The sequence below is a fragment of the Parasteatoda tepidariorum genome, chromosome 5 (genome assembly GCF_982258835.1).
Source record: "Parasteatoda tepidariorum strain Cologne lab strain chromosome 5, Ptep-v5.0, whole genome shotgun sequence".
Classification (NCBI taxonomy): Eukaryota; Metazoa; Arthropoda; class Arachnida; order Araneae; family Theridiidae; genus Parasteatoda; species Parasteatoda tepidariorum.
Window position 1 is genome coordinate 32,044,983 of NC_141759.1, and position 144,179 is coordinate 32,189,161.

Sequence of the window (144,179 nt, forward strand, 5' to 3'; positions counted from 1 at the left end):
TACGTTAAGCAAAATCAATTTACCGAAAAGAAATTAAAGCCCAAAATGACTTGTGCAAAATAATTCAGAATAATTAAGTTAAAAATCTGAATTGAAAAATTTACGATAAGTAAAATCAATTTACCCAAATGAAAGTAAAACCCAAAATTACTTGAGTAAAATAATTCAGAATAATTAAGTTCAAAATCTGAATTGAAAAATTTACGTTACGTAAAATAAATTAACCCAAAATGACTTGTGCAAAATAATTCAGAATAATTAAGTTAAAAATCTCAATTGAAAAATTTACGACAAGTAAAATCAATTTATCCAAAAGATATTAAAGTCCAAAATGACTTGAGTAAAATAATTCAGAATAATTAAATTAAGATCTCAACTGAAAATAAAAAAAAAATCATGTTAAAAGTAAAATCAATTTTACCAAAAGAAATTAATGCCTCTATCTCTGTTAATGTGATGGGTTGAACATCACTCTTAAGTTATCAATTGATTGTTCTTCGGGAGCTACCCAAGGGTTAATTGGCATTGCTAATATACCGAGGTACGAATAAATTGCGATGGTAGAGAGCTGGGAAAAAGTAGTTCTCATATAAACTTTTGAATTATTCACATGTAGTAGTAGAGTGAAAAATGTCTTTAACACGTTCACGGTGGGAAAAGAGAAAATACTGGTCGAAGAACTATCGCAATATTAGAATAATATTCGGTAGGAGTTTAACTATTCTCAACAATAACAATTCACTGTAAGGATATTTATCACGGCGAGGAAGCAATTCAATATAAAAATTGCATCCGTTAAAAATAATTGGTAGTTATGGATTTTTATTATTCCCGGAAAAAAACTAAAAAAAGAAATTTATTGTTACCAGTTTTTACTCCGGTGCGCTGCCAAGATGAGACAATCTAGCTTGACCCACCGGTGGGTCACATCGGCATGAACGTGTTAAATCAAATTTACAATGCAAACAATAATATAAAATATAAATTTAACTAGTACTGGATGAAGTGTTTCCAAAAAGCGTGGGAGATTGACAGTCATGTTAAAAATTTTGACGATAACTGAAAACATTAAATAATACAAATAACTCAGTGCCACGAGGTAACATAAACTGATTCGTCTGAAATTTATAGACATATAATATACATCTGTGTAATAAGAAAAAGAGTAGGAGAGAGAAGTAAATGGAAAATCGTTGCATTTTATATAAAGGTTTAAGTTACTTAAATGTAGTGGTACGTAAAATAACTTTAAATTAAATTATTGACGAAATTAGCACGTTGAATGCCATGGGGGTCACCGGTGACCGGCGAAGCTTTGCAGAACATGCTTTGCAGAACACACAATAATAATTTTATTTATATACACAGAGATGTCAACTTGTTCCCGGACAGCGAATAAATATTCTCAAATGGCAGTTTATTAATTGTGATTCTTGGTTTAATAAGTTCAATTTAATATATTTTTATTCACCCTAAACAATTCGTTGGCTTATATAATTCACCACTGTTACCAGATAAGTCATACTATACCTTTTAAAAAACTAACAAAATCTGTCCTATATTTGCAAATTTAGTTTGTAGTTATTTACCGTTTGGCCAGCAGGGCAAGCCATGTAAAATTAGCGTGGCATTCAATGGGCTGAATCAAATTTACAATACAAACAATAATATATCAAAAAGCGTGGGGGATTGTAAGAAGTTTACAAGATAACTGGAAACCATACCTGCCAACTTTCACTCGTTCCGAGAATGGATTATTAGAGTGGTTGTAAAACAATAAACGAAAAACAATCTGACTCAAAAATATATTTATATTTTGATCCCGTTGATATTCACTCTCGCAAAGATTATTATGCCTTCATATATTTATTGTAATTATTTATATGTAGTGGTGGTCAAACTCATTTATAATTATCATTATAATTCAAAAAGTTAATTGGAATAACCTGATTATTGCTACCACTTTAAATATGAAACTAAAATCTTCCGGAAAATCCGGAAGAGTTGGCAGGTATGGGAAACATTGAAAAATGAGTGCCACGAAATAATATGAACTGATTCGTCGGAAATTTATGGACATATAATATCCATTTGTGTAATAAAAGGAACTCTGCAAGAAATCAACAGATAAACTGTTGGATTTTATATAAAGATTTAAGTTACTTAAATGTAGTGGTAGGTAAAATAGCTTTGATTAAATTATTGACTAAATTAAGAATCCCATATTAAAACAAAAATTTCACGACACACAAAATGCAATTCTTACAGAGCTAAGAGAAAAGTGTTTTCATTTTTCGAAAATGAAAAAAGTGGTCACACTAAATGTTTCATTAGTAGATATATTTTGCACGAACAATAAAATTTTTTTCTAACATAATCGATGAACAATTTAAATAATTAGATTTGGGTAAAAAGTCAAAGCACCAATCTGTTTTAAATCTATTGAGGTAGGTGAGCGAAAGTACTTATATGATAGATTTAGCAGAAGTACAAATATCAAAATTGAATCACCAATTAAAAGCAATATTAATTTGAAGTAAATAAATGAGCAACTTACCAGACTAAATGATTTTAAAAATCTTTAATTTTTAAATTCTTTTTCGTCTGAAATTAGAAACATTGCCAAATATCAAAATGAAAGCTTTTTTTTAAAAAAAAATAAAAACTGTACCTTATTATATGCCACATGATCATGGAAATTTAAAATGGATTTATTTAAGTTAGTTACATATTGTGGAGGTCAAAACTACTCAAATTTAAACGAATACTCAAACATGAAAGCAGGGTTCCTTGTGCTCCAAAAATGAGAAAAGCTGGCAGTAAAATCGTTTCACATCTAACTTATTTTCGAGAGAAATAAAAAGCCTTGGTCACCAAGATTAAACAAAAGTTATAACATATGACCTAAACTGTTTTTTTAATTGCGGAAAATATTTGTCAGTAAGTTTCAGTAATCATGGACATTTATTTCGTACGAAAGCGAAATGGAAATGAAATAATTTTACTGCCACTTTTTCTCTCTTTCCAGGGTACAAACAGCTCTGTATGAAAGCAGGGGTGAAAGCGAGACGGAAAAGAGGAAAGGCTGGTAGTAAAACCTTTTCAGTTATATCTAGTTTTGGGAGGAGTTAACTTATTCTCTTTTTAAAAGTAGTCAGCAATATCTACTTTGTCCTAGAAAAATAAGCAGTTTTATATATAGACTAAAATTATAAAAGAAATCCTGATAGTTACAGATATTTTATTTTTCTCGGAAAATATGCTAAAATGAAATGTCTTTCGTACCAGTTTTTGCACTTTTCCGTCTTGCTATATAAGAGCTTTAAGTCCTGTATGAAAGTATAAATTTTGCTACAATTTTAAATCTGATCAACAAATTAAATATTCAGTAAAATTTTGTCGCGTCTCAGCAGTATTCGGGTTATTCAAACTTTAAAACATTGCTTTAATCCACTAAATGCTTTATTTATTTATTTATTGATACTCACGCATCTACAAGCTTGCATGCTACAACAATGCTCTATCATGCAAAAGTCTTGCAAGAATTGGAAAAAAAAGCATTTATAAAAAAAATGGCAACGCAAATTTTAGGACAAAATTATTTAAACATCTCATAAAAATGACTATGTATTAACTCTATGTAATTAATTTTTTTTAACACGTTGAATGCCATGGGGTCACCAGTGACCGACACTGAGTTAGTTCGTAGAGCCATGGGGGTCACCGGTGACCGGCGAAGCCAAGATTATTAGAAACACAAAATTCGAGTAAATTTTGGATATTTTTATATTATTATCGCTACTAAAATGGTTTGAAGAAATGAATGCTATATAGAACATACAAAAATAGTTTTATTTATATACACAGAGATGCCAACTTTCTCTAAGGCAGCTAATAAATATTTTCTAGTAGTAGTTTATTAATTGTGATTCTATTCAATTTAGTAAATTTTTATCCACCACTATTTCTAAACAATTCGTAGGCTTATATAATTCACCACTTTTTTTCAGATAAGGCACGCTAAACCTTTTAAAAAACTAGCAAAATCTGCCTAATATTGCAAATTTAGTTTGTAGTAATTTACCGTGGCATTCAGCGTGTTAACGGAGTTTTTTTTTTAAATGTTTAAAGAGGTCGCAGATTTTACTATTAAACGTTTGATTGAAAATATTGACCACCAGGACGTTTAAATACTTCTATGTCTTATAAATAAGAATTATAAAATGCGGTAAAAGAATGTTGTGGTGTTCAGGGAAGTATAATTTTGGAAAATCTAAAGTATCAGTCGAATTTTTTTTTTAAAGTCAACTACTCAAGACGACCACTATTCGTTAAGCATGCGTAGGAACTTTACTCTTAAAAGTAACGGTTAAAAATACAAGAACTTTAAGCAAAAGTAAAAAATTTTGATTTTTAAGAAGTAACTAGTAAAAAGTAGAAGTAAAAGTACAAGTACAAAAAAAAAGCAACGATTTCAAAGTACATTTCTAGGAAATCAAAAATTAAAATTAACTTTAATTTTCATTTAAAAAAATGAAAGAAAAAGTTTTTTTTTTAAGAATCAGAATTTAAATTTATAAAACTTTAAAATGCAGGAAAATGTTTACAAAATTCATTGAAATGGTAAACTTTGAAAATATTCAAAAACGAAACCGGAAATCAAAACAACGTTTGCATATGAAAACGGTGTTCCATAATATTTTAATTTTAAAACTACAAATCGTTGGAAATCTTGTTCCGCAGGGGACAAAAACGAAGCTTTTATTCGATAGTCGAAGCTAATGTTAAGAAATTTTCAGCTTCTTTATTAACTCACTTGATACAAATTATTAATTTTTTCCAGGTGCGTATGAACCCTGTTTGTTTAATGGAATTTTAGAGGTGAAAGTGGTTCTTTTTTTTAATTGTTGAAAGAATTTCGAATACAAATCGGCAATTGTTAATTGAACCATAGTAACATTAGAAAAGGTAGAACTTTGCATGTTCAGAGATCTGCTTTTTTATTTAATTTTTTAACAGTTTTTTAGAAGGCTTTTCTTTTATACTTCTGATTTAATCTTAAATATTTCTTTCCTTAAGGTATTGGGAAGGCAAAAGGTGATGGGCAAAACTATTGTGTATCTTCAAAATGAACACTGTAATAAAACATGTGTACTACCACTACTTTTTTGGAAAAAGAAACCGATTTTTTTGAAAAATTGGTTGCTCTCCTTAAAATGTTTAAAATATTTCTTAAAGATAAATTCAACAAAACAAAATTTTTCATTACTCTTAGAAAGAAAATTTCGATTATTTTTATTTAAAATTTTTCGTTTGTTTTCTAATTGCAAACGATATTGCATATAAGTTTCCATGGATTCGGAAAAGATTCGATATCCATACGAAATATTCATTCATCTTTCTACCGTAAACAACAATAACGAGGTGATGGTTCTTGTTTTTATTTTCAACGAATTAGGTTAGTGCTTTTCCGAACCCCACAATCCGATACGTTTAGTTTCAAACGATATTACAACCTGCAGACGATCGGATGGGCGAGAATGAAGCGCGCGAACGAAACGGAGTGAAAAAGAACAAGAGAAACAAAAAAGTCAAAACTCGACCTCAAAATGGTTTGTTGTAAATGGGTCTGAAAAAATTCACCGCTTTTATTTTCTTGCTGGATAAGTGTTGACTTCGTACCTCATCTTGGGCAGTTCTCCAGAATAATTGACCTTGTGGATGATTTTTCGGAAGCGTGCGATACGGCAAGTCAACCCGTTCGTGCCTTCCGCTTTTTTTTCTTTCTTCCATTTTAATTTCAATGTGAGTAACGAGCAGACGATTCTCAGATTAATTTAAGTGCTAATAAATACGAAGTGAACGGAAAAGATGAGGGACTCCGTTCTTCATTAGAATGCAAGGAAGATGAAGTTCGTATATAGGATATTAAATTTTCCCGCTCTGTTCTTAGGTGAGTCGAATTTATAAGCCATTATTTATTATTTATTTCAAAGCAAAGTAATAAAAATAATATGCTATTTTTGGTTTAAAAAATATTTTTATGTGATTAAATATTAATATATTATTTAATATTTATAGTAATTAAATTTTTAAATATCAGTACAGTATTTAAAAAAAATTATATGTATTTATTTTACAAATTTATATTTTTTAACTTCTAATATATATTTTTCCTTTCTTCATCTATTTATTTTAATTAACTGATTTATTTATTTTTGTTGAGAAGAAGGAAATCTAAGTGGAGTCTTTTACGTCCGTAAATTTTAAAATTGTATTCTAGTAAAAATAGTGGATTAACTACACCATAACGTGTTTTGCTTTATATAGTTTGATCGACTCATTGTTACCACTAGTAAAAATTAATATAGCACGTACGAATTAAGGAAAAGGTCTAGCCGTCTAGCTCTAGCTGAAAAATAATGAATTCTTAACGAAAAAAAGATGAGAAAAATGAAGTTTCTTCCAATGCTTGCTACCACTCTAACTTTTATATATCCTTTTGTGGACTTGTATGATCCTTGCTAATATGGTCACGGAGAAAAGTTTTTCTAGCAATATTTTGTGTTAGCAACATTTATGTATATTTTTTTGTATAAATTTTGTTTTTAAAAATTTTTTTTTATTAAAAAAATAGTTGATTTACTAACCTTGAAAAATAAATTATTCAAACAGTTGCTGTGATGTAAACTTGCAGTTCTTCGCCAGGAAATTTTTTCTAGTGGTAGCAAATTTAGGGTTTTAATATTACAGATTTGGGCTAGTACATTTAAACAGAGTTCTCACAGTCTCAAAATTTTTTTAAGAGGTAGCAACAGTTGGTTAAGTCTGAACGCTTAAAACTAACAATAAATTTTTAATTTGAAAGAAATATATATGAATAAATTAACGAAAGGATGAATCATTGGATTTGTGAATTAGTGAATAAGTTTATAAGTAAATAGAAATATAATGCAGTCAGCTCCTACCGTTTTTACATTGCATTCTAGAATTTTTTTTTACATATAGTTATGTGGTTAGGATAGTTCAAATGATAGTTAAAATAATAGGATTATATGAAAAATAATAGTTTACATAATTTTAATATGATGCAACGACTACTGTTACATACCAACTGCCAACTTTTTCTAGTGGTCGAGAAATAATTATTGAACGAGTCAAAAAAAAAAGAAAAGAAAAAAAAGAAAAAGTGGCGACTTCAATTAAATAAGTAACTGGTCACTTTTGCTTTGAAAATCGGTAAATAATAAAAGTACATCAATTTAGAAAGATTCTGAAAAAGAGAATTTTCACTAAAATGTCCAATGCTTCCATTCAAAATTTTGACCTTTCGGAATCCGTCAATTTTTGTTGGAAAGATTCATATGGAAGGAGAGTTCACGCATATTCACATATTTCTAAGTTGTAATGTATACATTAAATGTAGTTCGCCTACCTAAATATTTTCAAGTATTTCAGTATGTTTAACTAAATTCATTATGTTTAAATTTTGTCGCATATTTATTTTATTTTTATTGGTGAATTAACTATTTTAAACCGGTAAATTATTTCTAATATGAAATTTTAAAAAAAATACTTAATCCGAGCAAAAAAAGAAAGAAAAAGAAAATTGCAAAATGTGACTATTAAATAAAAATGACGTATCCATAAAGGTTACCGAATCATTAGGTTTCAGGAAATAGTGGCTACTAGCCGAAAATGTACAATTTCAGGCGTGGGTTACAAGATCATTTAAAATGCAACAAGATAACTACTTGACCTTTTTATGAACGTTGAAACTATTTAAATATAATGGCAGTCAAAATTATATTAAGACAAATTTATTAAAACAAGACTCAAGCGTAAAAACAAAAGTTAAACTGTCACATTAAATATAAAAATAAAATCTTTCGAAAAATCCGGAACAGTTATGCTGTGATGATGTTATATACAGGTATGCTGTTATCATTGCGTTAACCCTTTCGAAGGCAGTGGGAAGTATACTTACCACCACGTTTTACCACTTTTAATTTAGGTTTCCATTTTTCAATAACTTCAGCTTTCTTGAAGGGAGTTTGAATGAAATTGGTAACCATTTGTCACTTTTAAAAAACGTATAAAAGTTATATAATATATAATTCCTTTTGAAGTTTGTTGCATTTAAGGAATTTATTTTATAAATAAAGAAAAATAAAAGTCAGTAAGTTCCTAATAGGTCATGTTAAATATATTTACCACCAAAAAAAATGGCATTTTTATAAACTAAATGAGTTTTTTTTTCTTATTTCAATTACTGTTCTTAAAACAATTTAAATTCCAAAAATACTTTAATTTCCCATTACTAGAAATAAAGGGCCCGTTAAAGGGTTAATATATGCAGGTATGCTGTTATCATTGCGTTAAGGTTCTACAAATAGCTTAAAAAAAAAAAAAAAAAAAAAAAAAAAAAAAAAAACGAACACAGTCATTAAAAGTTTACAAGGTAAAACCCAGAACCCATTAATACAGGGATGCCAGCTGCTTTGCAATCGGCAAAAATTTTGATAAATTGGTAGCGAATTAACTAGTATAACTTGTATAATAAGGATAATTACGCCCACTCTTTAAAAGTGTCTCCACGAGATACTTGTAATTGTGTTGCCTTTGATATGATGCTTTTAATTTTTGACATGTAATGTTGGAAAAATGACTTAAAATTAAAAATACTAAACTAAATATGACTTAATTTTCTTTACCACTAAAAAAATATTTTATTACTAAGTGGAGCAAGTTCGCATCTCTGTAAATAAATTGGTTACAAAACATAAGGTTGCGAAAGTTTTAGAATTCAGAGTGGTAGATATTTTACAGTAGCATGGATGCCAAAGGCGACTAAAAATATAAAAAGTGTTGATTATTAATTAGCAAAAATCTATTAAAGGAGATTAAAATTAGCAAACTCACCTTGGCCTGTTCTTTTAGTCTCCTATTGAAAGGGAATCCAAATAAAGTTTTCCTTTTAGATACAAATATGAATTTTAGATATGAATATGAAATAAGATACGAATTTAGATATGAATTAAAATGGTGACTGAGGATCACCTCTCGAACCCGAAAGGTTAAGGCAGGTGATACTAATTTATTTTCTTTGTTGAACGACGCAGAACGATGGTACATAAAAAAAAAACATATCAATGATAGAGCATTTTTTTCTTTTAAATTCTAATTCTTGTTATTAATGAATTTAAAGTCAGGTTTTAAATTTCCGAATTCGCAATCGTTCTAGTTTAGGCGATTGAACATACAAATTCTTAAAAAAAAAATCAAAGGATTTAAATTTTAATAAATATATAAACAATGAAATTGTAAAAATTCCAGCTAATTTGCATATTAAATCTGTAATGTACCATCTGCTTTGAGTCAAGCTTTTAATCTTTAAAAATAACTTTTAATCTTTAATCTTTGTCACAAGTTTTAAATTTCCGAATTCGCAATCGTTTTAGTTTAGGCGATTGAACATACAAATTCGTAAAAAAAAATCAAAGGGTTTAAATTTTAATAAATATATAAACAACGAAATTCTAAACATTCCAACAAATTTGCATATTAAATCTCTAATGTACCATCTGCTTTGAGTCAAGCTTTTAATCTTTAAAAATAACTTTTAATCTTTAATCTTTGTCACAAGTTTTAAATTTCCGAATTCGCAATCGTTGTAGTTTAGGCGATTGAACATACAAATTCTTAAAAAAAAAATCAAAGGGTTTAAATTTTAATAAATATATAAACAATGAAATTGTAAAAATTCCAGCTAATTTGCATATTAAATCTCTAATGTACCATCTGCTTAGAGTCAAGCTTTTAATCTTTAAAAATAACTTTTAATCTTTAATCTTTGTCACAAGTTTTAAATTTCCGAATTCGCAATCGTTCTAGTTTAGGCGAATGAACATACAAATTCGTAAAAAAAAATCATATTCTAAAAATATCTTTACAATCTCAAAATATCTTTATAAGCAACGAAATTCTAAACATTCCAACAAATTTGCATCTGTAATATACCATCTGCTTTGAGTCAAGCTTTTAATCTTTAATCTTTGTTACAAGCTTTTAATCTTTAAAAATTGCTTTTATTCTTTAATCTTTGTTTTACAATCCTTTAATCTTTAGAATTAAAATATATAAATTGCTCTAACAATACGCCGAATTTATAATGTTTCTGAAGGAATGAAAAAAAAAAAAGAATAGTTAAAACCTCAAATTTTTTTGTACATTATTTACTTCATCTTTTATAATAGAGTTCACAAATGGGCTTTATTGGCTTAGTTTTTGTATAGCTCCCTACTTTTCCAGTTTTCCTGGTAGATTTTATTTTCATATTTAAAGTGGTTGCAAAACTCATGTTATTCCATTAAACTCTTTGAATTTTGATAACAATTATAAAGGAGTTTGTCCACACTACATATAGGTATATAAAAAAGCATAATAGTCTTTACGTAAGCGAATTTATCAATATAAATATATTTTTGAATAAGATAGTTTTTTTGGTAATTGTTTTATTACCTCTAGGAAAATACATTCTTGGAAATAGTGAAAGTTGGCAGGTATGATTTTTGCTTTAGTTATCGTCGTCATTTCAATTTTTTTTGAAAAAAAAATCTGTATTATTTTTATCATGCCAATTATCTTTTAAAATAAGAATATATTTGTTAATTGAAAATATTTGAATTCCAGGGATGCCACAGGTGTAAAATGTGGTAGAAATGTAAAATGTGGTAGAAACTCATTTCATTTTTAATTAATTATTATCTCTATAATTATTCAATCGTAGGTACCACTATGACTTACATTTCAAATTATTTACATTCGAAACCAATACATCCCTTTCGAAAATACATTGAAAAAATAAGCTATAAAAAGTTGCTAATTTTAACCCATTTTATTATAATTTTGAATTTTATTAATCGCCACTTTTTGCATTTCAGTCACCCGTGGCAAGCCGGAATTCAAATCATGTCATTCCAATAATCTTTAATATGAGAATGTAATATTACAATAAAAATAATCTGTCAAACATATCAATGCAATTTAGCATTCCAATAAAGTTTTTACACAAGAATATTATAATAATCTGTAAAATATTTTAATGCAAGAATGTTATTGTACCAACCCGACAATTTTTTCTTGAATAATAATGTTATAATTGGCTGAATGTCTTAAAGTAAGAATATTGTAATAATTTATAGAATATTTAAAACAAGAATATTATTTATATTAAATGTAATGCTATTATACAAGAATGTAATTTATATCATTCCATCAATGTCTTAATATAAGAATATTATTAGTAATAATCTGTAGAAAGTCTTAGTGTAAAAATACTATTATATCATTCCAATAATGTATTAGAATAAGAATATTATTAAAATTTGTAGAATGTTCTAGTGCAAGGATCTTATTGATCAATTACGACAGTGTTTCCCAAAGTGTGGTACGCGTACCCCTAGGGGTACGGGAACAGTTTAGAGGGGGTACGCGTTCGTAAGCGAAATATCTTGCAACAAAGGAAAATTTCAAAAAATTTTATTTAAAAACAAAGATAGCCATATAGATTTACGTTTACGTATTTTTCTATTGGCTATTTTTTGCAGAGTTAGCAGTTTATAATAAGTGGTGTCAACAGCCAGTTGTGATTTTTACCTTTTGTGCAATTCTTTTATAGTAAAAAATACAATCATTTTTTAATTAGTGGTACACAGCGTTACGAGAAATTTAAAAGGGGTACACAAAAGTCATAAGTTTGGGAAACACTGAATTACGACAATGTTTTATTAAAAATATTGTTATAATCTGTTACATGTTTTAATACAAGAACATTATTTATATGATTCTGATAGAGATTTAACCCTTTTGAATGCCGTGGTAAGTATACTTACCACCAAGTGTTACCACTTTTAATTTAGGTTTCCATTTTTCAATAACTTCAGTTTTCTTGAAGTGAGTTTGAATAAAATTGGTAACCATTTGTCACTTTTAAAAAACGCATAAAAGTTATAAAATACATAATTCCTTTTGAAGTTTGCAGCATTTAAGGAATTTATTTTATAAATAAAGAAAAATAAAAGACAGTAAGTTCCTAATAGGTCATGTTAAATATATTTACCACCAAAAAAATGACATTTTTATAAACTAAATGAGTTTTTTTTATATCACTTACTGTTCTTAAAACAATTTCAATTCCAAAAATACTTTAATTTACCTTTACTAGAAATAAAGGGCCCATTAAGGGGATAATATGCGAATTATATTATCACAATATTATTATAAATCTTTTTTAATAAAATAATATTATTTATATCATTTCGATAATAACTTATTATAAGAGTATTATTATGATCTGTAGAAAATTTTAATACGAGAATGCTGTTTATATCATCTCGAATACAAAATAATTATAATCTGTAGCACGTTTTAATACAAGAATACTGCATCTTGATAATATTTTAATAAAAGAGAGTTATTATAATCTGCTACATGTTTCGATACAAATTATTGTTTTCTATTGTGAAAGTTTTAAAGTGAAACCGTAATTCATTTCCTGTGAAACTAGTCTATCCTTTCTCCGTACTTAGTTTTTATTTTTTTTTACATCGTCTTGACAGAGATATAAATGTATCTAGCTCGCTTTCAAAGAATAAAATTTATTACCGGCCTCGTTTACCCGACTCTAAATTGGGTCATATAAATTATAACCTCTGTATATTTTAAAGACAGCTTTTTCTTAAGCCACTAAAACAAATACACGCTTAAATCATTACCTAAAATAAATTCTCAAACTCAGGCAAGTCTACGAGTGAACCAACTTTATGACAAGATAATCCCAATTCCTCGCTTTCAAATACCCATTAATTATATCTAGATGGATAATGACCAGCTTTATGGACTTCGAAAGAAAGGGATTTTCCTAAATAACTTCGAAATGAGTGCTCTTTAATTGCGCAATATTCTATTTTCTTCGAACACACACACGCGGTGCGTGAGTTGTTTATCCTATTTGTCTGTATGCTCTGGTGCTCTTCTTGTCCAAATTATGGCATTTTTTGTGGACGAAGATCCATCTTTTATTCACAATTTGTGGTAAACAGAGTGTTACGCGTTACGTGAAAAAAGGTATTCCTCTTGGTAATAAGCGTGAATTTCTTTGAAAAGTCCTCTCTTCTGAGACCTTTGTTTGCAGCTGATCTTTGAATTTGTTTTACTATGCTTTACAAATTTATACAACGGTTTATTTTAAATTAAAGAGTTCCGGAGAAAAATGGAAGTTGTGTGGTGTCTTCCGGGTCTTAAATTTGAAAATAATCTACACATAAATTCAAAATTTCTTTTTGCAAAAGATTTTTTTTCCACTTGATTTGGAATAAACAGTTGCATTTTATATGCGATTGCAAGTTTTTTTTCGTTTTATACCTTTTTTCATCATTAGAAGTAAAAAACATGTTTGTATTTCAGACATGTATATTGTTAAGCTATTCTTACGCCTTTCTGGGTTTAGATCGGAGAATATTAACACGTTGAATGCCAAGTTAAATTTACATGGCTTGCCCGTCTGGCCACAACGGTAAAAAATTGCAAGCTAAAATTGTAAACGTTAGGCAGATTTCATTAGTTTTTTAAAAGGTTTAGCATGACAAATCTGAAAAAAGTGGTGAATTATATAAGCCTACGAATTGTTTAGAAATAATGGTGGATAAAAATCTACTAAATTTAATTTATTAAACCATGAATCACAATTAATAAACTACCACTTGAAAATATTTATTCGCTTTCCGGAGCAAGTTGGCATCTCTGACTATATAAATAAAACTATTTTTATGCGTTCTATATTGCATTAATTGTTTCAAACCATTTTAGAAACGGTAATAATATTAAAAAATCAACTCGAATTATGTGTTACTAATAATCTTGGCTTCGCCGGTCACCGGTGACCCCCATGGCATTCGACGTGTTAAAGTGAATGTTTATTTGTCGCGAATAGCAATTTATTTATTTTATTTTATAGTTGCACATACATATGCAGGCTTGTGTACTCATCAGAGATGCCAACTTGCTCCTGACAGCAAATATATATTTTAAAGTGGTAGTTTATCAATTGATATTCTTGGTTTAATAAATTCCATTTAGAAGATTTTCATCCACCACTATTTCTAAATAATTCGTACGATTATATAATTCACCACTTTTTAGAATTTTTGTCATACTATACCTTTTCATACCCTCCTACTGCTACGGAATTTCCGTAATTTCAGAAATGTTTTTTTCAGACGGTAGCAAAATTAAAGTCTTAATATTTAAAAAAAATTAATTTTAGCGTAACTTGTCCACTATTACTTATAAAAGTGCAGGCCATATGGCTAGATTCTTAAGTTCGGATAAAAGTTTTATGAGAGATCCATTTGCTTTAAAAATGTCTACTTTGGTTCGCTAGCACTAGAAAGAATTATTTTCAAAATCCTCATAAGTTGGAGGGTATGCCTTTTAAAAAGCAAGCAAAAATAGTCAAATATTTGCAAAATTTACTTTGTAGTTATTTACCGTTTTTTTTTTAATTATTTTGGTGTGTCTGAAGCAGTTTGCTTCCCTGACTCATTATCAAGTGCAACTTTTAGTTTCAAAGATACATGCAGCATTTCGGCGGGATTCGAACCCGCTACCTCGATGTGACAGTGCATTTTGCGGAAGTGCAAGATCGCTTTATCAGGGCGACTTCTTGGAATTGCAATAAATTTACAAAATTCTATGTTTTTTTCAAAACTTTTTTTTGTTGTAGTAAATTGTATGTTTTAATGTTCACTCACTTATTAAATAAATTGGTTTTAAAAGAGGTTGACAACCACGACTTGTCATGTCCTGTCACATATAACTAATAATTACTTGTCGATAATTATGTCTTCCTTCACCTATTTCTGCCAAGCGTTTTTTTTTAAACGTTCATGTTCCTTTTTTCAAAAAGAGAAAAAGGTTGGTGCACAAGTGTTTCACAACAATGGCAGAGATGCCAACTGCACCGGACAAGCCAAAATAATTTAAAAAACGGTAAATAACTACAAAGTAAATTTTGCAAATATTTGACTATTTTTGCTTGCTTTTTTAAACGTATAGCATGACATAAGAAATTTTATTTTATTTATAAGATTGTTGTTGATTTACGTCGCACTGGAGCTGCACAATGGGCTATTGGCGACGGTCTGGGAAACATCCCTGAGGATGATCCGAAGACATGCCATCACAATTTTGATTCTCTGCAGACGGGATGGCACCCCCGCTTCGGTAGCCCAACGACCTGCACGCGAAGTCGAGCACTTTACGGTAGCACAGTTTAACGAGGACCAATACCGCACACCCTCAGTCCCTACGCAGGCTGATCCAAGTGGGTCACCCACCCGCACACTGACCGCAGCCAGTGATGCTTGACTTCGGTGATCTGATGAGAACGGTGTCTTAACGATCAGTCCACTGCGGGACTTTTATTTATAAGCAATTGGGCACCTGGACAGCGCAGAAAACCCATAAAATAAAAAGTGAAAGACATATGTACTTACTTTTACTTTATTTATAAAAAATTGGGCACCTGGGTCAAATTGGGCACAAAAATTGGGCACAAGTCCTTCACGCAGCTGCCCAAAGATATATGTACGACAAAGTGGCGAATTATATAAGCCTACGAATTATTTAGAAATAATGGTGGATAAAAATCTACTAAATTGAATTTATTTAACCAAGAATCACAATTGATAAACTACCACTTTAAAATATTTATTTGCTGTCCGGAGCAAGTTGGCATCTCTGCAATGATTTAATTTTGCAGAAATAAGATAGTTCTGTCTACCGTAATATACTAATGATATAAATATGAGTGCTTGGTTTAATAGCCAAACCATTAAACTTTTTAAAATCTAAAGTGGTGCCTAACAGAAAGACATGTATGTGGGGTAGCTATATTCCAGAAAAATATAAAGTTAAAGAAATGAAAAGTTAAAGAAAGAATCAAGGAAACAAAATGTTTTAATTAATTAATATAAGCTAAAAATACTTGTAAAATAATAGCAAAGTAGTAATTGGCGAACGAAATTCCTGAAACTAACGTGAAATTAAGGTTTATAAAATTTACGATGACCTCATAAAATATTTGTCACCACTTTTTGCATTTTCCCAGAATGTGGGCACACTGATATACCAGCATTTTTGTTCATTTATATATCAGTTTTCCAGAAGATTTTTGTTTCCATTATTAATATGGTTAATTTATTATAATTCTAACTATTATTACATTTTATTTTAAGCAAACATAAAAGGAACGGATTGTCTTCTCAGCGGTCCCCAATTTTTTTCAGCTATGGAACCCTAAATGATCGAACATCTTTTTGGGGAACCCTGACTTTCAAAAAAACTTTCATTAGCAGGTGCAAAAATGCAAAATAACTAAATAAAAGAAGAAAAAAAAACTTCAAATTAATTTAGGAACATATCATATGAATGAAATTTTATCATCGTTTCATCAATAAGTCTAAAAATTTGGTTTTATGTTAGGCCGTTGAATTCGAAAATTTGCAGAAGCGACGTTTTTTGCTGTATAAGTTAAGTCTAGTAGTTTCTGTCGTTTTAGTTGAGACTGAATAAAATAAGCTTAACTATATATATTTGAAAAATAACTGTTTGCTGAAAATAAGCTGAACTATATATATTTGCATAATAATCTGTTATAAATTGTGAGAAAGGTTATAGGAGAAAAATAATTCTTTATTCTTAAATTTGGTAATTTTATTTTGAATTTCAAATTTCGAATAGAAATACTGATGCTATAATTTGCAAATGCATATCATTTAGAAATTTATTTAATGTATTGTTATTGGTAAAAATTATATTTTTTAAAATTTCCTATTTCTATTTTATTGCAATTATACATAAATAATTTCCTAAAAATAACCTTAATATTAAATAAATAATGGATTGTTGGTGGGATACAAATCTATTACAGGTTTCAAAAAATCATTACTGGTTCAAAAAAGTTTTAAGTCACGGTACCCCTGTGACCTTTCAGTGGAACTCTAGGGTTCCGTGGAACACCATTTGGCGACCACTTAGTTCTCTTATTGTGTTTTAAGTGATGATGGTGAAAAGTGAACTAAATATTAGTTTACAATATTAGTTCAACAGTTCTTTTACAACAATATCAATAGTTATTTAAAGTTAATAATTTATTTTTACAAAACACATGCTTTGAGTTTTCCTTGGATGTTAAGTAAAAGAGCCAATAGTGATTATTTAAAAATCAGTCCTTTATATAGCTTTCATTTTGTTTTTGGAAAAGTTCGATTTCCTCATAAAGATTCAATTCGCTGTATTAAACTTGGTAAAAAATGAAACTATAATTTAATTCATCCGACGAGCCAGCATAAAATACAATTCACGATAAAGATTATTTCAAGCGTTCTCATCCCAGCAGAAACATAGTTTATAGCTCATTCTTTCCCATAAGATCTCTCCAAATTCATTTGTGACTTCAAATTTGAGGGTAAAGTTAAGATAATGAAAAATTAGTCCATTCTTTGTTATCCTAAAATTTATCTTTAATTGTAAGAAGAAAGCTGTATTATCTCCACAATGGGGGAAGAACGATAACTATGGCGAAATTTTTGGCGAGGTTTTCCAAATGTATGATTCCGATAAAATACATTAGCATCAGATGTAGACAAGGATGTAAAATGGGTTTTTTGACCTTAGTTCAGGCAAGAGGGTGTCGGGGGTGAGGAGAAAGTGTGTTTCTGTCTGTCTGTCTGTCTGAGGAAGGTTTTGAAAGTTGGAATCTGTATCAACAGTTAACATTCATTCAGTTTGGGCGTTAGAACTTTCGTTTTATAACAATTGCATATCTTCTCCAACATTTGAGGTTTAGACAAAATACTTTTTCTAACCGTTGAAACAAATAGATGCGATATAAAACTTCTTATTAGGGATTTATAAACATGACCATCTGTTTAACTGAACTTTTATAAATCTGTTTCACTTATCAGGGGGTCAGTCCAGATATTTTGCGAAACGTCCTGTTTTTGTGAAATTGTGAAAAAAATTACTCACATTCTTTCTACCAGGGTCCTGCTTTTATGAACTTGAACAAATAGGGTCCGGTTATTGCAAAAAATGTTTTCAACCTCAGACCAATGGCAGCTCATTTTTGTAGTGACGTAGTTTTAACTAAAATACAAAATATTTAATTTCCTTTTATTCCAATTGCATTCCAATTACCAGAAAGAACCACCTTAAAGACCACAATACAAGACGAAGGGGAAAAAGGCCGCTAACGGCCCCAGGCGCCCAGATATATTTCGATGATGATGATGATGAAAAAACTTTTTCAAGGAGTTGTTTAAATTATAAATAGATACCAGATTATGCTCAGCATTGTAAAATTATAGTAAAAAAAATTAAATTTTCCAAAAAAAAAAAAAAAAAAAAACAGCAATTGCTGCTTCGAAATTAGAGATGCAACATACAAATATATTTGTTATTTAGCCTCTACTGCTGAACGCAGAATATTCATTTCGGACGAATAATGGAAAAATCGTCTGCCGAAGACAAAACGTAATTCGTTTACATCCATCTTTCTTGTTTTCTGCCTTGGGAAGGGTTTATTCAATTAACAAAACAATAATGTAGATAAACAAATTTGTAAAGGATCCGATTAAAAGGAAAATCATTTTGTGAGGTGTCCGTTTTTAAGTTAAAATATTTTGTGAAGGGTCCGTTAATGACTCGTATTTTTATAAAAATAAAATTTAATGCCAATCATCAACATTTATTTTCTAAAATCTATCATTTTTTTTACTCATGTTTCTGCATGCTTTTGCATGGCGATAAGCGTGAAAAATAATAAACTGCCGTGAAAAGTAGTTTAAGTTCCTTTTATTAATAATTAAAAATTTAATTTAAAAATCTCTGAAGTTGTGTTTTATGGGGAAAATGTAACTAAAGTAAAAGTTAACAGTTAAACAAAAATATTACATTTATTTTTAATTGTTATGGCTTTAAATGTTATGGCTCATTTACAAAAAAAAAAAACTTTCTTTTGCTACTATTAGTATGACAGGAGCCGTGATGACTCAGGGGATAGAGTGTTTGCCTTCCAATGAGGTGAACCGGGTTCGAAACCCAGCAATGGTTGGTTGATACGAACTCTGCACCCGCCTTGCACCGACCACAGTGATGACTTAATATCATCAGTGGTAGACGGATCATGGGTTAGAGTCCCCTTGCCGTCAGGTTAACCGTGGAGGTATTTGGTGGATTTCCTCTCCATGTAACGCAAATGCGGGTTAGTTCCATCAACAAGTCCTCCGCGATGGCAAATTTCTCCCAATACTTGATCCAGAAGTTTACTCGTCTTCTGGATTGGGTTCAAAATTACAAGGCTATGTAGTTGAACCCAAAGTCGTAAACCCAAATGTTGGGTCTGCTGTTTAACAACGGTTATAATTATAGTTAAAATATTAGTATGACTGAGACGCGGTGGGTCTGGGGATTTGAATCTCAGCGATGGCTGGTCGATACTAATGCCACACCTTGCTCGCACTGACCACAGTGCTCACGCAAAATATCCTCAGTGGTTGACGGATCCTGGGTTACCATGGTATTGAAGTAAAATATCCCCAATAGTGGTTTTCCTCTCCATGTAAAGCAAATGCGGGTTGGTTCCATCAAAAAATCCTCCACGAAGGCACATTTCTTCCAATACTTGATCGAACGGTTACCTTATCTTCTGGATTGGGTTGAAATTACAAGGCTTCGGAGTTGAATATAAGTAGTCGTAAACTCAAAATTGGGTCGGCTGTTCAACGACGGTTATATAAATTAGTATGACAGCCTAGCACAGGCCAAAGCTGTTCTAAAAGGTTTTTTCCATTTGTATTAGTTATGTTAAAATTGAAATGAAAGCAAAAACAATTCTCTAGCATTAAATATACCCGTATTAATTGGACGATTTAATGTTTTTTTTTTCTGATTAATAAATACCACTGAAAATGTCTTTTACCCAGGGCTGCAAACTACTGCGCTTTTTGCAAAATCTTTTTTAGAGAAATTGACAGCTAAAAGCAATAACTTAATAATTTTTGGTAATTTTTGTTAAGAGAGCTGGAATAAAGTTGCGTTCGAACTTTTAAATCATTTACAAGTCGTGGCTTGGAAAATAATTTTAGATCAAATTTGCTAAACATAAAAAATCATATACATTAAAACATTAACTTAGCCACCCCTGGAAGAGATTTTCCTAAAAAAAAAATAAAAAAAAAACGTAGTAAGCTGGCAGCCCTTCTTCTTTGCTTTGTCCACTAGGTTCCTCAGTTATTTTTGAATATTTCATTTATTCCTATACAATGTATGCAGGGTTGCCACGGGCCACTGAAAATGCAAAAAAAAAAAAAAAAAAAAGAAAAAAAGAAAAAAAAAAGCTGTTAATAAAATTCAAACTATTGTTAATAAGATATTAAAATTAGCAACCTTTTTTAGTATATTTTTTTTTTTAGTTTACCATCGAAAGTGATTGCAAAGAATGTTTTGTCTTTAAATATGAATAATTTGAAATGTAATACGATATACAGTATATATACAGTATACGATATACATAATGGTAATTACGATATACAGTATACTCTCGATATCTCGAAAACCTTGTTATATCAAAAATATATTTTTCCCCTTAGCATTAGTATATCCCCCTAATGTTAATTTGAATTACCATATCGAAGAGTTTCTTCTCAAAACCTAATTATATCGAATTTTGTACGAAATAGAAAACGAATTTGTTCGGAAAAATCACAATGTAGGTTTATTGTACACCAATTCTTTTCCAATTAAAGCATAATTATTTTTGTCTTTCTTTTAAAAATAAAATTATCATTGTTGTATTTATACTTATAATCATTTATCATTACTTATTATTTATTAGTTATTCTTATGTTTCTTGACTTTACTTTTTAGAGTAATATATGCAGAATATATTTTTATGCAGAATATATTTTTCTACTTTTTAGAACATATCTAGTTCTGAACTTCTATATCTCGAAAACTCGCTAACTCGAAATTTTTTTAGCGTCCCTTCAACTTTGAGATATCGAGAGTACTAATTAAAGATATTATAAATGAACAAAAATGAATTGAATTTACCACCACTTTTTATATTTTTAGTCACCCGTGGCATCTGGGTGTATACTAATATTTATAATAATACCTACATAGCAAGAGGAAGCGTTTGGAGGCAAATTCTTAATTAGCACGCTATGTTTGCATCACTATGAAATTTATTCTAAATTTTTGGTATTAACACCTTGAATGGGGGTCACCGGTGACCGGCACTGAGTTTGTACGTAGCGCCACGGGGGTCACCGGTGACCGGGGTGGCCAAGATTATTAAAAACACGTAACTAGAGTAAATTTTTAATTTTTTTAATGTTATTATAGTTATTAAAATGGTTTGAAGAAATTAATGCAATATCGAGCGCACAAAAACAGTTTTATTTATATACCCAGAGATGCCAATGTGCTCTGGGCAGCGAATAAATATTTTCAAGTGGTAGTTCATTAATTGTAATTCCTGGTTTAATAAATTCAATTTAGTAGATTTTTATCCACCACTATTTCTAAACAATTTGTAGGCGTATATAATTCACTACTTTTTTTAGATATGTCATGCTAAACCTTTTAAAAACCATCAAAATCCGTCTAATATTTGCAAATTTAGTTTGTAGTTGTTTACTGTTTGGCCAGACGGGCAAGCCATGTAAAATTAGAGTGGCATTAAATTGTGAAGAATAAAAAAACTATACAATACATCCTTATTCTCGTATTTTCTAAGAGTATAAATAATTATACTTTTCGCTGTTTTACATTTCTTCAATTATCTTACCGCAAATGCTGTAAGGCAGTGCTCTTGATTAACTGTGTGCAAGTAATTTAACAGGGCTTTGTCTCTGGTAAACTATTGACCTTCATTCTCCACGTTCTTAAAATTCAAGTGTTATATGATGAAATATACGTGCATACTTTAATTCTGTCTAGGTCATAAACTAAACGCACCGCCACCTGTGTGCAGGTAAATTCACTACACACGATGCTGAGGGATCGGTAACCTATACCTCTTCCCTTTTTCTATCATCATCTACTAGTAATAACCCATCCCGGAAGACGGAACTTCCGTAGCCTACTCCGCCTTTCAAGCACCTGCAGTCGGAACTGACCCGTAAAAAAAATGTAATATCATATTATCCTTATATCCTAATGAATATGATATGATATGGCCAAGACCTTTGTATAGACCGTTTCCAGTATATGACCCGAACATGAGATCTGATGACCATACTTGTGAAGAGGAAAAAAAATCATGATATTACCATATAATCTGCATTTATTCATTCTCGTAAACTGCTGAGGTGTGATGGATAGAGTGAGCGTCAAGCGTGCTAATTTAAATATAGAAGGATAATGAATACATCGGGAAACGTCTTAAACTAATTTGTAGCCTTGACTAATAGCTTGGAAAATGACTGCACGGTATTTAAAAAGATAAATAGTTAGTTATTTTAGTTTTAGGTTAGAGAAGGATTTATTGATGTCGGTGTTTATTTTGATGCCGAAAATATTATAATTTTTAATCTAATTTTCAGTACTTTGAAGAGTTATTTAAAGCTAGTAAAAATGAAGAATTGTTCTGAATAAAGGGAAAAAACATTTAATGTAGAAAATCTTTATGTATTTGTCATAAAAGTTTACTAAGCATTTTAATGAACATATTACTAGGTTTTTTTTAAAATTAAAATTCTAGCTTTTATTTCATTTTGAGTGATACATAATACAATTTGAATGTATAATTTTTTAATAACTTTATTTTTAAAAAAATATTGTTTTTCTCCACACTAGCCTCATGACACGGGTTTAAGGTACTTTAATCACGAAAATTACACTGGGATATTACACGGACATTGCATTGTTTACACTAGGAACAATTTTATTTCCGCTGCATGAGATTTTTTAACGGATTTTCGATATTTTCGCGTTGCTTATTTCATATCTACGATTGGTTCCTATCTGCAAGCTACAGTTTTTGTGCAATCGAATAAAATATTCATAAACAGGATTTTTAAAAATTTACTCCAAGACGAAAAATGTTAATTGAGGCCACAATATACAAATGTTACACACCTCTGTATCAAGTCATGTATAAGGTATGAAGCTAACTTGGATTAGAAGCTACTTTGATAGCAAAAAATTGAATATGCGCATTTATAATTCACTTTTTATCTTAATTTACTGCACACAAATGTTTCAAAATTTTTGGAATTTTAACGAATAAAGCACACGTAAAACGCTATGAATTTATGAATTCAATTCAGCAATAAGTTTTCTGTCAAATTTATTAATTTCTTTGAACCCTACTTATTAATTGCTTATAAAACAAAATAAGAAACAATATGGATTAAATTTTGAAGAAAAATTAAAAAGAAAAAAAAAACTTTATCAGAGTTAATTGAGGCCACTGTTGATTGTAGGGAGGCCTAGTGTTTTTACCTACAACGTCAAGTCATGCATAGGTTATGAAACTAACTTCGATTGAAAACTACTTAGATAATAAAAAAAATTGACTATTAATTTTAATTGTTTACTTTTTATTTTTATTTACTTAATACAAAAATCGTTAATTCTGTAATGAAACAAACGTGTAACACTATGGATTGAATTTTTTTTTAAAAAAAGGTTTTATTAACGTTATCGCAGGCTATAGTTCCCTAAACGTTGACGGCGTGTACTACTACTGACTTAAGTGATAATGGGTTATGTCCAACTTCTAATATGAACTACTTTAATTGTGAAACTATCGTACAATCTCATCACAAGAATTCCATGCATATCTGCTTAATTAATAGGAATGACATTCTTCATATCAAATGACACGGAGTTCAGCTTCCGTTCCTCCCTAATTAAAGATTTATTTAAATGCTCTCTTTAATATGACAGCAGTAAACCACATTCACAATCTAAAAATAACATTCAACAATAATCTTTGACGAGGAATGAAAGTAGGGCCGCTGTTGAAATAGAGGCAAATTTCCAATATCAACAAGTGGTTGACATTGAACTTCAGTTGCCTGCTCTTTAAAAAGTCAAAAAAATAAGGTCACCAGCATCGTTGGGCAGTGTTTTGGAAAAAGTGTTAGGTGTGAAACTTTCGGTCTAATTGGAAAAGCTTTTCCTTGCTTACGTTTTTGATGGAACTAATGAAATGTTTCGAACTTTTTCTTTCGATGGCTTTGTGGGAAAAAGATGATCCTCTGAAGTGTGATGGGAGAAACATCTGTAATGACCATGTCAACATAAAAAAAACAGGATTAAGTTTTTTTTGCTCAGATATTACAACAATAATTCTTTATTCTTATCATCATTTTTTTGCTATTTTTTGTACTTCCGATTAGCAAATCCGTTTTACCTCAAATACCCATTGAACTGTTTCAGTTACAACTAACTACGAACAAGAACAGTCGTTCCTAATTTTCTACAGCTACTGAACCCTTATTGATGGAGCATCTTTTGGCGGAATAAAGAAAATTTATCAGCAGCTATAAACATATTAACCAAAAAAAAGGCTACTTTTTATTTTGATATTATTTAATATGAAGAATGAAATTTGTTTTCAATAATCGTTTTATCAAATGAAACTCTTAAAATAAGAGATTTTATGCCAAACAGAGTGTCATTCTAAATCAAATTTTTTTGGTACATAAATTATCTCAAATTGAAGGAAATAAGCTGATAACTATAGTTTTCGGGGGAAAAATAATTCGTTATTCTTGAATTTGGTCATTTTAAATTGAGTTGAAAAGTTCGAAGAAAAAAATTGGTACAATTTTTTTTACAAATTTTGCTATTTCTTTTTCAATGGCATTGTACTTATAAAAATAACCAATTATCAAATAAATTATGGTTTATTGTTTAGACATAATTATAACTAGCCCCCTGCTCGCTGACATTCGCCAACCCCAGAAAATTGCTATGCAATATTATATGGTTTGCTTCGCTCGCTACTAACTTAGGTACATTACAAATGCACGAAATTCTAAGAATTCAAAACTGTAGTCTTCTCCCGTATTAGTCATTGATTTTGATTATTTAAGAACTTGTATTACTTTCTTGCACTGTCATATTCGGATCCGCACTTGTAAATATTCGACCCGCTACTTGTAAATATTTCTTTTTCGTTCTTGTAAATATTATATTATAATGTATTATAATATAACTAGTGGGCTGCGCCCCCTGCTCGCTAACGCTCGCCAACCCCCGAAAATTGCTACGCAATGTTATATGGTTTGCTCCGCAAACCAAGCTCGCTTCGCTCGCTACTAACTTAGGTACATTGCAAATGCACAAAATTCTAAGAATTCAAAACAATCATTCAAATCCATATAACAACTTTTTTTTCTAAAAAAAATTACATCTTTTTAGTAAGTACTGAGTCCTTAAAATAAATTTGAATTCAAATAAATGACATGTAATTCGTTAAATCTATTAGAAATGTGCTATAGTATAAAATCTTAAGATAAAATTTCTAAAACTGATATCTCTTTAAAAAGATTAAAATTTCGGCTATAATTAAGTCTATTAAAAATTTAAATAAGTGAATTGCAATGGAAAAACCTGCATAAACAAATAAATTCTAGTAAAACAAATAAATTCGTGATATAAATCAAAAATTGTCAAATTGTCAATTTGTCGCTTTCGACAAAAAACCAAAATAGAGATCTATCGACAAAGACTTCTGCCTAGCTTATGCTCTCCCTGGTTATTTCAGTTTCCGTTTTTAAAAGCGCTATATGTTGAGCCATCTTAGCTAGATTTGGCATGTGACATTTTTAGCGGTAATCATTGGTCTATTTTCTAGCGTTGCCATTCGGGGAGTTGTAATGAGGCTTTTTTTTTATCGCTGTGTAAGAGAAATATATATATAGATATTATATTGTATGTAAATATTTTATTATTTTTAGTTTAGTATTTTTCATTTTTAAGTAATTTTTCCACCACTACGTATCAAAATATCGAAGTATCATGTAAGATAAAACTTTATTAATCGTGTTACTCTTTTAAAGAGTGGGAGTAATTATCCATATTCAACAAGTTTTAATATTTAATTCACTGCCAATTTGTTAATACTTTTGCAGAAAGCGGAGGAATTGATATCCCTGTGATAGACAGAGCTACCTTGTTTTTGCGAAATAAATCCTAATAAAGCAGCACTTGTGCCTATTCTTATCTAATGGTGGTCCAAATCATTCTAAATTACGAATTACATAAAGAATTGCATAAAACATATGAATTTTGCTAACATTTAGAAAGAAAAAAAAAACCTTTATAAAAAAATCCGGAAGAATTGGTAGCTATGTGATCTGCTATCTTCATATGAGGACAGTTCTCTTCTTTCAAAAGATAAAAACTGGTAGCATAATTATTTCATTATTAGTTTTTTTCCCCGAAGAAATAAAACATGCATATATATCATAATTTATTGATATCATAAAACTTTCGATTCTTATCTGTAATCATGGAATCGTAACAGAAAACATGTTTTGCTATCACTTTGAACATAAAAATAAACTCCCACAGAAAAACCCGGAAGAATTAACAGCTATGTGATCTATTAACTCTTATGAGCACAGTTATCTTTTTTCAAGCGATAATAATTTTTAGCACATTTATTTCATCATTAGTTATTGTTTTGAAAAAACAAAACATGCATATTTACCAGAATATATTGGTATCATAAAACTTCCTAAATGAATTTTTTCTTTAAACTTTAAAGCAATAAAATAATGCAATTTGGGTTTTGAGTTAAAACTGCACATTTCTCAGTTTTTATATGTTTTTGAACAAGCTTAAACTTTTATCTAACGTAAATTGCATAAAAATAAAGATACTTATCAAAATTCTAAGAACTAATTGCTGTTAACCACTTAAATAATCTTTCAAAAATTAAAAAATGTTGTTTGCAGTATTGTATTGGTATAATTTTGCGAGAAAAAATTAATAGACAATCAAAATTATCCTATGCTTTACATCTGAAATTCTGATTAGGTGACGGCCTTAAGTTTTTAATGTATCTAAAGATAGAGACAAATCCCGTGGGAGGTTTTCGTGGTTTTCCTTTCCATGTTACGCAAATGTGGGTTAGTTCTATCAAAAAGTCCTCCATTAAAGCAAATTTCCCTCAATACTACTTGTTTCAGGAGTTCCCTTGTGTTCGGGTTCAAAATCAGAAGGCTATGGAGTTGAACATTGGTAGTGGTGAACTCAAAATTGGGTCGGCTGTTCAACGACGGTTATAAAATAAAATAAAATGGAGATATCCTGGATTTTTTTTACCGATATTTTCTTTTTGGTATAAAGTGATAACGAAATGTAGGCTTTAATTTCTTTGTTCCACCAAAATAATTTTTAAAATTGAAACAATTGAGTTATTGTTTTCTATCTCTTCGGAAAGAAAAAAAGAAACACACAAAAAGGAATTTTATCGGTTAATATTTCATAAATTACACTGATTCATGTTTACACTGATTATGTTAACCATATTAAATAGTAATAGAGAGATTAAAATAAATATTGATAAAATTTTATCATTTTTTACTTAAACTCTTTGCTGATCTGACAATTAACCCGCTTTTGCCAGGAATCTTTTCGTTTTTGTATGCATAGCGAAGTGTATATGCTTTAATTGCAAACGAGGCACGCAAAAATATGAGTTTGAAAACTCTCCTATCATACTAAAGATTAAAAAGTGGTAACAAACTATTTTGTTTCCACTCTGTTTTTCAAAGAAATCTTAATCTCGATAAATATAAATGAGTCTATAGAAAGGTATTAAGGGCTCGTTTTAAACTTTTTTCTCATTAATGTCTTAGCTGTATTGAACAATTTGCGCTATCTTTGATAAAATCTCACCTACCTGTTCCTAAAATTTTATAATAGCCTAAATATATATTTTGAAGAAGTTACCTACAGTAATCAGGGTTCATACGCACCAGGAAAAAATTGAAAAGTGGTAGTAATATTAATATAATTTTTTTAATATTATTATGTTTGTTGCTACCAAAATATTTCATTTTCTTTAAGTAAATATATATACATCCAAAAGTGGAGAATATATATTTTAATTCGATAATGGAAGCTAAGTTTAAGAAATTTTCAGCTTTTTTATGACAAAATTGATACAAGTTATTAATTTTTTCCAGGTGCGTATGAACCCTTAATAGAATTCCAAAGGTGAAAGTGGTTCATTTTTTTTAATTGTTGAAAGAATTTCGAATGCAAAAGGTTAATTGCAGTTTTCATTCCATTATTTCCAGGTGTGTACGAATTCTGTACTATGTATTGATTTTTTTTTGTAAAAAATATTGTAACTATTACTGAACGAAAACAATTTAAATAAATACATAGTGAACTCAATAATCATACTGGCATGATTTTAAATGTTAACGAAACTTCAAAATTCCTTGCTTGCAACTGACGGTTTTAGAGCTTTATAGAGATAACCCACACTTTTTCTAAAAGTGTCAATTTTTCCTTCAAATTGTTCTTTAATTAGTCAAATGTTCTAACCAAGCTATGACAATTTAAAACGTGCGCTATTTTCCAACCATATCCCTTTTCTTCAGACGCGCATTTTAAATTATGCCCATTTTTTTTAAAAAAAAACTTATTTTTTGCTCTGCCCGAAATGAAAAGCCACTGACGATTTGCCTTCAACAAAGAAGAAATAAACAGATAACGAACAGATAACAAGAGAAAATCTTGTTTGTAATTATTTACAAACCTTTTGACGGACTACTAACTTTAGCTTCTGAATTTACATTTTTAAGATGAAGGGATGAAAGATCAGTTCAATCGTCATAATATTTGCAAGAACAAGTCCACAAAGATAACGTTCTAAAAATGAAGCGTGTAGTGATAAGAATATATCAATTTAGCAAGAAATATCTTTTTAATCAATGTATATCATCATTATTTAAAGCAAATGAAAAAATTTCTGTTTATATATTTTAAATAAAGCACCCCAAGGCTTGAGTTATTGAGAAAATCGCTTTTAGAGAAAAAAAAATTCTTTTGAAGTTAGATAACAAAGTGCATGTTATTACTTTCACATTGCATAGATAGTTTGCAATTTCAATAAAAGTCTTTGAGTAATAATACATTAAAACTAATACAGTTTATTAATCGAATGATATTATTTGAATTTTTTATTGATAGTGAACAGCCGATGAATATCGGGTTTGTGGCTGTATCAAAATTTTAACTATTTGTGATTTTTTGAGAACCAATCCAGAAGACAATGGAACTCCTACATCAGGCATTGGTAGAAATATTTTGACTCAGTTGACCTTATATTCGTTGGCTCTATCTTCTGAGGTTGATCAAAATAATAGAAACACAACAATACTAACACACAGCTAAGCCAAATGCGATGATAGCTTTCACCACCTCGCCAAATCAAATACGATAAAATCGTAAATTTGGCAAATAAAATTATGTTTTGGCGAAAGTATTGGCGAATGATTTTTTTCACTGCAAGAAAAATGTATAGTATTTGACTTGATCCTTAAAATTACGTCAAAATGAATTTTTCTAAGCAAATCAGTATTTTTTATTCGATTACAGTAATTTTTGGAAAATTCGCCGAGTAACCAATTAGAATTGGGTCCTAATAATGTAAGCCTGAAACAAACTACCGTAAAGTAGTTTTCTATGGGAAAAAATTAATCATATGAAAGCTAAGATTTGTATTTAGAGAAGAATTTCGAAAATAGGCGACATCTTTTGATATTTGGCTAATTTACTGGCTAATAAATTGAAATTCTTAGAGCGGGCTCTTTTAACTCTATGTAAACAATCTTTCTATTAGCATCCAATATTTTGGAAGATTTTACAATGGCGAAACTATTGGCATAATTTGAAGGATCATGTAGGAAACTTTTGGAAATGGTGTTCTTTTAACCATGTTAATTTTGCATTCAGTCAGATAAAATTTTTTATGGATTTATTCCGATGATAGTAAGTGGAAAGTCAAAGGAAACCGGAGTCTTCTGAAAATGAAACATTTATTAATATTCATTATGCTAGTCAGGTACTAGGAAAAAAAAGAATGAAAAGTTAACAGTTTCGCTTATAAGAGTTTCATATAATAATTAAATATTTATTTAATAAGCATTAATCATGCAGTTAATTTGATAGCGTTCGTTTTCTTCAATTTCAGAGGGAATAATTTAGATGCTTTAACATACTTTTTTCCTTGCAGGAAGTTAGAATCATTAATGCATCATTGCAACCTCGGTAAAGAATAAAATTATAATAATTAATATTTGAATTATATTTTAATAGTATTGTTTTTTAAAATACGTTGTCTGAAATCCAATAAATGTCCTCTTCTTCAAATAAATGTGGACATTCATTTAGCCAATTTGGTGAACAACTAAATTCAGTTATTATTCACCGAATCCAATCAATATTCATTTTCTAATATCATTAGCTCGCTTATGCATCGCTAAAAAGGAGATTCAGCTATGAATATGGGCAAAAAGTATGCTGATGTATGCTGAATGTCGACATTCGCTGGTGTAAGATGGTCGCTGGTGTAAATAAGGATTGTCAATAAGATGTCTTATTCAACATTCACTATCAAGTGCTGGCTGAATAAATACACGTGTAAGAGAAAGAGATAAATAATGTTTTCAAAGAGGGCCTTCCTCTTCCGAACGAACTCAACGGGGTAGAGACGGGAAGGAAAATTTAAATATGCTTTTAATCCTTTAATAACAATTTCCACAAATAAATAATAATAAAATATCCGCAATAATATTAAATAATAATATCCGCAAATAAATATTAAATAATAATATCCACAAATAAATATTAAATAATAATATCCACAAATAAATATTAAATAATAATATCCACAAAAAAAGCATTAAATAATAATATTCACAAATAAATGTCAAATAATAGTATCCACAAATAAATGTTAAATAATAATATCCGCAAATAAATATTAAGTAATAATATTCACAAATTAATATAAAATAATAATATCCACAAATAAATTGATGTTGGATGCTTACTTTATTTGACAGTTATTTTCGATGCATGTAAAATACAAGGCTTCCACCCAATCACAATTTGCGATGTAAAGCACGTGGTATTTTAGATACTCTATTCATTTTTTGAGACAAAATTATGCCAATACTCTGCAATTAATAGTTTTTGATAGGTAGTTAAATAGTACACAGTTGCCTGTTTTTAGATTTTTGATGAGGATCTTACATTTATTAGTTTTATATTAGGAGTTTTTAGATTTCGTTTTATGCAATTAGCGTTAAAGGAAATTCTTAGCGTCTTCCAAATCGGTTTCTATCAGTTTAGACTGTAATAAAATTAGATGTTTTAAAATTTAAAAACCTTGAAAAGTGCGGTTTTAATTTACTCATAACCACAAAGCGCATTATTACAGTTTGCTTTAAAAATTTGAGGAAATTTTTTGTAGGAGTTCTGAAAATTATTAAACGTAAAGAAGTTCAAAATTATATTAGTTAAAAATTATCAATGCTGAGAAGTTCTAAAAATTATCAATTCTGATCCAATAAAGCAACCCCTTTGTTTTCTACTTTTTTAAAAAGGTATTGTGCTGTCTAACAGTACTATATAATCAAAAGTTTGTCAAGTACCAAAAAATATAAAGAAAACACAAATCCAAAATTTAGTCTAAAATCCCAGATGGTGAGGGTGGAGGCCTTAACTTCAGCTATTTTTGGCGACGTTTGTCAGGACTCATCATGAGACAGTAAGAACAAAATTAAAAATTTTGCTTAAAAACGATCTTAAATAAAAACGATCTTAAGTAAAATTATCAGTAAATACTGCGGCATCACAATGTATGGCTCTTTCAAAAAAATTGCAACCAAACTTTGCTGAAGCAAGGAAGAGAGCAGTCGCATCCCAATGAGGCAACCCTGGTTGGAATCCCATGGATGGCTGGTTTATTCGAATTCGGCTAGCACCGACACAGTGCTGACATAAAATATCCTCAGTGGTAGACGAATCATGCGTTAGAGTCCCATTGCCATCAGGCTAACTACGTGTGGTTTGCGTTGTTTCCCTCACCATGTAACGCAAATGCAGGCTAGATCCATCTTTCCCCTTCAGTTGATGTAGGGACTCCCTTGTCTTCTGGTTGGGTTCAAAATTACAAGGCAACGGAATTGAATATGGGTAGTCGTCAGGCCTGAGCGATATAAGAAATTTTATATCGTGATGTATCGTCAGTTTTGCATCGCGATATAGCGATGTATCGCGATATAGTATTTTTGAAATTCATTTACTTGTAAGGCGCAGAAAGTCGGATTTCTATCAAAACTTCATATTTAGATTGATTTAAATCAATTTATGAATTTAATGTATATGTTTTGCTTAAAAAAGATATTAATGTTATATTTTCTAAAAATGATCGCGCAAATAACGAAAGATTTCTTAGTTTAAAAATAAATAATAAATAAAATTGAAATTTATCAATATATTTACCTAACAATACAGAAAGAAAATTTAAAAAATAAGTTAGTTAAAAATTATTTGTGTGTTTAAAACAAAGTGCTAAATAAATTAAATAAAAAAAAACCTTTTAAAACAACACTATTTTTTATCATTATTATTTCACATAAATAATAAAGTTAAATTGAATAATTACCGAATTCTGAACGAAAAAACAAAGTAAGGTTTAATTTCTTAAAAATAAAAACATAAGAATTATGATATTCGATAATATATTCAACTGACAATATTGAAAGAAAATTAAAAAACACGATTATACTCTTTAATAAAACGAAGTACTAAATGATTTTAAAAAAAGAAGTCGCAATCGCAAACATTACTAATTTTTTTGAATAAACGAAGTTGATTGACTTATGTCCAAATCCAAAAGAGGAAAAATAAGTTTTGTTATAATTTTATTTATGAAAAAGAAAACAACTAAAGATTTATAAATTTAAACTCAGTAATAAAAACCCATTAAATTATTATTTTATCCAAAAAGTTTTTAATAAATTAAAACAAAGTGAAAAATAGCCTAACAAATTTAATCACTTTTTAATTTAATTCTTTATGGGCACCTTAAATTAGATTTCCGTTTGTAATAAATTCAATAATATAAAATAATGCTTAAACATATAATATCAAAATTAACTTTCCCATTTAAAAATAAAAAAAAGAAAGTTTTGTTTAAAAAAAATTTACCTAATTAATTAAGAAACACTTCTTTGTATATTCTTTTCAATAATAGATTACGTTCAGAACAAGGTAACGATCACAAAGTCAGTCCCACTGAAAATAACCTACAAGAAACGATATCAAGTCGCGACAAAGTAGAAAAAAAAACTAAGAGGTGCGGAAACGAACATGCGAGATCACGATATATGTTCTCAAAACTGATTCTGATTCCACCGCTCATCAATCAAGGCCGTTTCAATATAACGGTACGTACATCGTCTTCCCCAGCGCTAGTTGGCATCGGAACGCAAGAGATCCTTTCGTATATTGTATCGCTTTATCGTTCGTCTTCTTTACTCGACGGCTTAAATCAGATTTCTGATGCATCGCCTGGAACGAAAGTCGCTGTATCGGCCTGCCGATACAGGCCTTAAATCGATATGTCGCGATATATCGATTTATAGCCCAGTCATAGTAGTCGTAAACCAAATATTGGGTCGACTGTTCAACGACGGTGATAAAATAAAAAATGAATAAAAAATAAAGCTTTGATTAACCATTAACCGATAAATGCCCCTTTAGGGGCATAAGCGCGGGCTTAAATGTTAGTGTGTGTGATGCTCTAAAAATTCATTGTTGAGTTTGCGACGTATGATCTTTTTCCGGATTAACTATCTAGCTCGTGTTATTTTTCGGATTATTTTATTTTGACATCTCTTAAGTTTCTCTAGGAGTGATGGTTAGATGTTAAACTAGGCTTGAGATTCAAAATTAAAAAAAAAAGTTTAGATGGGATGAATTGAGATGTAGAGAAAGCATTTAAGTCAGAGTTTCAAGAATTTGAAGTTTGTAACAGGCTGCTTGTGCTTTGTTGGTGATTGATTTAACACGATCTTTTCAATTAAATTTGCTGTTTATAACGGTACCACGGTATTTTGCGCTTTTTACAATGGGGATAGTTTTGTAATAAAGAGAACAATTTGGCTTCTCTTTTATGTCGGGTAATTAGAAATGATGATTTTTGTCGTTAACTTTAAAATTCTAGTCTACACACCAGGTTTCTATTTCATTCAATTTTTCTTGAGCTATGTTGGGGATTTTGGACTTATGGATGACTTTTAGTGCAATTAGCATAAAATGCAGTAATGCTGTTAAAGTTCTGTCTGTCCACAGGTAAATTAAATAAATGAGTATGCGTCAAGAATACTTCCTTAGGACACATCTGTTACAAAGTGGCGTTTTATATGAACTTTCGAATAATTTATCTGTAGTGGTAAGAACAATAATATTAAATTAACATTACTGGACTAAATATTATATATCATACGTGCCACCGCTTACGCTCTTCAAAAAGGATTTTTCTCAGTGGTAGCGAAACTACTATTGAAGTGATGTACATACCTGCCAACTTTTAATCCCTTCCATTATGATTTTTCCCAGTGGTAGTAACATGGAATTAAAATTTCGATTGTAAGCAGAAAAATACGTAGTATTTGAAGAAACATCAGCTGACAACCATGATATCAACGCATATTATTATATATGCTTAGTTTTTTTAAGAATAGTGGTGATCAAAATCATTTAAAAATAAAGTTTATAAATGAAAATATAGTATATATTTACTACCACTTTAAATATAAAAATAAAATTTTACGCCAAATGCTTAAAAGTTGGCAGGTATGTAGCAGGCAAATGTATAATTCACTTTTCTCCATCACTTAAAGAACAATAAATCTGCCACACCCGTGTATATAGCGCACCCATTCATATAACTTTAACCATTCAATCATCCACAGATCGAAGTTTTTACCTGAACTTGAGAACAATCAATCCTTAACCCCTTGGGGACGGGTAATTCAGAAAAGCATTCGTACAAAATCAGAATCAGGATGTAATTAAATAAAAAACGGTAACTTAAATGTAGTCGTTGCTAATTTTACAGACTTACTTTGCTCTTACTTTAATTATTGTTAGTTTAATCATACATATAATCAATGTTAATTCAAAGTATAACTAAATAGTTTTATTTTGAACAAAGTAATGGTGAATTAAACAAATCTAACAATTATAACTCCGCCCACAAATAAATTGCTAAAGAATTACTTTGATTACCAGTTTTATCTTTTTACCCCGGTTGATACGGTTTTATGCTGGCACGTATTTGTGACAGTCGGCGCGAAAGTGTTAATCAAATCATCATCATCATTTATCTGGGCGCCTGGGGCCGTTAGCGGCCTTTTTCCCATTCGTCTTGAATTTTGATCTTTGGGGTGGTTCTTTCTCCTTAATCAAATAACACAGGAGATATAGTTTATATATGTTTAACTATTTAAAAGTAGTGATAAATAAAATAATTCAAAATTTTTTTTTAAGAATAAGAATGCAAACATTTTGGCATTCATGCCGGATTGGCAGACATGCCTTCATCAAAGTATTAAGTGTCGTACCACTAGAAAAAAAATGCCCTCGTAGCATTAAGCATGTTTAAGCTAGTTAGCATGTTTTAGCATCGTAAGTTAGCCTGTTTTAGCTAGAATAAAGTACAATATTTACTCCTAAAATATAAAAAAATTGTTGCATTTAAAAGCTACGAAATTATTTTATAAGTAGCAACGTTTTTATTAAGCATTTAAAGATCTCTCTGAAACATCCTTGATTTTTTAAAGCTAAAAGATAATTCCGATGCATTTTTTGAACACATTCTTTTTTTTAAACTCTTTAATTTCAAAATTTATTTCTTGAATACTTCTATGATTTTCAGGAAGCTTTTTTTATACTGATAATTTTAATAGCATGCATAATATGTTATATCTATTGATTGTTTTAACATAATGTGAGTAAATTCAAAAAATTTTTGCAACTCCTAAACGGTATTTTCATTGCAATCAAGAGCATCACAAAAATTTTGAAATTCTGATGAACATCTTTACGTATTAAATTTCCAAAATTGTAAGAAACAAATACAATTGATCGAATAACATTTTATTATGTGATCATTCTTTATGTTAAAGGAATTATATGAAGTAAATTTTAAATATTTAATTTTAATTGTATATGTTGTAAATTTTAAAATAAATCATAAATATATATGAAATGAATTTTATAACTATTCTGACAATAAATTTGGTTTTCCCCATAATTCCAAAAAGAAAAAAAAACCCAGATAAATTTGGAGAAGTTCTTAAAGTGGAAGATTAATGTCTTTTTTGTAGCAACAATAACACAAAATGCTTTCAATGTATCTTGCAGTTCACTAGTTTCGCTTTTTATCTTTACTATCTCCGGTAAAACAACTTTTTTTTTATTTATTGAATCTTCATCTGAACTTCACAAGAGGTCGCATAAATAATGTTTAAACTTGACAAAAGTGTTTTTTCCCCATCTTTAAGATCAACCTCTCGATCACAAACTTGCCCTATATCTTTCAAAACTTCAGAAACATGGTTTTTTACCCTAATTTCAAAAGATTAAAAAATTTTCGATCATTTCTTGTCTTTGATTCGAAGTCCATTTATTGGAAAACCCCATTTAGAGTTTTTTTCGAGGAAAAAACCCGAAAGGTCATTTCATATCTTCCGCTGTTACTCAAATTTCGATTCATAGCAGACAATTTAGGAAATTTGACTTAAAATTTCTATCTGCCCTCGTTAACACTCTAGAGAAATTAAAAATTTCTATGCCTATGATGAGAATGACTTTTGGAAATATTTTAAATATAACTTAAATATATCTAAATCTGGCCACAATCTGGAAAAATTTTAAAAATTGCAGGAAAAACTGAAAAAACAACTTGTTTTTACTGATTCATATCAATCAAAACATATTTGTTTATTAAAGAGAATACTTCTAGTTGTGGCCAAATTAATTCTTATAATTGAAAGGAACTTAAATTCTTTAACATTTTCGTAAGCCTTATAATTCTGTAAGTTATCACATTCTGAAATTTTCCCAGTAAATAAAATTTTCACTGTGATTGGAAATAAATTTTTTGACCTTCTTTAGCTCCAGATAGAAATTTCTTTTTTCCATTTTTATATTTCGGAAAATGACATTGACTCTATTTTAGGCTTTTATTATTTATTTATTTACTTTAGTTCAGTTGCAATAACTTTAAATATTAAATTTTTCATACACGTATTGCATTAAAAAAAGAGAGAGAAATACGAATATTCAATTTAAAAAAAAGAAGTCTGGTTTATAAACTAAAATATAAAATTTTCAAATTAAGCATTTGACTGTATATGACATAATCGCTATTTTTAGGTCGATGCATTTTTATAGATGATGGGACAACATAAGTGCAGCACCCCGCATTGTTTGAAGTGATAGCGAAATTACAATTAAAATAGTCTTAATTTTTAAATATTAGCTTAACTGCTTAATTTGCTAGTCTGACACATTTGTTAAAGCTGATTATCGTTGAAACTAAGTCACCTTTTGGTCAAATATTCTTTCCATTTTAAAAACTAGTTATAGGTCGGCCAGCATGGACTATAGGGTGTTAAGAGAATACGAACACCATATTTACGCGGCATCCACGCGATGCCCTGAGTATAGATCTGCTATATTTATATATTTAGCCTTTGTTGGCATCAAGGTGATACCGTTTGATTATCAGCCTCATCTGCTTTAAACTACCATTGGCTAATATTTCCTTGACCTACATTGGATTAATACCACTAAGAGTATAATATTTCAGCCACGGAGGCTCAGCGCCTTCCAATAAGGTGACCTGGGTTCGAACACTAGAGGTGGATGGTTGATACGAAATTTGCTCCATGCTCGCACCGATCACAGTTCTATTGCAAAATATCCTCAGTGGTAGACGGATCACTGGTTAGAATCCCTTTGCCATTGTGCTAACCATGGGAGGTTTTCGTGGATTTTTTTTTCATGTAAAGCAAATGCGGGTTAGTTGCATCATAAGGTCCTTTACGAAGGCTGATTTGTCCCAATGCTAGATTCAGGAGTTCCCATGTCTGATATGTTTTATAAGTCAATTGCAGTTTTGTACATATTGCTAAAGTTATTGCAAAAGCCTCTGGTACTTGCAATAAATTAAAATGCTTGATGTAGATAACTCAAAAATTTCACTTAAAAACCAACGTTACATTTACTTAACTTACATACGACAAATAATCAGATATGCATCGCCAGCCTGGTGCAACATAAATGAATCAAAAACAAAAAAACTCAACACATTCCAAAATAAAATGGTTAGAAGAATAATGGGATCCCCATATTATGTAGGAAAAAAAGTAATACACACTGATTTTAAATGCACACTTCTGACCTTAACTACTCAATTTTATAAAAAAAAAAAAGCTCCTAAATGTACTACTATTAATTACAACAAAACCTTTAATGCTGAAATGTTTAAAAAATATTCAAAATCTACACCCCTAGCTCTCTTTTTAACAAGTACCTAATGCAAATAAATTTCATAATAAATTTTCTCTAATCAATGAAATTTACAAAAAAGGCCTGTTCTAGGGCCAAATAAGTTCATAACTTTATCACTACATCCGCTTGGCGCTGTAATCGATTTCAATTGATAATTTCATGCGCGATGCAGTAACACGTAGTGGAGCTGCGGTAGAATTTAATCATCACGCTTTAATAATTACTGGAGCTACAGTCGCACTCAGTGACACTGGAGTTATAAATCTTTAACTTTGCAATAGCTGCACAATAATCAAGTATCACATAAAGGGTTGAAAGGCTCCCTTGGGCCTCGAATAACCGAATGACTGACTATGACTATGCATTTTTATTTATAATGCTTTTATAACCGTCGTTGACCTAGGGCTTACTACTACTAATGTTCAACTCCGTATCCTTGTAATTTTGAACTCATTCCAGAAGACAAGGGAACTCTTGGATCAAGTATTGGGAGAAATTTGCCATTGTGGAGGACTTTTTGATGCAACTAACCCGCATTTGCGTAACATGAAGAGGAAAACCACGAAAACCTCTACTGAGGATATTTAATGTCAGCACTGTTGTCGTTGCAAGCCGGGTGCGGAATTCGTATTGACCAATTATGGCTGGGATTCGAACCCGGTTCACCTCATTGGAAGGCGAAAGCTCTATCCCTTGAGTCAATATCTTTAAATATATTGTTTTGTAATACTAAAATAATGAATTCTAAACATGAGCTTACAAAAACTGCTAGGTCTACAAAAATGCATCTAAGTCCAAGACATCAATTGACATGGCGATTATGTAGACAAATAGAAAAGTACTCATCCTTTAAAATTATATAGTAATATAGAAAATAAACGTTTTTTTTCTGTTTGAAAAGAATAGGACTTGTGAGATTGTTTTCGTATTTATAATAAAATATTATGGAATTTATGTTTTGTCTTTTATTAATATGATAATATACTCAATTTTTATTATAACTGATATTTTCAGGATACTGAAAGTGCACTGATCAAGCAATTTTATCTAGCAATCAAAACCTTGTTTCCGATTATTTATTAATTTTATTTTTGTGGGCTTTAACTGTTTCGCAACAAAGTCTCCACACTTACATTTAAAAAAGGGAGAAAAAAATGGAGACATTTTGAATTACTACTTTTAAATGAAAAAGAGGGAGTGTGAGTACATGCAAGGCGTTGTAAAATAATTTTGCTTGTAAAACACATATCTAGCTTACGTCCGCGTACATTCTTTAAGTGGTTTTAAATTATTTTTAACTCTATTAATGGAATCAGTAGATTGTGAAATGAATTAATGGTGAAAAAAATTAATTTGTGTTGAAACGGCCATTTTTTATGTGACATTGAGAAATAAGTAAAAATATGTTTTTTTAAATTTCTACAAACCTACAAAAATTTAAAAATTTGTGAAAAAAAACTACCTTTCTTTCACTCATTTATTCCTCAAATACCACTTCCTCAAATAACTCATTAATTATTATTACAAATACAAATGATTCAGTAGATATGTATTCAGCACTGCACGTGCACGTCGAAATTTCCTAGCTTCGGGTTGTTTTTCGAAGGCTTCGTCTTCGTATGAAATGATGCTTTTTGCGAATAATACGTTATTTTCATGCCTGCTGTGAATCTGCAACAGTTACTCATGCATGACTGATGGAACAAATTTAGCCTATCTAAAGTTAGACGGTGTTTATGCTTATTCTGAAAATGACGCAAAACGTCAATATGGGGAAACGCCATTGTTTTGTGGGAATGAAAAGCGTTGAATTTAATTTTTTAATATTTAAAAACTTACTAAAATGCTGCATTAGAGCTAGGAGAAAGAGCTTTCGCCTTCAAACATTATGAGACGTGTTAAAATCTTAACGATGGCTGGTCGATACGAATTCCGCATTCAGTTCGCACCGTCCACAAAGTTAACGTAAAATATCCTCAGTAGTCGACGGATCATGGGTTAGACCCCTTGCCGTCTGGATAACCGTCGGAGGTTTTCTTTGCTTTCCTCTCCATGTAACGCAAATGCGGGTCAGTTCTATCAAAAAGTCCTTCACGAAGACAGATTTCTCCCAATTCTTTATCCAGGAATTCCCTCGGATTGGGTTCAAAATTACAAGGGTACGAATTTAAACATTGGTAGTCGTAAACTCAAAATTGAATCGGCTGTTCAACAACGGTTATAAAATGCTGCATTATCTGGCTCTCATAAAAATTCACAAAAACTGAGAATGAAGTTGTGATTTTGATAATTTTTTTAGGTGGAAAAATTTCGCCAAATTGGCGAATTTTAAAAAAAGTTTCATATTTTTTTTAAAAATATTTTAGTTATTTAAAGGTTCATACAATTCTTCACGGCAAAATTATATGTATATAGTTTAAAATGCTTCAACTGTGTACTTTTGCTTCAAGTTTAAGGCACTTAAACTGTGGCTTTTTTTTTATTTTCCTTGGCGACAGAGCTGCGAATAACCATGTTATTCGCAGCTCTGGCATCAACCGGATTATCATCCGGCTATTAACCGGAAAATCATATTTTGACATCACCTTAGACACCGATTCCGCAAGTTTGCACCAACTTTGATATACATTGTCTACCATTTTTATTTTTCTTGTGAGAATTACTGAATAGCCGAATCATATTTTTTGGCGAAGTTGCCAGCATATAATGTGTTAAGATTTGAAAGGGAAAAAAAACTACAATGTTTCGAGTTAAGGCAGAAAACGTTAGTGTGGACAGTTTTTATTAACTAGTAAAAAAACGCTTGCTAATCGTTATTTTGAATATATTCAGTAATCTCTCATTAAAATTTAATCGTTTGTCTTCATTTTGAATTATACATAATCAGATTTGGATGTACAATTTTTTAACAATTTAATATATATAAATTTTTTTTTGTTTACGTCTTGGAACTTATTATATCTATTGTTATTTTATAATAAGCAAGAAAAATTAAGGAATTAATTTTAGTATAAAAATACAGTCTGGAGTAAATAGTCCGAAAATTAGAGTAATAATTAACCCCCTAACTTGTGCACTCGAGTTAATTCGAGCGCGCTAAACAGGCCAAACTGTGCACACTCGTGATAACTCGAGCTGCGCTGTATTTTATGATGCCATAATTTTTCACACTCGAATATAATCGAGAATTGAAAATATCAATGTGAAAGCTAAGAAAAAAATCGTTTTATTGATATTTATCATTTACATAGGATTGTAAGCTATAACACTTATTTATTCAAGAATAAAATATACAGAGATGTCAACTTGCTCCGGGCAGCAAATATATATATTAAAGTGGTAGTTTATCAATTGTGATTCTCTGTTTAATAAATTCAACTTAGTAGATTTTTATTAACCACTATTTCTAAATAATTCGTAGGCTTAAATAATTCACTACTTTCTAGTACATACACGCTATACCTTTTAAAAAGCAAGCGAAAATAGTCAAATATTTGCAAAATTTACTTTGTAGTTATTTACCGTTTTTTTAAAAATTTTTAGCGTGTCCGGAGCAGTTGGCATCTCTGAATATAACCTATTTCCATTGAACAAAAGCGCAGTATATCAAAATTGTTCACCAAAAGAATGACTATGTTCTAAAGTGTGTTTTTTTACATTAAAAAAGTGGTTATTTTTGGCCAGCTTTTTTTCAAAAAAATCTGTGCGTTAAAGGGTTAATGTTAAAGCCTAATTTATATACAAACTTCCTACAGATGTTGGACAAAAATATGAAAACACTTCTATACTAACTGCATGTAAAGAAAATTGCTTTTAACAGTTATACTTTGGACGATTTTACATAGAAAAACTTAAAAGTTCATGTTTGAAATTTTTAGAAATGGTATCTTTTCACTTATGCATATTTCGAATAGGAAGTTAAGAGCTTATTTTTATTTTTAATACCAGTAATTTTGAAATCATGTTAAGGATTGTGATATTTATATAAGAATGCTTTTAAAATTACAATGGTATAAAATGAGAAAAAAAATCTTTTAACTTCCTACGCTTATTACAAATGATGGGTAAATAGGATACCATTTCTAAAAGTTGCAAGTATGATTTTTCAAATTGTGTGAATAGTTTTGCCATATAAAATCTTCCAAAACATTCGCTTCTAAGAAAAGATCAGTTACATAGAGTTACAGGGTGCGTAGCGTTTTCAAAAAGTGCTTAAGGTGCTTATTTTCGATTCTTAAAAGCCCTTAAAGGTGCTTTTTTCATTAGGTGTTTTTAAAAAGTGCTTAATTTTCCCTTTTTTAAAATGAGATTTTTCCTTTACTATGTTGATTTTCGCTTCGAATTATGCAAAAAGATACAGTTCACATTCAACGTTTTCACAATTAATTCAACCTCAATCTATTTCGGCGTATTGTCAGTCCGTAGCGTATGAAAACGCCATTCACTTTACATGATTCAAAATTTCATGATTTTTGACAATTGTCAAAAACAATGCCAAAAGGCTTTTTTTTTGACACGACGATTCAAAAAAGATAAAACCGTCAATTGTCAAAAACTTTCCTATCCTGTCTAATTATGATGTTTTTTTTTAAAGTGCTTAAAGATATTTTTTGAGTGCTCGAAAAGTGCTTAACCCTTTTGAAGGCCGTGGTACTTACCACCACGTTTTACCGTTTTTAGTTTAAGTTTCCATTTTTTCAATAACTTCAGCTTTCTTGAAGTGAGTTTCAATAAAATTGGTAACCAAAAACGTATAAAAGTTATAAAATATATAATTCCTTTTGAAGTTTGTAGCATTTAAGGAATTTATTTTATAAATGAAGAAAAATAAAGTCAGTAAGTTCCTAATAGGTCATGTTAAATATATTTACCACCAAAAATATGGCATTATTATAAACAAAATGAGTTTTTTTTACATCAATTACTGTTCTTAAAACAATTTCAATTCCAAAAATACTTTAATTTACCTTCACTAGAAATAAAGGGCCCGTTAAAGGGTTAAAAGGTGCTTATTTTTTGTTGCATAATTTGGCGACGCACCCTGAGTTAGTGTAGAAGTGTTTTCATATTTTTGTCCAACCGTCGTGTATGTTTACCCTACACCAGCCTTTTACCCTTTCCTAAGAAGTTGTAATTCGGAAATTTTTAAATAAAAAATTTACTTTCATAGCAAGTCAATAGAATTCGAACTTTAATTAAACTATAAAAACAAACTTTTACTTAAATACCTTTAAACAATTCATTAAAAAATTAATAATAAATAATACATATCCTCATCCTCCATCAATCCAAAAGTATAGAAAAAGATACACGATAATCTAATTTGTTTTTAAACTTTTTGCTTCAAACCTTGAGTAAGCAATTAGGATATTTAGCAATGATAATCTTAGTATTTATAAATCGATTATTCATGTCCCCCTCACCCCCTTCGTTAGATCGACAGCAGCCTCGTTCGGCCACTCAAAAAAGGTGTGTATTAACATCCGGGAATGGACTGGGTAAAAGTAGGCCGTAACTCCTCTATTTTCGTGTCACTAAGACAAGGCGGATATGTCCAGAATCATCTATAGTTGACGTAGGAGGATAAGTTACAAAAAATAGAGCCGAATTGTAATTATATAATATTAAAAACAATCCCGAATGATATTGAATTTTTTTTCTTTATGATATAAAATTGGTACTTATCTTTACAATTACAGAAAAGGGACATACCTTAACAATTGCTGTTTTTTTCCCTTTAATTTTATTATTATTATTTTTTTTTGATGATCTACTTATAAATGTATAAAAATTCTGAAATCAGAAATAAAAAAGAATTGGTGTATTTATTGGCATATTGGAGTAAAAATATTTTCTTCACAATTACTAAAAAATAAGATTTGTCCAGAATCATTTATTGTTGAAGTAGGAGGATAAGTTACAAAAAATAAAATCAGATTCTAATTATATAATATTAAAAACAATCCCGAATGATATTGAATTTTCTTTATGATATAAAATTGGTACTTATCTTTACAATTACAGAAAAAGGACATAGCTTCACAATTGCATTTTTTTCCCCTCCAATTTTATTAATATTATTTTTCTTCGATGATCTACTTATAAATATGCAAAAATTCTCAAATTAGAAATAAAAAATAATTGGTGTATTTATTGGTATATTGGTGTAAAAAATTGGTGTAAAAATATTTTCTTCACAATTACTAAAAAATAAGATTTATCCAGAATCATTTATTGTTGAAGTAGGAAGATAAGTTACATAAAATTAAACCCAATTCTAATTACATAATATTAAAAACAATCCCGAATAATATTGAATTTTTTTAAGATATAAAATTGATAACTTATCTTTACAATTACAATAAAAAGGATACATCTTTAAAATTGCCGTTTTTTAAATTATAATTCTTTTGATTATTTACTTATAAATATATAAAAATTCTCAAATTAGAAATAAAAAAGAATTGGTGTATTTATTGGTATTTTGGTGCAAAAATATTTTCTTCACAATTACTGAAAAATAAGATTTGTCTAGATTTTTTTTGTTGAAGTAGGAAGAAAAGTTGCAAAAAATAAAACCAAATTCTAATTACATAATATTAAAAACAATCCCGAATAATATTGAATTTTTTTTTATGATATAAAATTGGTACTTATCTTTACAATTATATAAAAAAGGACGCACCTTTAAAATTGCTTTTTTTTAATTATAATTTTTTTGATGATCTACTTACAAATATATAAAAATTTTCAAATTAGAAATAAAAAAGAATTGGTGTATTTATTGGTACATTGGTTTAAAAACTTGGTGTAAAAATATTTTATTCACAATTGCTAAAAATTAAGATTTGTCCAGAATCATTTATTATTGAAGTAGAAAGATAAGTTGAAAAAAATAAAACCAAATTCTAATTACATGATATTAATCTACTTGATGATCTACTTAGAAATGAATAAAAGTTTTCAAATCAGAAAAAAATCTACAGTTGGTGTGTAAAAATATTTTTTTCAAAATTGTTATAAAAAGGAATGTTCTCAATCCTGGATTTTATTTCATTGCATATTAGGCAGTGGTTCCCAAATGGTATTCCTCGGAACTATGGGGTTCCGTGAAAATTTCCCAGGTGTTCTGAGAGTACAGACATTTTTTAAAAACAGTAATGAATATTTAAGTACTTAATTGCATTTATATTCAACCAATCATTCTATATTTAATTAATCTTTCATCTTTTTTTAAATTGTTTAAGATAAATGTTAAATGCCATAATAAAAAGAAAAAAAAAACATAATCATGATTTCATTTAGCGAAAACAATAATTTTATTTACTTTAAGCTTATGAATACACTAAATATTTCAGTTGCCGCTCCAGATTTATGAATTTGGGGTTCCGCCTAAAGAAGCTCTATAATTTAGGGTTTCATAACCGAAAAAAAATTAGGAACCGCTGTATTAGTTTATAGAGATCGTTTATGTAATCTATGAATAAGCCTATGAAGGCCCCTATCATTCCTTATCATACGAATAGGGCCTCAAATACGAAAAATTCTTTTGAATCATTTCAGAAATAGGTGTATTAAATCTCTCCTCGATAAGATAGAACATTTCTGACAGCCCCCTCCTTCGCATCCACCCACGTCACTTTCCTTGGACATCCCTACAAGGTTCATAGGTTCTTAAATTTAAAATGTGGTATTAATATTGCAATAAAAAAGTTACAAACTTTTTTATTAGCTTTCACTTTAACCCATTTATGCCTAGTGTATTTTAAATGGGGATAAAGGAGATTTTTTGTGCGACACAGCAGATGAGGATGACGTAGAATCTATTGCAGATTAGGGTCTGCGTGACGACACTGTAAACGTTATAGTATACAATCATCACCTCCTACATCAGAAAGCCTCCACACGATTTTTTATAAGTAGTCTGCGCAGACTATTTCAAAAGTGAACCAGTTGTGCGCGTGAACCCAAATTCTATTTTTAAAGTCTTGTTTTGATATTAGAGCTGGGCACATGGGCCGGGCAGCATGTTTCCTCTTTATATTTGTACTAAATCTTTATGGTTAGCGGTCTATGTGGTGGCTGTTAAAGGGATTCAAGCACCTTGCTTCAGTAAATAATAATAATGGAAATTAAAAGAAGCTACTTGCTTTAAACTATGCGTGAGAGCTGCGATGGCTCAAAGGATAGAGCGTTCGCCTTCCAATGCGGCGAGCGGGGTTCGAATCCCAGTCGATACGAATTCCGCATCCGGCTTGCATCGACCACAGTGCTGGCGTGAAATATCCTCAGTGGTAGACGGATCATGGGTTAGAGTCCCCTTGTCGCCAGGCTAACCTTGGGAGGTTCTCGTGGTCTTCCTCTTCATGTAACGCAAATGCGGGTTAGCTTCATCAAAAAGTCCTCCACGAAGGCAAATTTCTCTCAATACTCGATCCAGGAGTTCCATTGTCTTCTGGATTGGGTTCAAAATTACAAGGCTACGGAGTTGAACATTAGTAGTTGTAAACCCATAAAATTGGGTCGGTTGTTCAACGACCGTTATAAGAAACTATGCGTGGCATTGAAGTAGTTTGATGATCAACGTGGGGAAATGCTTGATCAAGTTGTCAGTTTTGTTGTTGAATCTGATGTTATGGATGGATCTGTCATTAGCTATTTATTTTGTTGATTGTGGCATGAGGCGTCGGATGTAAAGTGAGCAGCTATTGGTCTTAATTTTACATCTTTTTCGTAATTTTGAAAATTGAATATCTGGTTGAAGTTCACTGTATTGCCTTTTATGGCCTAGTCAAAGAAATCTGCATTTAATTTGTAAATATATTGTGATAAGGTCGGGATCTCGAGGTCTTTGTGAATATTTGCATTTCTGATGAACCATCTGGCACGGGTGATTTGTCTGAGTATCTTGTTCTGGCATTGGTTGAGTTTTTTCATGAGATGTTCCGGTATGGTTGTCCAGACATGTGAGGCATATGTGAGAATTGGTCTGATCATTGATGAATATAGTAGTTTTCTCAGTTTTAATGAGACATTCTGGTATTTTTAAAGTAATTGAGAGAAAGTTATAATATTTATTTGAGAATTGAATCTTTGGTGGTTGACAAGTAAATAAGAAAAACTAATTATATTCACAAATTTAAAACAAAAATTTAGACGTATATTTGCTATCACTTTCTTATTTTTAGTAGATTTTCTATTAAATGGCTCTTTCGTAAACTGATTTACCGAAATAACAATGAGCTTAAGGCGGTAGTACTTGGTGCTGTCTCTCCTATTGTACTATCTGTCCTTTTCTACTTGACGAAGGTTTATAAGCCTATTTTGAGCACACAAGCCTGAAAATTTATGTAATTGCAATAACCAATAACTAACCAATCTTTATATATAGTGGTCTGTTCGGACTACCTATAAGAAACCTTATGGAGGTTTTTAATTATAGGAGGCGTTGGTAGAAGCATGAGGGGAGGTAAAATCAATTGCAGAGTAGGGACTGCATAACGATAATGTAAACGTTATTGTAATGTGAACAGAACATCATCTGTATCCAATACAGATGATGTTCTGTAATTTTTAAATTTTTATCTTTATGGTATGTTTTAAAAGTTGTCATTGTGTTATTTTTTTGAAATATTTTTGAAGAAATTGTCTTAAATTTTCCTATTACCAATTTTTTTTCTGAACGTAATTTAAAGTATTGTTTCTGAAAAAATTATTCTGTCAATATAATTTGATGAGAGGAAATGCAAAATTTATGGTAAATAACATATTAAAAATAGTTTTTGAAAAAGGTAAATTCATAAAGAGTTGTTCATATCTATCTCATTCTTTTTTATACACGATCAACGAATGTCCGACATTATTTCCGATGTATAAGTCGATCAGTTGATTTTGGGAAACGTTTTTGGGGTTTAAGAAGTCGACTTATAAACCGATATATATGGTATATAATTTTGTTTTTATGTGCACAATATTTGGATGGGTTTTTTTCGAAAATATATATAAAAAAAATGTAAATAAAAGAGATAAGAACTCAGTTGTAAAATCACAAAATAAACGTTTGAATATAATTAAATTTAATCGAATTAATGTGCTGCTACTGCAGGGCCATTACGTGCAGCTGCAAAGCCAATAAATTTTATTAGAGTGTAACGATTAAATTCGGTTGCAGACCCATTGTATGCTATTGCGGCGATAAGTTGTAGTTGATTTTAATAAAGTTATAATTGAAATCAACTGCAACGCCGTGCGCTTGTAGTGGTACGATAGTGAAATAAATTGGCTCTAGAAAGACCGATTTTTTGAAATGTTGATTAATTTGAGCAAAAATTATGTTAAAATTTATTTGAGAGAATTGTGTCTTTGTGAAAAAAGTTAGCAACGGGTTTAGTTAGTGCAGCTCCGCTTTCAGCAAAAGTTTTAATAAATTGGTATAAAATAATATGGTAAAACTTGTAGAATAAAGATAATTACGCCTACTCTATAAAAGTGGCACTTTGAGTTAACAGCAGTCGCAGTCGTATCGGTTGTCCGGGGGGGTGCCTAAGGCCGGAGTGGCCTTTTACCCCTTCATCATCAGGTGAGGATCGTTGAGGTGGAAACCTTCTGGTCCCTGTTGCCAAAAAATAAAAGTAGGAATTAATAAATGGGCACATTACCTTGGTAATTATCATCAAGAGTGATGAAATTTGAAAGAACATAAATGTAACAACTAATACTGAAACTAAACTCAGTGGCGCGACTGCCCATAGAGAGCCAAGGCCTACTGTGCCCAACTCAGTTTTCCTGATCTTGGGCTCTGGTGTGCAGGAGCAGATGTTCCGGTCAGGTGGTCAGCCGAAAGTGGAATCACCAGTGCTTAGTTCCCAAGAATGATTGTTACTCATTTATCGACCCACTGAAGGGATGAAAGGCTGAATCAACCTTGCCCGGCCCGAGGATCGAACCCAGTAAATAGTGGTGGATAAAATAGTTAAAATAGTGGTGGTTAGAAATAGTGGTGGATAAAAATCTACTGAATTGAATTTATTAAACCAAGAATCACAATTAATAAACTGACACTTGAAAATATTTGTTTGCTGTCCGGAGCAAGTTGGCATCTCTGTGTATATAAATAAAACTATTTTTGTGTATTCTGTATTGCATTAATTTCTTCAAACCATTTGAATAACTATAATAATATAAAAAAATTAAAAATTGACTCGAATTATGTTTTTAGTATAATCTTGGCTTCGCCGGTCACCGGTGACCCCTATCTCATTCAGCGTGTTAATTTCATAATAATTAATGGTAGGAAGGGGGAGGATTCATGGGCAAAAGCTAGGTCTTAATTGGGTGGAAAGATTAATTTCGTGTAATAACGAAGACTGGAATATATTAAAAATGACAAATAAAAATAAGTAGTAATCGAAACATGTGCAAGGAACTGACTGATGCAAAGGGTTTACATACTTTTTTTTATTTTTTGTTATTTTTTTAAATCTAAATTGATAAAAAGAGAAGGTTGCAGGGTAGCATTAATTTTTTTTTCTTTAAAAAAAGTGGCAAGAGATTTATGACTTTTTGTTTATTTTTGATTGAAACGAGATGTTTTAGGATGCTACAATATTAATATTCTTCAACTAAAATAAAATTTGAACATTTTTGTTAGCCTTAAATTAATTTAACAATGTTCGTTAGTTCGAAGTAAATTGGGTAGCATATTTTATTTTTTGAAGCGATGGAATCTTTCTCAACCATATTGAACAATATTTAGCCTTTTATAAGCTTTTCCAAAATCCCACTCAGCTATGGATGAAACTTCTTCCGCCTTACGATTTTTTTCCCCCACATATTAAAAGCTACGGTGAGTAAAATGGAATTAAATTAGCTTTTAATAAAATTGACATAGTTATTTAATAACAGTTTCAGTAGTTGGAAGTAATTGACTGCCTGACAAGCAATCGCAAAGCTATTTAGATGGAAAGCTGGTGAAAGAAAGTATAGGGAGCGTGCAAGGCTAGTAATTTTCTTTGCTTTTTCTCGCCTTAAGACAAAAAATGACCCTTAAACGCATGGCCTTTAACAAGAACAAGAAAAAAGACTACAGTATTAATAAAAAACCGCATCCTCGACCTTGCGCCAGCTTTCTCCGTTCGCTCTTCCTATTTTCCTAAGTCACGTGATTTGTCCTCAATCCATCCGTAAATGCTTAGTGTTTCATTCAAATTGTCCCTTAACATGCATACAAGAATCTTGTTGGATCCTTCACCTAGATAAGAGACTCAAATGAACCTCTTAAAATAGCCTGGAGATTTTCGTTTTCTTTGGAATGTGCTAATTGCTTTCCATTGTAAGGATTGCTAGGTCTTGACTAAGTAATTCCTATGTTGTGCTTTCTTTTTTTTCTTCCCTGGAAGGGGTTAATCGTCGTTTAAATGCTCTTCTATTACCCACTTTATACATTTTATGCAGAATTTGATAGTATATTACCAAAAATTTACCAAAGGACTTATTAATTTTTCTTTTTGAAATGTGCTATTGTTTTCCACTGTGAGATTTGATGTTTTTTTTTTCTTTCGCAGGAGCTAATTTTTTAAATGCGCTTTTGTTACATGCTTTATGCATTCTAAGCTGAATTTGATAGATCGTAGAGATGTAGAAATTATCGTAGAATTTTTTTTTTTTTTCAATTTTGAAAAAGTACTAATTGTTTTGTATTGTATGGTTTTTTTCACGGCAATAAATAGTCTTTATATTCCTTTTTAGTATTAGCTTTATTAAATTTATGCAGAAATAAATAGCATATTAAGAGAAACTTTTTTGCTGCATAAGATTTTCTATCTCTCTCTCTCTCTTTATATTTTAATACGAACGTAGTGTGAAAAAAAATGAAAAAAAAAGGAAAAAAAGAAAAAAGGACCACCCTGAATAAGTTTTGATCTAATGATCCTCACAAGTTTTTATCCTCACGTTCTAGAACTCAATCTTAATGACTCAAGATGCTGACCTCATATAGGCTAATTAACAAGTGTAGACGATATTTTAAGTTATGAAATCAGACGTACTTTCTCTGAATAAAATTACCTTTTTTTCGACGGATGCAGATTTCTAACCCCCAAGATTAAGAAATTAAATTTTAAAGAAGTCAGATATTTAAAATTCAATTATTCAACCGATTTATCTCAAATTTTGTATTTTAATTTAATTAATCAAGTTAAATTCTTTAAAGTCATGCAAAAAAAGTTTTTTTACTTTACTATTCGAAACTTTTTTTGACCATTTTTAAATAAAATAATGATAAATATTTACAAAAAATATTTTTTGCATAGAATTACCTTTGGACAAACGAATTTTACAACTGTGTTCACAAAGTTTTCAATTAGCTTAAAAAGTTTTCGAGACATAGCGAAATACGCAAAAAGTAATATTAACATTAAGGGGTTCAAACTTTGGAGCCAAATTATGTGGTTACGTCACTTAGTTTTTATGTGTAAACAAGGAAATTCGTAAATAAAAATTTTTCTGTCGTTAACCTGAAAATGAAAAGAACAAAGACAAAAACTGAACTATCTGAAACTCACGAGGACTAAAACAAAAATTAAAAAAAAAGAACGTAACGACAATTAGCACTAGCCTCACAATAAAGCAAAAGCACCAAGCAGAAGTAGCAGATCGCTGTGAATTTTTATACCTTACAAATTTAAACATTTTTTTATACTTAATAATTGAACCAAACTTAAGTTTAAAAGTAGTAAAAATGTTTAAGAAAATTTTATTATACCTCTGAATCGGAAACCTCCTATTTTCAGTAAATGAGCTCAAGCCTGTGTCGGTTCGATCCATGAAGGTCCAGCCCACCATAACTCTTAATTAGATTACTCAATATCATCACAATAAATATGTAACCATCTAGGTATTTTAATTTGTGTACAAATGAATTCTTCCTGCAATTTAACACACTTTTGATGCAATTTAGAAGGTAAATTATCATCCCAATTAAGTCTTTCTAGCCAAAGTTGTTAACACGTTGATGCCATGGGTCACCGGTGACCGGTACTGAGTTTCTTCGTAGCGAGACGGAGATCACCGGTGACTGGCAAAGCCAAGATTATTAGAAACACGAAATTCGAGTAAATTTTTAATTTTTTTTAGATTATTATCGTTATTAAAATGGTTTGAAGAAATTGATGCAATATAGAACGCACAAAAATAGTTTTATTTATATACACAGAGATGCCAACTTGCTCCGGACAGCGAATAAATATTTTCAGGTGGTAATTTATTAATTGTGATTCTTAGTTTAATAAATTAAATTTAGTAGATTTTTAGCCACCACTATTTCTAAACAATTCGTAGGATTATATAATTCCACACTTTTTTCAGACATGTAATCTCATCAATTATGTTCTTCATTTTCAAAAATCAATTATTGTACATATCAAATCATGTTATATCTTTATTTTAAATTAAAGTCTACAATCAATATTTCTAATGTTATGTAAAAACGTCAATTTGTCATATTGAATTTTTCATTGTTTTATTATTTCACAAGCGAACGGCTTGATTTTTTTTCCATGGCTACCACAATGTATTCGAATGAACTTCAATGTATGTCATAATTAAATATGTGCTAGTTAAGATATAGAAATTTAATTAGTGAAATATGTATCAATTTATGTTAATATTTATTTATGTCAACTTACGTATATATATATGTCAAATTATGTTTATATTTATATATGTCAACTTAGATTCGATGAATCAGATATTCAAATGTTATATTTACTCAAGCAAAGTGCTTGTTTTACTATTAGCTACCACATCGACTGCTAAATTCAAAATGTTATTACTATAAATTTTCTGTAAATTTCTAGATGTATTAACTATCAAAACAAATAATTTCATCAACTTTTCTGAAAATAACGTTTACTCATGCTGATACAATTCTGAACAACTCCAAAATCAAACAAACACAGTTTAGAGCAAGCTGCTCAATTTATTTTTGATTCTTTTTTAGTTATTCAAGCAAAGAGCTTGAAACATTCATAAAAGCAACTCCATTGCCTGCTCACCTCATTGCTCAACCAAAACTGTTATAAAATTCCAGATGAATGGGATAGGGGCCGCTTCGCGGCCCAGGTGCCCAATAAAATCAGAACACTAGGACTAGATGTATGGGATAGGGGCCGCTAAGAGGCCCAGGTGCCCAATTTTTGTAAGTGAAAGTGAAAGATATGTAATGATTAAAACATACATCGCGACCTCAACATAGATTTTTTTAGATCATCATATTGCAAAGTTAAATTCCAGATTTTACTAAAAGATCACAAATTGTGACACCGCAGGATTCAACGAAATTTTTACTTTTGAAAACTTAAGAGAAGACATAAACCTCAGACCGATGGCAGCTCATTTTTGTAGTGACGTAATTTTAACTAAAGTACAAAATATTTAATTTCCTTTTATTCCAATTGCATTCCAATTACCAGAAAGAACCACCTTAAAGACCACAAGACAAGACGAATGGGAAAAAGGCCGCTAACGGCCCCAGGCGCCCAGACATATTTCGATGATGATGATCAGATATGTAATGCTGAACCTCTTAAAAAAACTAGCAAAATCTGTGCAATATTTTCAAATTTAGTTTGCAATGATTTACCGTTTGGCCAAACGGGCAAGCCATGTAAAATAAGCGTGGCATTCAACGTGTTAACTATAGGTTTACGGGACGCGTCATTTTGACGCATTCCGAATTTTATAAGGAAAATTAAAAAACCCGTTTGCATTTTTATTTTATCTCTTGTAATGATTTTTATCCATTGATCGAGGTGAATATATATTGAAGTCAATTTTCTTCAAAAGCGTTGAAATGTTGAAATTCTCGTTTAGGTATACCTATTTCTACGGATATGCGTCAATTTGACGCGATCATAATTTAGACAAAATTTTGAGTAAACATGCACAAACATGCATCAATAATAAATAGGAATGTACGGATAATACTTCGATTCGATATCGTTATCTCAAATGAAACAAGCGATAAGCAACTGTTGCCGATAAGCAATAATAGAAAGAACAAAAGCAGAATGTCAATTGGTGTCAGATTTTGAAGGTTTCAGTTGCTTTGTTCGAGTATTGAAAAATAAAATACTAGAATATTTCATAAATATATATCTCATACTTGTATCTTCATTTTTTCTCTTATAGTACATATATACTTGCATTGCTTTCTAAGCTCAAAGATGCCAACTGCTCCGGACGCGCCATAATAATTAAAAAACGGTAAATAACGGTAAAGTGGTGAATTATATAAGCCTACGAACTATTTGAAAATAGTGGTGGATAAAAATCTACTAAATCGAATTTATTAAACCTAGAATCACAATTGATAAACTACCACTTTAAAATATATATTTGCTGTCCGGAGCAAGTTGGCATCTCTGTAAGTGCTGTTATATGTATTCGTTCATACGTTAAATTGACGCTTGTTTGTAGAGATAGGTATATAAGAAACGTCCGTAAAGCTAGTGTTAATAAATAATTTTAATTAGAATTGTACAAGGAGATAATAAGCCCAATTCCATTGAAGACCTAATACTTCTGAAGAATTATTTGCTCGAATGTTTGTAACAGATGAATAACTTTCGTTTGGAGAAATTTGGTCTTATCAAGAAAATTATTGATTTAAAAAGTTGATGAATCATTGTAGGCAATTACCATTATTTATTCGTCTTATTATTTTATTGTCCAGAGTGTGAAGGTAAACAGATGTAGTGAAGAATCAGATTTGATAAACAATAAAAAAATGTTTTATTTTAGAAATTTATAGTGCTCCAAAGTAAAGAGAAATTTTCTTTTCTTACATACATATGAATTAACAAAATAATGAATTTAGAAAATGAACCGGAGGGTTTGGATGCAGGGCTAAGCCCTACAGGACACCAATTGAAATTTCCAAGATACGTATCTGAAAATTGTAGTTAAATGGCTGAAGTTGTAAAATAGATTTTAATTTAGGAGTTTTATAATATGTATAAAAATGTAGTTTCAAAGAAAATAACGTAACCTTATTGAGTAAAATATAATTTTTATCGGGTTTAATTGAATAATAATTTAATTATTTTAAGTAAGGTTTTTTTAAGTACGAACAGCCCCAACTTCCTTTAGACTCTAAAATCTGAATCAATACTAATTATTGCGTAAAATATACTTTTCTCGGGTTTAATTGAAAAATAATTTAATTAAAATAACCAGGTTTAAAAATTCAAATGAATTAAGTAGCCGAAACCAAAGGTGAACTTACGTTATACTCTGTATTTCGCAGAAATAGTTTTTAGTACAAATTTCACTTAACGTAACACTTTTTCTTTGAAAGTAAGAAAAAGATTTCTAAATGTGTCATGGTTTCTTAAGTACGGTCAGCTCCATCTTCCTTTCGACTCTAAAATTTGAATCAATACTAAATATTCCGCAAAATAGACTTTTTCTCGGGTTTAATTGAATAATAATTTAATTAAAATAATCAGATTTAAAAATACAAATCAATTAAATAACCGAAAACAAAGAACATATGTTATACATTATATTTCGCAGAAAAAGTTTTTAGTACAAATTTCACTTAACGTAACACTTTTTCTTTGAAAGTAAGAAAAAGATTTCTAAATGTGTCATGGTTTCTTAAGTACGGTCAGCTCCATCTTCCTTTCGACTCTAAAATTTGAATCAATACTAAATATTCCGCAAAATAGACTTTTTCTCGGGTTTAATTGAATAATAATTTAATTAAAATAATCAGATTTAAAAATACAAATCAATTAAATAACCGAAAACAAAGAACATATGTTATACATTATATTTCGCAGAAAAAGTTTTTAGTACAAATTTCACTTAACGTAACACTTTTTCTTTGAAAGTAAGAAAAAGATTTCTAAATGTGTCATGGTTTCTTAAGTACGGTCAGCTCCATCTTCCTTTCGACTCTAAAATTTGAATCAATACTAAATATTCCGCAAAATAGACTTTTTCTCGGGTTTAATTGAATAATAATTTAATTAAAATAATCAGATTTAAAAATACAAATCAATTAAATAACCGAAAACAAAGAACATATGTTATACATTATATTTCGCAGAAAAAGTTTTTAGTACAAATTTCACTTAACGTAACACTTTTTCTCTGAAAGTACGAAAAAGATTTCTAAATGTGTCATGGTTTTTTAAGTACCGTCAGCCCCATCTTCCTTTTCGACTCTAAAATCTGAATCAATACTAATAGGATGCGAGATAAGGAAAAAGCGGATCGCAGAAATCCTGTTAGGGTTGAAAGATCAAAAGTATTAATCTAACCAAAAAAAAAAAAAAAAGTTACGATCTTGCTTGAATTTAAGAGAAAATGTTAACGAGAAACGAGCGTCACTTGTGAAATGTAGGTGAAACTAAGGAAAGTTGAACGACCGTTTTCTATTTGTTATCTTCTTTTTTGATCTCTTTTAATGATCTTTTTTATTAAGTTTTCTTTCTTTGAATGAATTTTCCAAGAAAAAATATCGTGTTTTTGTGGTTTTTCGAATTATTTGCTTTTTGTAATCTCATTAAGGATGTACTCGGAGGGTTAATTTCTCTCAAAGATGTCTTTTATCCTTTATCATTCTCTGAAAAACATGAAAGCAAGTGCTAATGAGCCAATGATTGTTGTTCTGATTGGCTACTATTTTGTTTATAGTTGGTAAACGCTGTAGAAATGTTTTTTTTAAGATTACCATTCTCGGATGTATAAAAATGTTTTTTGCGGAAATTAATCAATATAATAATTACTAAATGGAGTTTTTGAGGATATGATTAAACTGCATAGTCGTCAGTTGTCGCAATAGCATATTTTCTTTTCTAGTAGACTAAAAAAGGACATTTTTTTAAAAAAACAAATTTTTTCGAATTTTTAGCCAACTAGGCGGTTAGCCAACTATAGCTAGATATAAAAGAGAGAAATAACTTTATTTTTGTTAGACCACCTAAAACAATGGAACTCGGTGTGTTAAATTTGCGTTATGATTTCTTTTATGCTTAATTCTTCTCTGAGAAATATAAGAAAACAAGTACAAATGAGTCATATTATAATTCTTATCGGTTATAGGATATGATTAAATTTTATAATGGTCAGTTGCAGCAACTAATTTTTTTTCTTTTCCAATAGACTGAAAAAGTATAATTTTTAGAAACCAAACTTATTCTAGTTGGCTAAAAAGGAGAGAACTAACTTTATGTTGAAAGATCTCTTTTACGTTTAATTCTTAGCTAAGAAGCATGAAAGAACCTAAAACAATGGAGCTTGGAGGGTTAAATTTGCGTAAAGATTTTTTTTACGCTTAATGCTTCTCCGAGAAATATAAAAAAACAAGGACTAATGAGTCATATTATAATTCTTATCGGTTATAGGAAATGATTAAATTTTATAATGGTCAGTTGCAGCAACTAATTTTTTTTCTTTTCCAATAGACTGAAAAAGTATAATTTTTAGAAACCAAACTTATTCTAGTTGGCTAAAAAGGAGAGAACTAACTTTATGTTGAAAGATCTCTTTTACGTTTAATTCTTAGCTAAGAAGCATGAAAGATCCTAAAACAATGGAGCTTGGAGGGTTAAATTTGCGTAAAGATTTTTTTTACGTTTAATTCTTCACCGAGAAATATAAAAAAAACAAGGACTAATGAGTCATATTATAATTCTTATCGGTTATAGGATATGATTAAATTGAATAATGGTCAGTTGCCGCAACTAAATTTTTTTCTTTTCCAATAGACTAAAACAGTATAATTTTTAGAGACCAAACTTATTCCAGTTGGCTAAAAAGGAGAGAACTAACTTAATGTTGAAAATCCTCTTTTACGTTTTAAAAGAAGTGTAAATGAACCAGGGATTGTTATTCTTGTAAGCTGTCAAATTTTTAGTTGGTAAACGTTGAAGAAACGCTCTTTTAGTTGTAGCCAATAATATGAAGTGGCGAATATATTTTTCGGATTGATAAAACTTTTCTTGGGGAAATCAATTATTGTCATAACTATTTATAAATGGAGATTCGGAGGTAATGATTAAATTAATACAATTAATTCTAAGAGAATAAACGAATTAATTTAAAACGAATTGCATGTGAACAGGAATTTTTTTCCCGACTCCCATCTTTATTTGTGTGGAATAACTCTCGGGGAAGACCGATTTCCTATGTTATCGATTTGTCGAAATTTAGTGATCCTCTAATTTTAGTAGATAGCGATCCAACCGCCATTTTTACGAAAAATGTACAAAAATCGTGTTTCCCCTTTGATAATCATTTACCATAATCGCTATCAACCCAGAAGTCCTAGCTTGCCAGAATACATGGTGTTTATAAAGTCCCGGACCCATTTTGATGTTTAATAACTCATAAAATAATAAAGATAGATTAAAATTAATAACATAAATGGTTAGATAGACTCAAAAAATTTCATGACCCTTGTCAATGAACTTCCACGTGTGCCCCCTTCGTCGCACGGAGAATATCAAGTCGATAGTCAATTTCACGCCAGGTAGCGGCAAGCATGTCGGCATCCACAGAGGCTATTGCGGTTGTAATTCTGGCTTTTAAGTCATCAATGTTCGACACGATCCTCCTGTAAACATTGTCCTTTATAAATCCCCAAAGAAAAAAATCCAGCGGCGTTATATCAGGTGACCGAGTCATTGTGCCTTTCTTTTTTGCAGAAAAGACGGTCTCATCAGTCGTATACTTAGACATGTTGGAAAACTGCGTATTTCTACAACTAGAAGAGATTCAGCAACATGTCTTTTTGCAACAAGATGGTGCACCACCTCATTGGGGTATCATCGTTCGTAGTTATTTGAATGACCATTTTCCAGGAAGATGGATTGGGCGAGAAGGTCCAACTCCTTGGCCACCCAGATCACCTGATATAACGCCGCTGGACTTTTTTCTTTGGGGATTTATAAAGGACAATGTTTACAGGAGGATATTGTCGAACATTGATGACTTAAAAGCCAGAATTACAACAGCAATAGCCTCTGTGGATGCCGACATGCTTGCCGCTACCTGGCGTGAAATTGACTATCGACTTGATATTCTCCGTGCGACGAAGGGGGCACACGTGGAAGTTCATTGACAAGGGTCATGAAACTTTTTGAGTCTATATCACCATTTATGTAATTAATTTTAATCTATCCTTATTATTTTATGAGTTATTAAACATCAAAATGGGTCCGGGACTTTATAAACACCCTGTATTTTATTTTATTACCGTCATTGAACAGTCGACCCAATTTTGGTATTACGACTGCAAATGTTCCACCCTGTTGCCTTGTAATTTGAACCCAATCCAGCAGACAAATGAACTTCTGGATTAAGTTCTGGGAGAAATTTCCCTTCGTGGAGCCTGTTTTGATGGAACTAACCTGCATTTGCGTAACATGGAGAGGAAAACCTCCCACGATTAGCCTGACGGCAAGGGAACTCTAACCCATAATCCGTCTACCAATGAGGATATTTTACGTCACCACTGTGGTCGGTGCGAGCCGAGTGCCATAGCAGGGATCCGAAACCGGTTCACCTCATTGGAAAGCGAACGCTCTATATTTAACGCAGTAGCCAAATAACAATTTTAAGTAAACTTAATGTGTTGAATTTTGCCTCCATTTAAAAACTTCTCGGCACAGCTATTAGGCCTGCCAACTTTCCACGTTTTTGGGGGAAATATCTTCCAGTGGTAGCTAATTTTATCTTTTAGTTCATATGATTCTTTGTTTTGTAAATTTGATTTAAAGTTATTTTCTTCACCACTACATGTAAATTTTTCAAAAGTTCATATAAGAGCTAGTTTGCTGTATACCCTCGTGGTGACGCTTTTAAAATGTCACTAAAATTTCCAATCATTCTGAAAGTTTTAGTTTTTACCAGTCGACTTCTCGATAAAATATTTTGCAAAAAGCGTAGTTGTTGCTTTGCTATATTCTCTCGTGGTGACGCTTTTAAAATGTCACTAAAATTTCCAAGCGTTCTGAAAGTTTTAGTTTTTACTTGTCGACTTCTCGATAAAATATTTTGCAAAAATCGTTGTTGTTGGCATTCTTTACAGGATTTATATATAAGTGTAAGTTGTTTTTATGTAGTCGTGGACAAAATTAAATTTATTAAATCCATAATAAAATATTGAATCAAATTTATTACCACTCTTAACTATTCAAATAAAATATTCTCATAAATTAAAACAAATATATAATAAATTATCCTTACTTAGAAAAGTGTGCTAAATCAAAAATTTTTCTACAGAACTTAAATAGTTTATTTTAATAAAGTTTTCGTTGAAATAAACATGTTTACTTTAAATGACGCTGAATTGTGTGAATGAACGTATTAACTGAATTGGCGTCACAAAATGCGTAACTTGAATATGTAAAAAGACGTATCTGTTTCATTGTTTTGTAATTCGTATTGCGTCAATTAGAAAAGAATGGTTCAGTGTTTCCAATGTGTAACGTCAAGAATTTTTTGCTTCTTTATTTTTATGACGCAGATTTAATCACTAATGCGTTTTGTGATTAATGTTACGTAATTTTATATTTTAATAAAGGCGTCTTTTATTTTACTTGAAATTTAGTTTGTGAAACTTATTTACCATTATGTTGTTCTTATACTTGTTAGGTTGAAAACTGCTGTCACATTTATCATATAAGACATTTGTTTTGGTGTTTAGAAATGATATCGAATTCTAACTTTTTTGCTCCTTAGTTAACTGCGTACTGTTTTTGTAACCGCCATAGGTGAAACGTAGTGTTTAGAATAGAGTACATTGTAAATATGCTTAAAAATATACATCACGTTTAAAGGATTGCTATTGAGAGGAAAAGTGTGTGATAGGTGAAAATGTATCACATTTAATTTAAAAACAAAAAACAGATAACTTTTTTTTTCTTTTGCATTTTTCATGAAACTCACTTTATCCCTTAGCCTATTTTATCAAGCATAGTTTTCATACTTTTTTATCATTATTTTATAATAATTTAGGCCAAAATAAGTGAAAAATATATTTTGCATCTTAATAATTTATGGTTATGAAATACTTGAAACATCGGTGTCTTTTTCTGCGAGGTAAAATCTTCCAAACACGTCTCCCTTCCAAATAATAATTCACTCATTTGCAGTTATTTAGATTTCAGTGAAAAAAAATTCATCTTTGAAATTTATTTAATTTACAAAATCAATTATTGATTAATTTTTGAATAAAATGAGTAAATAATCTTGGAATAAAATTTTTTTTCGAATTAATTATTTTGGATGGATTTTATATTTTAGTACAAATATAATTCCGAAAAATTTACTTACTATTTTTTTTGGCACGATTAGACTGTTTTTATAATTAAAAAATACCAAAATATATAATTAGAGCTTCAGAAAAAATGTATTTAAAAGACACCGGTGTCCCATTTGCGTTAAAAGGCTAACTAGTCTTCGTACGGTAGTTAAAAAAATTTTAAAACGAAAAGGTATTGTACATATTTCTCTTTTTTAAAAAATGCATGGGCTGCGATGAAAATAGATTAGATATGTAGCATCAACATAATCATAAGCATAATAATATGTAACATATCAGACACGTTACAAGAAAAGCAGCTTCAAAAAAATAATTGCAAAATATTTTTTCATGTAACTAAAATTATAGAAAAATATATTAAATAGAATATTTTCAATAAAATTTTGGTAAAAAAAGGGTCAATTTACAAAGATAAAAGAGATAGATAAAAAAACTAGCTGAAAATTGTATCATAATTAAATGTGATATATAAAAATGGGCACATGGTTAAAAAGAGTTGAATATGTTACTGCAAATGAAATGCAGTCGGAGATTCAATGAAACTAAACAGATAATATTAAATTATGATATTAAATCCTCTCATGAAAAAGTAATTGAGTTATAAAAATAAAAAAAATCATTCAAAAATGATTTTTTTTTTAATTTTTCAGTCACATTTTTTTCCGAAACATCCTTTGCTGAAAGAAACACCGCAACATCCACACCCATTGGAATACCATCCTATCAAACACTTATAAATTCACCATGGCCATCTGTAAGTCCTCTTCATGGTCTACCCCCCGAAGAAGAACCCAACGACTACGAAGTGTGGTCTGCCATCGTTTCATCCATGCAACGCTGGGAACAAATGAAGAAGAACAAGAAAGCGCACAAATCACATGTCCACAAAAGGTCCGAAGAAGTCGTTTGTTATCGAGGTTTTGGCTGTTTCCGAGATGAAGGTATTATTTGCAAATCTATAATTATTCCTATAACTATATAATATTCTTTTTGATTAATTTATCTAGAAGCAGATGCTTATACCCATGACTCAGGGGATAGAGCGCTCTCCTCATAATTAGGGGATCCAGGTTCGAATTCCAGCGATGAAGTTCTGCTTCACGACAACAACAGTGCTCACTTATAATATTTCTAGGGATAGACGGATCATGGATTAGAATTCCCTTCCCTTCGGGTTAACCGCGGACTTCTTTCGCGGTTTTCCACTTTAGGAGATGTGGACACGTGTATTCCACGAAGGTTAGTTTGACCCTTGTTTGATCCAAGAATCCCCTTTTATACAGGATTGGGTATAAATTACATGGTCACGGGGTTGAACAGCCGACCCAGAAATGGATTGGCTACTCAACGCCGTACATAAAATGAAATGTACCTATGGACAGTGTATTATTCATCTATAAGAACATTATCTACTAACACTGCAGATGTACTTGAATATGTTTGTACATACCATTTACCTACGTAAGTTATTACCAATTCCTGACACCTTTATTACTCTATTTAAATTGCATTTCTAACGAACAACTTCTTATTCAAATAAATGAAGGCCTTATATGAACAGCGGACACTTGCTCATTTTGAGATTTAAAAAAAAGCATTCCTGCAACAGCCAGGGGGTCATGAAGGATAAGGCTTCACAATTTTGTGACCAACGGCATGATTGTGGTTATGTGGTCAGCACTGCTCACAGGCCGCATTTAATTCCCAGAAAAGCTGTTACCCATCGATTTAAAATTGAGTAGGGATCTAATCCTAGTTCACAATGACAGTTCAGTGCCTTAACCACAACTGGTACCCATAGATCTGACGCTGGGTGGGCTTCAAGCAGCCACTTGGGATCATTTTGAGATACTAAGCGTATAAATCTATTGATCGCTGAAAACTCTATCGTTGCCCCATCTTAAAGTACCTCCCCTGTCGTCCAAAAACAAGTTAGACGTATACCAGTTTTAAAATATAATAGAAAGAACTTGTATGAACTTGAAATCTAATTTTTTCAACAAGTGGTGTTGGCACACTATTCATATAAGACTTTCTAATCATGAAGGTATTTTTAAGTTCTCACGAAATCGCTCTTGAATAGATCTTCCTAAAATAATGTTTTGTGGACATGTTGTCACGGCGTTTATGAATAAAAAAGAAGCGTCTTAGTCTTGAACTAACTGGAAGACTTTCTAAGAAATGAGGAAATGGACTCCCATAATTTTTGTACCTATAACAGCATGTTCTAAAACAGTGGTTACCAACTGGCGGCCCGTGAAGACTTTTTTTGTGTCCCGCGATCTAAAATATATTAGTTGCTATTTTTTTGCGAACAATTTTCGTAAAAAATCTATATGGGTATTAAATACTCACAAGTTTTATAACTTAAAATTTTATATCTGTTGCACATTAATTGTTTAATACAGAGGTCGCCAAAGTGGTCTATATAGACCCCCAGGGGTTTATTTAACAAAAGCGGGGGTTGATCTGAGACAGGGGGGCGAATGGGGGTCGATCCGAATCGGAAGGGTCGATTGTGGTTCGGAAAAAAAAACAGTTCTCAATACGCAAATCACACATACCTAATTAAGTATGTAAAATTTGTGATTTTTTTTTATAATTGACTCAATATTAGTTTCTTTATAAAACATGAATTAATAAACGTATATTTATTGGGGTGAAACAAGTATTTACGTACCACCGCGCAGTGGCACGAACTCAGCGCAGTTTATAAGTCATATGCATATGTGCGCTTGTCCAAATGTCACGTGTGACGAGCATTGACGTCACAAATGCAAATATCATACGCAGTTTCACGCATCTTTGCAAACTGTGTTGAATATTTGCAGTGTCATTATTAAAACTTTTATAGTTTTGAATAATTAGTTATTGTTTCGATAAAACCATTCGTTTAGTTTAGATATCAATTTTAATTATCAATGCACAAAAAAGAAGGTAAGCATTAATAATATGGATTAGTACAGCCCGCGAAAAAACTATAGCACACTTTGTATTTTTTTACGAGAATTACAAAATTGGCCAGTTTTGACGAAAATTAAAATTGACCAATTTTGAACCCAATATAGCGAACCTTGCAAAAAAACACCAGGCACACCCATCTCATTGTTCAAGAAGCAGTAAATCTTTAGTTACTTTACTTATTATATCTACTTATACATAATTACTTATTATTTAATAATAGGGTATTTAAATTTCAATATTAATATATTTTTCATAAAACTATTGTTACACAATGTACTTTTACTTTAATAAATGTTTAAAATCATAAAATAAATGTACAAACACAGTATCTAATAGAGTTTTATTTTAATGAACAAAAAATTACTTTTGTGGGGGTCGATGGAGATTTCGAAAAATTATATAGGGGTCGATGATCAAAAAAGTTTGGCGACCCCTGGTTTAATACATATGTGGACATTAAAGTTATTGTAGCCAGAATTTTTTAATATGTAATTAAATATTTTAAAAAATTTACTTCTTATTTTAATTTGTAATTCAATACTTTTGTCTTGTACAACTTGATAAAAATCTGGCAGTAATATTTAATGTCCCTTCCAACATAAGAGTCATGTATAAAGTTGCGGCCCGCCATTTACTGGTGTTTTTAATTGAGGTCCTGGGCCTCATGTAAGTTGGAAACCACTGTTCTAGAATATAGCAAGGATACTATTTGAAGTAATAGATGTAAGTCAGGTTATTATTCTTTATTGGCTATTAAAAATGCTTCTCCAGAAAGGCCTACTTGTAGAAATTTTAATGGCCAGTTTTAAAAAAAAATAAACTGTTTTTTTAGCTGTTAAAGATTTTTTTCACTTTAAACAATAACATTTTATTAGAAATGAAAACAAGAGAAAAGATATTTGAATATTTTTATACAAATTGGCCTAACTGAGATGCATTTTTTTAATGTAAATATTATTAATTAAATGTAAATATGTAAATATAGTTCATGGTATTCATGGTAAATAGGTGGTATTCAAAGCAGTTAGCTGTATTTCTCAATTCTGTTGCTGCATTCTATTGCTGTATTCTATTCTATTGCTATATTTCTGTCTTATTATAGGTTTTGATGTTTTATTCAGTTGCAACATAGTAATCTTGTTGATATTTTTTTGTTCTTTTTTTCATTATTTGTCTTTATAACAATTGTATTATATGAACAATACGAATTGATTAGCATAGAAAGCATGAATCAAACACTAGGATTTGTGATAGAATGCTAAACAAGTCAGATAAATTACTTAGAAATATGAATTAGTGCGAAATATGAAAATGAAACTCGCATAACATTATCGCTTATTCTTAGACAGTGTTGTCGAATGAGTGATTATTTTCAAAGCATGCAGTAATTTGAGAAATCAAATAGAAAGTTTTTTTAAATTTTGTTATTAGAAATGGATTTATTCCATTTTTAAAATAATAGCGATAAGATTTTTAACAAAAACACATTTGAGTCTTCACATCTTAACCACAAAACGTAACGTGTTCTATAGAGTGAATGATTATAAATATAAAAAGAGGATATCAATAGATTACTAAAATTTCTATTAACAAATTTTTTTCTTCTAAAAATGGACTTATTCTAATTTTAGATATATCGTAAATGTTTAAATAATTGTTCTTCGTTTTCGATATTTTTCAAAAATATAGTTTATATTTTTAACCTATTACCCCTTGACTAAAAGACTTGACAGTTTTTTTCCTTCCTAACATCTAAAAATTGGTAGCACAATAATTTCATTTCTAGTTAATGTCCTTGTGATTAATAATTATTTCCAGTCATTATTATAATCATTATAATTATAATAATCATTATAATATTATAATAATAAATTTTATTATAATAATTTCAATAATTATTATAACTATTATAATTACAGTTATTACTAACTCTTAGCTAGAATGTTTGTAACCTATTACCACTTGACTAGAAAACCTGACAGTTTTTTTCTTCCTAAAAACTGGTAGCGCAATAATTTCCTTTTTAGTTAATGTCCTTGTAATTAGTGATTATTTCTAGTCATTATTATAGTTATAATAATCATTATAATTATAATAATCATTATAATTATGATAATTATTATAATTGCAGTTATTACTAAGTCTTAGCTGGAACGTTCGGTGGTAATGGGTTGATTTGAAATTGTTTTGAGGATAAAATCTGGGATTATATTTTTGTTTCTTTTTAGGAGCTTTTGATTATTTGGATACTTTGCCTGCGTCACCAGAATCCATCGGTACTAAATTCATTCTCTATACCAATAAAAGCCGCATGAATGGTGAACTCTTGTGGTACGATAATAGCTCATCATTGTATTATTCTCATTTTAATGGAAGCAACCCGGTGAAGATAATCATCCACGGATTCGGAAGCAGTGGAAGAAGAATGTGGGTTCTTCAAATGGCAGAGGCTCTTCTAGCAATGGTGAGTATTTTTCTCAAGTACACATGGTTCACCAGTCGGCAAATTCGCCGACTCTCTTAGAATACTTATGTTTGTTATAACGTATATAGTCGTATTTTATTAATTTATCCAACATTAGCTCATCTGGAATTTCAATTACTTAGAATTTCTTCACTTATCTCATTGATCTAGTATTACTAATCACTTCAAACCATTTATCATTATCACATTTTGTGTTACCAATTATTCTAATTTTTCAGTACTATTAATCATTTATAATTATTTTATCTTGCATTATTACTCTCTCCAAACATCCAATGTTACTAAATTCTCCAACTATTCTGCCTACAAATTACCCCAATCATGTAACACTGGCTCATGTAGCCCACTTCTTCACTAACCTTATCTTGCTAATAACAGCAAAGAATACGCTTACAGGCTGGAACATGAGGCAGGGTGAAACACAAACAAGCAATAACAGCTACGAGGGATTTTAAGAATAAAATTTTGGGGACAAATAAATTACCGGGTGAAACTCAACTTCGCGAAGCGTAATTTTGGGGTAAAACTAACCCATATTTCATGTTGATAGAGGAGCGTACTGCGGAAGACCCCTACGCCCAGCCTGATGTCAATGAGACTATCTATTTAGCACTAGAGATCATGATGCGTGCAAGTTCAAGTATTGTATCAATTTCAAAATTTACGGCAGGTTCCAAAGTTTAAATTTTTGGAACTCGTACTCTGTCCCAGGATTATTAGGACAAACTTTAAAGAAAGGTAGGGAACATAACACAAGGATTAAGAAATGCATAGTGACCCATGGATGGAAACGTCATGGAAAAGTAGTATGACAAGTACAAGGAACAAAGAGACACAAAACTGAGATCACCTGACACTTGGATGTTGCTGGATACTGGCAGCAGCACGGACGTCTCTTGCAACCAGATACATTATGGAATTCATAGGTGTTGCGTACGCACCACTTTTCATTGCACACGAAAGAAGAAAATGCATGCTGCTTAAATCAAGTGAGTGTGATGGTAGGGAATCGGTTTGCCACGCTTACTCCATCGGTGACTAAACACTTAATTCGAATGCTCACGAACACATTTTCTATTATGGGGAGGTACTCATATTGTTAAAATCACGTATGGCGTCTGACAAGTTGTGGAACAGGGTCAAGTAAGCTTGGTAGTATTTCTTGAAAAAAGATGAGATAATTTGCAGATGTTAGAAGTGATGGCAACAAGTAAGGCCCGACTAAGAAGCCACCGACCACACCAGCACCAAAATTTAATGTTAGGGGGCATGTGGTCTCACGCAAGCCCATAAATGCAGTGGTTGAACATATCATCTAGCGATAGGTACCCATCTTCCGTAAATAAAACGTAGGATGGGAAATTCGCGCCTTATCGATAATGGTAGAGATACCAATGTGTAAAGCGCACCTGCGCGGGATGATTTCTGGGGACCATTGATGGTACTCTTTGAGGATGGTATGGGTGTACGCTTTCAAGCTGCAAAACACGGTGGACACTACTCCGAGAACCTCCTACGAGAGCAGCGACGACTCGTACGCTGGCACTCGGATTCCTTCGAACGGTATTCAACATATTTTGTTCCATGCTGGGAGCACGAGTCACTCGTGGCCGCCTTCACTATGGGTATTACCTTATAATGATCCATATTCTCACAAATTTTGATTTCAAATAAACATCCGGTGGTCTGGTGCATCTCTCTGTGGGTACCTTTCGCGATACAATCTTTCTGCTGCTGGTAAATTTCCCTCAGTCGATTCGTACATCTCGTGCATATCTGCTAGTTCGGTGTTCAGAAAACGTTGCATATGCTTTTTCGGGTGATGATAGCTCAAATGATTGCAGCAATCCAAGTTTGTTTTCACCAAAACTATCGTGAACAACACCTCCTAGCGGCGAGCAAAAAGATTTATGTCCATGGGTTGCTATGCAAATCTGGATCCTTGTAACGATCTCCCTTTAAAATTTGTTCCAATAATCATGAAACACCCTGTATAATAGCTTTAACTAGGGAGATGTCTAGACGCTAGCTAGTAAGAAAGCGACCAAATATTCTGAAGTTGCTGCAGATTGAATGGGATACCGACATTTGCGACACCAAATACCACAAGAACACAGAAGGAAACTATTTAGCAGAAACTGATGAAACATTGACTTTTGTGTTTTAATTTTGTGTTTTTTTTTTAACAAAAATATATATGAGCTCTGTGATCACTCTGTGAAAATTGAATAGAGCTATCAAGGCGTGGCAGTTGGCAATTAAACCAACCGTCACTCGAGTTTAAGTAACTATATACTCCTCTCCCGCCTGAGCAATTCAAGAATTTGTGGATAATAGTGACAAGCTACACTTTTTTCAGAACTATCAAAAGACCGAGATTAAAATGTTTCTTAGTATCATTTCCAAATAGTTTTACATTCTTCTGGAATTTCCACTGGATAACAGAAAACTATAAATAGATATTTTATTGCCCCATGAAAATCATGGTGCTTTTCACCGAAAAAACCTTTTGAAAACGATCACTTGAACAATTTAAAAATAAATCTTGCCATTAAATTGCTCCGAGTTTTCAGTTAACATGGTAGAGTGATTTCAAAGTCTACTAGTGTACATGGTAAAATTTTAGTTCTGGAAAATCTGAAACTAATGATTTCTTTTAGGAAGACGTGAACGTCATTGTGGTAGATTGGGAAAAAGGTTCGTCTTTGCCTAATTATGTCCAAGCTGCTGCAAATACTCAGCTTGTGGGGAAACAGCTAGCAGCTCTGATTCGTATGATTAATTATGAAAGAGGACTCTCAAATCAAGACTATCACCTCATTGGATTTTCTCTTGGAGCTCATGTGGCTGGTTTTACTGGAATGGAATGCAGAAATATTAGTCGTATCACAGGTGAGTATAAGGCTCAAAGATGTTTAAGAACATACTCAAGCACAAGACAAAACAATGTGCACACTTCTATGCTAACTCAATGCAAACTATCTTTCTCTTATCTCAAAATTTTAATTGCTAAAACTGTTGGCACAATTTAAAAGATCATGCTTGAAGATTTTAGAAATGGTGCTCTTTTTACCCATGCCAATTTTGTCAACAGTTTTGCCACGTAAAGTCTTGTAACACATTTTCTGCTAATCGAATGATTTTTTTCATAGAGTTAATATACAAGTGTTCCTATTATTTTGTCCTGTACCTGTAGTTATTGGGCTTGTTTGAGTTTTATATCTTAAATACCTATTTTTTAATAACAAATTGCCTTTTTGGCTTAGCAGTACTAAAAATTATTGAATTTTATACATCTGCAAATGTTTACAACAATATCGAAATTTATACATCTGTAATGTTTACAACAATATTGAAATTTGTAGATCTGTAAATGTCCATAACAATATCGAAGTTTATACATCTGTAAATGTCTACAACAATATCGAAATTTATACATCTGTATATGTCCTTTCGGCTAAGTAAACACATGTTGAGAAACTGACATTTTTACAACAAAAAACAAAGAACACCCCAGAATAATCGTGAGAAATAATTATTGTATTTTGTAAATCTGTAAATTAGTTTAAGTAATTTATGAATTTTTTTCTTTCTTCATGCAGTTTCTGTTTTTATTCTTATCTATATTGATATCTTCCAGAATAAAGTTTAAAAATGTATATATATATTTTTTTTGGATTTTAAAATTTTTAAATTTTTTCCAGGATTAGATCCAGCTTCTCCTCTTTTCGAAGGGTATGATCCGAAAATCAAACTAGATCCTAGTGATGCAACTTTTGTTGATGTCATTCATTCGAATGGGAATAGCATCATGAAGGGTGGTCTCGGAATGTTCGAACCTTCTGGGCATGCTGACTTCTATCCCAATGGAGGAAGGGTTCAGATTGGTTGCAACAACGTCTTTATCGGGGCTGTAACTGACATTATTTGTAAGTACGATAATGTGAAACATATTTTAAGGAGCTTAGTAGATGAAGGTTCTTTTGAAAAAATTGAAAACGAGATCTTATTTTAGATATATTTGATTTCAGGGACGCCAAATGTTACTCAAAAGATTTCATAAAATGGTAGTAAATGTTCTAAAAACTGAAGCATTCGGAACTTCAGTTGAATTTTGGCAACAGTTTAAAAGGTTCACAGCAAATTAACTGGAATAAAGAGGCATTTTATATAAAATTTTGTGTTATTTAAATAAAGTGATGAATAAAGGTTGTTTGAGTCCGTTTGCCTATTAGTTCTCTTCGCCCAGTTGTCAAATTGTTACCGGATACATCATGTGTGAACTTAAGAGCTGTCAGTTGAGAACATGACATCAGTAGTCCATTTTCTAAACTCATTAAAATCATATTATCAAGGGAAAGGAGGTCATCAATTGTAACCCATGGTTTCCCTATGTCAAAGGATTATTTTTCCTATAAGAAACTTTAACAATTTTCTAATAAAATTAAATCTTTTTTATACATAAATAATATTATTGTTGTGACTCACTTTATTTCACATTATGTAAACTGTTTACTTAAAAAGAACTGTAAATTGCATAGTTTATGGTTTTCAAAATGGTGCGTATGCTGTTCAATAGATATACTGAAATGTGGCGAGTTGAGACTTTTTCTACTAAATTTTACCTAGTTTCGTTGATGGGATGATATTTTGTTAAAAATTAATTCAACAGATTCATATCTCTAACTACGCTGGAGCATATTTGATCAAATTTGTAGGTCTATAATCAAATTTGTATGTCTATAATTTTGGCTTTCGAATAACGTAACGCGTTAATAAATGAGCTTCTTAAGAAATATATTCCTTTATTAAATCTCATTAAAATTACTCAAATCAGAACATACCCCGGCAGGAAACACTATTCGAATCCAACAATATCTACATTCATCGTCTTCCTGCATTTTTATAAATTGATTTGTTATTTTGAAAGGTTCCTTAAAAAGAAAGAAAAAGTTGCTTCTCACAAGGGAGACTAGGGAAGTGTGACTCGCCAATTTTGAAATAAACTAGTGGGATGTATGCCTTATGAGGAATAATTTTAGGGGGCAACATTCGTTTCGGCCCATAGAAGGCTCTATGAGATATAAAAAATAATTCAATATATAGAAAAATCGGTATTTTATTACTTCAATGCAGACTATTAGTTATTGCAATTATCTCATACTCCAATTAATTTGCAATTAATTGGTTAATTGATTAATTTCCTAATTAATTAATTTGCAATTACATATTCCAAATTAATTTAGAAAATTAAAAAAAAAAAGTTTCATGCCAATTTTTTTTTAAAATTAACCTAACAGGTTTTTCTGAAAAACTACAGATATATAAAATTTTCGAAATCAATTTTGACAATAAATATGCATTATATAGTACGTGAAAGTACCACAAAATTAATTGAAGTATGAGATAATTACAATAACTAATAGTCTGCATTGAAGTAATAAAATACCGATTTTTCCTTACGTTGAATTATTTTTTATCTCTCATTGCACCCTCTATGGGCCGAAACGAATGTTGCCCCCTAAAATTATTCCTCATAAGGCATACATCCCACTAGTTTATTTCAAAATCGGCGAGTCACACTTCCCTAGTCTCCCTTGCAAGCTAAAAATTTAATTTGTTAGAAAAAACTAATTCACTTATTTTTAATTATACTTATTATTATTTTTTAACTTTATTTAATAAAATTGTACCTTTTATAGATGGAAAATGGCAAAGTTTGTGCAATCATCGTAGGGCTTTTCGTTTCTTCATTGATTCTATTGTACCCAGCTGCAAATTCCCTGCTTTTCCATGTGACAGCTACGAAAACTTCCTTGCTGGAAAATGTTTTAAATGTGGAACACAAGGATGTGTAAACATGGGCTATTACGCAGACAGGTATCAACACGCTCGGGGAAAATACTATTTAGTCACCAGAGACACTGAACCATTTTGCGGTGAGTTTTTATCTTTGATTTTTCTTTAAACTAAATTTTGATTTCATTTAAATTTAAGAATGGTATTTTTTTGTGAATAAAATTTAGTTAGATCATTTATTCTACTATTTCGTTTCAATTTAAATGTTGATTATGTAATATAGCAACACCAATTTACACTGATTTGTACAAATGCATAATTCCCATGAAATGAGTTCTAACTCTCACTTATATACTGGTTTTTGATTTGAAATACGAAATTTAATATTTACCAAATTAAATCAGTGTAATTTACACAATACTTCTAATTTAAACCAGCGCTTTAACACAAAAATAGAGTTGTAAATATTAAAAAATTAAACTGTGTCCGACTATGTTGAATGGGCTTCAAACCAATATCTATTCACACGTGTTATCCCTTTAGTGCACGGTGCGGGAGCTTTTGTCTGCTCAGTTTCCGACCTAGGCCGGTTCTATCTCCTTCCACGACCTGGTATCTCCAGACTCCTGCGGTTCTACCAAATCGACATCGTGCTTAATGCGACGCCAGAAGAACATAACCGGCGAGTGGGGACAACGCCTCCTACAACTGAAAGCCTCCACACGGTTACTTATATGTATTCCGATCAGACCACTATGAAGGCAAACTGCATTACGAAAGAGACATTTAGTAGATAGTCTAGTAAAAATAAGAAAGTGTTTGCGAATATATGTCTATAAATTTATTTAATTTATGAACAGTATTGGTTTGTCTTATTTACTGTCAACCACTACAGATTCAATCCTCAAATATATATGACAAATTTCTCTCAATTACTTTTAAAATAGATTTTGAGTCCGTGCGCAGAACTGGTTTATCTTATACTTATATTTTATTTTATTTTATTACCGTCGTTGAACAGCCGTCCCAATTTTAGGTTTACAACTACCAATGTTCAACTCCGTAGCCTTATAATTCTGAACCCAATCCAGAAGACAAGAGAACACCTGGAGCAAATATTGAGAAAAATTTGCCTCCGTGGAGAACTTTTTGATGAAACTAACTCGCATTTGTGCTATATGGAGAGGAAACCACGAAAACCACCCATGACCTGAAGGCAAGAGGACTCTAACCCATGATCCGTCTACCACTGAGGATATTTTACGTCTACACTGTGGTCGATGCTAGTCGAGTGTGGAATTCGAATCTACCATTCATCGCTGGGATTTGAACCTTGTTCACTTCATTAATTTCCAAGTGCTCTATCCCCTAAGCCACCACTGTTTCTCTTATGCTTATAAAATATTTATTAGATGCTTATTTTTACTGCCTGGTACCAACACTTCAGTTTTTCTTGTAATCTTCACCGCACTGATTTATAAAAGATATTGGTAGGTGTCCCAAATTCATTAAAGAATCTCGTTGCCTACTACTTATTATTAGCTTTCACTTAAATAAAAATGTTCCATTGTTTATAGGCAATGAGGTTCATAGATGCTAACATTCACTCTTTTCGAGAATGGATTTTCCAAGTGGTAGTAAAACAATTACCGAATAACTATCTTCCTCAAAAATATATTTATATTTTAATCAGGTGGAAATTCTCTATCGTAAGGAATAATATCCTTTTATATATTTGTTGTAATTATTCATATCTAGTGGTGGTCAAACTGATTTAAAATTATTATTATAATTCAAAAAGTTTAGTGAAATAGCATGAATATCGGTAGCACTTTAAATATGAAAATAAAATCTTCCGGGAAAACCGGAAGAGTTGGCAGCTATGGAGGTTCTTTAAAGAATTTAGGACATCTACCTATATCTATTCTAAAGCAATGCTGCGAAGTTTTCGGAAAGAACGGAAAAAAATGCACGTGCACTGATAATGTTTTAATAATAACGTACATCTAGCAATACTTTATAAATATTAGATATCATTGAAATAGCTCCAGTTTTTACAAGCTGATTGCATTATTCGGAAAGATCAACTGAACAACTTAAGTTTTTTAAGCTTCTGAAATGCTCGCTTTGTCGACCGAGACCGGTGGCGTGGTCTTGTAATCCAGCTACTTGGAGGTCCAGGCTGTTGGACGGCTTGAGGTTGGGAGTTCTGTCCTCCTCTCGCCTATGTTGATCAGGCGTCCTTTTTAAGCACGAGCACGATGTCGATATGGTGGAACCGGAGGAGTCCGGAGTTACCAGGTCGTCTAAGGCGGAGCGAACAGGCCCAGGTCGGAAACGGAGCAGGCAAAAGCTCCCGCACCGTGCAGTAATGGGATAGCACTTGTGAATAGAGAATGGTTGGCAGCCCGTCCAATATAGTCGGACTCAGCCTTTTTTTATTTTGAATAGTGTCAAATAAGAAATATATTTTTCATTTGTTTTCCAAGAATATTATATAAATATCAGATATCATTGAAAGAATTCCAGTTTTTATTAGCGGATAGCATTAATTGTGCAAGATCTCCTGATCGACTTAAGTTTTTGAAGCTTCTGAAATGGTCGTTCTGTCGACCGGGACCGGTGGCGTGGTCTTGTAATCCAGCTGCTTGGAGGTCTAGGCTGTTGGATGGCTTGAGGTTGGGAGTTCTGTCCTCCGCTCGCCTATGTTGATCAGGCGTCCTCTTTAAGCACGATGTCGATATGGTGGAACCGGAGGAGTCCTGAGATACCAGGTCGTCTAAGGCGGAGCGAACAGGCCCAGGTCGGAAACGGAGCAGGCAAAAGCTCCCGCACCGTGCAGTAATGGGATAGCGCTTGTGAATAGAGAATGGTTGGCAGCCCGTCCAATATAGTCGGACTCAGCCTTTTTTTATTCTGAATAGTGTCAAATAAGAAATATATTTTTCATTTGTTTTCCAAGAATATTATATAAATATCAGATATCATTGAAAGAATTCCAGTTTTTATTAGCGGATAGCATTAATTGTGCAAGATCTCCTGATCGACTTAAGTTTTTGAAGCTTCTGAAATGGTCGTTCTGTCGACCGGGACCGGTGGCGTGGTCTTGTAATCCAGCTGCTTGGAGGTCTAGGCTGTTGGATGGCTTGAGGTTGGGAGTTCTGTCCTCTGCTGGCCTATGTTGATCAGGCGTCCTCTTTAAGCACGATGTCGATATGGTGGAACCGGAGGAGTCCGGAGCTGCCAGGTCGTCTAAGGCGGAGTGAACCGGCCCAGGTCGGAAACGGAGCAGGCAAAAGCTTCCGCACCGTGCAGTAATGGGATAGCGCTTGTGAATAGATAGTTGTTGGCTGCCCAACCTACATAGCCGGACACAGTCTTTTTTAATTTATATATTTTATTAGTTTCTTGAGTGATTATTTATTGTATTTTAAAAACACTGGTTTATTAAAGTTTTATATTAGGTTGAGTTGGTACAATCATATAAAATAAATTTTAAAATTGAAACAAAAATGGTTGAACTGAAATAAAGATTTAACTACGTACTCGCAAAAAAAGCATTATACCTACATTTTAAAGAGTAAGCAAGATATTTATTTTCAAGAAATTGAATTGAAATTTTTTTTTCATTCAATTTTTCAACTATAAGAAATATTTTGAATAGTATCAAATAAGGAATATATTTTTCATTTGTTTCCCAAAAGTAAAACATCATTTTTTTGAAATATTTATTTATTAATTTTAGCAAATCAGTACAGAATATCTATATCAAGTACTAGAGGACAAGGAACAACATGGGGTAAATTGGAATTGTCATTTTTGGGAGATGATAATAGTAATGAAACTTTTGTCCTTACCAGGTAAATTTAGTTGTTTTTTGTACATTTGAAAATGATGCTTCTTACATGAAGATAAAATAATGAAATTGTTATTTTTTTTAAAAACTGAAATTGATGACGTAATAATGTAGTAACAACTATATAGATAGACTTCGTATTCAAGTTGACTATAAATCAGGGGGAAAACAAATATTAATAATTACACTGTTATAAATTTTAAGGAAAGTTGAACCATGATAAGGTGCTTATTTCCTGCACAACCAATATGGTGCTTAAATCAACCAATTTAGCGTATTTCCTATACTTGATTGCACCATGCTATGGTTCAACTTAAGTGGAAACTTGAAAGTGGAAAGTGTAGTTAGAAGCGATAGATGGCGCCACTAAAATTCTTGTCTATATTCTTTTTCACAATATGATAAACTACTCTATTGAATTTTATACTTATTAATTGTGAATTGATAAGTAAGATATTGAAACTAAATGTTATTGATAAAACTGAAAGATAAATAGTAAGAAATCTTCAATTGATCAAAAACAAATAACTAATTAATTTTGCACTTGCTAACATGTACAAGTTATTTTGAATTTATTGCGTATTTATTTGTTGATAAAGAGGAAAGAATTTTTACAATAATTTAGTAATTTCCTTTACATTTTATGAAATCTGACATAAATTTTTCTAATATATTCTTTTGCTTTTACTAAAAAAAATGAAGAATGTTTTTGTTCTCTTTCAAGTAATTTTTCATTTATTTATTTATTTGATACATATGCTTACCTTAACCTTTAAAAATTATTATAAATTTTATCGGTGGAAATCTTTTTTATTAAAATATTAGTGGCGCCATCTATTGCTGTGTAAAGTAGTACGCGCAGTTAAGTTTGATCACATTTTAGGGCGTTACTAAATATTTTATCTTGCCTATTCCTGTCTAACTTAATAAACAAATATTAAACGAACCCCTTACAAAAATGTTTATTTTAAAAAACAAACTCTTCCTAAATTTTTCATTTTTAAAAATGAAACCTCCACAAAATTCTTTTTTTTAGAAATTGGAACCGATGACGGCTTTAATTCATAATTTTAAATTCTCTCAAAAATTCTCCTTGAAAGACGTGGTATTAACTTTTTTTTTATCACTAATGCATGCTTTTATTTTCACATATTCACAAAAATAGGATCTTGGCAGAAAAAAAGACAGTTATGTGGTAATAATAGATTCATAAATAAAATTATGAATATATTTTTTACAAAAAAAAAGAAAAAAAAACTTTTATTTAATAGCCTGGGTCAACAAGTAATATATAAATCTCGTTTTTAAAATTACGTTCATTAAGAAAAACAAATAAAATAAATTTTTTCCCCCCATGATTGCCAAATCATTATTTCTTTCGATATAAACTGTTCTTTTTTATGCTAGATTTCACACGAGCTTCTTTTCGCTTTTTAAGAAGAGAGTATATCTGTTTATTTTAAATAAATAATCCCAAGAAACTGAAACTGTAATGTATACCTGACTCAAAGCTTCGTTTGCCTTAAAAATCCAGCTGCATAATTTTTGAAGCAAATGAAATTTTTAAACAAATGATGCATATCTGTTTTTAGTTCTTTTTCTGCTGTAGTGCCGTTATCTTGAAAAAATCTAACAACTTTTTGTATACTTTTTTTTAAAATTTCTCTCTGGATAAATAATCGTTCTCCATAATACTCTAATTTTTTTCTTATTTCTTTAAAATGCTTTTTAATTTATAGTTTTCATCAAATAAATTCTAAATCTGACTTAAATGGTGATTTACAAGATTATGTACCAGATTTGGAGTATGGAATTCTTTAATGGTGAATTGTATTTAATGGCAGATTATTTTTTTAAAATTATTTATTTTTTCCCATCAGTTCTTTATCTTCTAAAATCCAATTTATATCATTTTTAAACAGAATGAAGTTTTTAATCAAGTGATACATATCTGTTTTTAATTCTTTTTCTGTTGCAATGCCGTTATCTTGGAAAAATGCTTTTTGTATAATATTTTTAAAATGTCTCTCTGGATTAACAATTGTTCTGTATAATACTTTGATTTTTTTCTTACTTTTTTAAAATTACTTGCTAATTTACTGTTTTCATCAAATAAATTCCAAATTTGCCTTATATACTAATTTACAAAATTATGTACAAGATTTTAAAATATAAAATGTTTTCGTGGTAAATTGCACTTAATGGCAGATTTTTTCTATTTTTTTAAAAATTATATATTTTCTCCATCTCCTGATTAAAGTTGCAGTGCTGCCATCTGTATTGCAATAAATGTTTATTTTTCCATCGTAACAATGCTGATTTTATATCACAAAAAGAATGTGTATGCTTTTTCTTCTTCTTTTTTTTCTGTTGTAGTGTCTTAGAAAAAATATAACAACTTTTTCATTTAAAGTTTTCCTATTTTTCTTTGGAATAAAAATTGTTCTCTTTAATTCTTTTCGTTTTTTCTCGTTTAATTCTTTGTAAACCTTTTGACACAAGATGGGGCAGGTGTCTAATGGGGACTAATTATAGTTAGCAAATCTCCCTCGAAGTGAGATTGAGTCCAAAAATGTGAAGATCCGATCATTATATCAAAAGTTATTTAGAGTGGTTCCGTTTTCTTTTGGTGCACTGTACTTGATTTAATTTTAAAAGAAACATCTAGATACGCTCGAATAATTATTTAATTACTTTAATTTCGGGAACAACGGCCTGAATAGAATCGGTCTTTTTTCTGTTATTTTCAGGTGCTCTTTTTCCCGCCTATCACCTTTCGATTTCATCACCCATAGCCCTTCAAATAGTTTTTAATACAATGTACCATAATTTTCCAGTGAGAGTCAAGAAATCAGTGACAAACAAGACATACAAGGTCTAATTGTTGCAGATCCAAGTGTTCGAAATGTCACTGCTCTGATCATCAAGTACACGAAATACAGAGGATGGATATATACTGGATTGGATCGTTGGGATATAGACAAAATTCTCATACATAACAGCAACGGAAATACGTAAGAATTTTTATTTTATGGGGCTTCAAAAAATATTCATAATTAATAGTGTTAATTATTCACCGAAGAGCCATTACATTATGACCACCCTGTTAATAACATGTAGGACCACCTTTAGCCCTCAAAACTGCTAGCACCCGCAGTGGCAATGATTCCACAAGGTGCTGATAGGTAGTCTGAGGTATCTGGTACCCAGCGCTCACCAACTGGTCCTGCAATACCCTCACATTGCGAGGAGGTAGCGTGGCAGCACGAATTTGGTTTTCCAAGTAGGACCACAAATGCTTTATTGGATTAAGGTCATGTGAATTTGGGGGCCAAGACATGACTTGAAAGTCACTGGAATGTTCCTCGAACCAATCCATGACGATTATCCTGTTGGTAAACACCATCCCCCACTGGAAAAACTGTTGCCATGAACCTTTTCTGCAACTATGTTTAAGTAGCTTACAGACGTCAGGGATTGTTCTATGAGGATTATGGGTCCTAATGTGCCCCATGAAAACATTGTTCCTGGGCGAGAAACCATGAAAACCTGGGTGAGCCCATTGTTATAGATGGAGGGTGGTCATAATGTAATGGCTCTTCGGTGTATTTCTCTACGCACGCTCGGTTCACGGAGTACTGGAGAATCGTGAGTTTATTGCAAACAGCAAGGTTTTAAAGCAACAATCATGCAGTGCTATTGCTTACTGCCTCCTTGTGAGAGTAGCTCCAAGAAAATGCATATTCAAGAAATGAATTTTAATCATATCAGTGGGTGATAATTTCAATACAGTTATTAGCATAAATAAACTGCCGGAGATAAGATTCACTGAAGTTCCAGTTAGACAGCTATTGGCGGTTTATTTTTGCTTTTGTTTCGAGGTGATATTTTCGATTCGAATACGTTATTTTGCTTTTATCGAAACAAATGAGTAAATGAATGAATTAACTTAAATTTTGGACATCATTCAAAAGATATTACACATTTATATAAGTAAATAATTTGCAAATAATTTGAAAAATAAATAATTAATTATTATAAAATAAATAATTTGTACTGATCCGTGGTATTGAGAAAAACTCCCGTAGGTTGCCTTACCCTGAAATGTGATTAAAAAAAATGGTGGTAAGATTATTTCATTTCTAGCTGGTTTTCGGGAAGTGTAAAATACGTGTGATAACCATGACTGATTAATCGGTATTAAATATATACGGAATTGTTTCCTATCTCGAAAAATAATTGTTTTTTTCTCGTAACAAGCTAAAAATGAAATGTTTTGCTACCAATTTTAAAGTACTGATACTGATAAGTATTCAGTACTCTCCGTATCAATTTAGTATTACGTATTTTCTTAATGATATATTTCATTAATTTAAAATTGGTCTAAATTTATATAGATATTTTCAGTGTGAGTTCAGTATTCATTAGTCTCTAATGATGTATACTAAATTACGCACAGTGGCACGATAGTCCATAAAGGGCCAAAAAAGCCTACTGTGCACATCTTGAACTTAGGCTCTGGGGTGCAGGAGCAGAGTTTCCGGTCGGGTGATCAGCCGAGTTCGGAACCCCCAGTGTCTAGTCTCCAAGCATGCTTGGTACTAATTTAATAATTACTTGGTACTAATACTCACGAATGAGTGGTGTGACCGTCTATTCTTGCTGCTCTTGTCTAAGACGAACTTTCACCCTTGCGGTGCTCTCTTGTCTAATAAAAGGAGCACCTTCTTGACTTAATTCGGAAAAAGGCCAACTTGGCTTGTCTAAGAGTTATTAGAAACAGCAACCTTTTGCTTCAATAGTTCAGTTTATAGTATTCTCAGTATTAGTTCGGTATGCAATATTTTCTTTTGATATCCCTTAGATATAAAATAAGTCTAAATTTATGCATGTATTTTCAGTATGAGTTTTTGTGGTCATGCAATTCCAATCCTGAACAATGAACCAAAATTTCTTCCTCTTTTGCGTGGTGATTGCCAAGCAGAACCAACCAGCCAAAGATTGGCGCGACTCATATGGCAAGTTGTTGGCGAACCGGTGGCAGGTAGAGACCCACGACCACCAAAACTTCTATGGAAAATCATGGTAGACGACAACGCCAAATATCATTGGCCTAATTCGTGACAGTGGAACATTTGGTAAAGAAAAAAATCCAGAAATTACAGCTAATATTTTACAAACCTAAGACCTGAGTATGCGTGATCATGGACATTTGTGATTTACCTTATTAATAATACCAGCTTTGTTATTTAATTCTCATTATTCTTTTATTTAGATGTATCTAAAGCTTGCCATTTTTTTTTTTGTATTTATCATTCTGCTAACACATGTTTTTTTTTTCATTTGAAATAAGAGAATTTCAGTACAAATGTTCGTAATAAGTGGTATTCATAGCATTTCATGTCAAGTTTTGTTGTATAATCTGGTGGAAAAAACTAGTACACTTTTTACAAGCTTATAGCTTTTATCATTCTCAAAATCTTTTTGCCTTTACTTACGCGCGTGCGGTGTCTTTCATTGTTGTTCTGGTGGGTTAAACATAAATGTTAAAAATTTGGGTACAGGTGATAAATTTCGAAACTGAAATGTGCGAAAAAGTGGAATGACTTCTTTTATCTAACGTTATTTTCACTAGTTATTCAATGGCAGAATAGTTGGTGTGGCGCTAGAATCAGTCCAAAACTGGCTTTACTTCTGCTGTTGCTTTAAACTGGAGAACTTTTTATGCTTTAAAACTGAAATTGTTTTAAGTTACTCATTGCTTTGTTATTTATAAAAATGCAAGATCTGCGGATATTGGTGATAATTTTCAAAACTGAAATGTTCATCAGAATGACTCCAAATCCATTAAGAAATTGTAAGGACTTTATTTATCTGACAACATTCTAATGAACTGTTCAATGGTTAAATTGCTGGTCTGGCGCTAGAATTGTTCCAAAAGTTCACTGAAAGAAGTTATTATAATTGGGTATCTTCAGGTGACGTCAGGAGTTTGTGTCGAACCTGATAGGCTGATGCATCAGGGCTTAAATGATTCAGCAGCCAATCAGTTTCAACACCCACGATTGACGTCACTTGCAAGCGCCAAATTAAAATTGATTTTGTGTGGTGATAAACCAAACCTGATAGTTGTAACGTAAATACGCCATCTTGTTTTTACACAACCAATTGGCTTGAGCTGCAGGTACCCAATTGTATGAAAACAACTATGACTTAAAAGACCTGCGTGAATCGTCGTGACTTACTCTCAGAAGTATCTTTAATAACTGCAATTAAAAAATAAATAAGTTAATGAATAAAAAAGTAACGAAATAAGTTAAGCAAAATAAATAATAAAAAATATTAAATAATCTAGAACTATTAAATTTTATCAATAAAATCTCAATGTCAAAATGTGGAAATATTTTTCTTTTTCAGTAAATGACTGCTGTATTCAGCAGTTAATGTGTCACATTTCATAGATATTCATTCGTTATTATAGAGATTTTGCTTAGCGTTACGTTTCCCCGTAATTCAAATGCTAACGCTATTTGAGCTTCACTGCGCATGAGTGAAAATTTTCCGACAAATCACAGTGTTTCTAAGGGGTATAAATAAAGTTAGCATTTATATTAACGTAAGACAAACGCTATGCAAAATCTCTTGATTATTATGTTAGGAGCTGGCTTCTTTCTCTAGTCCTTATTCATATACATGACATTTTATAAATGTAAATTGGACTTCGGAAGATTTCTATTTAAAAACATAAATTATGTTTCATGAAATGTTATGCCTTTGTTTTAAATTAATGTATGGTTTCTAAGAGAGCTTGAATAAGTTTTTAAGAAATAGTGTTCTTCATGTGTTATGATACAGCTTTTTTTTTATAACAAAAGTTTCTTTGTTTTATTCATGTTCATACACGTTTACTGATTATTTTGTTAAATTATTTAATGCAAATGTTTGATTTTTTTTGAGGATAAGTCAGCAACAGTCACTGCAATGTACATTATTTCAAATTTTAATAATGGGATACTTAAAATCATGAATTAATTGCACAACTGTAATTCCTATATCATACTTGACTCTGTTTACATCACACTGACATGTGCATCATATTATTTGTTTTATTTATGAATTGTATATATTTTAATTATCTGTATTAATTAGATCTCTGCCTTGTGCAATTGTAGAATCATTTATTAATGCTTATGAAAAAAAAATGTATGATGAATTACATTTATTTATCGTTAATAATCAATGAAGAGCAGATTGGATAAACTGTAAGTCACATTTTTGGAAAAAAAAAATTGAGATTTATCGGGAAAAGCTGTTACTTTAGACACATTTAATAACGCTTTTTAACACATTTTTTGTTGTATTTATACAAATACTTGATCTCAAATAAATCGGGTGAGGGATTTTAAATCAGAAATTAGTTTTGCTCCTAAAGATGTAGATTTGTTTTACAGATTTTTTTTGTTTGTTGAAATGCACAAGTTTAAAAACGTTATATCTAACGTTGCGTTCACTTAGAAAAAAAATCTTGCAAAATTAGAGATTTTTTAAAAAAAAAAAGTATAATGGCTTTTAAAATTTTGAAGTTATTTGTCCGTTTTAAAGCCGCGATAATTCTTTGCGGCGAGTTTGTACACTGAAAAAAAAAAGTATGGTCAAATCTTCCAGAATTTGAAGGAATATACCGTGTTTCTGGTTTTATAGGATCACCGAGAAATTCGGTACATATTTCTTACAGTAACGCTTTGGTAATGATTCTGATAAAATAAACAATAAAATATGGTTTTATAATATGTAATGAAATTCTACGGAACCCTAAATAATCAACCTTATTTTGTAGGAACCCCGACTTTAAGTATTAAGTAAGGTGATTGTGAATGTTATAACCTACAAAAAAACCCATTTTAAAATTATTTAGGTAAAGGAACGAACGTTTTATCATTAAAAATACTAAATTACAATTCAATCTTCAGCTGAACCCTAGGGTTCCGCTGAACACCATTGAATTTTTTGTTCAATATATTGTTAATGGAACTGTTATATTTTCTTTTAGTATATGCCATTTCCATTTCATTGGCATATTACTTGAAATAATTTCATTAAGGCAACCGTAAGATTAAATAAATTATGAATTATACGTTACATCGAAGTATAATCGGAGATTTCAAAATTCATCGATGTTTATAAAAACCATTATCTCGCGGAACTACTTTTATTCTTAAACGGAACCCTAGGATTCCGCGGAACACCATTTGGGCCTTAGAGCATGGCATAAAAACCATTCTTTGGTTAAATTTACTTTTCAGTTTTGAATTTTTTACTGAATGTGTGGTAATACAGAATGGAATAGCAAATAAAGAATCGAATATCCGGTAAACCTTTACCATACGAGCTGAAAAATTACCCAAAAATGGTTTGAATATTGCTTACTTAGGTTTTATTAACCAAAATTATGTTTTTTTTAAAATTGTTTTTCTTTTATCATAAATGTTAATACTATACAGTGCGTTAATTTTACTCATTCTACTAAAATGTCACTAAAACAGTTCATCCACTTAGTTCTTCAAGTGAGTGATTGTGAAATATTTATGCATAAATATATTGTGTATTTTATGTAAAACAACAATTTATTTTTGTAAAAAAAATTGAAATGAATTGTGATAAATCAATTAAAAATTATGCTATTTTAAATGTTAGTTTTTTTTCTTCATATTATTATTAAAAGAATTTCACGCTGTTTGTGTTTTAATTCGAGGCATTAGAATAAATATTATTCATTTCTAAAATTTTGAGCATATTTTTTTATTTATTTACTTAATTTTTCCAATACATTACGTTACATTTGTTTACGTTAGAGCTACAATTGTTTACATTAATATTTACACAAACTTGTTTACATTAGGAACGCAGGAATATCAATAGTTAGATGAAACTTTCAAAATTAAACGGAAAATTTCTAACTATTTATAAAGATTGTGTCGAAGTTTTCCATTATTATCGGTACGTTTTCATTGGTAGGATAATCACGTGGTAGGGTCCAGTTTTCCCTCATTCATTTTCAAAATTGTTTTGGTTGTAATCAGCATGAAATTAATAAAAGTCATAAAGATATTGTTTTTCTATAAATATTTTTTTATCCCCAATTTAAAGGTATTTTCCTGTACTGCTATTCGCGATCGCAACGCTCGAGTACGCCGTCTAGCGGGAGCCTGTAAATATCGGACATTAATTTATCACGTTTTCATTTAGTTCCATCGAAATCATTGACTGAATCAGACGCCATTTTTTAGCAGCAAATAAGAAACAAAATTTCCCTAAGGAAAAGGCCGAAGAACTTGAAAAAAATCTCCAGAATATTAGTAAATCTTTCAGGAACAGAACACGCCAAACATTTGAAGAAAAATTCCGCAATAATTTTTTATTTCTATTATCAACAAACTTGCAACTGATGACTTCCGATTTCGGATACTGTTACAGATGTGTGTATTAAGGTAAAATGCATTTCTTCTGTCTTCAATTCATTACGAATTAAAGTGAAGTCAACATTGCTTTCGTCATTCCAGTGAATAAATATGAATTCAGAACATACAGAATTGTAATAGTTATAACATATTCTTCTTCGTTATAGAATAGTATATATTTCTGTATCCATATAATTCGGAAAACAACAATAAAAAATTATCCAAGTTACTTGAAATAGTGCCATTTGTGCTGATTCTTAATTAATTTTAATCGCTTTCTTGGTAATTATTTTTTAGTGTTGAAAGAATAAGTTCAACTAGAATTCAGCTATTCTGTTTTTAGCTACATATTCAATTTCATATCTATTATAAAATTTTGCTGTATAGTATGTTATCTAAAAGTAATGAAGGGATAAACTATGCATCTATTATTTGAGAATAAAGTTTTCAAACAAGAAACTTATCATTTTGGAATTCTCCGGGAATTATAAATCAGGTAAGTGCAATGATTTTTACAATAAAAATTTTGACTGTAAATATTTTTTTTTCATTTGATGATGGTTCTCTACAGAATGGTTTTTTACGTCTGATTAAGAACTATAAGAATAATAAAAAAAGAAACAATATGAAAGTTTTTATTTCAATGTTAATAATTCTTGAAATCGTTTTTTTATCCTAAGAATTCTTTATTTTCCGTTTTTTAGTTTATAATTTTTTGATAAAAAGAAAAGTATGTTGATAAAAAGAAAAGTTCAGAAAAGTATGGAATAAAAATTCGGTACTTACTTATTAACGCCACCGCCGCTACAGATTTGGCGGTTTTTAAGTGCCGCTAATCTACACTTAAAATTTTTGCGACAATTCATAAAATAAAACACTTTATTTAAAATCAAAATAGTTAATTGGATTTCGGTGGAAAATGAGCCGATATAGAGTTTAGCATAGATTCAAAACAATCATATCGCCATATGAACTCTGATGAATAAGATTCCAAATGAAATAACATTTCCAAAACGTACGTTTGCCAAGATAAAGTTTTATGTTGTGGGAATTGGTACATTTTCGTTTTTTCGGTAAAATATTTCCCTCCTGAAAAAATAAAATTGCATCTTGTTTTGTTTTTGGCAAATCCCAAAGACGAATTTTTGTAGCACTAAAAATGGCGACAAAAAAGAATTGTTCATTTGTTTTTGTTTCGTCAGCATTCTTTATTTTACGTTTCTTAGTTTCTAAATAATGATTTTTATTGAAACTTGAAATTTTTTGATAAAAATTGTTGTCAAAAAACTTTGTTTACAAAATTAAATTTCATAAAATTATGAGGCTTATGTATACTTTTTGTTCATTTTAATTTTTGAAGTAATATGATTCTTAAAACTATAGAATGTAAAGTTTAAATGGGCCTTTCATGTTATATCATTAAATTTAGTAAAACAATTTCTCGGGCATTAGGTTTTAACTCTTATAAGAATATGCATATTTTTTTCTGTTAATGTACAAATATTTTTCCGATGTGTTTTGGATATTCCTTCTCTAATAAAAAGAGATACCATTTTGTTTTCGTTTGCATAAGAAAGAATATCAAGCATTTTTCTTTTTTAAATTTAATTAGTCACAATAAAGAAGGAACGTTGCAATGCTACATTAACGACGTCTCTAGAGTAACTGAATGACGGTTCATGTAGAAATCGCAGGTATGCGTCTCATACAACAACGCCCCCTATAGTTCGTTGCGATCGCGAATTGTTACGCTTTTGATTTAAAACTAAGAGAATTGATTTTTATTATTTATATTTTGTTATTATAACGTAAGGTAAAAATATACTTGAGGGTGCCCCTTTGCGAAATTGGCGACTTATGTTTGGCGCCACTCCTGTTAGCGCGGAACATCGCAGGGCTAAAGAGAATAGAAGGGCTAGTTAACTCCTTTGAAGTATCTCTTGCCGCGCCGATCCTCCGACGTCACTCTAGTGACGTCACTTTGGCGCAAAGCTCGCACTTTTACTTCAAGAACGGAGCGTTTGGCCTTACTAGCTCTAACTAATATTGGATCATTTCTTTTTGCGAGATATTCTAAGACATTTGTTATTTTCTATAATGACTTTCCTCAGTTTTTGCAGTGAATTTACAAGAATTTAAAACTATTATCGAAATGCCAGTTTGCGCGATTGCAACTTGCAAAAATTCTGATATAAAAACAAAAGGAAAAAGTATAATTTTTCGCGTGTTCCCTAAAGTAAATGAACAACTATGTAAAGAATGGATTCCGAAATGACACAGTTAATATAAAACAGCAATACGTTTATTCTGTCGTAAAGAACTTTTATAAAAATTCATTATCTAAATAGAAACCGCCTCGTTACTTCATAAAGAAAGGCAGGTGAAAAGAATTAAAAAATAGATAAAGTCAAAGAAAATTGAAATGTAAGTAAAAAGTATAAATAAAATATGTAGTATATAGTTGAAATTCTCCTAATTTCATAACATATTTTTTAATGTAGTTATTCTAAATATTTATGATTTTTTTTTAAAAATTATATTCTCTTCAATTTAAATATCTATAAATTATATCATCGTAAATTTAAATGTCTATAAACAATTTTAAAATTTCTAATGTCATTATGAACCTAAATTATTATTTTGTTTCAGTAATTAGCGTTTAAGGTTGATGTTTCCTAATGATGAAGTATGAACAAATTGCTATTAACGACATATTTTAAAATCAGGGATTCTAAATTTAACTTAACTTATCTTTATAAAAGAATATGTAGATAAAAAAAGTGTCGATATATGCCTTCATTTTTCTTAATAGTTAAAGTTAAAACTGAACTTTCTAAAATAAAGTATTTATCGTGTCATTTTCACCAACTAGCAAAACATTTTTATAAGTTTAAAATGGTATTTTTTTAATATAACCAAGAAAGTTTTTTTTGAACTATGTTTATGAACGGAAATAATGTGTTAATTACGTAAAGTTTGAAGGCTAATAACCAGAAAAAGTCTAACTTATTTTTACAAAGAGAAAGATGCAAAGTTATCATATCTTTGCTTGCGATCTCCGAGATCTGTGGACACAGTGACGTCATGAGGAGGGAAATCGTAGCTTCAGCTCTAAGAGCGGAGTGAACTAGCCCTTGTATTCTCTTTAGCCCTGGGAACATCGTGGTAACAGGAATGACGGCCAAAACATAATGATATTTCCATAAAACAGTGGAAAATTTCAACAAAACATGTGGTACTGGACTGGCGGTGAAATTTTTTTCTAAAGTCCCTTTTTATGACTGTTCACATATCTTCTATCTTATTGATCAGGAGTAAAAGTAACCTTACCGGCCCTGCCGGTATCCAACGTAGAACTAACGGACCTCTGAAATTACATATATCGTTGAACATTTAAAAATATCGCTGAAATCTAAACCAATCAGAATCACGATTGGGTTTCAACATCGCCCAGCTTGGCGATCAACCACGATCACAACTTGGCGAGAATCAAGGGGCACCCTCAAATATAGTCTACCCTTGTGCAAATAATAATAATATACTGTTAAATTTCTCTTTATATGTACATATATTAAGTAAATAATTTCTAATTTTGCAGAAGAACTGTTTTCTGCCAAGAAACAAAAATTATTGCGAAACGAGGTTGGTGAGGGACAGTGAATATGGAGCTTAGCTCCCTTGTATATCATAAAATTTCAATAACTTTGGCAAATATTTAAAAGATATAATGCACAAAGGAATAGCATAATATATTTTCACAATATTGAATTAATGACTTTGGAAAACCTTTTAAATATAATATTCAAATAATAAAATAGTACTCGAAAATGTTAATAATTTGAAAGTTAATATTTGAATGTATGTTATTATAGAAAATTAAATTATTCTGTACGATGGTATGGTGGGACTATGATACGCTACGTAATATACTACTATAATACGCTACTATGATACATAGTACATACATACATGATACATAGTATGATACGCTACGTAAGAATGTATTTTTTTAATAAAAATTTTTAAAATTCAGATTTTCTCTTCTCGTACTCAATCTAAGGTCAACGACGCCATATTGTTTTTTAAAAAAGTGAAATGCTGTATAAATTAAAAGGGGAAAAAATAAAAATTTACTTTGTATGAATAAACATACTTTTTTCCCCAACAGATTCAATTTCCTGATTCTCAAAATACGGCGTAGGGGCAGCTGCAATCAGGGAAATATTTTCCGAATAGTTAGGGGATCGATCCAAAGTTTGGACCCCTTAATACTAATTTCAAAAATTTTATTTGAAAAAATTCATTATTATAACATTTGAAAAAATTCCTCTTTAATTATCTTTTATGAATTATATTTATTTTAGGCAACCATTAAGTTGTTAAATTCTCAAATTTGCTACATTCAATGGCAACTTTACAAATTAATTACGTTTACATTTTCACATTGATAAACTACCACTAAATAGAAGTTATGCTCCCTTATTCCTCTCGACATTACAACCGATTTGACTATATACTGTGCGCAAAAAAGAAAAAGAAAAAAAAAAAAAAGACCACCCCGAATAACTTAGCTCCTTACAGACTTCTAAAGGAAAGTCCTTTTTTGTGAAATATCTACTCCTAGTTTTGTGAATTTGAGAAAATTGAATCCTGATTTTGTAAAAAAGCATAAAATTCAATAACTTTGCGTTTAAGATCCGTTTTTGCAAAAAATCTATGAAAATAAAGTCGTGTTTCTCTCGGGGGAAAAAAAATCCCCCCGAAAAAAAAAACAAAAAAAAAACAACAAGTTATAACTTTAAAACTAAGAATTATAGACATCATCACAACCCTCTTGTCATGCTACATGACAACAGGATGCGTCGCCAAATATTTTAACTAAAAAAGCACTTTTTAAGCACAGAAGAAGAATCGAGGTGAAATTGTCGTAGAACGTTTTAGGGTTCTTGTAAAAAGATTTTCCAATTAGAAACAAAATCTGATTATTTTTAAAGTGATTTATTAATAAAATATATTTTCTTACAGGCTAAAGTTAATCTCCTAAGATCGTTTCGGATTCCCACAAATAATGGTTACTAAAAACTTTTTTTTAAGAAAAAGTCAGAATAATATCCATTAAAAAAGAATTGCCGTGACCAGGATTCGAACCTGGGTTATTGCGGCCACAACGCAATGTACTAACCACTATACGATCACGGCTCGTGATCGAAAACATTCAGATTTTCATTAGCAGGATATAATTAAGAAGCAAAACGAAATAATTGGAGCAGAACTTGTTCAATGGTTCATAAATAATTACAAATTCAATTCAGAGATGGCAGCACTAAAAAAGTTTTCAAAGTGAAATTAACGAAGAAATGTAAATATTTTTGCTTTGCAAATTTAAGTAAACGATTAGGCTATGCTGTCTTCTTTATAAAGCATTAGCATTAGTAAGCATAAATCTATGTTGTAAATGAAAATTTATTTATTTATTTTTTTGAAGGTTCTGTTTTTATACAAAAGGTGTTTTCTTGTCATTTTTATGATTATCAATTTTTATAGCTGCTGTGGCTGTGTTAAAGCTTCACTTTGAGTTTAAGAGTGTTTTTCAAAATTCATTCATTTTCAAACATAAAAAAAAGGAATGCTTATTCAGTGAAAGTACGTTTCTGTGTCTGATTTCGTAACTTAAAATATCGTCAGCACTAATTAATTAGCATATTTGAAGTCACCCCTTGAACCATTAAGATTGAGTCCCAGAACGTGAAGACCCGATCCTCATCACATGTACAAATGCAGCAAATCAGCATTGATATCAGCAAATAAATATAAGTAAATAAATAAATAAAGTGAATTTCGCTACCACTTTGAATATTTGATAAATTCTTCCCGCCATAGTGAGAGAAAGAGAAGTCGAAAAAAAAATAGGATTCCAAATATTAAATATTTATTAAAATAGCATAATACTCGCTAAAAAGCTTTAATATTTTATATGTTCTATTCGGTGCCCTGCGTTCAAATTTTACGTAATTGAATATTTATTTGAATTAGATCCGTTTTTAAACTAATATACATTGATTTTAAGTTTATAGAAAGGAACAATTCTTATTTTGTAATTTTTTTTTACCGTGGAAATCTGCTCTAGTACCATTATCATGCAACAATTAACAACAGTTGAAAAAGCATTATTTGTACGTTAAATGTAGTTATTGGTATCTAAGAATACATAAAAAGTAAAAAAATGATAATAGATTTTTCTTCGTCAACCTATCATTAATCCCTGTAAATTAATTAGTCCATACAAATATTTAATTATATTCTAAGAATTATTTGATGCCTTAAGTGCAAGATTGTGGATTAGTAATTAGTGTTAAATTTTTGTGTTGCTATTTTTTAAGTTGCTTATTTTCTTCTAAAAAAAAATTGCTATAGAAGTCGAAGTTTCTTGAATAAATATTTTTTAAAAGTAACTAAATGTCTACACTTTAAAATTGTTATAATAAAATTAAAATTAATATTTGTTCGATTTATTAGAAATTAAAGAGAAAAAAAATAATGAAAACGTCATTGGAAATCACTTTTTGGGGGCTGGGGAAAATTTTCACCAGGAACCAAAATAGGTGGAAAAAAAAATTTAAAGTTTTTTTTAATTTTTATTTTTCTAAAAAGGTATTTTACACCTGCGAATAGGATATTTTTACAAATAATTTCAATTATATATTTAAAGGTACTAAATGAACTTTTTTTTTGAACAGAAGATTTACATTTATATTAACATTTAAATCTTGAAACATAAGTAAATTGAACAAACAATATAATAACAAAACAAATAATATAATTAAATAAATAAATAAAATGAATAAATTAAACATGGTTAAAGAGCAAATAAATAAATAAATAAAAAGTGAGTTCTTGTGTTTTAGAAGAATTTTTTAACCTTGAGGGAGGGTTGTTTTTAACATTAAAATAAAAGCGTTGCTCTTCTTTTTACTATTTCTTTTCCATTATGGTTCAATGATCAAATAAACAACCTTTATTGAGCAATTGTTGTAAATTGATAAGCGTCTAAAACAAAATATTTGTATTTATTTTAATTTTCATATTTATCAATTTTATGGTTTAATATTTAAAAAAAATAATAAATGGCAGGGAAGGCATTTTCCTTATTTACCACAATAAAATCAAAAATAAATAAATAAAAAGATAAAATATAAATGGCAAAGTAATAAATAATATAAATAACTAAATGAAATAATTAAATAAAACAAGTAAATAAATTAAATAAATATCTAAATGAGAGAATAAATAAATAGATAAACAAATAAGTAAGTGAATGAATGAATGAATAAAATTCAAAAACATCGAGTAAAATAAATATATATAAATGTTTTATTTAATGTTTTTAAATTTTATTTATATTATTGAAATAATAAATGAAAATAAAACAATAAATGAAAATAAAATAAATAAACATTTTACTTCAGAAAATTCATACATAAAATGGTAAACAGATTTATTAAATACAAATTGAAACTAAACATTAAATAATAACTCACAAATCTTAATCATTCATCTGTAAAATAAATAAACAAATAAATCTTTTAGAAAAACTCAAGTATAAAAGGGTTCAAAAGATTCCATGAGCGAATTTATTTCAATAAAATTAAAAATAAAATGACTTAATATAAATGATAAACTAAAATAAATTAAAACAAAATAATGATTAAAAATGAAATAATTAAAAAAAATAATATAAATAACTAAATGAAATAATTAAATAAATAAAATAAGTAAATAAATAAAATATACATCGAAATGAGTGAATAAATAAAATAAATAACTAAATAAATAGACATATAAATAAAAATAAATAAGTAAGAGAATAAATTAATAAATAAATTTAAAAATAAGAAATAAAATGAGTATATATTTTATTTTATTTCTTGTTTCTTAATTTTAATATTAAAATAATAAATAAAAATATTAAATAAAAATAAAATAATATAAATAATTAAATGAAATAAATAAATGAAATAAGCATATAAATTAAATAAATATCTAAATGAATGAATAAGCAAAATAAATAACTAAATAAATAGATAAATAAATGAAAATAAACAAGTAAAGGAATGAATGAATCAATAAAATTTAAAAATATGAATAAAATAAAATAAATAAACATTTTATTTAAGAAAAATTCACATATAAAATGATAAAGAGATTTATTAAATGCGATAAAAACTAAATACAAAATAATAACCATTCGTCTCTAAAATGAATAGATAAATAAATAATCTTTCAGAAAAACTCAAGTGCAAAAAGGGTTCAACAGATTTCATGAATGCAAATTTAGAATGAGCAGGTTGAACAAACAATTCCTCAGAAGAATCAAGAGGAACGATCCCATTCAATGAACTCAGTTCTAACCTCAACTCCTTCTCATCTTTGTGCTCCCATTTTACGAAAAAGCGATCGATACATAGCCTCGATCATCCCATTCAAGGTCGATCCGCATCCTGGGATGATGTTCAAGGTCTTGAAGCACTTTTCCTTTCCATTTCAAGGCCAACGTCCGTCTTTGGGAAAAAGGAGTCCTTGAATCTTCACTCCTTCCAGTATTCGAAGACGAAAGGGAAAGCTTCCGAGGAAGGTCACGAAGAGGCAAAGACCTCAATGTGCAGTCAAAGACCCTTCACGAACAACCCTCAATTCTGAGGGTGGAATTCGGAAGGAAGGACCTGCTTCCACCTTATCTTTTGTGAAAGAACGACCTCCTTACTTAAAGGAATAGTTGGTTCGTTGGGACACTTTTTTGTCCTTCACGGAGTTTCAGGAAACTGATTTTGGTTATATTTAGTGCATGAATTACCGGGGGTTGAGAAATCTATTTTTTTTTTCTTATTTGTGGATCCATTTTTATTTATGCTCTTTGTTAAATAATTTGTATGCTTTAATAAAGTATTTAACGTAAGAATAATTAGACAACAGGTAATTCAAATGTAAGAGAAAGAAGCATATTGAACCGGGAAATATTAAAGATCAAATAGGTAATTAGATTAAAATAGGTAAGTAAATAGCATAATGATAGGTGATAATAATAATATTAGGTAATTAAAGTAATAATAATATTAGGTAATAATAGTAATAATAATATTAGGTAATAATAGTAATAATAATAGGTAATAAAAATGGGTAATTAAATAGATAATTTAAAAATATATGTATTATACATATTAGAATAAAAATAAAAATTTATTAAATATTGATTCGAATGCAATTAAAAAATAAATGAAGTCTTATCTTATTGAAGTCTACTGAATTTTCCGCTTTTTAATTAAATTAAACAAGGGGTGAAAATGACCGAAAATGGCATTAAAAATCGAAGGAAAAAAAAAACACCAAAAAAAGTGCTAAAAAAAGCTGGGCTTAAAAAATTATCTGAAATTTTTAATTCGTTGCGGATAGTTGGATTTTATGTAATTATTGATACAAAGGTAAATAGATATTTTATTTAAAAAAAAATGTAATTAATATTCAATAATTTATTAGAAGTTTACGGAAAGGAACTTTTAATATTTTCTTACATTTTTTTTAATTGTAAGCTTCCAATAATAATAAAATTGCTCTTTAATATGTATCGATTAACAATATTCTCTAAAAGGCTTAATCTTGTAATAAGTTTATATTTATATAAAATGTAGTATATCAATTTAGTGCAATTAAAGAACTTCAAAACGTAGTTTCATTATTGATATTTAAAATTAATTTAGGATTATAAGCGAATCAAGCGTTGATTCCATATTTTTTTTTAAATGTTACCTTTTTCGCTGCGCTTTATTTTTCTTTCACTTTTTTCTACCGTGAACCCCTTTATGATTTTCTACTGTTCATCTTTTGTCAAACGTAAAAAAAAAAAAAAAAAAAAAAATTATATATATATATATATATATATATATATATATATATATATATATATATATATATATATATATATATATATATATATATATATATATATATATATATATATATATATATATATATATATATATATATATATATATATATATATATATATATATATATATATATATAGCAAGAAAAAAGTTGTTATCACTGGTTAACCATTGGTCAAATGCTTACTCCTTCTGCTTTGACTCCGTTAAACGCCACAACATTTCAAATCATGGGTTGCAAAAACTGTCTCAATTGATGTTTGTCGTCGGATTGGTTTTTTTTCAAATTCTGCCTATGTGCATGTTTCAAGACGTCAAGACTTTTATTTCTTCAACATTCATATTTTTATTGAAATCACCGTCAAGCCCGTAATTATACGTTAATAATAAAAAGAATATAAAAATATTTTAATTATTATTATTATGTAAATACATTAAAAATGCCTGCTAGTAAAAATAAAAGGAAAAACAGCAGCGGTCGCTTGCGCACCGCATGCGAGGACGACGCATGCGCAATCCCTTTCTATTATTCTTGAACACAGTTGAAAAGTTTGTGGACGCCATCAAGTCTAAACCAAAACCCATTTTACCAATAAGTAAAAAAAAAAAAAAAAAAAAAAAAAAACGGAAAATGGGATAATGCTTAAAAATTTTAAAAATTATGTTAAATTCAAAACCGATTGTACATTAATTTCAATGTCATTAGATGTATTTTTAAAACTATTAATTTTTTGAAGTTAGAAGAAAGAGGCTTTCCACATTTTATACTTTTTAATGGATAACTTTGAACTATGAAAAAAGATTTAAAACGGAATATATTCCAATAAATTACACTTATTTTATTGTGATATAATAATCGAATACAAATAATATTTTTCAACTGGTGAAAATTACTTATTTGTACTGAACAATTATTTTGGACTTTTTTTTTTAACTTGCTTTAATTAATAAAAGTAGTTATTAATAATGTAAATTTATTTCGAAATCAAATTTTTCTTTGAAATATTTTCAGCAAATTTTTCTTATTTATTAAATCTTCTTTGTATTTAAAACGGGTAAAATAATCTTTGAAAGTAATAGTAACATAACTAGAGCTCTTATTTAACGGAGATTAAAATAATTGATATATAATTGAAGATCGGATGCTGCACATTTTAAGATAATTATTAATGATAATTAAATTAAGAAAACTATTATTAATAATGTAAATTTAAATCAAAATCAGATTTATCTTGAAATATAACTGAAAATACTGGCATAAAACTTTAGTCTTCGAATAAGTCCTTTTTCAATAACTTTTAATTTAGGCATTGCTTTTTTTTTTTAATTACTTGCACATAGAGATTACACATAGACATTTGATGATCGATTACTTAAATCTTAAGTAAATTTATTTTTAAATATCAAACTAAACTTCTTCTTACACACATTATTACGTATTTATATAATAACAACATTCGACTCAAAGCTATGCTAACATTAAAAAAGTTCTGTAATTATAGAAAATTTTAAATTTTAAGTAATTATTCAAAATCAAAATTTTAATAAAATTTTAAATGAAGTTGAAAATGAATACTCTGAGAGGATTTTTAAAAAATTTCTTTCGTTCTTACCAATTATTTTGTTTTTGGATATTATATGATTTGCAAATTATGTCGGTTTAAAGCGGTTGGTTAATATTTTGTCATATAATTAAATTTTAGAAGCATTCAAGATAAAGTTATTACAAAATAATGTAAATATTTTTACGTTTGAAATTTTTTATTGAAATTCCTATTAACTTAAAAAAAAAAATAAGTAATGAATATTTTCTTTTCTTTTATTATTTATTTTTTACATAGTGGGTGGTCTTTTGCGATTCATAGCGAGTAGTAGATGGCAGCACAATAAAAAAATATTTATAAAAATTTCTTGAAATTCTCAGTTCATCTTTATCAACGAAAAAGGAAAAATTAATATTTTATATTCAGTCTGTACTACTCCGAAGTTTATGATAAAGTTATAAAACTCTTTGGCTTTGTCACATGTCTAATATAGGTGTTGATTATTAAACGCAGATAATTTCTCAAAATAATATAAAAGCAGAGAGGCCAACTGGCACGACCGGACAGCAAATAAATTTCTTCGAGTGGTAGTTTATTAATGTGTGATTCTTGGTTTAATAAATTCAATTTTTATTAGGTTTTTATCCACCACTATTTCTAAATAATTCGAAAGGTTATATAATTCGCCAATTTGTTACAGTTAAGTCTTGCTACACAGTTAAAAAAATAAGCAAAATTAGTAAAATATTTGCACATTTTAGTTTGTAGTTGTTTACCGTTTTCTAAATAATTATGGCGCATTCGGAGCAGTTGGCATCTCTGTAAAAAGATATATTTTTCTATCATGGTAAATATTTGTTGACATTGAATGCTGATTATAACGATGCCAACTGATCTGATAATAATATTTGAAATTCCTCAAATAATTAGATCATTAATTATAAACTAAGGTAAGGAAACTCATTTCTGCATTGTTTCATGTACATAAATCTGTATTAAGTACATAAATCTTTATTATTATGTTATGTTATATTATTTGTATTATTATATAAATGTACACATTCCCAAATTTTCCAGACAAAAGTTAAACTTAGATAAGAAAAAAAAAAAAAAATCAAAATATTAGGTAAATCATAGCATACTACTTTTTGAGTATATTGTTTCAAATAGTAGTACGCTCTGATCATTATATATTATAAAAATGTACACATTCCCAAATTTTCCAGACAAAAATTCAATTCAGATTAAAAAAAATTAAAATTTAAAATAAATTAATTACAAATTAAGTACGTATTATATAATTAAAATTCCTGATAAAATGTTTGAAAAAATTATTCGAAAGATTATTCCGATGCATTAATTAAATTTTTATTATTGAGTTGATATTAGGTTTATTGATTTAGACAGCCAGCTGTTTTATTTTTTAAATTACATTACTGCCGCTAGATAGCAGCACCATAAAAATTATGCAAAGAATATGTTATTGAAAAATCACTCATAAGATCATACATTTACATTTCCTTAAAGATTAGTTTTTGAATTTTAGAGAATTGTTTTTATGTTCTAAATATTGTATTGAAATTGAAAAAATATTATCTGTTGCAAACGTAGTTGATTAATTGAAGTATAATATTTTTTATTAATTCACAGAAACTTAAAATAAATATCAAATTTTCTTTGCACGCACTACACATTAATGTTAGCGCATTAATGATTTTAATCTATTATAAATAGAAGTATATACGTGTAGTAGGAAATAGGTAAGCATCAACTGATATTCTACACAGTATTTGGCATTGGTTTCTTAAACTTTTAGATGTTTTGTTTTTGGTGCTGCCATCTTTTAGTAACAGTTGTAATCTAAATTAGATAGGAAGTACATGACTCTCTCTACTATGTTTCTTTCTATTTTTCTGTCTGTCTTTTTTGCTAACTTCCTCTATAATATTGTTTATGTTTTATATTTGATACCTTAGAGTAATCCAAAACTACCCAACATTATGAAATAATATCGAATGAACAAACTTCTAGAGTATTTTGTCAACATTTAATGTATTAAGATGCTTTAAAAGAATTTTTTTACTTTAAGATATATTTATAAATATAAGGTAAACTTAGAGAAACTTTTAGAATAATTAAATAACATGATAATTATTATTAAAAAACTTTCAAGGTTTTCGCAGTCGAATATCACTTTAATACTCAAGAAATACAAATAATCTAATTTATTAATTTAACAATTAATATAATCTTACTTTTAAACAAATACTCTTTATAGTCTTTACTAGGAATTCAATAAGCACTCCTTTTTGAATTTCTTTGGAAAACACACAACATGAACGTAATCTTTTTATTTTATTTCTCAAAAAATCTAATAATTAAATAAAATTTTTGAAAACACTTTTTTTATCACACCTAATCCTAAATTTATCGTTTCATCTTTATTTTAATATCTTTTATTTTGGGTAACCTGTTATAATTTCATACAGTCTTTAAATTTTGATTTCACGTGCAATCGCCAAAGACAGATTTAGACATACAGTGTGTATATACACATAATTCTCTTTCTCGGTGATTGAGAAAGTCGTCATTTCTTCTTCTCGTTGGCAACAAAGAATTGAAACTTCAAACGTGTGTGAGCTGTCATAAGCATGACAGCGGGATCATTCATATTCACAAGTTTCTAAATAAAAATTCTTACTCGTGAACAACAATTCTTTTCGTGGACAACGAAAAGCTGAAGCAAACTGAGCTATAAGTTGGAAGAAATTGGAAGAGTAGAAGCGAATAGTTCATAAGAACACCCAAAATGTTCTTTATTATGTTTTAATTGTGCTTATGCTGGTTCAACAATAATAATTTTACTCATTGTTACTGTTATTTCTTCTTATTACGCTTCATAAGTATAATAATAATAATAAAAAGAAGCAGTAGAAAGCGTTGATAACAGCTATAATAGACAAAACATTGAAAGAATGCGTAGGAAACGTACTATTGTCAAATACATATTGCTTTAAAAAATATAATTATTGCTCCAAGTGTATTGCTGCAAGTTTTTCTATTATATGGCATTGATTTCAATTTAAAATGTTTTGTTTCAATAGCTTATTATTCTCTAAAAATTTATTTTTCTAAAGAGGAAGTAGTATTAAGGGTTTTAATACTTTATTTCAATTTTAAATATTTTATGATAGAACACTTTTCAAATCGAAAAACGAGCATGGTTTGCAAAACAAACCGTATAAGATTGCATAGCAATCTTAAAGGGTTAGAAAGCGCCAGTGAACAAGGCCTACTAGTATTAAAACGATTAAATTATTAAATAATGCAAGAGTATAAGAGGAAGAACCAGTCTTGACTATAAATGATATCTTGTAGACTAAATAATTTCTTCCGAAAATTTGATTTTGAATTGTTAAAGCTCTTTCTCAAATTTGTGTCAGTTAATTTGTGAGATTCTATCAATCTTTTCCTTAGTTTTCAGTACATCCTATTCTGATGCTTTATCAAAATAAAAATGTTCTCATCAAAATTTCGGTTGGAAAGTATTGTTTCTTCTTGGTTATGTGGGTCAGTATTATTTCCTCTTCTTTGTTTCTAAAGCTTAAGAAAAAACATTTTGTGGGACATTTTTCAACCAAGGCTAGCGAAGAAAACTGGTGTTTAATAAAGTAATTTTTTTGATTTGCAAGAATTTAGTTGATAAGATAATATAAACTGATAATTTCTGAAACTGATATCTTATTAGCTAGTCAGTATACTTTAAAATAATTTACGATATTTTTCACATCTTTAAATCAAAAGGAAAATTTATGTTGCAATTATCCATTACACAAACTTACCTTTTTTGGAAAATAAGATTAGATTTTTCATGTCTGCAATCAAGGAATTTCTCATGGAACTCACTAACTAAATTATTTTCTACAAGGAAATTAAAAAATAAATACTTAGCTCTGCAATGTTCGATGACGAACAAATGCAAAATTCAGTTAAAGGAAAACGTTTAAAATCTAATTTGGTCTACATTTAGTCTTTACTCAGAGGATGGTCTACTTTTGGTCTACTTTTCTCTACATTAATGGTCTATATTTGGTATTTATTTATTTGGTAATACGGATTTTCCAGTGAAATGAATGTAGTTTTTGTATGTTCTGTTAAATGTGTATTTTTTTTAGAAACTTCACGTTTTTATTCTCCTTAATTTTACTTGAGACTGATAATCTTTCTTTTATATTTTTAAATAAAATGTTTATACAATATTTTTACTCTCGTTTTCAAAAGCAAATTCTTATTTTCAATTATTTATTATAAATAAACTGAAATCACATCACAAAAACACAAAACTTATGTAGGAATAGGCAATTGATTATTTCTACACTTACGATTATAGAAAAATCAATTTATCAATGCATCAAGAAGTTTGAATGATTTCTAAACTCTTACAAGTTACATATAATATAAATTGAGTATATAGGACACTATAGAGCCTTTATCATATGTCACCTGCATTCAAACAAATCGGTTTGAGATCAAACATTTCAAACAATCACACAATTTCTCAGTTTTTTTTTAGGAACAAAATCAACACGCTTACAAAATTCACAATCCCTTATGGTTATTGTTCTGAAATATGGATGAATTCAGACTATGGTTCGATATTTATATACATAATACAGCATAGGTTAATATTGGAATACATTATGAGTCCAAAGTTTAACAATAAAATATGGCTTTAAACCAAGATTCAGCCAGGTATGGAAGCCAATTCGGCAACTGCTCCAGGGGGTGCTTTCATATAGCCGTAGAGTCTTTGATCCAATGCCCATTCATTGTTTTCTAAGATCATTTTGTGCCACCAACTGTTGTCGAAGGGAGGCAGTTCTCCACCGTATTCTTCGGGCAATATGCTGGGAGAAATATGTTTATGTAATGATTTCAGATCATTGCCATGGATGAATATCTACCAAAAAAAGAAGACATATTCAGTGACCGACAGTTATAAATAAATGCACTGAGAAAAAAATATGGTCAAAACTGCCAGAATATGGTAAAATGTATTGTGTTTCTGACTCTATTGGAACACCAAGAAGCTCGGTAATTTTTAGGGAAGCGCTTCGGTAAAATTAAAGATGTTGTTGTTGCTAATCTCGGAATCGTCTAGCAGCGCTAGATGACTCCCATGAATCCGAACACCTCCAAAAAGTTCATAAAAAGACTGGAGTCTCGCAGGACCTCATCTTTACCGAACCCCAAACAAATCAGAATATGCGCAGTTGAGGCAATGTCTGTCGAGCACCAAATACATTCAGGATAAGTTTTTTGGCCAAGGTTGAAAGTAAGGGATATAGTGTGGCCACTCAAGAAGCGTGAAAAGGCAGTTTGATGGGCTCTCTGTCTAAGATTGAAAGATTCAAAATTAAAGATAAAATATAGTTTTATAACGTGTGACAAAATTTGGTAAATGTGATAATTTCATCAAAATACTTTATGTCATGAAAAACACTTATTTGGTTAAATTTACCTTTTAATCTTGTATTTTTATTAGATGTGTGGTAATAAGAACTATAATTTTGAAAACCAGCATTTCCGGTAAATCGTTACATTATAAACGGAAAAATTATTAAAGGAATATTTTAAATATCTATGTTATGGTTTTAATAACCAGAATTATGCTTTATTTACCAGAAGTTTCATTACTTTAGAGTACGGTAATCTTCCAGAATATTTTTATCCCTGTGGATGGTAATTAAATAAGTTCATTTATTTCAAATTACAGAATTAAGAATATCGTAGTTCAATGAAAAAATGAAATGTTTCAATAAAATGTTTTAAGTAGTTTTATATTATTATTGGCCAGCTGTGTAAAGTTAGTAGTCTTATTTTAGTAGTCTTATTTCTTAAATTTATTCTAGAGAACATGAGCATTTGTAGAATAATAATAATAATAATAATAATGAGACATTATAAAGACATAATGTCTAATAATTAGACATTATATATAAATATAATAATAAAAGCTATTTATTATTATTTTTCAAAGTAATTCAGCCGGCGGAGTTCGACAAAACGAAAATTTAGTTTAAAATGGAAAAAAAAAGAAAAAAGAATTACTTTTTTTGTTATTCAAAAAATGAAACAGGAATTGAACGCGTTGAATGAATAACACAAATACCGGAAGCGATTTTGCTTGAAAGAAATTGGATCGCAACCACGTGTTTTTGCAAACAAAAAATACAGGTGTAAACGTCTGAGAGTTCATTTTGTCATTTTCATCGTCAAATTGGACGCACCAAAAGGAATGTCGCACTCAGAATATCAAATTACATCTCTAATTATGTTTTTAAATCACGAAGGAAAAATGAGGTGAATTTTTTAACGTTTCAATGCTGAGGTTGAGCATGTTTTGATGTTATGAAATCCCTCAGAAACCGGATGATAGTAATTTTTTTTTACAATTCCTTTGTTTATGAAATAGACTTTTCATCTTGTTTTTTAAGTTTAATTCACAATAATAATGTGGGTGTTTTATTCGCATTGGCTCATAAACATTTAATTAAAAATATAGTATTATTTATAATTACTATGAAAATAAACTTTAAAAAATTCTTGATTAAATTACGACATAAGATATCGGTACTTTAGATGCATCACCCGTAAAATCTATTTTAGCTTATTATCTATTTTTATCGTAAAAAATGAAGTACCGGCACTTTAGGTGCATCATCTGTAAAATTCTTTTATCGTAAAATCCATTTTTTACCGTAAAATATTATATCATAATCTTAATAATAATATTTATTTTTAGTAAATAGATCAGTGTACATAAAACAGTAATTATTACTGTAAAAATTACGTTATGTCAGATTTTTGTTTTGTAACATGTTTCGGTAAAAAAAAATGGATTTTACAGTAAAAACTACAGGTATTCTGAGTGCCGGTACTTTTCACAGTATTTTGATCTGGAATTTTTTACTGTGTTGTACTCATATAAGTTTTACCAATCCAATAGTTTTGTACAGAAAGCTAACGCTTATTTGAGGCTTTATTATGTTACGTTAAGCTTTTGTTAAGTGTTATTACTATTTTAATACTATTTTAAAAGCGTTCAATACGTTTTGATGTTGTTTAATTGTTCATAAATTTTCCGAAAAGTGTTTGAAAAGTTAAAAAAATATTTCAACTTCCTGATTTATTTCCTGTTTGGCCTTCGGTGTGATCAACAGTACAGAAAATTCAATTAAACATGCCTTGCTATAGTTGTTTTATTCATGCTTTTTCAGCATATGAAATATTAAACTTTAGGGAATAATGTTCTATTTTTAGAACTGTTATGAGTTCGAACAGGTTAATCATGACTCTTAGAATAAGGTTTCTTCATACTCCTCTATCCTGATTATAAAAACATGGTATATAAAATTCCTGATTATAAAAACCTGTTCCTGATTATAAAAACGTGGTATATAAAATTCCTGATTATAAAAACCTGATCCTGATTATAAAAACGTGGTATATAAAATTCCTGATTGTAAAAACCTGATCCTGATTATAAACACGTGGTATATAAAATTCAAGTAGCATATAAAATACAAAGAAAAGCCAAAATTTTTTGGAAATAAGAAGAGTTTGAGATCGAATTTTTTAATATTTGAAAAAATAGTAGAAATATTCAGGATCATAAAATTTATGAGAATTGAAAGTTATTCACTGGTTTATTAATTTTCATCTAGCTGAAGAACAATTAAATAACAAATGAACAATTAAATACTTGAAATATTTTACAAGAAATATTTAAAGCATCTTAAATGCCTAAAATAAGCTAAGATCTACTTAAAATTTTTAAATTATCTGGAATACATTAATTTTTAGTTTGAGATTAATCAATGCGAATACAAATTAAAGTACTAAAATTTAATAAACATTTACAACTTAAAAAAAAACATTATAAGTTTTAAGCCTTTTGAACTTACACTCTATAACAATAAAATTGTCGCACCAAGAAGGAGTTGTCCGATTAAAACGAAAATTGGTGGATAGGAAGACAATGCACAGAATAGTAAATGATTTAAATTTCAGAACAATTGAATAGTTTATTGCAGAGTTACAGTAACAAGTCAATAAGGTGTTGACCCGCCTCTAGCCCGGATACAAGCTGCCACACGGCGTGGCATAGACCGATAAAACTCCCGGATGGTCTCTTGCGGTATTTCCTGCCAAATTCGATCCGATTGTCGAACGAGGTCATCAACATTCCGTGCCAGATGCAATCGCCTTCCCATCATATCCCAGACATGTTCGATGGGAGAGAGATCTGGTGATCTGGCAGGCCAAGGAAGAGTTTGACAAGCTTGCAGACAGTTCATAGCAACACGTGCCGTATGTGGTCTGGCATTGTCCTGCTGAAAAACCAGTCCAGGGCGCTGCGAAAGGAACGGTAGCAAAACTGGTCTTAGGATGTCGTCGACGTACAGCTGTGCAGCAAGTGTACCTCTAATGACGACCAAAGGGGTCCGGCTGTCAAAGGAAATGGCACCCCAGACCATAATGCCTTGTTGAGGGCCGGTGTGGCGTGCAATAGTGAAGGCGGCAGGATCCCCCCTCTGCCCTGTGCGTCTCCAAACGCGTCTTCGATGATCGTCAGGACACAGTTGAAAGCGGGATTCGTCGCTAAAGACTATACGTCCCCAGTCGGCATCATTCCAGCCTGATCGAGAGTCGATTTTGCGCGTTTTAGTGCGTTCTCGGTGCGTCGATTTTTTTTTTGTTATAGAGTGTACTAATATTTACCCTTTTGCTATGTTATGTGTAATTTTGAAGGTGCTATGTAATGATTATTTTTCATAAATTAAAGCTAAAGTATTTTTTCAAAAAAAAGCACCTAAGGCCTTTTTTTCTGAAAAAATTAATCTGAAAAAAACCCCATTAATTTTTAGTTAAAGATAAATCTATGTGAATACAAAAAGTACTAAAATTTAAAAAAACTTAGGACTTAAAAACCCTAAAGCCTTTTTTCTAAAAAAATTAGTCTGAAAAAATACATTAGTTTTTAGTTAGAGATTAATCAATGGCAATACAAATTAAAATATTGAAATTTTCATAAAAAGAAACATTAAAAACATTTTTAAAGATTTTAAGTGTTTTTAAATGTTAATATTTACCCTTTTGCTAACTAACGTGTAATTTTTCATGTAATGTATAATTTTGAATGTGCTCTGTAATTTTTTCGAAATTAAAACAAGATGCAATTTTTTTTAAATGAGACTTTAAACCTTTGCGATAAAAAAAAATTAAACAGGAAAAATTTATGAGTTTTCAGTCAAATATTAATGAATACGAATGCTAGTAAAATACTGAAATTTTTATAAAAACGCATACATTCTTTTATAAGTTTAAAGTGCTTTGAGTAAGAGTGGAACTGTCATAGGCTGTAGTGCCCAAGAAGAAGAAAAAAGTGTTTTGAAATGGATGTAATATTTACCCTTTTCTGCATCTTTAGAGTGAAAACGAAAGGATAAACCATATTCCAGGCCACTTGGAAAAACTTTGGCATGCCTATTACGTGTGCTCCTTTATACCTTCCAGGAAAGCAAGACTATAAAAATTTGAAAAAAAAAATGGTGTTAGTTTCATAGATAGTTATTTTACAACGGCAACTTACAAAGCAATATAATGTTTCACGATTAAAATCGATTACTTTTTTAAAATTCTTGTTTTATTTATTTTTTCCGTTTGGTCCAAAAGATAATCACAAAAATACATGCACTGTTAGAGTTTTCATTCTAAAATTACTGTGAAATAACAGTCTCTCCATCCAATTGACCGTAAAGTTTATAGTAAAAAATTTTTTTTTTTTATCTTTACGGTTTTGATACCGTTTACAACTAGTACGGTTAAAAAACCATGAATACAAAAATTAAAGTTTTTTCTAATAATTTACATGTAGCATGGTATCAAAATCGTAAAACACAGGGATGCCTATTACTCCGCACTCAGCAGAAGTTTTAATAAATTGGTAGCGAATTAAACAGCAAAATTAGTAGAATAAGCATAAATATGCTTTCTCTTAAAAAGTGTCACCATGAGACAATAACAGTAAAAGTGCATTTCATGTGACACTTTGAATTTTGACAAGTAGTGCTGGAAAAATTATTTAAAATGAAAATACTAAACAAGAAAATTACTTAAATTTCTTTACTACTAGCAAATATTTTTTTTACAAAGAGGAGCAGGTTGGCATCTTTGAAAAAAGAAATTTAACTGGACACCGGAGCTTGGCTTTTCATTAGGTAATGGGCATTGAAATTAGGTTGTGGTTGAGTTGTGTTTTATTCATATTAGCCGTGGAATGTGGGTAAAATAGTTTATCTGGTTGTTTTACCTACCGTAAAAGATAGGAGATACAAGACATTTTTGTGTTAAATGTAATGACAATAAAGTAATGACAATAGAAGAAAAATTATTAAAATTGTTTTTTAAAAGTATTAAAAAGCATTTTTTACTTATATAAAAAAATCAATACAATAGTGTGAGCGACAATAATTATCAATACAATAATTGAAACGAAAATTGAGCACATTAAGTAAAAATATATGCATATTTACGAAATAAAACACATCAAAAAAAAAAAAAAAAATTATATATATATATATATATATATATATATATATATATATATATATATATATATATATAGAAGCATAGAAAAATTATAGACATATAAAAAAAAGGGGGGGGGAAATAATAAGTAAAAAAATAACAAACAACAGTTTAAAAAAAAAAATTAAAAAAACGGGAAAAGAAAAAAAAGATATAATCTTTTCTTCAGCCCACACGATTGTATCCTCAAATTATATTAGCTTTATAGTAGCACTCTGTTTTGCGGATATAATCGTGTGGGCTGAAGAAAAGATTATATATATATATATTTTTTTTTTTTTCTTCTTTTTTTTTTTTAAACTGTTGTTTGTTATTTTTTTGCTTATTATTTCCTCCCCTTTTTTTTCATATGTCTATAATTTTTCTTTGTTTTATTCTTCATTTTGAACTTATCTAATGAGTTCTGTTTACTTGCAGCTTAGGCGAGGTAAATGAAACTTATTGTTTTTCTTAATTTTCTTCGTGTTTTCTTGTATTTATTTATTTATTATAAATATATATATATATATATATATATATATATATATATATATATATATATATATATATATATATATATATATATATATATATATATATATATATACCATGAGTATGACTTTGTTTATTAACCATAGGAGGGTGTTTACAAAACCTTGGCAATGTAAATTCTAACTAATTACAATGACCCATCTAAACAGTTAAAAAGAGCTATTAGATACATTGGTCAAAGATATTTTACAACATGATGCCCAGAGGAAAATCTTTAAGATAAACACATAAAACAGAACAATCACCAAATTATTCTAGAACACACCTAGAGGATGTTATATCGCAATTTAATCTAAAAAGGATTGGGTTCGTAAAGTTGTACTAAAATCTTGTTATGATTTATCACTTCTGACCTATTTTTGACATTTGAACTTTTTCTTTCCATACGAATCAAAACAATCGTCACGTGTTGGCAATTTTATAGGAATGCTTCCATTAATTTGGTTTATTTGGTTGAAAAACTCCTTCGGGGTAAGTAATGATATTGTTTTAAGGATTTATATTAAAGAAGAGGGGTTTAGAAATTATGAAATCGAATAAGCAATTAAATCTATGAAATGTCTATTCATTTAAAGACAAAATTAAATTTTTTTTTATGGGTCAAAAAAGTATGTTTCTTTCATTGATGTTTCTGATGAATAAAACCTCAAATACTGGGTAATCCACGCAAAACTGTCATATGGTTGTTTCACATAAACGTCTGAAAGGGCTATCTATATTAACCCTAATTTACAATGTGTTGCCCTTTAACATTATACGTTCAACACAGTTATGCTGAATTATTAATGATATGACTCATAAAAATTATTTAGCAAATTAAAAAATATTATTATGTAGATTTTTACATTGAATGCAAAAAAAAGTAATAAAACACTAAAAAGATTATAAGCTAGTAAATTTTTCCATGCATTCTATAATTTGTGAATCGAATATTTATTGGATTCTTAAAATTTTTATTGTCGAGGTTAATGTTAAGCACACTTTAATAAACAATAACTTTCAAGCGTGTAGAAATTATTACCAACTAAGTCAAAGCAACGGTAAATATTTTTTTCAACGACATAAAACTAGTATCTCACGCATATCGTAGATAAACGAGTTTATGTGTGATTTGAAAACACTTTTAAAGGTATTATTAATACTTTGACAATATGCAAATGTATTAAGAAATAAAATATAAAATTGTTTATTGCCCATATTTTAAGCTTCAAGGTTTACGATTTAATGAATAAATAATAAGAGTCATTGAATTGCATAAGAATAATTGTGTGTGCCCGATCGATATTTAAAAAGAGCTAAATGTACCACAAACGTAGAAAAATTTAAAAAAAAAAATGGTTATATAACAATTTATTTAATTGTTGTTTTACAATACTCAAACAAAACGGTAAAATAATCATAGGATGGCATTCAAACTGCTAAATGTGAGAAAAACCGTTTTTTGATTGTTTTACTCTAATACGGTTAAACAACAGGAATTTTATTCGCGCTAACTAGGCCCACAGCCAATGAGAATCGAGCTTACGTTCTTTGGAAGCTGGAAACTACGCCGTGTGATAAAGATTACGAAGTCATATTTTTATTTTCTTTAATTGAATGCTTAACACTACAATGGCCACCTGATAATTTTTGGGCGCATACTTCAGCCGAGAGGGCAAATATTCGAATGTCATGACTAGGACTGGGCGATATTAGAAATTATATATCGTGATATATCGTCAGTTTTGCATCGCGATATAGCGATGTATCGCGATATAGTATTTTTGAATTTTATTTACTTTAAGGCACAGAAAGTCAGATTTCTATCAAGACTTCATACGCATATTGATTTAAATCAATTTATAAATTTGAAAATATATATGTTTGCTAAAGAAAGATATTAAATAAATTGACTAAGATGTACAAATCTTACTTAAAATATTTATTGAAAAAATGTGTGTAGATACAGAATGAAATACTTGCACTTCTTTATCGTTTATAAGGTATAAGCAGTCTTAATTTAAGTTAACCCCTAAAACACCCTTAATGAAAAAAAATATTGTTATTAAACAAAAGCTGATTTTAAAATTTCAAAATATAGTTTAATTAAAATAAAAGTTAGATTGACTAAAAGCCGAAGTTTAAAATTAAAAATGTTCGAATTTTAAACTAAAAAGTAAACATAAGATTTATAATAATTTCTTAAAATTTTCGTTCTCTGAAAGATTTTTTAGTTTAAAAATAAAAAGGGAATTTTTAAAGATATCTAGCTGAAATTATTGAAAGAAAATTTTAAAAATTATAAAAAAAGTTTGTTAAGAAATTCATTATACACTTAAAACAAAGTGTTAAAAATATTTTTTTTTTAAAAAAAAGAAACTTTTTTTAACAAATCAATATTTGCTTGTACTATTATGCGTAAATAATTACAGAATTATTAAGTTCGATCGTAATGTTCAAATTCTTAATGAAGAAGTAAGCACAAGTTTTGTTATATTTTCCAAAAATGATCACGCAAATAACAAAAGATTTCTTAGTGTAAAAATAAAAAAATAAATAAAAGTGAAATTTAACAATATATTTACCTAACAGCATAGGAACAAAATTTAAAAAATAAGTTCGTTAAAAAATTATTTGTATGCTTAAAACAAAGAGCTAAATAAATTTTAGAAAAAAAATGCTTCTTAAACACTATTTTTATTATTATTTCATATAAATAATTAAATTAAATTAAATAATGACCGAATTATGAACGAAAAACAAAGTAAGGCAAAGTTTCTTAATTAAATTCTTAAAAATAAAAACAAAAGAATTGTGATATTCGGTAATATATTTAGCTAATTAACTAATAATATGAAACGAAAATTAAAAAAAAATAATGATTTTACTCTCTAATAAAACGAAGTAGTAATTGATAAAAAAAAAAAAAAGAAATGAATAAAATTCGCAAACTTTTCAAATTCTTTTGAACAAATAAAGTTTATAGACTTATGTCCAAAAAATAAGTTTTGTTTTAACTTTATTTCTAAAAATAAAAACAACTCAAGATTTATAAATTTAAAATCAGTAATAGAAGCCCATTAAATTATTAGAAGTTTTGTCCGAAAGGTTTCTAATAAATTAAGAGAAAGTAAAAAAATAACCTAACAAATTTATTTACTTTGTAATTTAATTCCTTATGGATGCCTTAAATTAGATTTCCGATAATTTTCACATTTAAAAATATAAAAAAAGTTTTGTCAGAAAATAAATAAAAAACTTACCTAATTAATGAAGAAACTTTTCTTTATAAATTCTTTTCAATAATAGATTGCGTTCAGAACAAGGTTACGACGGCGATCACGAAGGTAATCCCATTGAAAATAATCTACAAGAAACGATTTCAAATCGCGAAGGTGTGATATAACGATATTAGACGAACATGTGATATAACGATATAAGGTCTCAAAAGTGATTCTGATTCTACCGCTCATCAGTCAAGGCCGTCTCAACATAACGAAACAATATCGTCTTCCACAGCGCGAGTTGGCATCGGAACGTAAGAGAAAGTCCTTGCGTGTATCGCTATATCGTTATATCGTCTTCTTCACTCGACGGCTTAAATCAGATTTCTGATGCATCGCTTGGAATGAAAGTTGCTGTATCGGTTTGCCGATATAAGCGTTAAATCGATATGTGGCGATATATCGATTTATAGCCCAGTCCTAGTCATGACAGATGGTTAATTTCCATTTTTGAAACCAAAAAAATTCCCCATTTCTTCCAAAACATGAGGAGTTTTCAGTATCTCGCTCTTCTCAGTTTATGACCCAGGATTATTCAGTTTATGACCTAGGACTATTGGTATACGAAACTCTCATTCACGCATAGATGGCAGCACCGCAGAGATGCTTAACACAAGAAGGTCTGGTATTTCCCATCATTCATCATAATTTGATTGACTAATTAAGCCACATTCCACGGTTCACTTGACAAGCGAAATTAAACCACAACCTAACTCCAATATCCTTAACAAACGAAAAGTCCAACGTAATCTATTTCCAATGTCTAGTAAAAATTTCATTTTTATTGTTTTGAAACCATGCTAGTGGTTACAAAACTGTATAGTTATACATTCATATTTTTTTCATCCGACCAGCTGTAAACGGTTTCCAATTCGTGAATGCAAGGAAATGTTTCTAACCTTGAACTTTATGGTTAATCGGATGTACAGACTGCTGGTGGTCATTTAAATATAATTTCAGAATGAAGATTCCAAGAGTGCAGATTTGTATAATACTTGGGATAAGTTATATTGAAACTAATTAGTAATTTCTGTATTGACATAAATCCTGGAGCAAAATATGTGTTGTAGCAGATGTTTTATGTCACCTATTTTGCGGACTAACTATTCGAGAGATTTTTCGAATTTACGTAATAATAAATTATTAAAAGCGAATAAGAAATTATATATGATATAATTATTAGATCATATATAATTCAGTATGATGATAATGATTATATATTATCATAATACTGAGTTATGATAATAATAAATACTATTCTGATATAATAAATAATTAAAAACAGATGATAAATTTACGATCAAATATTAAGTGTCCAAATTAGCATAGGGTATGCTTTGTTTTAAGTATAAATAAGGAATAACAAAGTGATTAAAGCAGGAATAAAGATACCGATATGGAAATACTATAGTTTCGGTACCATAAACAAGAACTTTCCTCAATGTTTAAAGACAGTGAGAAAGTGTCTTGGATATGGAAGATTAGTTCTTGTTTACAGAACCAAAACTATTGTATGTTGATTTCTGTACTTTTATTTTTTCTTTATTCATGCCTTTTTGGTTCATTTAAGCAGGAAAAGATTATAAATTATTGAAACAAATAATAAAATCTTAATTTAGATTAAAAATATGCTATATAAATTAATATTTTCCGAAATTAAAATACATGCATGAAATTAAAGTTTGACAGATATAGGTACAAAAAGTTTGTCTTAATAATGCTAGAAATCATTTTATTTTCGAGAAAAATGATTGTTTTCGAAAGAAATTTCTTTTTGATTTAAGCATTAAATTTATGTAATATAAACTTCATTTCATATTAAAAATTATGATTTAGATATGGATATTTTTCAAAAGGAAAGAAAGTTTTCTAACTGTGAAAAAAAGAAGAAAAAAAAAAAAAGAAAAAGAAAAAAAAAACATTGTCTGAACACGATACTTTGAAAATATATATTTCTTGTAACATATTGCATCATATCCTCTGAGGTCAATGAACTTGGTATATTTATTATTGTCTTATAACGTGCTTGCAGGTCATTAGATTCTTTTTTTTATTTTCAAAATAGCCGGAAAGGGGCCTACATTCGGTCGCCTTTGTCTAGATATTTTCTCTTTTATGATGAACTTAAATTTCAAGACCTATCTTTACATCAAACTTTATATGAGCTAGTCACGTGATTCATATATATATATATATATTATTGTAAACAGAAACATTTTAAAAATATTATTATTATTATTTAATACAATATTATTTTTATTTAATACATGATCCCTTTTAAAAGTCATAACAATTTTTAAAAATTAAGGATTTGTTTAACAAATGTATTTAAAATTTTGAAATATATGTCCTAAAATAAATAAATAGAAATAAATACATATTTTATTAAATATAATTACGCTTATAATAATGTTTAATCATTATTATTTTTTAAAAATAAACTGTCATTTAAAAAAAATTTATCGGATTATTTTTAATATACTTTTTATAATTATTTTTTTACAAGCAAAAACCAACAGTTTAACAATTATCATGAAACAGTTGAGAAATAATAATTATATATTTTCTAAAACATGATTAGTTCTATAAAAAATAATTTCAATATTACTTAATTATCAGTTTTTTTGAAGACTTTATTAATTATAATTATTGAACTCAAAATTGCACGAAATTTTTCGGTTCTTAAAAAAATTATTTTGTTGCCACTTACCATTGTGGAATAAATAATAAGTAAAATATTTTCAAGCGTAAGCATTTTTAAATGTTTTTGACTGACGCCTCTGACGTCAATTATGCCAGTGTATCCTGCTACTTGAGTTGCTGGATCTTCGATACTGTGGATGACACAATGTGTTGCCACCCACATCAGGAGATCGCGGTCCACCTTTTCGGGATCCCATTGACCTATAAATAAAGATATTTTGAACTCAGTTTTGTAAATAGTTCTTAATTTAAATATTATAATTTTGCGAAGCTTTTTTTAAAATTATTTTTTGGTTGGATGAAAAATATAGTAATCGATGCTGATGTACAGGATGCTAAATAAAATATTTCTGAATTGTATGATGTACAAATTTTTAGTTCATTTTAATATGAGTTGTTTTAAATGATAAAATACAGGATGTAGACGTAATTGGTCGATCTTGATTTGCTTTTTAAAAAAATATTAAAGAAAGTAGAAATATTATCATTTTAATAAAATCAGGAAAAAACGTGTTTGACTAAAATATTATTTGCATTTTTTAAATAAACAATCAAAATTAAAATAATCAATATTTTTATTGACGGTAAATGGTTTGATTAAAAAACTTATACGACTGAAAATTTCCCCTTTCCAAGGAATATTTATGAAATTTAATCATTTTCTTAAAAAAAAAAAAAAAACATAAAATTTCAAACGGCATACTAATAGGTTTCGCTTCTCTGTCCGAAAATAATATGAAAGATCTTATTTAAATATTTTTGTTTTATTGCTTTGAGTTTTAATTTTTATATTTTTTCATTAATAAATTTTAATTTCCATTCTTTGAGATTTAATGTTCGATTGCTCTATATAGATTTGAAAAATTCTTACATATATATAACAGAGCAATCAATTTTATTCACTTAATTACGTATATATTCCGGCAAAAAGGAATTCATTAAAATTAAAATTTAAAATAAATCCATGCTCATCTTAACGATGAGAAACAGCGTGATTTGTTTTGTGTGTTGCTGAGAATTTGAGCAAATTATATGAATGGAATAAAAAAAAATAAATTAAATGCTTTTTTTTTAAGTTTTCTTATACAATAACTACATACAAAAATTGTCAATTAAAGTATGACATAGCATTTCAAATATTTGGAACAGAACTATGCGCATCAATACTGTTAAGTATGCAAAACATTTCCTGAATAGTAATTGCTTTTTGCTAGACACGAGTAGTAATCTAAACAAAAACAAAATGTCTTATCTAAAAAAGATATGGCTGAAAGAATTAATTCATTCTTATCACGTTTTAAAAACCAGAAAAGAATATTGTTTTGTTTTCTTATTTGTTTTCACTTTTATGGTGTTAATGGCTCTTACTCAACGCTTAACTCTATTGAGCGTTACAATTTCTGCAACCCTGTATCAGTTACATCAAAAATTTAAATTATTTTAATAACGCGGTTGTATTGAAAGTTTTATTGTTAATGTATAATTGGTTTTGAAAGCGAAATTGAAAAATATTACGACCTTATGAATTTTTTTAAAGCTATGTGATGCCTTTATAGGAATTACATGTTTCCTAGATTTTAAAGTTTCTTTAATTTTAAAAAATTAATTTTTCAATCATTCTAATTTTTGTTATAATTAAATTAAATTAATTATTAAATTTTTGTCATATTCTATAGAAAGCGATGATAAATAATTTTATTTTTTTTCCTTGACAATCAATGTAACAGTTAACTTTTGAATTCAATACAAGTAAATAACTCTTCATTGTCGTGACAAAACCAATATCAAAATAAATTTTTAACTTTAGTTTTCTTTAAGCTTCTTCATTCGATACAAGTGAGCAACTCATTAATTCGGTGTCAACACAAATCGAATATCAACATTTTTAACTTTAGTTTTCTTTAAGCTTCTTTATTCAATACAAGTGTGCAACTCATTAATTCGGTGTCAACACAAATCGAATATCAACATTTTTAACTTTAGTTTTCTTTAAGCTTCTTTATTCAATACAAGTGTGCAACTCATTAATTCGGTGTCGACACAAATCGAATATCAACATTTTTAACTTTAGTTTTCTTTGAGCTTCTTTATTCAATACAAGTGTGCAAGTCATTAATTCGGTGTCAGCACAAATCGAATATCAACATTTTTAACTTCTTTTTATAGATAATTTATTCCACACAAGTGTATAACTCATTAATTCAGTATCGCGACAAATCGAATATTAAGATCAATTTTTAACTTTATTTTTCTTTAAGCTTCCTTATTCGATACAAGTGTATAAATTCAGTAATTCAGTATCGCTACAAATTGAATATCAATATCAATTTTTAACTTCTTTTTTCATCGAGCTTTTTTATTCAATACAAATGTTTTCAATGCTTTTTTATTCAATACAAATGTTTTCAATGCTTTTTTATTCAGTACAAATGTTTATTAATTCAGTGTCATGACAAATCGAATATCAAAATCAATTTTTAACTTTATTTTCCTTTAAGCTTCTTGATTGAATACAAATGTTATAATTCATTAATTCAGTGTCGCGACAAATCGAATATCAAAATCAATTTTTAAGTTTATTTTTGGTTAAGCGCCTTTATTCAATGCAAATTTTATAATTAATTCAGTGTCGTAACAAATCGAATATCAAAATCAATTTTTAACTTTATATTTCTTTAAGCTTCTTTATTCAATACAAATGTTATAGTTCATTAATTCAGTGTCGTGACAAATCGAATATCAAAATCAATTTTTAACTTAATTTCATTTAAGCTTCTTTATTTAATACAAATGTTATAATTCATTAATTCAGCGTCACGTAAAATCGAATATCAAAATCAATTTTTAACTTTATTTTTCTTTAATCTACTTTATTTCTTTAACCACTATAGTGGTTCGGTTAGAAGATTATATTAAATTCTTACGGCTTTTCTGTGATAAGTCAGATTATTTATAATTTAATATTAATAACGCTGGATTAGCTTTATTTTTGGCTATATTATCTATCGATAACTTGTTACATTTTTACTCTCTTCCAATGCCCTTAAGCTTCCATTAGTAACTATGCATTTATTGGGTGAACTTCTTAGAGCTAGAACTAGGGGGGGGGGGTTGGGTGTCTGATGGCCCCTCAGTCTGACAGTACAAAGTCTTGTTTATCCGAAACCCTTTAATCCAAATACCTCTGTTAACTGAATTCGATTTCGATTTTTTTTTGTTTCTTTTAGCGTGCCTATTTAGCATTTTTGGTCTGCATGTTTATATTTTTTATCGTATTTTCCCTTAAAAATGAAAAGAAATTTACATTTTATTGCATGACTATATAGAATTGGCCATTTAATATGAGTAGCAAGTAAACGCGTTACTAGTTATTGTGGTTGCTTTGCAGATATGGGCAAATACCAAGATTTTGGTATCAGTTACGAATTGATATTAAAAAAAAACTAAATATAGTTATAGAAAGGAGATAGTTTATTTATAAGATGCATATCAGTCTCAATTTATATCTTAAAAGAAGAGGTGAAAATTTTTGTAAGAAATTTTTACAGTAATATTTACTTAATTAGAGTAATACAGTGATTTTATGGTACTTATTACAGTAACAATTATGGTATAACAGATTTTTTGTACCGTAACCTGTTCCGGTAAAAATGCATCTTAAATGCACAGGTGTAAATATGGGCACCCCTCCTTAGTGACTATGGGAGGTACTGAAGACTGGTGGCGAGGACTGTAGATGGCGCCATTTGCTAATATAAGATAGTAGAGAGCAGTGTGAACCATTCTTTTAAGTAGTGTGGATGCAGCGTGAGTTTTTTGAGTAAATCGGTGTTTATTCTGGATTGCAAACTTTTGAGAGGCATGTGAAATCGTTTTCTTTTCATGTACTTATGTTTAGTTAAAAATAATTTCACAGTGATATCCGGAAAGCGGAGATCTTAAGCAACTTTTTGAAGCACACCTTTAGTCATGCATGCTTTTAGGTTACATGTGATAGTGGCCATCTTTTTTAAGTGGGATTGGTGTAAATATGGGCCCCCATTTAAAGGGTTCTCATAATTGCACCACCTTTTTTAAAACAACAAAAATATTTTCAGTAAATTTTTACGCGAAACAGCAAGACCCAGAACAAACATGACCCAAGTTCAAATGAGAGGATGTCCTGATGGTGCAATTGGTAGAGTTCATCATTCAGGATGGGTTCAAAACAATTTGTTTTCCGAATGGTTCACTCACTTCATTCATTCCTACTGAACAAAGGACTGTTCTACTCATCTTAGATGGTCGAAATCCAGACGTCATTGACTTGGCCAGAGATAACCACGTGAAAATCCTTCAGAAGAGAACCACTATTCGTGGACGCAAAGCAGCAAGGTCCAGGCCTCATCACCATACAAGAATCAGTTGACCAAGTCGCTTGACAAAAGTGCTCTCAAGAAGACGTCCTTGAGTTTTCCCGGGGTAAGAGACCGGCTAGGGGGCAGGGATGGGAAGAAGAAAGGCCTTCACAAAAGGAAATGCAACGATACGATTCATCGTCGGACTGTTCTCTGAAGACACTCGGGAGAGTGAAATGTGTTATGTGCGAAATGTCGGCACACTTAGATTGTGCCGAGGCTGAAATAGCCAGTTATGCTTGCGATTTCTCTAAATAATTTTTTTTTTTACTGTACCATTTTGTAATGTTTTATCCTGTTTTTAAACTATTTTTGGTAACTTTTTTCAAATGAAATAATTGATGTTAATCATTGTTTCGCCTTCTCGCATTTAGGAAACTTGTTATAGTTGTTAATGAAAGACAAAAATCTAGAATTTTTCAAATTGAAAGTAATTTTATCAAAAAAACAAAAGAGGGTGCCCATATTTACACCTTTACCTCTATAATAATATGCATAGCTGATGCTGTAAATGCTAAAAAAGACAGTAACAGTCTAAATTATGATGACTATGTCATTTAAAACAAGATCCATAATTATAATAACCGTTTTATTTACAGTTATTACAATTATGGATTGAATTATGGTACCCTCATAACAGTTGTAACTACTCAAATTGTTATGGTTCTTGAAAATCGTACCATTATTTTTTTCCCAGCATTTATCTCTAATATTTAACAAAGAAAGAAGATTTCAAAGATGGCGCGGTTTTAGTTAACAATATAATAGCACTTTCTTAAACTATTTATTATGTAACACTCATTTGCATATTAATTGTTACGAAACACGTATCCTTGCTTGATTACTCACGTGTAGTGTAAAAATTTCCTTAAGTTTGTTATTGAACTTTTCGGATCAAAATTTTTTTTTACATACTCAAAAACGTTTTTTACATATACTCAAAGTTTTTTCTTGTTTAAAAAAGCAATGCATTGCACGATTGGTTTTGTTTTACTTTAACTATCATTTTTTTGTTAATTCTTTCAACAAATTAGATAATAGCTGTTATTGTAACCCGTATTTTTCATTGTTTCTTTCATGATACCAAATAACACGATTTACGTGAAAATAATATAAAAATTTGGCGTTTAATTAATGTTCTGTTAATTAATATCATTAATATTAAAATTAGGAGAAATTTTTTTTTGAAAGAATTACTACTTTAGAAATTTAGAGATGGGATTCATTTGGATCGGGTTGATTTTATTCGATGCCCATGACTTGTAATCTGATTCAGAAGTTATATATTTAAGTAGAAAATTTTTTTTCAAAATTTTTTGATTTTTTGTTTATATTAGAGATGAATTGATGCTTGTCGTAATAGAATAAAATCCATTTGATATCATATTTGATTCCATTTGTAATAGAATCAATTCCACTAGCTGACTCAAGTTTGAGATTATTTTTTTACAATAGATATGATTCAAGACTTATTGTTGTAGCATTAATCCCCGGTAAAAGCGTCCATGAATTCGAAATTCAGATCAAAATTAGCAAGCACTTTCCAACGTTTTTTTTAAAAAAATTATTAATTCCAGATGAGTTTAAGTTTGCTTGCTAAGGAATTGATTTTGTTTTACAAAGAGAACTTATACCGAATTTACTCGAGCCTGTTAACAGGAAAACTCTTTTTATCAAAGTTTTTTAAATTTAGAAATAAGTTTTGGCTCATTTTTATCGGACTGATCTCACTCAATCCTTATGACTTGTGATCCTAGTCAGCCCAAACTTACATTTCAATAGGATCTAACCTGTTTTGTACCAATGAGAATTGTTTGGGTCTTAGATTCGCGATTGCTAGTCTATGTTAACAAGGCGAAAGAAAAATATTAAAATTTCCGTACTGTACAGTAATGATAATTCTGGTAAAAAACAAAACATAATTCAGGAAATGGGAGACAAAATATTCGGTATTTAAACCGTTTATTTGAAAAATTTTCTGTTTTTATCGTAACGGTTTACAGGAAATTCTGATTTTCAAAATCATAGCTCTGATTACCACAGATTTAGTAAAAAATACAAAACTGAAAATTAATATATAATGATTTTTATGCCATAAATGATTTTTATACCATATTGTAAAGCATACCACGAAGAAATTTTACCACATTTATTAATTTTTATCACGCATTATAAAACTATATTTTATTGTTATTTTGGTTCCGAAAACATTACAAAAGCACTTTGGAAAAAATTATTATTTTTTGGCTTTCTTATAGAGACAGAAAAATTGAAAACTTTACCATATTTTGGTAGTTTTACTTTATTTTCTCGAAAAAGTTGTCATCAAAATTTTTATTTCACTGCATCAAGGAAAAGAGTAAGAAAAGATAATAAAGTCAGAGCCGAGGCATCAATTTGAGCTACCCAATTAGCCTTATTTTAAATATTGTTTTAGCGAAAGAAGAATTTTTATATTTTCAGGATTAAATTTCTTTAAAAGTAATATGCTTAGTTAATTTTCATGACAAGTAAATTCGTATCTAAATTTTTCAACTGCTCATAAAATATTTACGCAATTTTTTATATTATGACAAAATTTACTTCCTATATAAGACTTATTCTCAAGCAAATTTTTTGAAAGTCATGATAACAAATTAAGTACAGGTATGTCCTTTATAAATTACTAAATGTAGCATCAGAAGAAGGAAGATGGGTTTACCAATTTTTGATTGCTACGCAATCACGACCATGGTACATCTTAGTGGTCACAATTTAATTTTTTTATAGTCATCCTTACACATACAAGTGCAGGTTTATGTGCTCATTATAAAGATGTCTTTAAAGCAGCAATTGTCAAATTGAACAGATAGCACCAATTAAAAAAGCTCATGACATTCACGGTCATGGCGGGTTTCGAGCCCGCAACCTTCATACTACAGTGCATTTGGTGGATCTGCGAGACACCTTTAGCTAGGAGGCTCCCTGAGCGGGTCTACATCAGACTGCATATTTTTACATCAGACCTGGCAACTACATTTGATTCCATTAACACCGGAAAAAATTAGGATCCAATTCTGGTCAAAATACCGGCAATTGCCGGTACTTTTTATTGTTAAAATCCATTTTTACCGGAACATGTTACGGAACAAGCAAAAACGGCGCTTTTTCTTGTTTTCCAGTGTTCTCCAGTTTGTTATCTATGGCCTTGAATTTCATTTCTGCCACACGTACTTGTCAGCCCGTTTATACGGTGGATCCATTTATTCCTCCGCAGGTCGTAATTTTGACCTGAACCAGAGAGAGATTATTGTCCAATTCAGTACCCTTAGAGGTATGATTTGTTATGGGAAAATGGAGGACTTGGTGACCCAACAGATTTAACGTGCACCAGTCGCCATTTACAACGCTACCATATACAGAAGTCTTCGGCAGGCGGGGATCGAACTCAGGACACGGGCCCAACGCCCTACCAACTAGATTATCCCAGCCATTTTTTTCCCTTTAAAGTAAAGAAGTAAACAATGCTTAGGCATGTATGATCATCAAGTTTAAAAAAAAATATCTACTTACCCAATTTAACAACAAATATAGCGCTTCCATTTTTGGCCCTATGAGGTAGAAATCCTATGAAATTTTGCTTAAAAACTTCATGAACTATACTGTTGTCTGGAGAATCGTAAAAGCTTTTCTTCATTCTCAGTTTGTAAGTGTTCTGCATCATTTTGAAAGCCCGGCTCACATCAAACTTTTTTCCTCTAAGGTAGGCTAGAAGACAGCTATCATCGGTTCTGACGTAAAAATTCTTCTCGGCTGTTAAAAAAAGAAAATTCGTGTTTAAAATTTATTAATTAGACTTATTAGATAAATTTATTTGATATTATTATTAGTTAAACTCATTTGATATTACCAAAAGTTAAACCACTGTTGGATTTCAAAGCTTAAAGAGATTTTGTTTTATTTTTAAGAATATAGAATTTTGTTTCAAAGAGGGAAAATAATACAGATTGTTTTTTTTTTCGGTAAGTTAGAGGATTAATAACAGAAAAAGCTGGAAAAAAAAGAGGAAATCGTAGAATAGAACAGTTAAAAAACGACGACTTCTGGTTCATTATTCCGTTTTGCTCTTTTTAGTGAATAAATATCTATGCAGAGAAAAAAAATTGCTAAAATTATTGTCGAGTGTTAATGACATTTCTGGTAAAAGAAAAACAAAATAATTCTAATAAAATAATTCTGGTTAATGAAAAAACTAAAATGTACTAAATGAATGGTTTAATTCATTTATTAATTCTTCCGTTCATTTAGTAACGGTTTAAAAGAAATTCTGGTTTTTATAATTATAGTTCTTATAACCATACATTTAGTAAAAAAATACAAACGTGAAGAGTAAATTTAACCGAATAAATGTTTTTTATGCCATACTTTAAGATATAATGATAAAATTACAAAATTTAATTATATGTTTTAAAACATTATTTCATTGTGCATCTAAACCAAATCATTACTAAATCGCTACGTTAAGAATTACAAAGCTTTTTGGTGCTCCCCTAGAGCCATAAACAAAACAAATTTTACCATATTCCGGTAGTTTTGACAAGACTTTTTTTTTCGCAGTGTAGAAAACGCTGGAAAAGAGAAAATTGCCCAGAAAAAGAAGAAAATGACTGGGAGAGCGATTAAAAAACACAATGACTTTATTTGCTTACAGTTTTTGTTTATTTCATTTATTAATGAAGAAATATCTAATGATATTATTTATAAACATTTAGTTTCTTACAATATTTTTTATTTATTAGCAATAAAAACTGTGCTTTTATTCGTTTCCGAAAATTCAAATTTCGTTTAAAAAAATTTGAAATTTTAATTTTAAGAATTAATTTTTGTTTTTAGGTAATTTGATTGAAAATGGAGATTGAAAATAGAGACAACTGCAAATTACAACTTCTAGTAGGTGAAGTTTTATTCCATTTCATTTTTAGAGAAGATGTATCGAATATTATTATTTTATTTCTCTTTATAACCGACGATGAACAACCGATCTAATTATGAGTTTACGACCATCAATTTTTAATTCCGTAGCCTTATAATTTTGATCCCAACCCAGAAGACAGGAGGACAGCCTGGAGCAAGCAAATTAGCTTTCATGGGTTACTTTTTGACGGAACTAACAGAAATTTCCGTTACATGAAGAAGAAAATCTCGTAAACCTCCCATGGTTAGATTGACGGCAAGGGGCTCTAACCAATGATCAGTCTACCACTGAGGATATTTTATGTTAGCACCGTGGCTAGTGCGAGCCGAGAACAGAGTTCAACTCCGTAGCCTTGTAATTTTGAACCCGATTCAGAAGACAAAGGAACTCCTGGATCAAATATAGTGAGATATTTGTCTTCGTGGAGAACTTTCTGATGGAACTAACCCGCATTTGCGTTGAATGAAGAGGACGACCACGAAAGTTTCCCATGGTTAGCCTGATGTAAAGGGCACTTTAATCCCTGATCTGTCTATCACTGAGCATTTTTTACGTCAGTACTGTGGTCGGTGCAAGCCGGGTGCGGAATTCAAATCAACCAGCAACCATTGGAATTCAAACTCGGATCACCTCATTAGAAAGTGAGGGCTCTATCCCCTGAGCCACCGTGGTTCTAATATTATTACTTGTAAACATTTAGTGACTTTTTTTTAAAATTATTAATATTATTTCTATTCATTAGCAGTACAGACAAGTGCAAGTTAAATGGCATGTTTTAACAGTGACTGTCTGGCAAAATCCTTATACTTATTTTTTTTTTTAATTTAAATTTTTTTTTTTACATCTGGAACTTCTGCTCTCACTTTTTTTAAGCTCAGCACTGAAAATAATATTTTAGAATTTTTTGTTTTGTTTATTTCAAGCTTTCCTAATTATGATTTGTTAAACACTCAAAGAAGTTATTCATAATAGGGAAGGACCTTAAGTGGCGTATGGCGATCTTTTTTGACATGGATTCCAATGTTGTTATATTTCTGACGTATGCTCTAATTTACTTAGAAGTTTGTCGCAAGTTGGCGTTTTTAAATTTGAACATTTCCGCAAAAAAAAGACCAGAAATGTCATTTTTGAAGAAATGAAAATAGCAACCTTTAGGAGCAAAACTAATTTTAGATTTGAAATCTCCTCACCCGAATTAGTTAAGATCAAGTATTTGTTTAAAAGCAACCTCAGTGTAAACAACTACAACAATAACAGGTTAATAAAATGACATCAGAAGGATTAATTTGATATTGAAAAAAACCATCACAATTTTAAATTTATATAGAATAAAAGATAGTGCTCAGAAAAAACTATTCCAAAACGAAAACAGTAAATGAACTGAAAACGAAAATTTAAGATAGCGTAAAAAAGGTAGATCATCATATTCAAAGATGAATCCTACCTTAATAAATAAAAAATATATCAATATTCTGTGTCATAGAAAAGTTTGCAGTAACACAATACTTCAAATTAAAGTTCTGATTGGCATAAATAGACTTACAATAATAATCACGAATTACTCAACTTTCACAAATAGCTTAGGGCAATGTTTTGTTCTAATTATTCTTCAAATCATAATACACTTCCTATAAAGCTCTCAGCAGGTGTCACTTCAATCAAATTTATATAATACGTTATAGGTGTCAATTTTCTATCATCAAAGATGCAGCAATGTATACTTACCAAGTCATCTGGTTAGACAAATGGAAAAGAAAATTTTTTATTTATTTGCTTTACAAACAATATTGCCGATTTGTAAGCATTAATCAACCCTGGGAGAAAAGAAAAGTTTAATTTAAGAAAAAGAGAAAGTACTTTCAAATTCTAGGTTGTTTTTTTTAGAGTTTTAAGTGTTTGATGTGATAATGACATTAAAGTGACATCACGTGGTCTTTTCTAAATCAATTTTTACCCATTTTTACCATTTAGTTCAATGAATTTGCATTTTTTCACTCCAGTTTCGACCAATATTCTATTAAACTAGTATTCAATTCTAGATATCTATTTATAATCTAAAATACGGTAATATAAACTTATTAAGTTTAAAAAATGGAATGATTTTATTATTTTATTTACAAACATTGCGTCAACTTGTAAGCATAAATCAAGTCTGAGGAAAGAATGATTAAAAAATTTATGAATAATTTTCAAAAAAAAAAATATTAGTAATAATCAAGAAAATAAATAAATAAATAAAATAATTAAATAAATAAGTAAATAAATAAATGAGATAATAAATAAATAGGACAAACAAATAAATAAATAAATAAAAAGAAAATAAAAAAATAAAGAAATAATATAAATTAATAAATAAATAACATAACATAATATAAAATAACATACCATTAAAAAGTTTTACACACAAAATCTACATTAGAGGTTTTTAGGGTTTTTTTTAACTATTGCAATGTTTGTATGTGTTTGATGTTAGGAACTACTCTAACTGATAAATTTCATTCCTTCATGTAAAACAACTTCTATGATTTGTAAAATATTAGGGCAATATTAGTTTGCTTAAAAAAATGCTTTTTGAATATTTTCTCAGGAACTATTTAACCGATTGTGTTCAAACTTCAGATTTTAGCATTAAAAGGGTGCAAAAATATTTTAATTTGCATTACGAGTTCAAGATATACAACAAAATAAGCATAAGTTAAACTGATATTCAGGAACAGAAACTTTCGCTTAAAATAACAGTTAAATATCTTATGTCTCCTAGAGTCTAAAATTCAAATCAGTAAAAAAAAAGTGTTAACTGCAACTTAATTCTAAAGCGTTGTTCTTAAACGAGCGTTTTTTTTAAAACTAATAAAATTTTTTCTCCCTTTTCCTAAACGCTTTCTGTTTGTCAAGTGATTTAAATTAGGAACCTTTTTTTCCTTAATCATGTTAATTGTGTTTGTCGAAGATCTTAAGGCAATATTCTAATTCTTTAGGCAATGTCCGTAAGTGTAACATCGCCTCATTTCTTTTACTTTGTTTTCAATTTTTTGTCGAGTTAAAAAGCAAACGGTTGAAGTTATTATTTTTATTTTATACGCATAAAAAAATCAAAGAATGGAAGAGAAAGTCAAGTGTTAGCTTCAGGTTTTAAAATGATTCATATGTTTATCACGGAATATAGCGTTCAAATCTTTAGATAAATGATTTTGAGTTAGAGCATGAATAAAAATTATTTTACTAAAAAATAAAAATGTAAATAGAGAGTAACGGTTTGGAAAGTACATTTATTTTGTAAGAAAAATGTTCTATGCATTTTTCTATGAAGTAAATATATTATATTTATCCAACATGATGAAGATCTTCTTTATGGAAAGATTTTAATTTAATCATTTTAATATACTGCGTATTTTTTTTAATTATTTTTTTTCAATTTTGGAGATATTAAGAAGGGAAAGTAATGAGTGAATGTATCTCCATGAGCTCGAAGTGAAAGAAGGCTGCATGCGGATTTCGTGTCTAAAAGTGACAAGGTTACAATTGCATTTTGCATTTAACGAGTAACTTTAGTAAACCGTTTTTTGGTTGCAAATTTGAATGGTGAGACTGAAAACGGTTTGGCGCAAACAGTTTAAGTGAGTTCTAGGGATATTTAGATAAATTTCTTCGAGTAGTTGGTTGCTGACAAGAAATTAAAGTTAGGCAAAATATTTATTTCCTATTGCCAACACACGAATTTTAAAGCTAAATATACTCCAATTCACTGATATATCACAACCAACTCTTCTATTCCATCAGTTTTTTGTAAAGAGTCTTATTCTATGAATATGCAAGTGCTGGAGAGTACGGTTTTGTAAAACAGATTTAATTAACTTAAAAAGAAGTTTTCTTCTAATAAGTTAGCATCTTAGGGATATTTAGATAAATTTCTTCAAGTAGTTGGTTGCTGATGAGAAATAAAAGCCTGGCAAAATATTTATTTCCTATTGCCAACACACGAATTTTGAAGCTAAATATACTCCAATTCACTGATATATCACAACCAACCAACTCTTCTATTCCATCAGATTTCTGCAAGAGTTTTATTCTATGAATATGCAAGTGCAGGAGAGTACGTTGTAAGACATATTTAATTAACTTACAAAGAAATAATCTTATAAATAAAAGATTTATACATCTACACCCAGAAGGAGCAGTTTTACAATAATCAAGGCGTTACTAAGAATGATCTAATTTTATGGCGTTATTAATTACAATATGAACTTAGACAAATAGGGCAATGATAATTATGATTTTTAGAACTAATTATCTTTCATTATTCGTTGCTTTTTATGTATCGGCACCTGTTTTATTATGTACTGTTTCGAATTTATGCCTGATTGTCTTCATAGGACTGTAACACTAATTGTTAGAGTTCAAAAGTTTAAAATTTTGAATGAATAATTTTTCAGTTATACGCAGGAAATTATATTTTCATACCTATCGAGATCTGTTTTATTATTGTTGCCTTATTTATTACAACTGCGATATTACTAATCGGTATATAAATTTCAGTATTTGAAATGCTGTACAAATACAGCAAAAAAAATCTGGATTAAATTACAGCAACGAAATTATTGTACAAAATACAGCAATAAAATCCGGAACACAAAATTTTTTCTTGATTAAATTACGGTAAAAAGCACTTAGGGTACCGTTACTTTTTACCATAATATCCATTTTTACAGAAACATGTTATTAAACAAAACATTTTATATACTGTAATTCTTATAGTAATAATTACAGTAAAAATTGCTGAATACCTCTAATTAATTAAATATTAATGTAAAGATTACGGCATAATATTTTAGGTGGAAGGTATAATATATTTTATGGAAAAAATGTATTTTACGGATGATGCACCCTTTCTCCTGGTATTTAAACCGTAATTTGATCCAGAAATTTTTACAGTTTAGCTTTTGATTGTTAAGGGTATTTATATTTCAATAAAAAAAATTATTTATTAGTATCTTTCTTATTACAAGTTATTTTTATTTCATTATTACCTTTCTTACAAAACAATAAGGTGTTTTTGAGGCTGTTTTGAGGTTGACAGATTTCAAAAACATACATCTGAGATTAAAAATAAGGTTATGTTTTGCACTAAAAATAAACTCATTAATAAACCTCAATTTCAACCTCATTTACACCACACAAAATCAACCTTATATATAACTCGGAAATAGTTATAGTTAAATCGTGTGAAATTATTCACACCTCAAACATGCGTATTTGCTTGAAGTGTTGAAAATATAATCCGTACGCTTCAGAAACAACCTTCCTTAGCTGGTTGCTCTAAAGTAGGTTTCCTTCAACCTCAAGTGTGAATAAAACAGCTTTATATACCTTGATTATACACCATGGGAGGTTGATTTTTTTAAGGTTGTTTTTGAAATCAACTTTGAATCAACCTCAAATCAACCTCAAAAATACCTTAAGTTTCTGTAAGGGCTGACTTATCTAAACTGAAATATTAATTACAATCAGACTAGAAACAATGCAATATTTATTAATATCTTAGTTATACAGTTATATATTAATTTCCTATGATAAATAATTTCCGTGTTTATAATATGACATACGATTTCAGAGAAGGTTCTGCATTACCTTTGTCAGTAGCGTAGGTTTTTTTAAAATTTTAATTAAAAAAATCTTTTTTTATCAAAACATATTTGATTAGACACTGCTTTTCGATACACCGCTATCGGATTTATTGATGAAGAAATATTATAAATTTAAGTTGTGAAAAAGAGGTATTTAATAACTTTTGATAGTTGCTCTCGGGATTATGCAAATTTCAACATAAAAACAGATATAAACATCTGTTTTATTGCACACTTTTTCTAACTCACCTTTGCTTGATTAATCGACGGTAAAGCTCATTGTTACTAAACTAATTATAATTTAGATACTAAAAAAAATAATTAGGACTCGATATGAAAACTTGTGAAGACGAAAAAAACTAATACGCAATAAATATTTTGGATAACTAATATTTGGATATTTGGAAACTAATACGTAATATTGATAGATTTTCACTTTCGCGAAATTACAAAGAAGTCAATCAAAATCGCGTTATAATTTATTTTAAAATACCTAATTTAACTACTTTTAATTTTTGTATGCATACCTGTTTTTTGCACATCATACATCAACTTCAACTGATTATTAGATTTTGATTTTAATTAATTTGTCCATTCGCTTTTCTAATATCCAACTATACAAGGCCATTGTTTTAAATACGCCTTTTGATTTTTTAATAATAAATTTTATGTGCAATACAATACCAATTAACACAATTAAAAAAGCGTATTTTTAGGAATTTTTTTAAGAAAAAAGTTTTATTGTTGAAATATAATTAAATGTTTTATTATTTTTTGCCTTATAATAATTTGAGTTAATTTAAATAATTTGAGTTAAGTGAAATTCATATTTTTAAAAATAACTGAATGAATATCAAAATAAAATTCAAAGTTCTTGAATGAATAAAAAAAGGCTTTGCATTCACATGTACACTGTTAGAATTTTCATTCTGAAATTACGGTAAAATAGCTGGCAGCAGTCTGTTCATCCAATAAAATATGAAGTTTGCAGTTAGATGTATTATCGTTTGAGCATTTCTTATCTTTACGGCTTTGAAACCATTTACAATTAGTATGGTTAAAAACCATAAATACAAAACTATACAGTTATTTAAAACATTATCTGGTTGTTTCACCTATTGTAAGAGATGGGAAATACTAGACTTTTTCGAGTTAAGCAGCCTTATGAAATCGCCATCAATGCATGAATGAGAGTATCTTATTCTAATAGCCCAGGGTCACAAATTGGGGAATGCATGACACTGGAAACTTTTTATGTGTTGAAGGGAATGGAAATATTGAGGTGTCAACGTTGGCCTGTCGGTCATGAGATTGACAGTTTAGCACTCTAGGCCAAAATATGTACCTAGTATAATATGTATATGTATTTATATATAATAATGTATAGTTATAGACATATATGTATGTAATATAGAATTTCTCATGCGAGTCTTTCTATATTAACTGATAAGCTTAAAAAATATGTTTCTTATCAAGTTTAAAATGTAGAAGTCGGTCTCTCACAAAGAGTCATAAAAAGTCAAGATGAACCAGATAAGGCCAGATAAAATATTATTTTCTGAAGTTAATGGGCAATAATTCGTCGATGAAGTACACATTAAGATAGTCATAAAAACTTCCCAGAACCAGAACGGCGCTATCCTTTTAGCGAATCAGAATCTCTAAATTTTATCAATTGAATGACGTTTCATGAAGATAAGAAGATTCTTGCAACCACTCCCTCTCAGAACCTCCCTTTAAAATCTCGGGACAGCCAAAAATGCGTGTCTTTTTCATATTTTCCTGACTAGATAAATCTGTGCCAAAGCCAACCATCCCTGCAAGGGGGAAACCATCATTGTAAAGAGCCAACGAACACTGTTTTCAATACTCAATATAACGTAATAAAATGCCTTTTTAAATGTATTCGCCTAAGTCTCTTCATTTATCTAGCCTTTAAAGGTATAGCATTACATGTATATATAATATGTATATGTATAATATATACCTAGCTGCAAGGAATTAAGTGGCTTCATTAGCTGGGCCTAATGAGTTCAATAAAATTCCGGTTTAGCCGTATTCGATGACAGCAGCTAATAAATGGTAATTCTTACAGTTAATAGTTTGAATACCCTTTTATTTATGGTTATTTGACTGTTTTGTCTCAATATGGTTTAATAATAACTAAATACATTTTTATTTAACCATTTTATCTGAGAAAATTCTAACAGTGTATATTGAAATTGCTGATAATTTAAGGTTTGAACTATTGTTAGTTGAAACTAGTGCGTCTGAATCTTACCTGTAATTAGTTTTCTAAACTTCTTAAGGCAAGCTTCTTTACGGTCATCAGTTTCTTTAAGCTCTTTCTCGGCCATTTCTTTTAGCTCATCATTCAAGAAACCCATGTAATATGGCAAGTGATCTTCTTTTTTATCATACTTTCTGTCCTTTTTGTTTCCTGGGATCGGAACATAGTTCTTATTCGGAAAACAAACTTCGTGAACAAGTTGAGTTGAGTTGTCTATAGACATTGCTACCAATTCCTTTCAATTGTTATTTAGATTTCACAACTGTAAATAAAGAATAAATTTATTAATAATGGACGAAATATGCAACATGATTAATTTAATAATTTTTATTTATAACTATTACCATGCTTTAAATGTAAGATTGATTTGAAGTGCATTAACATGCTAGATATAGAGATGTCAAAGTGATGTTGCTGAGTTACATTACTAAGTAGAATAAACCAATGAATTATCGTTTGCGCCATTGATATTGGTTGATTCATATTTACATCACAATAGAAATGTATTCATATTGGTTGTTATCTGTACTTATTAATCACTGGATTGCAAGTGGACAGATAAACTTCAGCTTAGACATCACTATAAGTTTTGTTTTCTCAAGCAAATATTGATTATTCCTAAACATTTAGTTCAATATTACATAAAATGTGATTATTAAATATATGGAAACATAATTTTATAGGTTCTGTGTTATAAAGAAATCTAAGACCTATAAAATTATTTAAGAACTGTTAGAACCAACTTAAAATTTCTGATTTTATATTGATAATTGTTGAATACTGATAATTCTGTGCAACAAAAAAAAAATGATTATTAATTTAAACTATTTAAATAAAATAAACTGACAGAATGGAAATAATAACAAAAACTGTTATAAACCATTTAACTCAATCAATATATGAGGAGGACAATAAAATAATGTCGTTTCGGCGCATTAAATATTCGTTAGTCCTGACATTTAGTTCTTTTCACCAATTCATTTCTTTTTTATCCATTTCGATTCATTTTCGATCCGGCATTGAAAATTAGAAATGATGAATACATTATTGATTAAATATGGATTCAACGAGTATGAATACATTATTGATTGAATATAAAATCTTGATAACAAATATTAAATGCACCGAAACGTCATTTTTTTCCGGTCCCCCTATACTTTAATGACTGTTTGAACTAGGCGTCGTTCGTTAATATTTTAAAATTTAATAGTTGTAATTTCTGCCCTCTTTGACGCTTAATTAGAAGTGATAATAGAGAATAAATTGTTAATGTACCATTCTCGTTGCATCAATAATAAATTAACAATAATTCATTGATAATATTCCATGCTAAAGAATTATCAATGCAATGTAATAATATTTTAATAAATTGCTGAATATAAACTTCGAAGAATTATCTTTCTAGTAAGAAAACAATGAATACATTAGTTTTTAAATTTATCTCTATTTTAATTTTAATATTATTCAATAAAGTTCTTGGCAAAAATGCAGTCCAATTAAAAACAGCTCAAAAGTTGTTATTAAAGTAATTTCAATGACCAAAATCTTAAAATAACCAAAAATTACAGATTCAGAGTAGGTAAAAAATATAGAAAAAGAACGTAATTTACGAAAAGTCAGAAAATAATGTCAAAAAAAGGACTTAAAACAGTGTATAGAATTTTTAATACTTTACAGTTATGACTTTTTGTCAAAAATATTTGTTATAATATTGAACCAAATAGCAAAAAGTAATTCACAAATGATCAAGTTAATTTCGGAATTGTACAAGAAGTGAAATAATTTAACGTACTGATTCAATGTATAACTGATTTAACTTAGATTAGAAAATAAAGAAAAATGGCGGCACTCAATAAATTCAGAAAATTATATCGAAGTAAAAGAAAAAAATTACAACACACAGAGTTTAAATACATTAGAGAACCAGAATTCGGGTTTTCATTATTATGCAGAATGTTTTTTTAAAGAATCGTTATAATCCGACAGGTGAAAATCTGTAATTTCGAAGAAAATTGGAATTTATTTTAATATTATCCATCTTTAAACTTTATTTGATTATCTTTCCAAAAGTCTTTAAAATTTTCATCTTCGATTTTATAAAAAAGGAAATTGCAGTTCAGCATGCTGATAGACGAAACCGAAACCAGAAGTAAACTCTCGAAAAACGAAACTAAAATGTTTTTGTTTTACTTTAAATATTTCAACTCTCATTTATTTGAATAAATTATTTTTTACAAAAAATAAAATTCATTTTCAGAAATTAATTTTCGATTTATTAATTTTTTGCAGTCAGAATTTTCCTGCATTTTAAACGCATTTTCTTAAGAACGTTGATTTTGAGAAAATTTCGTTACGCTACATTACACAAAAAGTTTATTATGGAATTCTTTGAAATTTTGTATGTAGATTTTGTATAATGTTAGCAATGTTTTAAAACTAAAAGCTAAAGTGCAAGTTTCAATTTTTTCCTTTTATCAAGCTTTACTAAGTCTAAGTTTTCTTTAAAAATTCTAGATAAACAATATATTTAGCTCTATTTCGTTGTTTGTTTTAAAAGTGATTTTAGTTCAAAACACAAGTAATCATATCATTGATATAGTAAAGAAAATCATTTTAAAATTTATGCTTTACAATTTGTTGTAGAGCAGTTAGCGTGACATGAAAAATTTGTAGTTTTAAGCTCAAATTTGTTCTTTATTAAAAAATGCTTTATAAATTTTTAAAATAATTACTTTAAATTAATAATTTTAGGACCCCTGCTCACCAAAAAAAGGAATTAAAATTTTAATTCAAAATAATTTGTTTAAACTATCGGATACAAAAAACAAAATAATCACCATTAAATCAATGAAATCGGATCAAAATGATTCAAAAATTATGAACAAGTCAATATCGAAGTTTTGCAAAAACTAAAAACATCTATAAAATGCAGAGTTAGGGTGAAATAGAAAATGTAGAAAAATGACGGTTTCGGCAAAAAGTTTGAAAATTGTGATGAAAATAAAGGAAAATTGGTGCTTAAAATACTTTGTAAAATTTGGAAAATACAAAAATTCGTCTTTTGTTTGGGAGAAGAAAAAATTATCTTTTCTTTGTTTAAAAAATCAGCGAAAATAATAATTTTTTTGTTCTCTCCTTAACTCTTACATTTAGAATGCCAAACATTACAATATACTGCTTTCCTTAAAGATAAAACGTTTTGATGGATTTTTTTCAAAAATAAATTCAGGAAGAAATTCATTACATAAAAACATTAAATTAGAATGAAATCAATATTGCCATACATTATCTTTAGATATACATGATAAAATAGGACAACTGCTCAAATTAACCTGTCTATTTAGTAACAAAGAAACATTATTCTTTTCTTTTTTAAGTGACTCAGGAAGAAATAATTCCATATGAGTAAAAAAATGATACAACACTTTAAAATAAATCAGAAAAAAGAATCTGATCAACATAAATTACCTTTTTTCTTTTCGCCAAATATCATTCCAAATCTTCAGAAATAAATATTAATATTTCTTGCCGACTAGTTCCGGTGATTATAGCGATCTAACCAGCCGACAAGAAACTTTCATTTTTCTCGCGTTTATCCAAACACGTGCTGAGTTGTCTTTTTCCTCCTAGTGGACTCAAGAGAGCCAGTGGTCGTTCATAAGCAAGTCGGATCAGGAAATAAATTTTTTTTGTCATAGAGACGAGTTATTACTATTCTTCTCGCCTTTTTCCGCCTTAACCTCGAAATCGAAATGTCGTGCAGGAAAACTCTGGTATAAAGATTTTAATTTTTGAAAAATCTGAGTTTTTTTTTTCTTCATAAACAATCAGTTTAAATGCCACTGATTTTTTTGACTAACGTAAAAATGACTCATTGTTGAAATGATACATTGTTTGTAGAAAATGAATCCACTTTTTAAATTGACATTTTAATATGGAATGAAGAGGTAAAGTTTTCTGTTGATAGTATTCATATTATACACAAATACTTTTTTGTGTGAATAAATTATGAATTAAAAATATAAAGCAAATGCTTTCAACCATGTCATTGACTTAGCATACATTGAGGTATAAGAAAAATTTCCAGTTAACTATTGTGTCATTTGAAAACTAAATTTTTACAGAGTGTATAATAATAATAATAATAATATAATAATAATAATATAAAATTAATTATAATAATAATATAAAATTAATAATAATAATAATATAAAATTAATAATAATAATAATAACAATAATAATAATAATGTAAAATGAATAATAATATTAATAATAATAATAATAAAAATAATAATATAAAATGAATAATAATAATAGTAATAATAATAATATAATAATAATAATATGACACGATAATAAATTCCAGCTATTTATTTTTAATGTGATTAATTTTTAGTATTTGAAGCTTTGAAACTACACTGCTTTAAATTTTTGACTAGAATAATTTCTTTTATTAGAAATACGTTTGATTTCATATAGTCCCATAGTTTTTACTTAGAGGATTTAAATATTTTATTATATATCCAGAGATACTCAATGCTTTAGAGTTAAACGAGATTATCAAATTCTTCGTGAAGTTTCTAAACTTAAAAATAAATTAAAAAGCGCTCATAAAAAGTGCTTGGCATAATATAATGATAAGCCACATTTTCAGATTTCTTAGAAGAGCATTTTAAAGGAAAAACATTATCATTTTTGTGCCGGCAATGAGATGCTACTGTTAATTGTGCTGTTATCAAGTAAGAATTTGCGAAACTAATTATTAAGATAAACATTTACATAAAAAATTATTGGTTCGAAAAGGGAGTCAATATTTTTTGTTAGTTCGTTTTTAACACCATAATTTATTTTATTGCATAAAATGAAGTAACCAAAAAACATAGTATTTATTTATTTTTGTTATATATTTGTCAATTTTTTTAATTAATGTCCATTTTTTGGAAAGTTAAATTTTAAAACAAAAATACTAAATAGAAACTAATTAAATAAAGAAATAATTTCTATCGAAAAAGTTGTTAAAAGCCTTACGATGCAGATTTTATATGAAAAAAAAAGATTGACAAATTAAGTATAAAGCGTTCCCACAACAGTCCAGTTTTATCGGTAAGGGTGTTATGGAGTTCAAGTCTTCACAATTTTGGGACTAAAGGGCACAAAGAGAACTATGTGATCAGCATTGCGCACCGACTACCTTTACTTCCAAGACAAGTAGTAACCCACCAATCTGATGGTAGTTGGGATTCAGGCCATTATATGGAATGGAACTATGATTCTATACATTTTGTAATTAACATTGTTTGTTTGTTTTTCAAAAATATCCTTAATTGTAGATTGAAAATATTAATAATTTTTTATGAAACATAAACAACCTAACTTCAGAAATAATTTGCATTGTAATTGTCATTAAATAAAGATTATGATGTAGATGTCAATGAACTCTACCGAAAGAAAAAATGGCTACATTAATATACATTTCAGGGCTCGAAAAACCGCCCGTCCGCCAGTCCTCGGCGGTCAAAAATTCCCCGCGGATGTTCCCCGCGTTAATGTTCGTGATAAATTTTCAATTTTTATTATCTTACAAGAGTCCAGCGTCTCACTTCTAAAATGACCCTCTAATCTAGAAATACAGCAGCATACTGCGCATGGTGGAATTGATGTTTTCTCTGCCTGGGAGTACTGCAGCGGTTGAAAGGAGCTTTTCAGCAATGAACTTACAAAAAAACACATCACGTACTGGTCTTAAACAAGAAGCGTTAAACGCAATTATGAACATCTACCTAAATGGAAAGCCCCTTTCAGATTTCTGTGTCGAAACCTCTGTAAATCATTGGCTTGATTGTGGAACTGGTAAGCGTCATATTTGATTCATTTAAAAAACGCAGTACCCTCGGATAAATTGACCTTGGTCATTTAAATTATTTTATAAATGAAATACTAGGTTACTATTAGTAACCTAGTATTTCTTTGATTACTGTATATTGTAATTCTAGTATTTGTAATCCTAGTAACTACTAATTCATTGTGCAATTTATATAAATGTTTGTAATAAATAAGAGAAAATTATATATTCATTTATTTAGAAGCTACGGGTTAGTTTCAAAGGAGGACGGGTAAAATTTCTGAGTTTTTTCGAGCCCTGATACATTTTACATGAAAAAATACTTAAATCTTCAGTGCGCGAAGAAAATAAACTGACCACCCTCAATAACTTTTGATTTAATGATCGGATCTTCACGTTTTAGGACACAATCTAAATGATTTGAGGAAGTTATTTTAAATATGCTAATTAATTAACGTAGACGATATTTTAAGTTATAAAATTAGATACCAAAACGTACTTTCTCTGAATAAACTTATGTTTTATTCGCCCGAAATGTATTTCTTAACCTCAAAATATAGGGGGTAGTCACATTGTAGGAAATATAGTTCCTGCAGTTTGGGCAGGAGGGCAGTCCAAAGTTAGGACCGCTTAATGTTAAAATATTTTTTGCGTATTTCGTCATAACTAAAATTTGTTTAAGTAAATCGAAAAATCGTACGCAATTATAAGGATCGTCTATCATCGTTAAGATATTAAACGATCCTCATAATTATGTACAATCCTAATAATTGCGTACACAATTGCTATGCAAAAAAACTAGTTAAAATAATTACTCATTTTTTTATTTAATAATAGTCGAAAGAACTTTGAATTGTAAATTATGCAATTTTTCACATCATTTTAAAGATTATAATTGCTATATAATTCTTAATTTATATAGCAAACATGATTAAATAAGGATCATTATGTAAATGTCAATAAATGTTTATAAATTAAAAAACAGCTTACTTAAGCTATAATTTATCGCACAAATGCCATTAAAGATGAATTACGATATAAATGTTAGTAATTTGTTTCGTCTCATTAGATTCGAATAAAAGATTTTTACAGTTTATTTTAAAGACATAATCACATAATGTACAAAAACGTTTAAAGACAAATCATATCTTTAGCCAGTTTAAATATATTTAGTTTCCTTTTACTGCAACCTTAAACTATATAAACACGGATAAGACCTTCAACCATATTAAAAAGATGCAAATGATACGCAACGATGCTTTAACGTTGGTTTATTTAAATTATGCGAATTTTTTACTTAAGGAAAGGAAGAAATCAAATAATTATATTTGGAACAATATGATTTCTACTCATTATTGTGAAACTTACACTGAAGGTCAAGTCTATTTTTTGTGTCAAGAATAATTTCGAAATTACCTTTTTACACGCATTTTACGAAAAATTTAGACTTTCCTTTTAAATGTTACAGTTTATTTTTCTTTTACAATAGAATTATTCGGAAAATTATTGTTTACGAGAAATTAAATGCTTAAAATTAAAGTAATTTAGTCTTGCTAATTTTTAAAATTTACGGTCAGCATTGTTTTGAACTCATAAATATTTTCCGAATATCGGCATAATGCTTGAAAGCATTTAGGATAAATGCTCATCTTTAAAAAAACATAAACAAAACAAGTTATCTATCTTCATATACATTTTCTCTTATTTTAAAACATATTTCTAGTTGTACCTATTGAAATTTTATGCAAAAATTTGTGTTTGTGTTATATTTTGTAAAGTTTGGTAAAGTCTTATTCTTTACCCATATTCATACTTTGAGAAAAAAAGTATAGTCAGAATATGATAAAACTTAACATGTTTCTGTCTCTATGGTAACACCAAAAAACTCGGAAATTTCATCAAAGCTCCTTGGTAAAATTATGAAAAAAATATGGTTTTATAATATATGGTAATTTTATTATGAGATCTCAGAACATGGTCATTTGTATTTTAAACTGAAAAGTAAATTTTACCAAACCCATTTACTTGGTTAAATTTACTTTTCGTATTTTTTATTTTAACTAAATGAGTGACAATAAGAATAACATATTTGAAAACTCAAATTCCCAGTAAAACCATGCCATAATAACGGAAAAATAACCAAATGAAAGTTTTAAATACCGCATATTTTGAGTTTTTTCTTATTCTGAATTATACTTTTTTTCACCATAAATGTCATTACCATGCAGTACAGTATTCATCCATGCATTTATTATGCTTTTATTATTTTTTGTTATACGGAACCGTATATAAACTTTAATTCATTATATACAGTCATTATATATTTTTGCTTTAAATTCATTATAATAATTACATTGTTTGAACATCTGAAAATGAATCTAGCAATATTGGAAAATATATTTTAATTGCTTTCTAACTGCTACTTAATAATTAATTTCAAAATATGCAATTTTTACAAATGCTAATACTGTATTTCTCACTCTTTGAAAAATTGGTTAACAGAATTGACTGACAACAACAATGTCAAACAGAATTGACTGACAAAGCTCACTTTTTTCTAAAATTTCTACCAGTGCTTGCAAATAAACGTGCGTTATACCTCAAGGAGATTTTTTGAGAACGTTTACAGGATCTGTCATTTAGCACACTGAGCTGTAATTTATTTAAATTATACGAGCTTGGATAACATTTAAACTAAGCAAAATTTTTGAAGAGCTGCAAATCAATTAAAAATACAATGCTCCGACAATATTGTGGACAGATACGCAACAGAATTGATACTACAACCTTCTGCTTCAAGTAAGGTGTGATTTCGCTACATCACACGTGCGTCGATATTCTACTCCTCAATAGTTTTTTCAGTTTTCGCTCATTTAGTCACACGTGCGTCGATATTCTACTCCTCAACAGTTTTCGTTCATTTAGTCACACGTGCATCGATATTCTACTCCTCAATAGTTTTTTTAGTTTTCGTTCTTTTAGCCACAATAGCCTTCTACTACAATTAAATTGATCAATTGATTTTTTCATATCGTTCATATCGATTATTCACACCTTAACTTTAACCGAGTACTGCTTTGCTCCTTTCCGCGTGCCTTCTTGGCGTCAGTTGAGAAGCTACCGTATGAGAGAAACATCGCTTTCATTTTTTAAAACTTTTAGGCGCTTGCCTTCCATTTGAATACCTCGTATTTCACCTTTTTTAAAATTACACGTGTGACGTAGCAACATCACATAAAGAATTGCTTGTCAAAGTCTCATGGAATAGCACCAATGGGATTTGATTCAACTGTCCATGCCAAAGTTGAAAAGCAAAACATAAGCATAATTGCTGAGAGAGTAGTTTTGATCATAGATATCAGATATAACAATGATCCATTGTATCTTAACAAATGCATAGCATCAAAGTAGTCGTCATTAATTTCTTAAGAGTAATTCAGCAACCACCAGCACAAATGAATTTGATAGAAGAAAGCAATGAAAACAAAGGACAATACTTGCCAAATTCACTGAAGTTTACTCTAATTTGAAAGTCACATCCTTCGATTAAGTAAGAGATCAGAGTTGAGTGGATTAGAACATGACGTTTTAAAAAAAGACGTCTAGTTACATTGAAAATAAAAAAAAACCCAGTTTTTAAAAAAGCAAAATGTAAATAAAAAGAATTAGGGCTTAGCTATATCATCTTGACAATGCAAATCGTTTCGAAAATTCATAATTATACAAATTGGAGACATATTAGAAAACGTTGACGTGCTTCAAACACTCAAACGTACGCGCCCATTTCAAAGACTCACCAGACGTTATTAAGTTTAAAAAAATAGGTTTGAAAACGAAAAAAATGGAAAATAAAATAACGGTGAAAAATAAAGCTAGAAAATCCTCGGTAACCGAGAGAGGCCAATCAATGCAAACTCCTAGCGTCATGATGGGTTGGTGAGAAAATCATATTGTTAGCTAAAGATTTGACATTTATATGAATGAAAAAAAGAGTCTATATCCTCAAGAAGAGCTGATGTGACAGGAGAGGAGCGAATGTTACCGTTATCGTAACCAGATATCTGCCCAAGGTTCTAACAAACTGCAGAAAAATGATTTATCTTAATCCTTGTGGATGAACATACCTATCGTGTTCACTTAATAACAATTATAAAGTAAGCCCTGGCTTGCCCTTTGTCTCCAACCTTGCATTAGCAAGGTAAATTGTAAATGCCCCAATGATTTTTAATACTGAAATGGTCTTTAAGTGTTTGATATTTAATTTTGTCCTTTTGTTTACGGCTGGTACAACATATGGACCACATGCAATGGTACGAATGGTGCACCGTAATCAAAGGGTTGAAATTAAATCAAATTTAATTTTGACTTGTTTCCCTTACATATCAAATATAGCATCTGTATATTGAATGCGTGCAATATAATTTATGCACATAATATTCAAAAGATATAAATCAATATTTCAAAATCAAGACAAAATTTACTACTTTGTGTTTAGAATACATATTAATATGTCAGAAATGTAACGATATGTAACGTTAGAAATGTTTATAATATGCAAGAATATATCATATAAATGTTAATTTACCCCCTTAAAACGTAGAATTGTCCACATCTTCACAATCAATATTAAACCTTTTATCTATATATCTAGTCTATTTTTTAAATATTACAAAAATGTCATCGATTCATTTAAATTTTACCATAATTATATTATTCCATGATAACATCACAGACACGTTTTCTAAACCATGTAGAAATATTGTTATAATTTGGGAGATTTACAACGCTTGGTTGCCCATTCGTATACTAATAGACAATAATTACCTCTATTAGATGTAGTCCGATATTGTTGGGAGTATTTGAAGAATTCATTTTTATCGAGATTCTTGACAAATTGATGATTAATTTGAAGCAAAACAAATCAAAGAATATCCATTGAACTATATGTTTGAATAAGATTACAAAGTGTGATAAACTGGTAACAAGCTTAACAACATAAGAGTGACGGCATAATAGTTTTTAAATTATAGGATTTCTTATCAAATTATTTAATCTAAATAGCACTTACCGTTGTAATGATATGCAATTTAAAATTTTTTTGTTGAAATGTTTTGGAATATGTGATGTTAATGCTAAGTAGTTTGTTTTATTTTGTTTATTTAGGAATATACATTGAAAGCATAGTTGATGAATTATCGATGTTGTTTATTGATAAAATAAATTCAATACATATTAAGCTTCATTTACTTGTTTCTTTTTTTTAGTTCGAACAAACATTTTCATCATTTTTTTTCCGGGTAGGGGGTTGTGTAAGTGTATTGAAACTATCGAGTTATGCTTAGTATTATGAAAAAATAAGTTAAGTATATAAGTAACATAAAAAGGGTATTGTGATTAAAATATTGGGGAAAAAGGTTACCATTAATTTATCAGAGTACAAAAGTTTGAAATGGAGAGCTAAAACACTATCCAAAATATATTTACACTGTTAGAAATTTCTCAGAATAAATGGTTAAATAAAGATTTATTTAGTTTTTGTTTTAATATATTCAAACATTACAGTCAAAAAACCATAAATAAGATGGTATTCTAACCGTTAACTGTGAGAAAAACCGTTTATTAACTGCTTTCACCTAATACTGTTAGATAACCAGAATTTTATTGCATCAGCTAAGCTCAGCCAATGAATTTACTTAGTTTCTTGCAGCTAGGTATATATTATAACTGAGAGGGCTAATCTGTCCATCTCATGACCGACTGAACGGGGATTCGTGTCCCAGCGTTGACACCACAATATTTCATTCCTTTCATCCCATGAAGAGTTTCTAATGTTCCGCACTC

At 29.5% G+C, this 144,179-nt stretch overlaps 2 protein-coding genes and 4 non-coding genes across 8 annotated transcripts in view; 4 read left to right on the top strand and 2 right to left on the bottom strand.

The window, feature by feature from the left end:
* The first annotated feature begins 5,616 nt into the window (after window positions 1–5,616).
* LOC107450122 (pancreatic triacylglycerol lipase) lies at window positions 5,617–84,516 on the top strand. The gene is made up of 9 exons (XM_087163609.1): window positions 5,617–5,953; window positions 62,686–62,976; window positions 67,228–67,463; window positions 70,145–70,376; window positions 71,189–71,413; window positions 73,187–73,423; window positions 77,029–77,143; window positions 79,977–80,153; window positions 82,041–84,516. The coding sequence occupies exons 1-9, from the start codon at window positions 5,908–5,910 to the stop codon at window positions 82,261–82,263; spliced, it is 1,782 nt and encodes a 593-aa protein (XP_087019735.1). The 5' UTR covers window positions 5,617–5,907; the 3' UTR covers window positions 82,264–84,516.
* Window positions 75,417–75,720, top strand: LOC147808904 (signal recognition particle RNA). The gene has a single exon (XR_015434446.1).
* LOC147808905 (signal recognition particle RNA) lies at window positions 75,896–76,193 on the top strand. The gene has a single exon (XR_015434445.1).
* On the top strand, window positions 76,369–76,666 carry LOC147808906 (signal recognition particle RNA). The gene has a single exon (XR_015434444.1).
* Window positions 84,517–91,724: 7,208 nt separating the features above from the next.
* Window positions 91,725–91,796, bottom strand: TRNAH-GUG (transfer RNA histidin (anticodon GUG)). Its single transcript has one exon. It is a non-coding gene; the product is annotated as a tRNA-His (tRNA).
* A 10,574-nt stretch (window positions 91,797–102,370) lies between these two features.
* LOC107440949 (clavesin-2) overlaps window positions 102,371–144,179 on the bottom strand; it is a 53,863-nt gene continuing 12,054 nt past the window's right edge. For 2 of the 3 annotated variants that reach the window (XM_016054048.5, XM_016054050.4), the window contains exons 2-6: window positions 132,486–132,756; window positions 123,179–123,418; window positions 115,237–115,430; window positions 107,555–107,668; window positions 102,371–103,039 (exon numbers count right to left, since the gene is read on the bottom strand). In XM_016054048.5, the coding sequence (XP_015909534.1) occupies window positions 102,824–103,039; window positions 107,555–107,668; window positions 115,237–115,430; window positions 123,179–123,418; window positions 132,486–132,717 (996 nt within the window). In that variant the 5' untranslated portion in view covers window positions 132,718–132,756 and the 3' untranslated portion in view covers window positions 102,371–102,823. Of the gene's footprint in view, window positions 103,040–107,554; window positions 107,669–115,236; window positions 115,431–123,178; window positions 123,419–132,485; window positions 132,757–135,962; window positions 136,132–144,179 lie in introns of those variants that run through there. The other variant, XM_016054049.5, reaches the window with a different exon arrangement.

Coding starts and splice junctions, on each gene's coding strand:
- LOC107450122 (XM_087163609.1), top strand. CDS start 5,908: ATGAAGTTCGTATATAGGATATTAAATTTTCCCGCTCTGTTCTTAG. Junction 70,377..71,188: donor AAATATTAGTCGTATCACAG/GTGAGTATAAGG, acceptor AATTTTTTCCAG/GATTAGATCCAGCTTCTCCT. Junction 80,154..82,040: donor CATAACAGCAACGGAAATAC/GTAAGAATTTTT, acceptor ATGTATTTTCAG/TATGAGTTTTTGTGGTCATG.